Source organism: Melospiza georgiana, chromosome 19, assembly GCF_028018845.1.
Source record: "Melospiza georgiana isolate bMelGeo1 chromosome 19, bMelGeo1.pri, whole genome shotgun sequence".
Classification (NCBI taxonomy): domain Eukaryota; kingdom Metazoa; phylum Chordata; class Aves; order Passeriformes; family Passerellidae; genus Melospiza; species Melospiza georgiana.
The window spans coordinates 10,260,846-10,387,648 of record NC_080448.1 but is presented as its reverse complement, the minus strand read 5'-3'; the positions used below and the strand labels follow the sequence as shown (position 1 = coordinate 10,387,648).

Below are 126,803 nucleotides of genomic sequence, written 5' to 3'. Positions count from 1 at the left end.
CTGCTCCAGGTCACACACTTTCAACCCTATCCCTGCTCCAGTAGTGAGCAAGATTCTCCCTCAAACCTGAAACAAGGAATTTCAATGGATGGAGAGGCAATGGAGGAACAGGCATTCAAAGTGCTGTGAGCCAAAACACTTAGAGTTGTTTGCTCCCTTTATAAGGAGAACAACGCCTGTAATTTACAGCCCCTGCCTCCCAGCACTTTTAGATCAGCCTGGAGCTGTTTACAGCACGTACAAACATTAAAAAAAACCCAACCAGCCACCGAACAACAGTCACATGGAGCCGCTGACCTTCACCTCCAGGTTCACATAATTATGCTCCTTTCCTCTGTGTTCATTCCTCACTGCTCTCTTGCCATGTTCTCCATCACACCACCTCCACATCCCAGTTCCAGACCCTTTCAGGCTTCCCCAGTATCCCCAGTGGGTGCAGGCTGTGACCCCACACAGCTGTGCTGTCCCTTCCCTGGCGTGACCCAGGCAGGCTCTGCTTTCAGTGTCACCAGATCAAAACAGAGACTGAGCGAATAGCTCTGCAGCTGGGCCTCTCCCCATTCCTCACTTATCTCCCTTGGCTTTCCAACACTCCAAACCTGGAGCAGTGTGCCATGTCAGGACCTCCTCAGCTAAAGACTTCTTCACCGACAATGAACTTAGATGTAAAAATATCCAGCAAGAGATTCTTAAGGATTGACAGTTTTATGAGGGGCATTTTAAGCTATCAGAGGAATCCTAAGAGATTTCTTTTGTGAGGGCTTTAAAACCCCTCAAAACTGAATCCCCCCCTTTATCTGGTGAAGTTTTGAGCCCCCACCCAAAATCCACCCCAGCACTACCCTAAAAACAACACCAAGAAAGTGGAGTTGGACAATAATTTCAACAGCTGAGAACACCCCTCTGGAAAGAATAAATGAGATGTAAAAATATTCCAAGTTAATCATAAATTTAAGTGTTGGTAGTAACAGACACTTTGTGATATGCTTCACAGTGTCCCTTTAAACCAGGAAAAAGCCCACAAGCCTCCATGTGTTAAATATTCTGATTCATAAAAATAATTTCCCTCAGAACCGGTTGTTTATTGCCATCCACCAATTCTCACTTCAGTATTAATCCTCCCAGCGTCAGCGTGTATCCTCACCCCAAAATCAATGTCACAAGCTACATTCTAGGGAAGCTGAAAAACAAATTCATTCAGAAGATGCCGTTTGAGCAGATAAAAGTCACCACAGCCATGACTAAGCCACCCGATCTGCATCACACTTGCGAACCGAGACACATTTCCCGACACATTTCCCTTGGGCAGCAGCGCTGCCTCACGTCCTTTTTGTCCTCCTAATGGGGCTGGAGCCCTGGAGCAGGTTTGTTTGGGCACAGCGAGGACAAACAGGCAGGAGCGGCAGCGAGGTTTGACCGGAATAACAAAACACCCCGCGCTGGGATGGCAGCGAGCGGCACCCGAGGGCTGCGGGATTTGCATGCGGGTCACTCCTCCCAGCTGGGGCCGTGACTGGCGGCGTGTCGAGAACTCCGGCATCCACACCACAAAGAACCCACAAACAGCACCGTCACTGGGTGCTGGAGGAGTTCAGAGGCAGAACGGGCTGGATTCACCTTTCCCAAGTGCTGGAGATGCTGGGAGAGGGTGCAGGATAACCCCATGGGGGTCCTGCTGCTCCCACACACGGATATCCAGCATTTACCTGTGTCCTGCAGCACCCGGGGCTGCTCTGCTCCAACCATGCACTAAAACACCCAGTGCCCCTTCCTGATCCACCCCAGTGATCCTTCAAAACCACCTTAAATCCAGCATTTACCTGTGTCCTGCAGCACCCGGGGCTGCTCTGCTCCAACCATGCACTACAACACCCAGTGCCCCTGCCTGATCCACCCCAGTGATCCTTCAAAAACCACTCTGTCCTGAGTTGGTTCATTTTTAGCATCCCACTCTGCAGGAGCTGCAGCCCACTGAGAGCCCACCCCCAACCCACAGTTGTGCAATTCACAGAATTCACAGAGGGAAGGAAACAGAAGAGCAGTGCTGGAGATGGCTCTGGGGCTCCTTCCCAGCTGCACCACCTTGCTTCAAATTAGTCCTCAGTTGTGAGCCAGCATTTGTGATCACAAGGGCAACACATCAAGGAAGGAATTAGCAAATTCCAGGTTGCTTGTCTGAGTGCAGAGAAGGATGCTTTCATCTGGTAGCAGCTCCATAGAACACAGACATCACTGCCCTGAGCTTTTTTAACACCTTTCATCCTCAAAAGCACCAATGCACTTCACAGCAAACCCTTCTCTGCCATACCACACCACCAAAATGCAGCCCTGAGGTAGAAACATCACCTGAGTAATGCCTGGGCTGACCCAAAAAAAAAGCAGAACAAGGCTGCTTTTCCTACTTTTCATGCAGAACAATGAATGAAGTTCATTTTCTTCCTATTCATTGAAAGATTTTTCTTGTCTCGCTCTCTCTCTCTCCCCAGGCTATAAACTTGCACATGGAAATTAAATTACAGATCTGGGAAAATATTCAAGAGATCATCTGAGTTGAACAGGACAGGAACATGTGGCTCCAAGGACCCAGGGAACACAACACACACTCCACTTGCATGGATAAGCAAGACACAGCCCCAAGTAAGAGTTTTCACATGGATTTTAAGGCCTCCCTTATCTAAATCAGCGCCCAAAGGTAGGAGTGACAGCATCCTGCTCACCTCAGAGCTATCTACTGCATTCCAGGTGTTCTTACCATATCCTTCCTTCCTTCCCTCCATCACACTCAGCATTTCATTAGACAGGTAAACCTTCCTCAGAGGACTGACACACTTCCCAGTCCTTATCACCACTGTCCTCCATTGGGATTTGTAACAAAATTAATGGTGGCATCAGCTGGGCTTTTAAAGGAGAAAGTGTCAGAGGGCTCTGCAGGACAGTTTCTGGCTATGCTTAAAATTATTCTTGTATTACCAGTGAAAAATAACACCCTTGTGGTAGGAAAACCTGTGTGGGATGCTTAATGAGTAACTCAGGAGGAACTGGACTGAAACATGGAAGCAGATCCCAGGATTCCTATCAAACAGCACTGGGAAAGCTCAGGCTTTTCAGTAAGGTTGGGGCTGCTGATCCCAGAAATGCAATCACAAAGCTCCAGCCTACCTCTTAGCTTTGTCCTTTGACACAAAGTAACATCTCCCCCATTAATAACAACATCAACCCAAATTTGCATCTGCAATCTTCCCTTCCCTTCCCTTCCCTTCCCTTCCCTTCCCTTCCCTTCCCTTCCCTTGAGCAGGCTCTGACTGCAGCCAGGCCCGGGAAATGGTGCATTCAAATCAAAGTGGGAGGAGGAGTGGCAGGAATTGCTAAGGAATACAGCTGGAGCAGGGCCAGCTCTCAGTATGCATGGAGCCTGCTGCTGTGTGAATGGTAAAAATAGCAGCAGATGCTTAGATAAGAAAATACAATTTGGTTTACATGCAAAGCCATCACAGAGCGTGGCTCAAAAATCTACCTGCTATCAGATCACAGGAAGATTAAACCCAAGAGCTTATTTTGGTGTGAACTTTGTTACAAGGCCCTCTCTTTCTTCAAGAGGTCTCACTTCCCCTTGGAAAACCTTTCTGCTCAGCATTAGAAAGGTGAGTTCTAATCAGGCCTTATGTCACAGAAGCAGAGTGTGAAGGGATGACAAGAGCATGGTCAAAGGGCACAGTGATTGCTTTGGTTTGGAAATCATTGGGCAAGGTACACTGATATTTTAGGTACACCTACACACATGCACAGCCAGGCCTAGTTCCCACAGGCAGGATCGTGTCCCTGAGCTCTGATACATCCCTGCCTCCAACACAAAACACACCATGGACTGACAGGGCACAGTGACCCTGAGCAGAACTCCAGGGGAGGAGCAGAGAATGATTCTTCACTCAGGAAGAGCCACTTGCAACCAGGAGCTGCTGCTTGCAGCAAGTCAGACTTGGGAACAAGGCTGAAATTCCAAGGATGGGTCATTCCCTTTAGCACAAGCACCCCAGAAAAGTTGGAAACCAGGCAGGCCTCTTGGCTGTTACCAGTGACCTGCTCCTCTTCTCCCCAAGGGCAGACTGATCAGCTGGTTTTAAACCACCCTGTCCCACATTTACCTCAGTGAATTACAAAAGGTTTTGTTTATGTAGATGGATGCAACCTGGCCTTCACTGTCAGCAGGAACCAGCTGGAGGAAGCACCTAATGAAAGAGCAGCTATGGGATACTGAGCTCTTCCCAAAAGATCCCACAGAGACAGATCCCTGCTGGCTTGGCTGGCAGGAGGAGATACTCACAGGAACTGCTGATTGTCTTCTCAATCATATTAAAGATTTAACCCTTAGTTCCAGTCTGTGGCTCACATGAACACTTGCAGACAAACAAAAGGCCATTTCTGCACCATCTTAATCTTCCAAAGCAGGGATAAAGTCCTAAAATGCATCTTCTGCAGCTGGGAAGCATCTGAGACCCAAACTCCTGTTCTGAGTTGTAGTAATCACTGCATATGAGGACTATGGAGAATGTTTTGACCTTCATGCTAACCCACTGCAACTAAATCTGACAGTATTATTTCTGTTCCTTATTAATCACATCTTGATTTTCTCTGTTTTGTAAGCATCCTGGCAATAAACACTTTGTCTAGGTCTATTCACCTCATGGTGGCTGGAAGCCTGAACTGACTGATAAAAGGGCTCATAAGCAAACTTACAAATACCCAGCTGACAGTGTGAATCCCTCTCACCCACTGGGCAAGAAAATGCATTTGAGAAATTCCAGAAGGAGCCAGCCCTGTGCAATGGCAGTATTGCTATTTTCTGTGTCTGTCCCAGCCCTGCTGTCAGCACGTATCCAGGGCAAGGGACAAGTGGCACACAGAATTCCTGCTCCATTCTTCCCCACCCTATCCTTCCTCCCCCTGAGCCAGTGGTGGATGGGAAATGGGCACTCTCTCCCCTGTTCAGAGCCTCATTTTCCCATTCCCAGGAGCTGCTGAAACCTGAAAACTCAGCTCAGCTCCAGCAGTTGTTTGAAGTCCAGGCCTGTTGCACCCTGAACAGATTAGCCAAGGAGTGATCTGCTGTGGATGCAGAGGATCACTGGCAGATAATGCTCAGCACAGCCCACAGGGAAATGGGGCTGTGTGGAAAGGCAAAACCTTACTGGAATAATGAGAAGCCCCAAGTCCTCATTCTCAGCAGATCTTTGTCCCAGACATTGTGACACTGTGCAGCCAAGCACAATTCTGCAATGGATTGATGTGCTGAATTTTCCCATTTTTCTCTCTCTCTGGAGGTCACACAAGGACAACCCTCTCTGTTCCCACTAAAACCCTCTTCTCCACAGGATTCTTCACAGAGCAGGAAAGGGCAATAGCAATCTCCACCCTCTGCTTGCCCCTTTCAGGACAATGGCTACTGTGAGGCTGAAATTCCAATAAAAAGCCAGTTGAGATGGAGGCAGATGAGATATCGCTCCTGTGATGTTCAGAGGAAATCATCCTACAATGCACAGCTCTTAATAAGAACTAAAATTAAAATTTCCTTAAATAAATATAAGGAAAGAGTCCATGAGGGAGAGTTGCCAACGGGAACACGGAGCTGTGTTGGGTCAATCTCTTCATCCATCACCGTGGAGATGTCCCAGGACTGTGCTGAGGGCAGGACCAGCTCCATGGCACTGCTCCTATCGACGCCATCTGCAAAGGGAAAGAGCTGCTGTGACCCTGTGGTGGGGCACAGCTCTGCCCAGCAGGCACCAGGCAACAGCAGCACCACAGGGATCTGGGGTCATCAGCCACAGGGAAATGGCAACCAGCTCCCAGGAATTTGTCTGCATGACTGGGAAAGGGAAGAAGGTCAGAAAGAAAGACCTGACCAGCTGGTGCAACTGTTCCTTTCCCTCTCCAGGAGTCAAAATATCTGAGTCAAGTTTCATCCTGAGTCAAATTCCAGCCCCCTCGGCTGGAGGGGCTCTGCTTTCTAGTTATCTCCCAGCCCTGAGAGAGGTCAGGTGTCTCTCCCAGCTGGGATGTGACACAGTGCTCTCTGAAGGAGATCATGCCCTAACCATGCAGGTCCCTGCAAGGGCACTGTGGCTCTGAGGGGCACAGGGAGTAGCTGCAACACCCTCATGGACAAACAGGTTACTCACATCCGCAAACACTTGTCCTTCCCTCCGCTCGCCACCCTCTGTCCGTCCGGGCTCCAATCCGCTGCATACACCTGGTGAGATGGGAATCAGTCACCTGTGCTGGGAGGAGGGGTCACTGCTGCCTCCCAAAGCCCCCAGCCCCAGCAGGCAGCTCACCTCATCTGCGTGGCCGGGCAGATCGATGGCCAATTTCTTTGTCTTGGCATCCCAGACCTTGAGGGTGCTGTCGCTGCTGCCGCTCACCAGCAGGCGGCTGTCGGCTGACCAGGAGATCTGGTACACGGCCGAGACGTGGCCCCGCAGCGATGTCAGGTACCTGGGACAAGGACAGGCTGTCAGAGCAGCAGGCTTTGTTCCTAACCTGCTCTTGCATTCGTGTTTCTTCTCCACCAACAGTCACAGGATGCCCAGCACACTCCAAGCAGTCAATCGCTAGACAGACTCCATCCAAAAGCTCTCCCAAGTGGGCTCAGAACCTTCTAGAGGATGTCTCCCCATCCCACCCCCTCAGACAAGAGACCTTTATCCAGCAGGCAACACTTCAGCCCTCAGGTGTGAAGTAACCTGCACAGGTGTGTCCTTCCCTCTCTGGCTGAGAAGCCCAGATTTAGGAGGACCTTTAAAATCACTGACATGAAAGCCAAGCTCATGAGCATTAAGGTTGGTTTGCTGCCTCCAAGAGCTCAACAGTACTGCAGCTGAAAGTTAAAAGCTGGATTACAGGAGCATCCAAACACCAACAGCACTACTTGTAACTACAAGAATTTGCATCATCCAGAACAAGCTGTTCTCTGGCACAAGAACTGTTTAAACTGGGTCAGTCTCCAGTTCCCAACACACACATCTTCAGGAGATCACTGGAGTGGAACATCCCATCCCACCACAGCTGCGCCCGCCCCGGAGAACTGACCCTGCAGCAACAGGGTGTGCAAACAGGTGCCAGGCAGTGCTGTGGCTGAGTCACAGTGGGGCTGCACACACAGAGCCAAGCACAGACACCCTGACACAAGAAAAGCCAGACAAGACTTCCCAAGGGCAGAAAAACACAGAGGCAGCAGAGTGACTTTGTATGAGCTGAGGCCACAGAGATGCTGAACACACCAGGGAGCTGCTGGCAATGAACTGGGCCCAGCCCTGTGTGCCCTGAGCATTACACACCGACTCCATAGCAGCACCTCCTCTAACAGAACAACCCAACTCACTTTCCTGTCCTACCATCCCAGAGCTTTATGGACTTGTCAAAGGAGGCACTAGCGATGGTCCGGGTGTCTGGCGAGAACAGGACTTGGTTAATCAATGCCTGGTGGCCTGTCATTCTCTCCAGTGGCTTCTTGTCTTCTGCTGGTCTCCAAAGAAACAGGGTGAAATCATCTGACCCCGAGACAAGCCTTTCTGGTTCCTGGCCCTGAAAAGGAGATGGAAGAGCCCAAGTTTTGTACAAGCCAGGTGTGGAGAGCTTGAAAGCACAGCAGTGTTGGGGTGTCCACTGCTTTCACCAGTGACAGCAGGGACAAAAGGGACTTACCCGGACTTGGTTGTACCTCTGCAGTGCCCTCTCTTTCAGTTCTGACACTGAAAAAGGGAAAAGGAGGGTGAAAGAGAGATTGGCAATCCTTAGATGAAAAGAAATTTTATAACCCTGTCATGCCAAGTCCAGTCCTGGCTCTGCAAGTTTAGCAGGAGCATTTGTAACCACTCAATTTGCCAAAGTGACCTCCCCATCCCCCAGACTTCTCCACCCTGGCATGGGCAAGAAAAATCTTGAGTTCCAGCATGACCAGCCCTCCCCCAGCCTCCAAGGTGGGTGCTGCACTCACAGGAGCCTTTGACATCCTGGGGGTTGATGGTGGCCTCGGCCGGCTCGAAGGCGCCGGTGCGGAGAACGTAGTCGGTGCTCAGGGCCATGGTGTTCACCCAGTGAGCGTGGCCCTGCAGCGTGCGGCACAGCACACCCTGGGGACACAGCCACCCTCAGACAGGGACAGGACACAGCCACCAGGCTGCAGGGACACACCCCACACTTTCCAAACCAGCTGCAGGCAGGTTCAGTAAGCAGGGAAGACAGAACGCTGTTGAGCTTCAGGAATCAGTTTCCCTTGCACAACACCCACCAGCTCAGGTTGCTGCAGGGATGTTTCCAGCTTTTAGACCCATTTAATGCTCTTAAGGATGAAAACATCACACAACAGATACCCCTTGCAAATGGTGCCAAGCAACAGGTCTGACAGGTCAGGAAGATAGAGCAGCTCTGTTTTCCAGGGCACAAGCTGTGCCAGGAAGAGCGGACAAAGCTACCCCACAGTGTGCCCAGCAGCCCAAGGGCAGTCCCTCACTTACATCCTGGCTCCTCCAGACTTTGATGGTCCTGTCCTGGGAGGAGGAGTAGAGCAAACCATCGCCCCCCCATTTCACACAGGTCACGGACTGCGTGTGGCTCGTGAGGATCTTGTCACACCTGCCCATCAGCGTGTCCCAGATGCGGATGCTGCAGTCCTTGGAGGCACTGGCCAGGTAACGGCACTCTGGGTTTCTGGCAAAGAGATCAAATCCATTTGTGCAGCTCCCCTGAGCTCCCTCCCACCAGCCCCAGAGGATTCAAGGGTCCAGCAGGCAATAAAATGTAACTTTATTTTGCATAAAGATCAGAGAGAGGCCAGTCAGGGGCAGAGCACTGACCTCCAGGGAACAAGGTCTCACAAGGCAGGGGAGAGGCAGACAAATGCCTCCTCCAAACCAACTCCTGGGCTGCACATTGGAGAAATCAGTCCAGGGTAAACCTGGCAGCTGAGGCCTTGGCAATGACCTTGCTTGCACAACTTTAACCCACTGGCTAATGAGGTCACCACAAACTGGCACCTTCCCTGGGCACAGGCTGGAGAGAGCCCTGGGCAAGGGGATCAGCCTCACACAGGGAGCACAGACTCATGGCATTGGGAATGTGTTGGATGTTCCTCTGCCTCTGCCATGCTTCACCTCCAGCCTGTGGACAGAGCTGAAAGGAACTCTGTCCATCCACATCCATTGTGGCTCAGGGGACAAACTGAACACATCTGGAAGCAGCTGGCCACAACCCAGCAAGGACAGGGCAGCCACAACCTCTGCCTTTGCATATCTTTATCATTTTGCATGGTGGCACCAGCAGTGAGGAAGAGCACAGCCCCTCCCATTGCACTGGAACTGGCTGAAGGAGGAGAACTGCAGTCCTGGCAGGGTCATGTCTCTCCTCCCCATTTCCTCATCTTCCTTACAATCATTTTTTTGCTAATCCAGTTAATTGTCTGCAAATAGCTGGAGCTTCCTACTGGCAAATTCAATTTGCAGGGCTCTGCTCTGAAGGGGCCCTTTTTCTTTCTTTTTTTATTTATTTCTGTAACATCTTGGATTAATGGCTACAACTGTCCCCTTCCACCCACCTCTCCCAGAGGGAGCTTTAGCTGATGGAAGGGATAAGGGGATTGTACAGTTAATCATCCCTGATGATAAACAAACAGCATGACAGAGGCCAGCAGGATCAGGAGAGCAGAACGGAGAGCTCTGCCCTTGGACACCACCAGGCTTCCCTGCTCCCACCTCAGCACATCAGGGTTTGTCCAGCACCACAGAAGCAGGTGTGTCTTTATTCCCAGGGGAAAAGAGACACAGCCTGGCAGTGATTCCCCAGCAACTCCCAGGGACTGTGAGCAGCACCCGGGACTCCTGGCTCCCAGATTTTTCCCAGCTCACCTTGAGAGCTGTTTGACGTGGGCTTTTTCCTGTAACAGGAGCAAGGCAAACAGGAGCAATGCCCTTCAGGTCAGGCTGCTCTTCTCCACAGGAGCAGAGGGGAAGGGCTGAGCTGGCCCTTCACTCACCTGTGCAGCGGCTCCCAGCACAGCCACGTGATCCATTTGGAGTGGCCAGAGAGCACCCGGCCGATCTGGCTGCCAGTGGCCGGGTCCCAGAGGAAGATCTGGGCAAGAGAGGAAGCACCAGGGTCACGTCAGGCCACAGACATCATGTGAATCCCACAGACGTTGGAGCTCCATTTAGAAAGCAGAGGTGTCCTTGGGATCGTGTTTGCACTCGCAGGCAGCAGCAGGGGAAGGGGGCTGGATGCCTTTCCAAATCCCTGCAGCAATCAGCTGACACCCAAAAGAATGAGACCTGATTGCCCTCCTGTCTGCCTACAGCACTGCTGCTACAAAGTTATCTGACTCAACTCAAAAAAGATACAGTCCCCCGAGAGCCACCCCGTGCCAGAAACTCAGGGAGTGTTTGCAGAGCACAGTGAAAGCCACAGCTAAATGCTGCTGATTATCGGATGCTGTGGGTGGGACACATGCTGGTTTTCTCTTGTTGATTCTCTCTCTACATAAATGTTCATCTTAAGAGCCAAGGCATTAGTCATCTCCTACTTAAGAACTGAGGAGAAATAGGGAAAAGGAGGACAAGCAGATCTCTGGGTTCAATTAAAGGCAGAGCAGCCCCAAACCATGGCTGAACCACCCTGGCCCAGGACATTTCCTTGGGATTGGCATCACAACTTTGGCAGCTCTGTGAGTGCTGTCATTGCTCCCAGACCATTCAAAGGTTAGAGAGAGAAACTGCCCCTCAGGAACTCAGCTCCCATTTAACCACACATTTCTGCACTTCGGGCACACGAATTTTGCCCCACAGCGAGGGCTGAACTCCTTTCACATTTGTGCAAGAGGGAATTTGGCCGTGTCTGTGTGGGAACGCTGTGACCAGGCTGCTGCAGCACGGCTGGATCACGCCAACAGCAGGCCTGACCCATCCTCACTGCAGACACCTCCCTCGTGATGGAGCTGCCTGCCAAGGACCATATCCAGAGCCTGGACTCTTTCCTGGACAGAGGGAAAAGCGTCTGCCACGAGACAGCAGGACTCAGCAGCAAGAGCTCCCCAAGGTGACAATGCCAGAGCACTGCCTGGCACAGAGAGGCTTCTTGCAATACTGGGACACATTCACACACACACAGAGCTCCTCTGCAGAATGGGAATCCTGCTCCAAACAATGGGATACACCCCTGAAGAAACAAGGAACACCCCTAATCCCCCCCAGCCCCATGCTGAGGGAGTCCAGGTGTACCTGGCTGTTCTTGCAGCCCGAGGCCAGTTTCTTGCCATCAGGTGACCAAGCAATGCTGAGCACCCAGTGCCGGTGACCTGGCAGAGAGAGAGAGCACAGAGGGTGTGAGTGGAGAGCTGGGAGTGTCCCTGGTGTCCCAGCAGGAAGCCACTCTGTGCTCCTCCCGGCCAGCCCCTCTTTCACCACTTTGCCAAAGAGAGCTACTGCCTCCCCAGGCTGCAGTCCCAGCTCAGACAGCACCAGGCTCTGCCCTGCTTGTCCCCCAGGCACACAGGGGTCACAAGGTGCCCTCCTGGCACTCCCCAGCACCCACCTTTGGCCGTGAACTGCGGCGTTTCCGTGCTCAGGTCCCAGAAACGGACAGTGGTGTCTCCAGAGCCGCTCGCCAGGTACCTGGGAGAGGGGGAACAGCTCAGCACAGTGTCCCCAGGACAGGACAGTGTCCCCAGGACAGGACAACGGCAGCTGCCGCCTTGCCCTGATCCCCGCCTGCAGCCACAGCCTCGTACTTTCCCGTGGGGCTGAAAGCCACCGAGATGACGGCCTCGGTGTGTCCCTCCAGGGAGCTGGTGCAGCGTGTGACCGCCCGCACCCTGAACACCGCCTGCGGCTGGTAGATGATGTCCAGGACCTTCTCTGTCTCCACGCTCTGCCCTGCCAGGGTCTTCTCCAGCGACGCCACGATCTCGGCATCGTGCACGAAGAAGGCCAGAGGCACCGGCTCATCCTGCGGGAGGGAAGGCAGGTGAGGTAGCGAGGGCGGCGCCGGTCGGGCTGGGGGTGCCGGGGAGCTCGGGAGGGTCTCACCTTCTGCAGGAGGGCGTTGCAGACCAGCTGCAGCTTGTCCGGAGTGATGGTGACCGGCACGTCGAAGGGGGAGCCCAGGCACTCCCCTGCCTCATCGCGGAACTGGATCAGGAGCCGCTGCACATCCTCCTCGTCCGGCGACATGTTCTGCGGGACAGCGGGCTCAGCTCCGGGAACCCCAGCGGGCGGCGGGCACAGCTCCCACCCCGGCAGCGATCCCCGCCCGGGGACAGGGAACCTCTACAGGGGGACCCCGCGTGGGGACCGCGGGACGGAGAAACAGCCCGCACCGAGCAGGAGCCGCGCGGGGGAACCCCAGGAGAGGGCGAGGAGCCCCCGGAGCGCCGCAGCACTCCCACCCCTGCAGCTTCCCGGTGCTGCCCACCCCGGCCCCGGCCATCCCGGCCCCGCTCACCGCGGCCATGTGCGCGCCCGCCCCACGCGCGCCGGAAGCGGGCGGGGAGCGCCGAGCGCGGCGCTGCTGCCCCCTGGCGGCCGGCGGTGAGCGCGGCGCTGCCCCGGGGCCGCGGGTTCGAGGCCGGGCAGGGACAACTCCCGCGGGCCCAAAACTTCCCAAAACCTCGGGGGGGTTTGGTGCCAAAACGACTCAAGATGGGCCGAGCCTCTCACATCCAATCTGGCCCAGAGTTTAACGAAACGCAGCCCTGAGCAACATCCATATCCAAATCTGGGAGCTGTAATCTGTGAACACGCCCAGAATTACTTGGGATCGTGCCAGGGAGGAAATTGAGGCAGGGGTGCACTAAAATAGGCAAGAGTTTAATGTGGTTCAATACATCACGACCAACCCCTGCCCCTTTACACTTTTCCAATCGAACTTCTGCCATGTCCTGTGATTGAACAACTTATTTACTATTTAAATAAGAATTAATCTTATTCACCACACTGCCATTAACATAATCTATTAAGAAATGAGGGCAAAATGAACCCTAAAACTTACATTAAAAACCCCATCCCATGTAACTTCAAACCCCATGAAAACAGAAAATCGACACAAATTTTAATATTTATATATTTTAAATCAAAACACAATTAAATATAGTATGTTTTAAGTACATGAATGCTTGGGTATGAGAGAAATAAGAGGTGGTACATAGTACCAAAAACCTATACACAGCCTTTTTTGCTTTTTCATAACAATACAGTGTGTCTCTATACAATCAAATATTGCAACAGAATAACACTTTCTAGTCAATCAAGATATTCTGAACATTGGAAATGATTTGAGTTCTTCGCATAGTGATTTCTTTGCACAAGTTTGAGGAGAAAAGCAATCATTAGAGTTAAAAATAAGACCCAAAATAAAAGTGTTGTATACTAAAAATGCAGCAGTAACATAAGGGTGAGACACTGAGTACTTCTGCTACCCTGCAAAATCGATTTGCTGGGGGAAAAAAAGGAGGTGCTGTGTAACATGGTAAGTGTGGACAGTGTCAGGAAGAAGGCCAGAGGTCATTAAAAACTGTTTTTCTTTGTAAACCAAACATCTGGAATTAGATCCTACGTTGGGTGGAGGACAACAAGCGATGGAGAGTGGCAGCAATTCCTTTTTTCCTTGCTCATGGATGGTGAGGACAGGAGTGGAGCACTGCAGGGTCCAAGGTGGGAGCAGAGGGGCTGCAGGACCAGCCTTGGCTCTGCTCTGTGGTGGAAGCAGGGGAGATGTGTGTGTGTGTGCAGGTGTAGGAGCTCAGCAAGGAGGAGTTCCTGACCCTTCTACACTGCCTTCAGAGTTAATGCAGGTATGAAGTAAAATACATTTATCTTACACTTGAATACTCATCTATTTCAAGTAACGGAAAATTAAACTTAGAACTTCCCAGGTCATTCACTGCCCATGGATTTGCCCCACAGCCCTTCCAACTCTGTGTTTAAAAATTACAAGCAGTAGAACCAGAAACTACAGCAAAACCTTCCCCTCTGTTGTGGCCTGTGTGTCCCATTGCAGATATTTTGCTTGAAAGTCTTTTTGTGAGACAGGGTCAAGTATTTGTGAAGTCAATGACAGTTCCTCAGTGACACATTTGTAAACTGCATCTTCATCTCAGAACCATCATTTCTGTGAATGCCTCATACACCAGGCAGAAGTGTTTCTTCACTCTCTACAGTGGAGGTCCAGGATTGCTTCTTCTTCATTCTTCCTCAGAAATGAGGGGATTCCAGTGGTTGGAGTAGCAGTGCTTTGTTTTTATTGGCTGTGTTAAAGAATCCACCAATAGGGAAAGTTCGCTCTTCTCAAAGTGGAAAACCAGATTTCCTGTCCTGGAGTTTCTAAAATCATAGCTGGAAAAGGGAAAACCAGTTAATTTTACCTTAAAACATACAAGGTAATTGTTCAATAGAAAGACATTTTGTGTTTAAAAACGTTGAAGCCAGGTTTGTTTGAGTTTAGGGGAGAAAAAAGCTCCAAACCTAATCCAAACACACTCAGCTTTTTGATTACTTGCTTAATTGAATCCAGAGCATCTGCAGTCATTTGAGAATTCTAAATACTGTGCTGAGTGACCTTTTCATCCAGGCAAACTGGAATTGTATCATTGCAGCCAAGCTATCAAGTAAAGTCATTGTACAAGTTATTTAAATGTTACTGCTCTATTAGAAAGAAAATAATCAGTGTTCACTGCCAGTGAAGCTGTGGATCCACCCATTTGGATCCAAAATCTGGGCTTTGGCACATGTGCACTTTCAATAACTGAACATAACGCAAGTTAATTTTTACAAACTCACATGCCCTGAAGTCAGAAGTACCAGACATTAACTTGGTAACCTGCTGTCACCAATATTTCACAAAATCCAACTGCTGCCTCAGAACTGGGTTTTTTTAGACAGAGAACACATGGGCTGTACAACAACAGCAACTAAGCAACAACACACAAACCCATGCACAGGGTGAAAGTCTGGAGACAGAAGTGTGTAAATGAGAGCACCCAACGAGACAAATCCACAGCTGCTGAGTTTCACTGAACTTCAAGCAGAAATGCCACTACTGACTAAGAGGACACAGCAAGTGTGAGCTCAAGGCAGGAATTACACTTCATCCTGCAGCACAGATTACCCTTTAACTAATTAGGCAGTTTGGAGACTCAAACCAAGACAAGTTTAATGCTTGCACAGGAGAACCACCACAGGCATCTGCTAAGAAATTCCTACATCACACGTAGGCTCAAACACTTCCAAACTTTGTTTCTTCCTCTCATGCTCTGCTGGTTTGAACATTTTCCAGCGTGGGTTTCAGCCACAGGAGGAAGGCAAGTGAGAGCTCTGCTGCTCCCACAGCCTGGCTGGAGCCAGATGAAGGCAGCAGCCTCTCCACCCCCTACCTTGGTGACCTTCTCCATGGGCTGCTCACACTGCGCCTGCTGCATCACGTCGTTGACAATCATCTTTGCTATCCTCCAAGCCATCTCTTCTTGAGCCTGAAAAACACAGCCCAAAACACAGATAGCCTCAGGTTCTTAAAGGACAAACACAGTGCTCTCAGCACAGCCTTGGAGTCAGGGAAACCTTCACAACTCCATAACCTGTATGAACATATCCTCCCTCAATGGAAATGCACCTGGCTTCCAAGTGTTAACTTCAATTATTGTACCTAAGGCTTGATGCAATTTCCAAGAGAGTTAGTGGAGATTTTAGATTTATCTCTTGGGGATTTATCCAAGCCCCTCAGAGGGGAAAAATGCAGCCTGGAATCCATGTGCAGTGGTCACTCAAATAACACTTCCACCCCTACTTACAGATAAATAAAATCACAACAAGAAAAACCCTGACTGCAAGCACACACTTAATTAGTTCAACCAGCGAGCACTGGCAAAGAGCAAACCAGTTTCACACATACATGCAATCAAACTACTTTTAGCACACAGAGTCTCCCTGTTCTGGGTGCAGCAAAAAGATACTCAGAGATAACAGGCAGGATTAAGAACATCAATGCTTTATTTCTCTGAAGTATGAAGTCACAAGAAGAACATGAAAGAGGACACACCTCATCTGTATTTCCTTGAACCCATTTCTTCATTGCTTGTGAAAACATGGACCCTGGTTGAGATAAAAACAGCAAGCAAGGTATGTCAGCAAAGTGAGGCACAAAGCTGATTCCTGTCACCCTTCTGAGGTTTGCTCTGCTGCCATTCAGGACATGGAGGGGTGGCAGGAAGGACAAGGGACTGCCTGCAGCCATTTGGACACTGAGCCTTCCCCAGAGCTGAACAGCAGCACCAGCAGCAGCTCCCAGCCTGGGTGGGAAGCTTGTGCAGAGCTGCAGCTCTTTTTCATCTCAAGACCAAAGCTTTGAGGGTTTGATCACCAGCTCAGCTGCTGACACTTCCATCCCTGCCACGTTCCACCAACAGCTCCAACTCCCACAGGCTGCTCATCCTCCCTGGAGTCCAGGAAAGCAGAATTTGGGTAGGAAACTGGGCCAGAGATGGGTTTTGCCTCACTACAGGCCAATCCCCACAGAATTTCTATTTAGCTTAAAACAGATCTGGAAAGAGTCAAACACTTTGCTTATCTTAACTCCAGCAGGGAAGAGAGCAGCTCTGCAGATGTTTGCAGAAATGGAGAGAAAGAACAAAGCAAACCTTTTGATTTTTTGACATCAGGCTCTGGTTCAGATTCTCTGATGAACTGCCCCAGGTCACTGACTCTTCCAAATGTCATCTTCCTGAGGAGAGGAGTGAAGAACCATGTGGGTGATCAAAAGAACTTTGGCATTATGGAAAGCTGTATTTGGCTATATACTGGCTACATTTTGGAATCAAAGAGGAACAATAACTAAAAGGAAGAGAAAAATCAATTAGAAATATTTTTCTGGCTGCCATTTTGACCAAAGAAACATTCACTGGGTGTTAAATCACACTATTGAAATAAAGTTACTATCAAATATTAAGACATGGACTAAGATCTTGCATTTAGGCCTACTCTTCATGCAGGAGGACACAGCAAAAATGAAACAGAGGTGAAACATGTAACCAGAAAGGAAACAAAACACTGAAATGAACCTTACCCTGCATATGTTCGTTGATACAAAGATTCTGGATCCAGACTTGCAGCATCTACAATTATTGCTTCATCAAAATTTTTCAGGATTTTAACATTAGCCTTTTTGACATTGGACTACAAATAAAAATTCTAAGTATTAGTGCCCAATGCAGATAACTACCAGCTTCTTAACAAAACTGCAATTTTACTGCTTTTAACACAGATAAACCTCCATCAAATCTCTAAGCAAGAGTATAAAAGAATCAGTGTGTCTATACAGCCTTGAATTCCCAACTCACAGGACACTGTTGTTAGCAGAGGATGATAAAATTCTGTGGCCAGAGCCAAAGACACAAAGCCCAGGTCAGCACAGGCTGCTCAGTTATCAGCTCAGCAGATCCATGTGTGCTCACAAATCATTTGTTGTGAGTCTGGAACATCCCTCCTGCTCTTGCTAAGCAATTCCCAAACACAGATGCCTCCCCCATGCACAGAGAACAAATTATTTATCTTCTGGCCTGGAGTATTTATATAAGATTATGAATAAAAAGCCAAGAAAACATCAGAGCAACAGCAGGGAGGGCACAACACACAGCACTCCATTATCGCCTCAGCACGGAACAGGAGCACCAATGGCAGCTCCTTTCCTGCTGCTCTTTATGCAAAAATATGCAGAGAGCCAGAGATTCTCCTGTTCACACAAGCAGGAATGCTCACACAGAAAGCAGCACCTCATCTCCTAAATTGCCCAGCCAATTACCAGCAGTTCCTCCTGCTCAGAGGTTCAAGCAGCAGGAGGCTGCAAGAACACAGATTTTATTCCTCATTTCACAGCTAGGGGAGGAATATTCCCTCCTTGCAAATTAGGAGGTTTAAAAATAGCACAAGCAGGTGGTACAGCTTCCAAGTTGCTGGAAAGTCAGGACATGACTAACAGTGGTGTGGATACTGGGTTTGAAGCTCAGGGCTGCCCTGCAGAGTTCAATAAAAGCAGCAGTTGCTTGGCTCCTCTGCTCTCAGCTGGGCTTGCAGTTTCCAAGCTGTCCTGGTTACAGGTTAGCTAGAATCTGCTCTGTGTTTGAGCAGATTGATGCCTTCAGCCCTGGAAATGAGTTTACTCTTCAGGACAGAAGATTTGGCACTTTAAAAGAACTGAGCACACAAAGCTAGCATGTTTATATTTAAATTTGATAGCATATTCACAAGTGTCAATTTTCACATGAAGTTGTAACTATGGTATTGACAAAATAATGTTATTTCTAATAACAAACATTCTTAGATATTATGGCATCATAAAAAGTCTTCAGTAAAGCAGCAACTTAATATAAGACATCACTGATATAAAGAAATAACAGCAGCACAAGGCTGTGGGTACAAATAGCAGAGACACTTCTGACAGAACTGAGCTGCAGGTAGATTAAACATATCCTAACACAACACAGGCTTTAAATGAAAGTGGAATGGTGTTTCCTTGGACATTGACACAGCAAAGCCAAGGTGGTACCTGGGAGGCAGAGCCATCCGTGCTCCCCATGGAATCACTGTCAGGAGAGCTGCCAGGGCCATGGACACTCAGTGCAATGTTCCCTCCTGGGAATTCATCTCCTCGGACTGAATGGATGAGGTCATTCAAGTATTTGTAGTAAAGGTTGCTGGACAAGAATCCAGGTAGGAAAACCTGAGAGATGGAAAAAGTCTCCTTTAATTAAGGTTGGTCTGCATAGTTAGAGAAGAGCACACAAACATCTCAGTCCTTGTGTAGATGGAACACAAGTAAAAGCATCCATGCATGGAATTATTGTGGATTAGCAACTGCATTGCTTTAAGTTTTAATCCTACTGCAAAATGAACAAACCCAACTGCCTATTAATGAAATCCCCCAGTAAATGGAACTGAAGTTCAGGGCTTTTTTCCCCCTCTAGAAACTTAAGCCCAACAGGCTTTACAGTTATTCTGTTTCACTGTGCACAATTCTCTGCAGCTCCAGAATCAAATAATTCATCTCTGGTATCTGGGTATCCCAGAGTTACATTATTAACCACAGCACTTGTATTAGACTTGCAAACGACTCCTACTAAGAGGAAGGAAAATTTTCCAGAGATACAAAATAAGCTGTTGATAGCAATTCACATGGGAGGAAATCCTGTTACTTCCATTAAACTGCAATAATCACCCAATGAGACAAACAGAGCATTAACAGCAGCAGTGGGTGGTATCTTCAAATCAGGCTGGGGAAGAGTCTGGCAGATTTTCCTGAAGCTGTTCTATTATCCAGGTAAACAGGAAATCAGTAAAGGAACAGCACAAATCAGGGCACACTGTGGAGCCCCCACCACCCTCACTGAGTGTGAACCCCACTCTGGAGGGGAATCAACCCCAGCCCACCCTGGAGGGGAATCAACCCCAGCCCACCCTGGAGGATCTCTCACCGTCTCCATGGTTGTCCAGGCCTGCCTCAAGGGAGTGGTGAAGCAGTTGGGGAGAGGCCCCCCCTCCCTGCAGATGTTGGATTCAATCTCCAGCCTCACAGAGTCATCAAAGCCCAGAGGGTGCGTGGCCTGCAGGGAGAAGTACCTGGGCAGGGCAAGGAAACAACACAAAGAGGATTTGCAAACCTCTGCAGGGCTCAGTGCCCACCCCAGACACTGCACACACCTGGTCCTCACTACTACAGGTGAGACTGAAACAGTCTGAGAGCCCTGCCCTGAAACACAGATGAAAAACAGAGGATGGGAAACAGGAATGGAGCAGGAAACACCCAGAACTCCAAAGCAGCTTTGGCTCTACTGCTGCTCACATCCTTCCAAACTGAGTGTAAGGATGGGGGAATGATTGATGAGCCTGAGTGAAGCATTTGCTTCCTCTCCAATTATCATCTCCTCCTTGGGTAATAACTGCAGTTGTGGTAGAGCCTCACACTTCAGCTTGAGAACAAACATTTCCTGGAAGCAGTTGTGCTGTCTGTCTCCCAGCTGTCTTATTGCTAAAGTGAAGCACAAAGTACAGGAAGAAAGTTCCTCTCCTGAAAGTCAGATGTTAAAAAGGATCTGATTACTTCCTTAAAAAAGGAAGTATTTCACAATACTAAGAACAAGCACTAGCTGGCTTTTATTACATGTGAGAAGAGTTTCTACAGCCTACTTTATATGGATAAGAGTATCTGAACATTAAGGTTTTTCTGCTACTAGGCTTAAACTCCTTCCATTTTCAAACATCAACCTATCAGATTTGATACTTCCTAACCAAACAAAACCAAGCAATCAAGTCCTGAAAACCCTGAATTATGTTTAAGAATGGAATCCTTGTAAGGATTTCTCCTCATGTATATAAAAAAAATTCAGTTCATGTGTGCAAACACATCAAAAGCCACCTTGATAAAATGCACCTCAGCAGACCAGCTCAAGAATGCAGAGAAGTTCCTTTTGCACAGCAAACACAAAACCACAAGTACAGAAAGAAAGGATTGTTGAGCTCCCTCACTTGTCATACAAAATCATGGCATCATTCTGTGCTTCTTGCCCATCATACTGGCCTTCTTTGGCAGCAAGCTGAGACTGGAAGTTATCTGCTGCCAACCAGAACTGCAGGACATTAACTGCATCTTCCTTCTCCATGTACTGCAAGGGAAAGCACAAAAGAGGAGATTAAAGAAGTCTTAGCAAGAAACTTTTGATGATTTTTTAACTTCCTTCTTCCCATTTAGAAGAAGAAACATAGACCATGTATTAGTGATGCAAAATTGGGCACAGTATTTTGAATTTGTTTCAGGCAGATTTAGCTTGCTTGGGGGGGAAAAAAAGGAGAAAAAAAAAAGAGAGAACTTCTGACATTTCTTTTCTGTACTTATTTTTACACTTAGTTTCCAAAAAACTATTTGTCTTGTCGTAGGACAGGAAGCACAATTTTCATGCTACATTTAGCTTACCCTGAGCTCAGCACATTGTCTCAGCTTCCCAAGCTGCAGTTTCAAACTACATCAGCTTGTCAGACAGTCAGGACAAGTGTGTCAAGAGCTGATGCCTTAAAGGTGCAGGAGCCTGAAACTGTGATATCTTTTATTTAACCTATCACATCACTAAAGGTGCCCTCTCCACATAGCACTGGTTGTGATTTGTTATCTGCAATCCAGGCTTTTACAATCACTACCATGTGAAGATCAAGATAATGTCAAAGCTTCTACAAAGCAGAGACCCTGAGAAGCACTCAGCAACTGAGAGGAAATCACAATTACTCATTCCACAAAACAATGGACAGGTTTGAACATTTGAATTAGTTCTACGTGAGGGCAGGAAAAAGTTCAGTGCATTTTCTCTCAGAAAAAATACACCTTGGGCTTTTTATTGTATTCAGAATCATAGAATTACAGAATTGTTTGGGTGGAATGGAACCTTAAAAATGATCCAGCTCCACAGCAGGGACACCTTCCACTATCCCAGGTTGTTTCAAGCTTTAATCAACCTGGCTTTGGGCACTTGCAGGGATCCAGGGCAGCCACAGCTGCTCTGGGCACCCTGTGCCAGGGATCAATTCCTGCCCAATATCCAAACCAAAGCCATCAAGGAATGAACAGATTTGTTCCATCTGCTAGAAAGCGATCTAAAAGCAAACCCAAACATTGCCACTCACCTCAGAGAAGTAGAAGAGGGCTGACTCACAGAACAGAATGTCAGCCAGATACACAGTCCCACTGGTCAGCACCTCAATCTGGTATTTACAGAAATGGTGACTCCGCAGGAATTCACTAAAGTGCCTGCACAGACAAGGGACAGTCACTTATCAGGGTCAGCAGCACCCAAGGCAACCTCAGAACCCATCAGCTCTTGCCCAGAACTCTGATACTTTTGGATGGATAAAAGCCAAACCAGCAAGAAACAGGGCAGGTTTGTAAATGGCACAAGAAGGAGATAAAGAACACAAGAGTGTGAACAGCCAAGTTCAGCAAGAATGGATTTGGAGAAGGGATCTGAGCAATTTCAAATATAAAATACAGCACAGAAAGTGCTGATATGGTCATGTCTCCATAAATACTCTTAACAGAACCTTTAGGACAAGAGACACAAGAACCCAAACCATGGCATCAACTTACTCTTGTTCCATTGCATTGAACACTATGGACTGGGCTGTAACAAAGCAGTTGGGATCCACCTGGCCATCCTCCCCACAGATCTTTGCTGCAAAGAAAGAGCAGGTTAATTTTAACATGGATTTGGCTGATGGAGCTGGAAGGCAGAGCAAGGACTGGTTAATGAAAGACTGCAGTTCAAATCCACCAGAATCAGCTGGTTCTGACTGAGCAAAGAGCTTTCAAGGCTGGCCAAATAATAATAACATGGCTAAAGTATTTGATTGAGACTCATCTGGATCCCCTCCATAATCACCAAGAATTCTTTCCCTAATTTAAACAAACTCTGAAAGTTTTTATGAGGATATTCACAGCACTGCTGAAGGTCAGATCCACTGACACTTGTAATCTCCTATCCTTTTAAGGCTGCCTTTAAAATTCATAAAAATAAAGGCAAATATGTGACATATTAGAGACACATACTTATGGGGACAGAGCAGCTCTGAAATGAGGAAGCAATTATTAATTCTTACCAACTATGTCATTTCTCATTGCTTCTGTAATAGGGATGGGTTTAGCAGCATCTGGAGAAATATATTTGGTAAAAGTACTAACTGCATCCCGTTCTATACCTGCAGGGAAGAAACACAGAATCAAACTTGGAATTCCTTGGAGTGAGTGAGTAACAAATATTTGCTCTTCAGAAAAGCAGCTGTCTAATTCTCAGTGATGTTTCCACTGCAGGATATTCATATTCTGCCCCTGACCAGCTGCAGGGACTGTGTGATCTCCAGTCAGGTCACAACAAACCCAGCATGGACTGGGATGGAATAAAACAACACAGCTCCAAATTTTCCCTACCAGCACACAAGGCAGAACCCACTTCCTCAGCTGCACACCACAGTCCCAGAAGCAACAGCTTTCAGGCAAGTGAAATTCCCAATTTCTAGCTCTCATCACAGAGAAATCACTTGCATTATACAGGAATTACTAGAAAAAAAAATCTTAAAATGATATGCCTCAAACAAGTTGTGCTCTTTACACATCATCGTTTGAGACTTGGGACTCTGCTCTGGAAGACTGAAAAAAATTACACTCAAATTCTTTTCAGATTTCTCAATAAGGACCCTGTGTTTTCAAATTCTTTTTAGACATCAGAAAGCAGAGATGCTTTGGTGACTAAAACATCATTTTCCCTGTTTAAGTGGCTTTGGGGCTGAGGTTATGTATTGTGGAGGCACATGACAAATAACTACAGGAGAAGGACAAACAGCAAGAGAAAGGGATGCAACACAAGGAAACAGTTGGGCAAACAAAAGGAACCAATATGAAGAAAGAAGTGTTTCCTTTTTGGCTGCAGACTTGCACAAATGAGGGAGGACTGAGTAGAAGTAGAGAAACATGTTACTGTGCATGTAGCTCACTACCAAAAGGAAATATTTAATTTCATCCTTACTTCCAGCAGCCTCTGAAGAGGTGGAATCCAAATGACAACAAATCAGTTACAAGGGAAGGAACTCTATCAAATAAATCCAAGAACAAAAACAGTACATTCCACACATAAATCTCCACAAGTCTCTTGCAACCACTACTTATGTCATTTTAAGTAACACAGGATATTTACCTTCCATGACAAGTGAATTATCCATTCCCAGCCCCACCATCCAAACTTTCTGCAGTTCTTTTAAGGTGAGATGGATGGGTGAGGGAACAACTGGACACAGCAACATTCACTCAATTTCTTATCACACGTGGAAGAACAGAACCAACCTAAGCTCATTGAGTACACAATAATTTTGCAGTCTCTTCAGCAGCTTTTTTATTTTTAAACAAGACAAGCAATACACAGCTCAAGCTGACCAGCATCAGTTAACATCAATAATACACAAAAGTTTCTTCCTTGCAACATCACATCAGGCTTGCTAAGAGCCTGAGAACTGAGGCAGCCCCCTGCACAAAAACGTTCATTTCCCACCTTTCCAAGCAAAGGGAACACACAGCACTTACTTTTCATGAGTTTTCCTGACAAGTCCTTTAGTGCAGAGGAGGGGCTGTTTCTATTTGATACTGAAAGCTTGGAAGATTCTGGCTGATCATCTGGAAGAGGGTGAGTCCCAGGCTCTGCCGTGCCCCGGGGCAGAGCCCTGGTGCCGTGGCTGTCCTGCCCCAGCAGCCCCGCGTGGTTCTGGCTGCTGGCAGTTCTGTGGGGCTTGGAGAGCTCCAGCCTCTCCTCCAGGCTGGCAGCAGGGGGAGAGGAGCCCAACTCCTGCTGCTTGCAGGGGGACACTGGCTCTGCCAGGGAGCTCTGCTTCACCGTGTTCAGGCTGTGGGCGCGGATGCGCGACCACGTGGTGGAGTGGAAGCTCTCGGCCTCCAGCCAGAATTTCACCAGGTGCTCCATCCTGCGCAGCTCCATGAACTGGATGAAGTAAGGGAGGGCTACACTGTCCTGCAGGACTTGTTCAAGGGTCTTGGAAAGGCTTGATTTGGTCTCTTGAGCCTGGTAGTTCAGACACGATCTGCCTAAAGGAAAACATGAAAGGGAGTGAGTTCATATTGTACCACAGATGTGGGAGTGGGATACAGAAGTGTCCTGTAATGCAACTGTGAAGAGGCAATTCCAACATAATGCCAAAATAAAGGAATTAAAGTCTGTTCCCTTCAATTCCCTCCCAGGGTAACACAGATGCTATTACACAGCAGCCACACTTTTATTACCTATTTGTTTACCTGAAAACCAAGGGGTGGTGAGTGCACACCATCACAAAATAAATACCCAATAATACACAAAACAAATACACAAAATAAAAAGAAAAGTTGGCATTGTTAGAGCCTTACCTAAGTCTCCAAAGTGAGCAGCTTCCATGTGACTTGGCTGCTTCTTGAGGGCAGCTGTGCGGCTGCTGGAGAAGGAGTCCATGTTGGCAGAGATGGCGTTGATGGCCACATGGCTTGGTCCTGCAGCCTCCAGCAAGGCATGATTCCTGGTGCTTCTCTGGGGGGAATGTACTGGGACTGCAGCTGGAATCAGGACAGGAACTGGTAAAGCACAAGGACCCCAAGACCTCTTCTAAACACTGCCCGATGCTGAGCACCCCAAAATACACCAGGCAGCTGGCAGGGTCAGTCTCATTGGAACCTCACTGTACCCCTGGGTGTCATCTTTGATTAAGGGTCTGATTAAAGACTCCAAGTTTTATTATTGCAAGAATAAATTCATTCCCACCCACCTCTATTTTCCTTATTCAGCAGCAAATCAAGAGATGCCACGTCCAAGTTTACACATGAAATACTCCTGAGTCTTCCTGCTTCCTTGATAACCACTACTGTAACAACTTTATACTCTGTCAACAGTTTAATTTAGTTCCAATGCTCCTGCCAATCCATTTCCATGCCTTTTGAAAGCTAAAATGTGTTAAAAAATCCTGAGGTACACATCTATCTGTGAGGTTTAATAAGAGTTATTTCTCAAAAATATTCTTGTTGCTTCTGCTTGGTTGCAAGAGAAAAAAAAAAAGCAATAAGGAAATACCTGTGATGAAACCCAGGTTATAAACTTAACCCCCTCTGGCTGTTTCAGGACACAAAAAAGAACAAATAAGAACTTCCTCACACAGAACTCTGCTAATTGTTAATTGATGACAGAGCTGAAAAAAACCCCAACCATGCTGACAGCAGATTCCAAAGCTCTCAGGAAGCTGTGCTGGATGAGGATGTCGTGCAGGGACATCTCACACCTCTGACTCAAAAATAAAGCACATCAGATGAGCTGATCAGCTCCACACTTCCAGGGATGTGTCCCATCAAGGTGTCAGGCACCTTGGGCTTCACGACTTCCATGCTGCATCACTTAATTTTTATTCCCAATTTTATGACAGCAGTTGACAATTTCACACTTAGATGTCACAGATACCTCAGGAGCAATGGAAACATTTAAATTATTGCCAAGTGCTTGTGCAGCTGCAGGATTGGACACCAAGACACCACTTGCTGTTTCTTACAAAGCCCCTGGGTGTTTCCTACCACCAATAATGGAGAAAATACCTTTTTTACAAGGCCAAGGGATGGCAGCAGCAGGAAAATTTGGTGGAGGTCACTTGTGTAGAGCCAGAGTCACACTCCTCATAATGCTACAGGCTATTAGATTTAAATTTAATTTTAATTTTATATTTTAGACATTTGAGACAATTTTATATTTTAGACAATTTGTTCTATTTTCTCTAAGGGTCAAACAAAGGTGCTGCTGCAGCAGCTTACATGCAGCACTATAAACTTTCAAGTTTATTTTTATTTTCAGGGTCACCAAACTGGTAGTTGCACTGAAAGGTGAGGTGTGGCTATGAAATGGATGCAACTCACTGTTTCCTGCATTTGATTTGAAAGACAGACCACCAAGGTGAAAAAAGCCTGCAATTTTCTCTTGATGTGCAGATAACACATTACCAAGCACAGAAATAAGATTTTGTCTGAGGGTATAAAAGTAGCAAATCAGATTCTGGCATTTACCTCATCTCCTTTCAGAACTGCAGGAAAATCTGACAGGATCAACAAACTTGTTTTCCTACAGTTTATAAATCTCTATTCCCCCAAGATCTTTTCTCCTTTCCTAAGACATTCAGGAGCAAGACCTCTGCACCCCACAGAGCAGCCAGGAATGGCTCATTGGGATTGGGATCTTCAGCCCCATCCAGGTTAAATCTGCAAACCAGACAGTGAAGCTGCACTTTGCAGACTCCAAAGGACACTGCACCTGAGCAAGGAACTGCGGGAGCAATTTGCTGTGGATAAGGAACAAGCACTGCAAGGTGACTGGAGTGCCTGATCACTTTGAATTAAAGCTCATGCCTGACATAACTTAATAACCTCCTGCACCTACAGAATCAGCAAGAGGAGGAGGAAAGATTAGTTACTATAAATAGCCAGAAACAGAATTAAGTTCTGGGTTTGATGCACAGGTCAGATCTGTGCTCCGGAGTAAGGAATGATCCTGATGGGGAAGATAAAAATGGTGGATGATGGCAGAGATCTGAGTTTACAGACAAAAGTTTGATCTTACTTTTAATTGCTTTCACATCTGTGGTCTTTTCTTGTTCTTTGCCTTTCACTGTAAAATACAAGGGAAAATGTTAATGCTATTTTGGGTAACTAATGGCATTCACCTGAGAATGGACAGAGACTCCCCAACATCAGCAAGTATCAGAGGCAGACAGAAACTATAATTTTGTTAAAAGTGATTTCTCATTTAAATTGCACATCCAGTAACTGACAGAGGCTTTCAAAGCTTTCCTGTTGACTTTCAAAAGCAAAACCTTATCAGCCATTAATTAAGTTCCATGAAATACAGTCTGTTACATTTCCATGGAGGAAGATGTTTGCTGTCTATAGATTAAAGCTTCACTCAGGGTGACTTTATTAAACAGCATGAACTGGGAAGAGTGGGAAAGGTGTGTTTTAAGTGTAGAGCACTGGCAGGTGCTCCCTGTGAACCAAAATTCACCTAAAACCAGCATTTCCCTTGTGTTACAGAACACCCAACACTGAGGAGATGTGGGCAGGCTCTGGCTCCATGGAGCTGCTTCCATGCACATGATGGGCACCACAGAAATGCTCTGGAAACTCCCTGCAAACAGTTAATTCTCTCACAAATATTCTTGCTTAATCATCATGAAACCCTGGGTGAACAACTGATGGCAGATAACAGTGTAAAAAGTTGTGATGGAAAAGCTCCCTGAGGATTTATTTTTTTTTAATATTACTATTTGTTAAAGGAAGCTCCTAAAGGAAGTGAAGGAGGAGATCTGTTCAAAACAAAAATAAAGAAACCCAAGCAGCACATAAACAGGATGGCAGAGAAACAAATTGGAGAATGTGATCTACCAGGGAGGCTGCTCCAGGCAAGGATTGTTACTACAAATGGGTCACCCCTGCACACCGAGTGTGGAGCCCTTCCTGAGGTGAGCACAGGGCACAGCCCCGCATTTACATCACAAAACACACCCCAAAATCCCACCCCAAGCGCTCCCATCCCATCTAGACACGGTAAATATTTCAGAGGAGAGCTCCGCTCTCGGGTTACATAATTGGCCCGGCCCGAGGCTGCAGCGCTGCCTCCAGGCTCCCCTGCGAGCACCAGCGCTGCAGGGCTGCACACGGGGGGAGCTGCGGCTGCAGAGCACACGGGGTGTGTGGCACGCGGGGTGTGTGACACGGGGGGTGTGTGACACGCGGGGGGTGTGTGGCACGGGGGGTGTGTGGCACAGGGGGTGTGTGGCACAGGGGGTGTGTGGCACAGGGGGTGTGTGTGACACGCGGGGTGTGTGACACGCGGGGTGTGTGACACGGGGGGTGTGTGACACGGGGGGTGTGTGACACGGGGGGTGTGTGACACGGGGGGTGCGTGACACACGGGGTGTGTGACACGGGGGTGTGTGACACGGGAGGTGTGTGACACGGGAGGTGCGTGACACACGGGGTGTGACACGCGGGGTGTGTGACACACGGGGGGGTGTGTGACACGCGGGGTGTGACACAGGGGGTGTGACACGGGGGGTGTGTGACACAGGGGCCAGGGGACACCAAACGAGGAGCATTCTCCCCTCCCCACGCTGACCTGCAGCCGATGCAGCAGGAGGGTAACCCGCCTTTACATAACCGAGCTGATGGACAGGAGGGAAATCAACCTCTGTGAGCTCTCATCCTTCCCAAATCACTCCAATATTTCACCAAACCAGTTCCTAGCTGCCAGCAGCAATTCCTGGGTTTCACACAGCTGCCCTCCATAAGCCTATTTCCAGTATAAATACCTCAGTTCCTCCCTAAATACCTACTTACAACTGGAAATACCAACTCCAGGCTCGTGTCCCAACCCTTCCCACACAGGCTGCTTCTGTCCCCAGCAGCTCTGAGCACGACCAAGCGACACCAGTGACAGGAGGGGACAAAATCAGCTCTGATCCAGGACAAGCCCGAATTTCAGAGGGTGAAGTTTCACTACAAGAATTCACTTTCACTTCCCCCAGAGAGCGGATGCTGCGTGGTGCCTGTGTGAAACCAGAAGGAACCACAGGACAAGGCTGAGGGCGACATTTCCCGTGGCCAATCCCATTCCAAAGGGTGCCAAAGCAGCACGTGACATTCCAGAGGTTCAATTCACATCTTGAAATGCTCTGAACAAACTCAAAAAGCGTTCACAGTGAGTCAACAGCACACAAAAACCAGGGAGATCCTGCTGAGGTCAGCCAGGCTGTGGGACTGCACGTTATTCCCAAGATATCCCCAGGGATGAGCAGTTCCACTGGCAGCAGTTTCATAACCTGCCCTCAAGCACCCAGCTCACCTGCTATACTTTGATTTCTCAACCCATTATCCACCCTCAGTCTGCCAGACCTTTATTTTAAGGCCCAAGCTATAAAAATATTTCACCCCTGGTTTTGATTTTTCTACAGGTCAGTTGTTTTATGATTCTTGCTATGGCTTAATTTTAAATTAGTTTTAATTTTTACCCACTGCAATATCGTCATAAACAACAACAGCTCACCTCAGGAACATTGGTGTTTGTGGGATTTTGGCCTGCACGTGGCCAGAGTTTTATCCTAAGCCTTAATGTGCTGCTTTCCTCACAGCTCCTGCTCAAATCTTCTCTAAAAACCACACCTAAAACAGAGATCACACCGAGCAGTGCTTCATGCACAGCCCAGATGAAAGGCTGCTTTTCTCCTCTCCTTCACAGCGTCTCTCTCTCGGGCATTTAGTGCTGATTTGCCTCTCTGACCAAAGATCCTTTAATCAAAGGAACACAGATCCTCAATTACACTTCTCAGATAATCAGAGCTTTCATGGCTTTCTCCCTGAGAAAGTTTCCTCACAGGCTGACCTTGTCCCTGTGATCCCCTGTCAGGATGAAACCTCAGCTCCACAATTCTCAATGAAGCAACAGCAGCTCTTTTTGAAGCGTTCATAACCACTATTAAAGTTTTATTCTGCAGCTCAACATTTGTATATTAACACCCTGAAAAGGATTATGGCACTCGCAAAGCCCTCAGTGCCTTCCAGACTCTTCAGATCTGCTAAGTTTAGATTCATTTCTTGCACAACTGCTGTACTAACCTCCCCAAAGAGTGGCATTTTCATTGCTGTTGCTTTGGCTGAGCAAGATCCAGAGGATGTGAGAGCCAAGAGCATCTCCATCAGCCCAGGCACCAGGTCCTTGCCTCTCAGGATGTGCATTTTGGGTTCAGTAACCCTGAGAGGCTTTAGGACAGCGCTGCATCAGGAGATCAATGGTTGCTTTGCTCGAGCTGCAGCATCACGAGGAAACAGAACTTTCCCAAGGGCCCTTCCTAAAAGGTGCCACTTTCAACAAAAACCACCCAAACCACAGCTGGGCAGGCTGAGAGTGCAGGGCCCTGCCTGCAGCATGAGCACAAAGTGCCTTCAGAACGCTGTACTCCCAGAGAACACTTAAACTGGGCCCATTTGTGCTGCTAGAATATTATAAATATTTCAGCAGCCCTCAATTTCCCAGCCTGTGCTCCCTACCAAATCCATTGCAGAATAAACAGCCAAGGATTCCTCTGGCTTTCACGGAGAGCTCGGTGCCATGAGTCCCTTTTTCACTGACATTTTCAGCCGCTGCTGTACAATCCCATTATAATTTATACAAAGCCGGCTATGTCAGCGTTGTGAAAAACCATCCGGCAAGGGCTCAGAGGCTCAGACCCTGCACGAAGCGTGGGAGGCGCCCCAGCCCCCTCCCGCCCCGGTCACCGCGCGGAGCCGCCGGGAGCCGCGGGCAGCCCGGGCCCGCAGCCGGCGGTCACTGACCGGAGAGCCCCGGCGGCCGCTGCCGCTGACCGGAGAGCCCCGAAGGCGGCCGAGCCCCCCGAGCCCCGCCCGGCGCCCCGAGCCCTCCCAGCCCCGCGGGAGGAGAGGACGCGGGCCGGCACTGACCGTCATTGGCGGGGACGCCGCTCCTCAGGGCCCGCGCGTCCTCGCGGGGCGCGGCGGCGGTGCCGGTGCCCGGAGGGGCAGGGCCGGGGCCCGGCAGCCGCGCGGGGGACGAGCCCGGCGGCCGCCCGCCCGCCACCCCCCTACCTTTCCGCCTGAAGAAGGACATAGCGCCGGGGAGGGGGCGAGGCGGCCGCCGGGGCGGGGGAAGGCGGGAGGGAGGGAAGGCAGCGCGCCGGGTCCTATGAATGAGGCTGCTGCGCCCGCCCGCCGCCGCCGCTCCCTCCGCCTCTTCCTCCCGCGGCGGCGCCCGCGGCCGCCATGTTGTCAACAACGGCCCCGCGCCCGCTTCCGGCAGCGCCGCCCGCGCGGCACGGCGGGATGCGGCCGCACTCAACATGGCCGCCCCGGGATCGCGCCCGCCCGCCAATGGGGCCGGGCGGCGCCGCCATGTTGGGTGAGGGCAAAGAACCCGCGGGGGTCCGGGGAGGGGCGGCCATCTTTGATCAGGGCGGGGGGCACCGGGTGGCGTGAGGCGACGGCCGCCATCTTGGCTGAGGGCACGGGTGACCCGGGGACGCTGCGGCAGCTCGGGCGCGTCCCGAGGGCACGGGGACAGAGCCCCGAAAGGAGGGGACAGATCTCCGAAAGGGGGGGACAGATTCCCGAAAGCAGGGGATGACGGGCAGGCGCCGTGCAGGGCCGTGAGAGCCGAGGCGTCCTGGAGAGAGACCTCAGGGACGTGTCCCCAAATGTCCCCGTCAGCCCTGGGGGCCGCACAGAGGGGCAGACAGACAGACGGACACACGGAGAGCCCCGCCCGGGGTGTGAGGGCTCTGCAGAGCCGGCCCCAGTCCTGTAACTCTGTGGGCTCTCTCTGCGGGACACGCGGGGCCGCGGCCGGTGCCGGAATGCGGCGGCTCCCTCATCCCACGGCGGCTCCCTCATCCCTCGGCTGCTCCTTCCCTCATCCCACGGCAGTCCGAGTCCAGCACAGCCAGAAATCCCTGCCGGGCCGCTCTCCACCTGCGGAATCGCTGTCCCATAAGTCAGTTCCGTCTGCGCCCCGAATCCTGCCACAAAAATCCTCTTAATCATCCTCCCGAGGCAAATCCGCTCTTCCCTCACCTGCCAGGGACGTTTGTCACCGTCACACGGCGCTTAGGTTGATGTCCGAGGAGACACTCCTCAGGTTGAGCTCTGAGGAGATCTCTGCTCTAAAAACTTTACGAACACTTTGTAAAGACTGTGATTATAAATTCTGGTTTGTGAGTGTGTGAGAAACTGAGGCACGGAGCCAGAGGGCAGCTCTGCCATGGCCGTGTCACCCCGGATCGATGCAGTGTCACCCTGTGCCGTGTAACTGTCCTGCCCTTGCTGCCCGAGCCGTGCCAAAGTGATGTGATTAATAATCATTGCCTGAGTTTCTGCGCCTCCTTTCATCCGAGCATTCCAAACCTCTTTACAAACACTCAGTAATTAAGACTCATAAATTGTAAATGGCATAAAAGGTACACGGGGATCTTCCAGGGCTGGGATGGAGCCGTCTCCTGGGCGGGATGGTGCCGCTGATCAACACCCTGTAGCATTTTCTCTTTTGATATTATTTTTGTTAACTGGTGCTCTTTGATACAGTTTTGTACACATGCCCAGAGGCTGGCTGAAGCATAATGAACTATTCTATATGGTTTCTGCATAATGAATAGAATTATTTAATTGGCACATAACCTCAGAGACTGCTAATAGACTAAAACATTCTGAAGATGAGTAAACTGGAAAGAATGGGATGACTCAGGGAACACTAAATTAACATATTCTGCCAAAACTTTGCACCCAGTCCTCTTGGGTTTCGGGGTCTACATGGGGGTTGAAGAAGGATGCAATGATTGACACAAGAGTTTGACATGAATTACCTTCCCTGGACCGACATTTTCTCTCATTTTTGGGAATCCAGAAGGGCTGAAGCTCCAAGCCAGAGCTGCTCCCTCAGCCTTGGACCTGGATCTGAACTGGAAGTGTGAGTGACAGCAGGTGCTGGAGCATTTAACAGAACATGACAGTTTAATTATCTGAGCAATCAGTTAAATATGACTTCAGGACATGGGTTGGCCAATGTCAGAAAGCTGAGGGACTCCTCCCTCAATGAAAATATTTAAATTAAAATAAAAAAAAAAAAGGCTGTCTCAGTGCTTGGTTTTTTTCCCCTCCACAGCTAGAAAAAAAAGTAAACTTTAATATCTGAAAAGATCTAAATGGAATAATCGTGTTTGGACAAATATAATAAAACAGAACAAGACTTTGTTGCCTTTGATAATTAATCACAGGGCACTGCTCTGCTCAGTTACAGCACAAAAACACAAATCTAACACACATTAGAGGTCATTCCCATGTCTCCCATCTTTGGGACAGTCCATTTATTCCCATGATGTTGGGATTCTCTCTCATATATAGAATTCTCACTATTTTGGGAACACAAATACCAAAAATTTTATGAGTAAGGACTTTACCAGCTGAGATCTTACTCTGGAGTAAATAATGTCCTAAACACATCAGGAGTCAAAGTTTCTGCCTTTGCACAGAAACTCACAGCACCTTCAATTAGAGACTTGTATTTTACTCCTAATTTTCTTTTTTTTTTCAATGGGAAAACAAGTGTCTGCATGCACACACAGAATTCCTGGCAGGTTTGGCTGCGGCTGACCTCAGTCCACGAACCTCATGGGAACGGGAGGGTTGGTACCTGTGCTGAGCATTTCAAAGCAGGGAATTCTCTCACGTCCCAGCCTGGTGAAAATTAACTGCTTTTATTAAAACACTGCAATTCCTCCCTGCTTCCTTCCACGGGGCACATTCCCAGGGAGGGAGGTTTGTTCAAGCAAGGGCTGAAGAGTCTCTGACTCCCAGTGGAGGTTTGAAGTGTAAAATGGGGTTAAAAGGTACAAAAAAGGTTCATTCCTAGCAGGAAGAGCTGCTTGGTGACCCGCAGGTGTGCTGGACAGAGCTCTGAAGCAGCACTGAGCAGCAAAAGCAGAAAATTTCCCTCTCCACGTCCTGAGCTCTTCCCGGCCCTGCGGTGGCTGCTCCTGCAGGGACGGAGCCTTTCCTGCAGGGCTGGAGCCGCTCAGGAATTGTTGTGGATCAGGGAAGGCAAAGGGGCTCGCTGGCACCTCCACCCTGCCCAGATGGCACCGCCAGCGCTCTCTGGGACTCACCTCAGATGACCTTCCTCCAATCCACAGTTCTTGCCATTCTGTGGCATCATAAATACTTGGAGAATAATGATTTATTTAACACCATCTTCTGTTTCTCCGTTCTTTTTCCCCCCACCTTTTGCTTTTCTAGATCCCTCAAGGAGTACAAGAAGTGATGCAGCACATGACAGCAGTCAGGTATTTCTCTGAGCCAGGGATATGGGGGGAAACCAAGGCTGAGTGTGATTTTGTCCCTCTAGAACTTTCCCGAGGTCCCAGGACGAGCAGCATTTCTAAAAGCAGGACACAGACACAGCCCATGGAGCCCAAAGGCTGCTTGAGGACAGAACCGCAGCGTTCCGGGGCTTTGCCCGTGCATTCACTCAGCTGCAGGAGCGGATTTGCCATCGCTGCCGCACCAGGAGAGGGTGCCAAGCCCCCGGCTTGTGCTGCTGGATCTGCACTTCCCACGACGCGGAGCCCTCTGCGCTTTAAACATCAACCAACGCGCCCTGGATCTAAAGGAAAAGCTCGTTTTTTAACCAAAAGCTGCCCAAATGTCTTTACCTGTTTCAGCCCTCTCGGCAGTAAGTGCCCGAAACCCGCCCGAGGACATTAGCGCAGGATAAAGACATTTTTTGCTACATTTTAAAAAGGATCTGGTTCTTTATGCGGCTGATGGACGTGGGACCGCTCGGGGGAACAGCTGAGCTCCTGGAGACCGAGAAAACCCGTAAGATCTGCGAGGCACAAACATAAAGCATCAATCCGTGCTGCGCCGTGAGGTTTAGTAGGAATAAAACCCGATCAATGAAGTTTTTAGAATGACTGTTATAAAAATCCATCTGCACTGGGAGGCGCAGCTTTTACACCTCAAACAAGCGCAGGCTCCCGGGCAGCCGCTGTGCCTCCAGCACCTTGGAGAAACCTGCGGGGTGAGAGGATAACACAGCCCGAGCCCCGAGCGGACCCCGAGCCCGAGCCCTCCCTGCACGGCGGGTTTCAATCTATACCTCGGGTTTCAATCTAAACCTCCCTGCCACGGCGGGTTTCAATCCCCCGCGAGGTGTCACCGCGGAATTCCCGCACCCGCGTTCCCCACGCGTGTCCCCGTCCGGGAGAGCTGCAGGAGCGGAGCGGCAGCATCGCCGTGTGCGGGCACGGAGGGAGGGTTAAAAGCACCGCCGGTAATCCACGGCAGGCACAGCCCGACCCTTTCGGGGCCGCGGCGCCGCCGGCAGCGGGCGGAGAATCGCCGCGACAGCGCGGGAGGGAGCGCGCAGGTGACCGCGCTCCCCGCCCCGGCTGCCCCGCCCGCCGCGGGTGTCGCAACCGCGCCCGTGCTCAGCCGCGCCCCGCGGGGGGGGCGGCGCAGGGAGCGCGCAGGGAGCGCGCAGGGAGCGCGCAGGGGCGCGGGCAGCGCTGCCGGCCCCGCGCCCGGCCCCGCCGGCCGCCCCGCGCCGCCGATGCTGTCGGTGCCGGTGCCGGTGGCGGGCGCGGGGGCGGCGCGGGGCGCGGGCTCCCTGCCCCGCCGGCGCACCATGTGCAGCGGCGTCGGCTGCTTCTGGGCGCTGCTCTCCGCCGGCCTCCTGGCCGCCTGCGCCGCCGCCTTCCTCTCGCCGGCCTGGCTGCTGCCGCCCGGCCGCGCCGCCGCCGGCTTCGGCTTGCTCTGGCGCTGCGCGGGGCCGCCCCGCGGCTGCCACGGCTCCGCCGGCCCCGGCGGCTTCGGAGACATCCCCTCCGGTTCCTGGCAGGTGAGCGCCTCCCCGCCGCGGCACCCCCACCGCCTCCCCCGGGCTCCCGGGAATCCCCCGGCAGCTCCCCGACATCCCGGCTGCCCTTCCCTGCACTCCCCGGCAGCTCCCGTCACCTCCCCGGCATCCCCCGTGTCTGCTTCTGGCTCTCCGGCATCCCTCATCCCCTCCCCGGCATCCCCCCCTTCCCTGCTTTCGGCTCCCCGGCGTCACCCCATCACCTCCTGGCCTCCCCCCAGACTCTCCGCTATCTCTCTGTCCTCCTCACGTCCCTAAGGTCCTCCTGTCATAACCCCAGTTTCCCTTGTCCTGTCTTCCAGAGCTGCTCCAGCATCCCTATCCTGCCCGGATCATCGCAGGCATCCCCTGCATCCCCCTCGAGCATCCTCTGCTCTCTCCGGCATCCCTTCCCTCCTCTGCATCCCACCCGATGCCTCCGAGCATCTCCTCAGCCCCCCTTGGGTGTCCCGGGATCCCTGTGGGGTCTCATCCCTCTCTGGGATGCCCCGGGGCTGACCCGGCCACCCCGCCCTGCCGGAGCCCCAGATCCCCCGCCCGGGCCGGCTCCAGGGGCGTGCGGGAGGGACTCGGGGAAGCTGCAGAGGTTTCTGTGCCTCCCAGCGGGGCTGAGCATCGCTCCCGGCTGAGTTTGCTGTGCAGGAGGGAGCGGGGAGGTGCTGAAACTGCTGCTATGGGACACGTGGATGCAGAAATCGAGCGGGATGTGGGGGATCGTGGCTGTCCCCCTGCCCGGCCACCCGGGCGATGCCCGTGCCAGGTTTTGGGAAGGCAGGAGGCCCAGACGCCCCATGGGGCTGCTGTGGTGTCCCGGGGTGACAAAGAGCCGCCGGTCACACTGGGTGTGTGCAGGGAGCGCACAAAGCCCGGGCCCGGCATCCCAGCGCCCGCTTGGCCCCGTCCTTCCTCCTTCCTCTCCCTCCGTCCTTACCCCGGGGCTGTGAGTGTGAAATCCCCGCCTCTGCTCGGAACACACGAGCCTGGCCCCGCTCCAGGTCACGCTGTGGCAGGGTCCCCAAGCCGGGGCAGCATCCCCGGAGCTCGGGGCTGTGCCGGGCACAAAGAGGGGCTGTCACCAGCTGGATTTCTCAGCCTGCCATGGAGCTGCGCTGTTATCTCTGCCAGGACACCAGGGCTGCGTGTGATTGCTTAAATCCCATCGCGATCCTTAAAATTGGCATTAGAGACAAATATTGTGAATTGCAAAGAAAAGAACCAGCTGTATAAACTCCTAACTATTTATATAAAAAGGTGCAAAAATGCTCTTGTTTCCATGGGCTGGCCTTTGTTCAGATGTTTTTGCAAATGTGATGCAGATAAACAATTCCAAGTAATAACAAACTTTAAAGATAAGAAGGAAACTCAGCAGTGACTCATTTGAACAAGCCTCAGCCTCTGAAAACACTGAGATCCAGAATATAAAACACTGAGATCCAGAACGTGATGTAGCACGAAGTCTCTGAGTTCCTGAGCTTGGGCTGAGGGAGAGATGAATAATCACAGCACCGAGGGCAGTTTGCAGGGCATTTCGGTGACATGTTCGTGTCACCTCTGTTAAAACCACCCAAATAATTAATGAACAACAGCCAGTGCAGACTCTTGCAGAGGAGAGTGCTCCCTCACCAGCTTTCTGCCGTGAGGAGGGGGAGAATACCTGTTGTGATGGTTATTTGATGGGCTGGAATGCAATAAAATAGTCCTGACAGCTTTGCTGAGGCAGGCGACAGCTTTGGCTTTCCTGCATGAGCAGCCCCGGAGCCCGCACGCCTCGGTGCTCAGCACGGCTCCGAACCCCGTCCACGAGTTCAAGCAGGAGATTTCTCTCCGTTCTGGAGAGATGGGGAAATCGTGGCGCTTTTTTCTTTGCTTTCAGGGCCCTGACGTTCATTTCCAACCTTTCCAGCGATCTGATGGGCAGCTCTCTCTTTAAATGAAAGCCGAACATGGAGAGGAATCTGAGAGCTCCTGAAAAGAGCCTGCAGCGTTTGCTCCAGTGGAGTTCGCTGCAGGAGGGTGGGAGCTGGGGCTGCCGGGGCCAGAGGGGCCAAAGCTGATGTGGGGCTTCTAGAGTGGAGCTGGTGGCACATCTGGGGATGCTGAGCACATCTGGGAGAATGCTGAGCACACCTGGGTGGATGCTGAGCCCACCTGGGGATGCTGAGCACACCTGGAGATGCTGAGCACACCTGGAGATGATACTGAGCATATCTGGGGTGCTGAGCTCACCTGGGAGGGTGCTGAGCACACCTGGAGATGCTGAGCATATCTGGGGATGATGCTGAGCATATCTGGGGTTGCTGAGCACATCTGGGGATGATACTGAGCATATCTGGGGGTGCTGAGCTCACCTGGGAGGGTGCTGAGCACATCTGGGTGGATGCTGAGCACACCTGGAGATGCTGAGCACATCTAGGGATGATACTGAGCATATCTGGGGATGATGCTGAGCATATCTGGGGATGCTGAGCTCACCTGGGAGGGTGCTGAGAGCACTGGGAGGATGCTGGGCACGCTGGGAGGATGCTGGGCACGCTGGGAGGATGCCCACCCGCAGCAGGGATGCCCATCCCCGGGGAACACGGGGTTTTTTGTCTCGCTGCCGTTCCGGTGTTTCCCCGCTCCCTTGTGCCGGTTTGTTCAAGGGTGGGGGAGTGCTCAGTCCTGCACTGATCGTTAATGCCAGTTGTGTGTGCACTTGGGGGATTATGTTAATCGTGCTACAAATGATGCTTTGAATCATGTCTGGAGGTTAATTAACATGCCTTTCTTCTCTTAAGAGGGCCTTCATGTCTGCTTGGAGTTGCTGGCTTTTTTCTTCTTCCTTTCATAATTACTTTGCAGCTCTCTAATATCATGGTACCTTTAATTTAACCCTGTCAGTGCTGCTGGGGCTTGGCACTGAGCTCAGCATCATGATGGTTGGAATATAATAAAATATCCCATAATATTGATGGGGTGGAATATAATAAAATATCCCTGGTGGCTGCAGATGTTGTGGACAGGCTGAGACCTTGCAGGAGCTGATGGAAACTGGAAAGGATTTGGCTGGAGCCAGAGAGGAGAAAGGATGGTGATGGTGATACTGCCCAATTTGTGAGTGAGGCCCTTAGGATCTGTTGTGGGATGACTTGGAGCTGTGAGGGCTGCAGAGCAACACCCCAAGGTGTGCACATACCCTGGGGAGAGGGGATTGCTTTTGGGAGGCCAAATAAAAAAAAAACAGGTGAATTTTTGAGCTCTGAGTGGTTTCATAGCCTCTCATGACTTCTCTTTTCTTTTTCCTGGTGCCAGATCACTGTGTACATGCAAAATAGTGCTTCATCCTCAGCTAATTTATTTTCTCCTTCAGTGGGAGCATTTGGCTCATGGGTTCCTGTCTCAGTGCTGCACTTCGGAAGCTGCTGCTGCCACATTTCAGATTTCTATTTTTATTTTTCCAGATAGTCTCCAATTATTTTCAGGCTTTGCCAAGCATGTAATCTAAAATAACAAAGAAGCTGATCAGCCCATGATATTCGGGTTAAAGCCACACGGGCCATTTGCCTATGGAGCCAGTGATGCCATGCTGGAGCAGAGCCCAGAATAACCTGCTCAGGATGGAGGGGGGCTTTGCCCAACCCCAGCAGTTCCTTGAGTGGGTTTTTCCTGGGCTTTAAAGCAGGACTTGAAAAGATTCAGCAAAGCTTAGTGAAAATGTACAATAAACCTGCTTACCCTTTGCATTAAATCTTCACTGCTGGTTTCTCACTGTGTCAGTTCAGCCCTGGGTCCCTGATGTCATCTGGGGTTTGCCCATTGGGGCCAGGTTTGCAGATCAGCAGCCCTGATGGGGTCCTCATGGAGATGGGAAGAAATCTGTCACTCTGTGGAAATCTGTCCCTCCTCTTCTAGCGCAGGCTCTGGAATTAGGGAGAGGTGCAGTGAGACCCCAGCAGGCACTCGGTGTGTGCTCCCCCTCAGGTAGAGTCTGCTCTGCCTCCAGAGTCCTGGATCAGGCCAGCACATTAACCTGGGATTATCAGGAAATCAACTTTTAGCTCCTCATCTTAAGAACTTCCCAAGAGAGCAGACTCTGCCTGCCTGCCCATTTGATTTTTAATTGCACTTACACAACCTTGGCCAGAGTTGTGAGCGCTGAGTGTAAGGAAATTTTGACATCACCACCTTCCTGCACATCACCCCAGAGCAGATTTATCTGCTTTCATCAGCCAGCCAGACTTTTCTGACCTACATCAACAGGACTGGTGGTGGGGGAGCCTGTAATTCCTGGGCTGTGGTCCCACATTTCAGTGCCCAAGTCACAAACCACCACTGGCACTCACCAACCTGGTCTCAGCTAAGCTGGGCAGGCCCAGCTTGAGGGTGGGCCCTGGGAGGTCAGGTTGATGGAAAATGCAGCCAGGCTGCTCTCAGGATGAGCTCTGTCCCTGCCCTCAGAGGTTCAGGGAAGCTGCTTGGCCACTCCTGGCAGGGATGGTCAGGTCACAGGGGTCACCTGCCCCCTCCTCAAAGGCAAATCCTGACCCTGCACTCGGGAAGGGCTCAGCAGAGCCACTCTGATGTTGCATTTCCCCTCTGCAGGGCCCAGAGCAGAGTGTGGCAGGGACATTCTGACAGAGGGACATTCCCTGCTGCTCCCGAGGCTGCAGATCCCGCTCTGCCCGGGCTCCTCCTCCGGGGGCATTCCCTGGCCAGGGCTGGGCTGCCAGCGCCAGGAAAGGGCCGATCCCAGGGAAGGATAATGACAGAGCGAGGGGAAGCTGGGCTGATCGGGTACCCAGCACCGTGCACTGCTTGCTGCCTAATTAAAATTTCATTAAGTTGGTTCGAATCCCTTGATGGAGGTCACAGGCACACCATTGATGTGCTAATGTCTTACTTTTCCCCTTTTTTTCTGTCTTTCACTACTATCCATCATCCTCTTAGATAAAGCAGTGCCATTAGGAACTGCTTTCCAGCATCCCCAGATGCAATGGCAGCGAAACAGAGACAGCCATAATTCATCAGATGTATTATCTGTCCCTTATTTTCTCTCTAATTAAAAAAATGCCTCTGCCCCCATTTGAATCAGTTTGGGCATTAACCCCTCTGGTGTTCTGTTGAACATGCTGGGAATTGGAAAAGTTGCCTGGAAGGCCAGGACTGGCTGAGCTTTGTTTTAGTGGAGGTGGTGCTGAATTTACTGCAAAAGCAGGATTGATTTTGCCACCTCTTCTCTTACAGTTGACTTTACAGTTTTTCTCTATCTCATCTGGGGTTTCTTAGATATTTTCTCTCAACAGATACCCCCAAAAGCCAGACACACTGTGACCTTCACCTCCTTTTTCTCACTGAGCCTGTGGCTTTGTTTCCCAGTTATTCAGGGCATTTATTTTCTGCCCCCAGTTCCAAGGATGCTGAAGGATCTGAGCAGGGCTGGACAGCCCAGCAGTCTGTAACCTGGCCCTCAGCCTGCTGCCCTGGCTACCACAGGCCCCAGCCAGGATAGCAGCTGTTGGGGATGGTCAAGTGCCAATTAATAAATTGCATTAATAAATTAATGTGCATCCTGACCCAGTTCATAGTGATGGCAGGAGCTTTGCCATGTTGGTTTATCTCTGCTGAACCAAACACCAGGTACTGCATTTCAGCACTAAAAACTGGACTGGAAAGTTTATTTTCCCTTCTCCTTTCCTGCTTTAAAGCTGGCTTTCAAAGATGAGCTAACTTTACAAAAGTTTTCATTAGGGAAATTAAGGAATTCTTCCCAGGACAGCCATTATGTGGCATTTTAATTTTGATTTTTTCTGGTGAATGAAACAACATCTTCAGCAGATTTATTGCTAAGTGAATGGCCCAGCCATGGCATGTGTCAGACCTGTAAAACACTAAAAATCAGGCAGGGGATTGTTGTTAATCAGAATTTATTACGCCACATAAAGGCATATTTACAGTCTCACCAGGGGACGATTAATTTGTTTGGGGATAAACAATTAATCTCCCTGGGAGTGGGAGCAGAAAATCTGACATGGTTTTATGTCTTTTCCCAGCATGGCAGAGGCAGGGTTGCTCACAGCCTCCCTGGGGCATCTCCCTGGCACTGCCAGGGGTCAGCAATGCCCAGGGCCTCCCTGGCAGGGTTTGCCCTGGGAGCTCTGCTCTTTACTGGGATAAATGGGTTTTTTCCTGCCCTGCCTGAGCTGGGCTCTCACAGGCAGCCTCCTGCATCCCTGCTGTTCCTCCCCACCCTGTCTATTTTTGGGTTTCAGCCCTTGCATCTGTTTCCTGCATCCTCTCCTTTCTGCTCAAGAAGCAACAGGCACAAACAGGGAGGAGAGAGGGAGGTGCTGCACAGTGGGAAGGAGACAATTGCAGCTGCTATGCCTTTGCTCCATGGACTTCTTCAAATTTAAACCTTATTATTTCCCTTTGAAAGCAGCTTTTTGATCTGTGCAGGAGCAACCCCAGTACAGGGCAGGAGCACTTGAGAAATTCCCAGCTGAGGTTATGACAAAAGCAAAATTTCTGTTTTCCAAGAGCATATACAGTGTTTTGGCAGGTAATGTCAGCACACAGCCAGGCAAAGAGCAGTGTGTGCCCTTTTCTACTGTCACCTGTTTTGGGGGCAGCTGTGCCCCTGCCACCCCTTCTGTCCCCAGGAGCTGCCTGGCAGCTGTTGGGTGGCTCAGCATTCCTGGCCCACGTGGCAGAACCCAAACCTCACCATTACCTTCATTGAATCTTCTCCCATTTATTCAACAAGATCTTTGTTCCCTTTGCCAGGGCCTGGCTGGATTTGGGGGGTTTTGGGCACCCCTGTGCACATCAGGGTGCTGTCAGCCCTGAGACCCCTCAGTCTTGTTGCCAAACCCTGATGGCAGCTCCCAAACCAGAGCAGCTCTTCTGCCAGTGTAACTCACCTGCACCCAGCCTGTTTGTGCCTTTTCCCTGTCATTTTAACTCACCTGCACCCAGCCTGTTTGTGCCTTTTTCCTGTCATTTTTTAACTCACCTGCACCCAGCCTGTTTGTGCCTTTTTCCTGTCATTTTTTAACTCACCTGCACCCAGCCTGTTTGTGCCTTTTTCCTGTCATTTTAACTCACCTGCTCCCAGCCTGTTTGTGCCTTTTTCCTGTCATTTTGTCCTGAAAAAGATCTTCACACTTCTCCACAGGGATTAACAGTCGGAGCAGCTCATCACTTGTTTCCAGCAGGAACTGTGAGTTTTTAGGGGATTTGAGCCACCACAATTAAGGAGAACCTAGATCATTAAAAATAATATGCTTCACACAAGAGAAGAACCAGCCTGCTTCACAAGACCCCTTTCTGCTGAAAAATTCATTGCTCTAAATAATTAATGGTCCTTGCAAAGGAGGATGGTTTTGCTGGCAGAAGGTGAAATGCAGATGCCAGACAGAGTAATCCTTTTATTTTTGTTATGAATCCAGATTTCCTGGCCATGCTGCTGCCCTGGGAGCAGGGCTGTGGCTGCTTTCCCCATGTGGCTGGGGGAGTGTCTGTGCAATGGGGACCATCCATCCCATCCCATCCCATCCCATCCCATCCCATCCCATCCCATCCCATCCCATCCCAAATCCCATGGGTCCCTCCTGGTGTAGGGACAGGGCAGGGGGCCCTGCTGGGGGTGTCCCAACCTTGTACCTTAAGCCCTGAAGCAGCTCTTGTCTGTCCAGCTCTCAGTGCCTTGGCAGGCTCTGGAGAGGAGCAGATTTCCCTGCTGGAGCAGCCTCTCCATTTCCCTGGGTAGTTTTTGCACTGCTGTTCCTTTTGCATTGCATGTCAGGAATTCATTTATTGCTGGGACAGCATTTGCATTGCTCAGTGCATAAATAGGCTATAAATAAGATGCTGATTTCCAATCACTGCACAGCCCCAGGAGAAGCACTCACACCAGGGTGTCAGGTGTGCCTGGCCTGTCCTCTCCAGCACCAGGGTGTCCCTTGCAGCAGTGGCAGCTGCTGGGCACAGCTGGCAGTGGCTGTGTCACCCAGCACCAGCCAGTGCAGCTCAGCAGTCAGGAACAGGGGGAGGTGTGGGGCAGTGCCAGACCTGTGGGACAGCAGCACTCATGGGAGGGGGTTTTGAGCTCTTGGGACCCCCACGGGCATCCCAGGGTAAATCCAATTCCTCTTCCCCTGCTCAGCCTGCCGGTGGTTCCTACAGAATAATTTACATTATTATTATAATAATGATATTATTCCAAACAGTAGCAGATTGTTTGTGACCTCTTTGGGGAGAAGAGGTAAATGAAAAACTGCAGTGGGGTTGTTTCCCTCAAAAGCTCAGGTAGAGGGGGGAAGATCAAAAAGGCAAACTGTGCTCTGCTAACCAGAATGTCCCACCAGGACAAGAGGGCTGGACAAGGGTGGGAAAGGAACCTGACCCCCTCAGAGCAGCTCCCACACAGGTTATAGAAGGCAGGCTTTTCAGGGAGGTGGGAGTGGGACCTGCCTTGGTGCTGTGCTGCTCCAGCAGCTGAGGCACTCACCAGAGCCAGCAGCATCCCTGGGATGTGCTGGGAAGTGACAGGAGCTGCAGCATTCCCTGGGATGTGCTGGAAGGGACAGGAGCTGCAGCATTCCCTGGGATCTGCTGGGAGTGACAGGAGCTGCCGTGGCTGATGCAGGGCTGGGCCTGAGCTGCCCTCACACTGTTTGAGCACTGTCACCAGCTGGGTGCTGGAGGAGGAAGTCTCTTCTGTGCCCCTGGCTGGGCTGGCACGTCCCTGCTGGAAGAGGCCACCTTGCTGCCAGTGCCACCCGCTGTCACCTGCAATGGGGACAGAAAGAGCAGCAGTGCAGTGACTGAACACCTGTACCCAAGGGCGAGCTGTTTTGCCATGAATTAATGCTTTTCCCTGGTTTTAGGCTGCTGGGGGTGGGAGCAGCCTGCCATGTCAGCAGAGCTGCAGTGGGATCCCCAAAATGCCTGCTCATTGCCAGGCCTGCTGGGGCAGGGCTGCCATGGGTCCATTTCAGTGCTCAGGAGGGGCACTGACACATCACACACACGTGGTTTAGGACAATTGTCACTGCAGCCCCAGTGAGCCCTGGGAGCAGGGCACGGCTGAACCTCGGGTGCTGAAGCAACAAAAGGTGGAAGGGAAAAGGTGGGAGAGCCACCCCTGACAGGGCTGCACTGCCCACTGGCAGAGGGGGATTTTGGGGTGTGTGTGGTTGGGGTGACCTCTCTGACAGCCCCTGTGTCCTTGCAGACGAGTGCAGTGCTGTGTGCGGGCGGCTGTGCCCTGCTGGCCCTCAGCTCCCTGCTGGCCATCGTGGCCGTGCTGCTGCCCGGCGGAGCCTGCGAGCGCCGACTCTGCACCCTGGCTGGCTACATGCAGACAGCAGCAGGCAAGTGATGGGGCTCTGCTCTTGGGGGGGAGGGTGGGGTGTCCTCTCATGCCATCTTGGGGCTCAGCAGCATGAGGAGATCGCAAGGGTGGGAGAAAAGCAAGTGTCCCTTCAGTTCAGTGATTGCCTCTGTTGAAGTGTCCGGTTCCATCTTTGTGGTTCAACCCCTGGAGGGATTTCCCTCCCTGAGCTTCACACCTGACACAGGGGCTGTCCTGTATCTCCCCAGGCAGCCCTGGTGATGCTGCATCCACTTAAAATTCCATTGCAATCTCCTGTGCTTCTGCCTTGGGGGAGCGCAGAACAAGGGGAGGAAGCTGGGAAGGGACAAACCCCACTGGAGTTTGTCTGTCACCCAAACTGTCACCCCTGCAGGGAGCCACGTCCCTGAGTGTTGGACCAAACCTCCCCAGCTGGCCATGAGCCACCACAGGAGATTAATGCCCCTTCGTGTCTGTGCCCAAGAATAAACTCCTTTGCTTGGAGAAATTCTCAGGGCCAGCCAGGCTTTGTTCTCTGCCTGGAAGCATTCAAGCTGCTTTGGGGGGAAATCCTGTTACACACTCTCCTCTGCAGGGCTCATCCCCTGGGATCTGCTTTGGGACAGATGGAGCAGGACAGATTTCAGCCATGCTGCTCCAGCTCAGCCAGGCTGTGGGGCCACACACATCTCCTTCTCCCAGTCTGGAGATTCCCATCTCTGCTGGCTGCTGGCCAGTGTGTCCCCTGGGGGTGGGACAGAGGCTGGAGGAGCCTCATGGCAGATCCAGCTCCAGGGATGGGTCCCTTGCAGGGGACAATTGGGGTGGAAAAGGGTAACCCCACATTACCTTTGCCTGGAGGGTGGCACATCCCTGCTGTGTCTGGAGCAGATACAAAGCAAAGGATTAGGAAGAGTCCCTGGAAAGGAAACTGACTGTGGCAGATAAATACAAATGAGGAGCTGCCAGGGGTTCTGGTAATATTGAACAGGCTGTAAATAAACTGTAGGCTCTAAGCGTTATTGACAAATGAAAATTTACTGGGGACGTTTGAGCAAGCTAATGGGTTTGCTTTAAACCCTGGCATTGCCTGCTAAGCATTTTGTCTTGTGCTTTTTAATTTTGTGCACTGTGGATTAATTCCCATTCAGAGCTAGGCAGCCCTGAGTCAACAGAATTAAATGGTTTAATGTATTTGGATTCAGAAATGCTGCCCCTCCATAATTTCTCTCCTTGTTCCCCCCTCTCTCCCTAGGAGGAAGCTTTTCAATAGAAATCAGCTGCAGCGAGGTGACAGGGAGAGAAACTCCTCCCCAAAAATCACATTATCTCAGAGAAAAACAGGGATTTCAGGATGGATGGAATTATGGGGGAGGGAAGGAAAGCAGAGCAAGCCTGGAGGTTTGGTAGAGAAGCTTTCTGATGGGGGGCAGCTCTGCCAGGGGGACCCCCTGAGATGCTGGCAGAGCAGTGAGGGTTGTTTCTCCCAAATCCCAGGTTTCCAGGTCCTAAAGTCACCTTTCCTCTGTCTGACCAGACATTTTCCCACTGAAATCCAAATTTTGCTCTCCTTTTCCCATTTCACAAAGCCAACTTCAGGTATTCTTTTAGAGCACCAAAGGTATGAATAAATCAGCTCAATTCTATGAAGCACTGAATCAGGAATCCAATGTGCTGATAAAGAGCCAGGAGCATGGAACATGCCAGAAGTGAGGAGCAGAGGAGCAGAGCCAGAATCAGCCCCCACAGGCCCTGCACTGTCTCAGAAGGATGCCCTGAGCTGCACTCACATAAATCCAGGTGCAGAGGCCAAGGATTGATCCCTGAACCAAACAGGAACCAATCCTGAGAGCAGCCCCACAGCCAGGCTCAAGCTACAGCTTTAACACTTTCCTGCTGTACATTTGGAGAGCCAAGTTGTGCCTTTGCAGCCCAGAAAGGAGGAAGATAAAAACCTCAGGCAGACAGAGCAGAGCTCTAATTGCAGATGCAGACAGGCCACCAGGGTTCAGAGCCGGGCTAATTGCCACCATGCTTTGAGAACAGGAGTCCTGATGCCTGGCATCCATCCTTAGGAAAAACCCAACATATCCACACAAAGACAAGAGGATGGTCCCTAATGAAAGAGTTAATGAGCAACAGGGAGAGGAGGGAGGATAAAAGAGCATTTGCTCAGCTCTCACACCCTACAAAGTCAAAGCTGCCTCTGAGAGATTAGAGATGAGGCTCACCCTCTGCTCATGGTGTCAGCTCACTGAAATGAAATTTCTGGGGGTCCTTCCTCCCAAACCTGCATGGCAGCCCCTCCAAAGAGGCTGAGGGAGCCAAGCTGGGTTTTATTTGTAGGGGGGCCCAGTCCTCAGCTGCAACCCATTGCTGTTGCTGGGGAGGAGTCCTGGGGCTGAGCCCAGGGACAGGGAGGGCAAATGGGGGCACAGCTGAAACCCTGCCAGTTATCCTTCAGCAAAAGCCTCTTTGCTGGGCTTTAAAAACAGGAGTTAATTCCAGGAAGAAATGTCTCCTGCTGTGTGGGGCTGAAAGGGAAGCACAGGGAATGTTCTCCAGGGCTGATTGTGGCTGTACAACCTCTCTGGGGGCTGCCAGGTGCTGCTCAGGGCCCTGCAAGGCTCTCAGAGCAGATTTTCAGTGACTGGCAGGGGGAAGCTGCTGGAAGGAGCTTGGGGCCATCCCAGTGTGTCAGGCAGTGCTGTCACCCATGGCACCTGTGGGTGATGCCCTGGGGAGCCCCAGGGCTCTGCTCTGAGCTGTCACAGCCCATACAGCCCCCAGCAAATGCCTCACAGGAGTGTCCTGAGCCTGGGGGAGCTCAGAGCAGCCTGTGACAGATTTCCAGCAGGGACTGTGCTCCAGAGCATCCCCACCCCCATGGGAATGGCCTCCCAGGGCAGTGAGGCTGATGACAACTGAGATTGCCACTCAGTAAACCCCATCAAACAGGAAATCTGGGCAGATTTCTGCTTTGGGGCTCGTGGTACTAAGGGAAGGACTATGGGTGACCATGCTCCAGGACTGGAGCTGCTTCCATCTGCTGCTGAGGAATGAGCCCTCACAGGCAGGATGAGCCCCCTCATCCCTAAAAGCCTCAATAAAGGCAGGACTGTGTTGATTTTGGGAAGCTTTTCCCTATGTGCACTTCAGGCAAAGGGCTCCTGCTTTGCTGGCAGGGGTGGCTGATCCAACCTGCCGTGGCCCCATGGCTGCTGCTCCTTCCCCTGGTCTCTGGGGCTCCAGGAGGAGCTGCAGAGCTTGGGACCTCTGAGGCACAGAGCACAAAAAGCCTTCAGGGAGAGCTTTGCTTTCACCCCACGCTGCTCTCTGTCCAATCCCACCACCATCAAGGCACTGCTCAAACCCAGTGCTGAGGGAAATGATCCTGACCTGCCTGTGCCTTTCTAAGGCTCTTCTGGTTTTAAAGAGCAATTTCCCAGCATTGCCATGACAGAATCAGAGCAGTCACAAGGCTCCAGCAAGACAGGCAGAAACCCTCAGTTATGCAATTTAGCCACACTGTAATCCCAGGTTTCATGGCAGTCCCAGGAGCTTCTTCCTGGAAAATGTGATTGCATTCTGCAGCCAAAATCTCTCTTACTGGCAGCAGCATGGTGGCATTACAGAGATGGCCTCAACTTTTGGTCAGTTAAGCAGCAGAGCAAAATACAGGAGACCTTTGTTTGTTCTTTAGACACTGATCATTCAGTAAGAACACAGAAAGAGGGAGAATTGTTCACTTTCAGATCAGTGTGAATCTTCTAAATGTATCAATTCCCAAGGACTGAAAACCAACCCAGATTAAAATGCTTTGTGCCATTCCCAAGGGAGAGCAGCAGGATGGGTGGGAGGTCACAGCAGTCCCTGGCCAGGACACTGTCCCAGTGTCACAATGTTATTTAGGAAGGCAGCACACGATCCTTCCCTCTCATTGCACCTCCCTGCATCCCAGCCCACCTCTGGGATCGATGGTGCCCTGTTTGTCCCAGCCTGTGCAGGCTCTGCATGGCAAACAGCACCATCATCTGCATCACTATTGATCCCTCAGGCTCCCATCCATCAGCCTGGTGACATACAGGTAATGTGTAATTAGTAACTTAGATAAAAACAGCACCAGGAGGGAGCTGCCAGGCCAGTGTGTCCATGGAGCAGCAAACAGAGGGGTGGTGGCTGCCTGGTCACTGAGTCACTGAAACTTCCCTTGCCTTTGGGGTCCCTCCCATCCTGCCCCTCTCCCACACACCCCCATTGGAACAATGGCATGAGGGAGGCACTGCCAAGCATCCCTGCCCAATGCACTTGTGAGGGTGCTGGGGGGCAGCACCAAGGACGGTGCAGAGGCCACCAGGCAGCGGGGACACGCTCTGCTGCTGGGCTCGGTGTCCCAGCACGGCTCTGAGGGGACAGAACTGGAGCAGCCTCTCCCCAAGCAGGGGAATGAACTAAAAGCCTTCAGGAAGGGCCAAGGCTGGAGGCTGGGGGCGCTCCCAGCCCGCAGCGGGCGGGGCAGAGCTGGGCAGCCCCGAGCCCCGTCCTGCTGCCCGAGGGCTGTTTGTCACAAACATCCTTGGCATTCGGAACTTGGCAGCGGAGGCAGGGGGGAAGCAGTGCCCTGTTGTCCAGGCATTGATTTGATTTCAAATCACCCAAAGCTTCCCCCATTGCTGTTTAAAAATAGCAGCTTGGCTTTTATCACGGAGCCCACGCCGTCCTTCTTCTCGTGGCAGAAAAACATGCTCAGTCCTGATGCACTGACACTGCTGGATGTGCTCAATCATCAGAGCAGCATTAAGGAAATGCTGCCATAAAGCTGCTTCCCCACTTAGGAAAGGTTCCTCAGATCTGCAAGAGAAGCTCCCAAAATAAGCAAAGTCCAGTCTTCCTGCAAGGTGCAAAAGCAAAACAGTTACTTAAAACCTGAGCCTGGAGATGTGTCCAGCTCCTGAATTGCAAGGACAGCTTGTTTGTCTTCCTCTGGAAAGAGCAAAGCTGGGAGCAGCTGCATGACCCTCCTCAGTGCTCAGGTCCTCACTGCCATCCTCATCCTCTCCCCTCACATTTCCCATCCTGTCCTTGCCACAGAGACGGCACTCACACTGTTGGGAGCCCTGATTCTGCCCCTGGTGCAAGGCTTTCCCCCCCTGCTTTCTTTAATTACATTAGCAAAGTCAAAAACTGCCTTTGGCACGTTATTATTCAGTCAGTGAACTCTCACTAATTCCTGACACAACCAATAAATATCTGAGGTGGGAGCTCACTGCCAGGAGCTGGAGAGGGGCTCGGTCACAGCCCAGTCCCACTGCTCATTTCAGGGTCAGTGTTGCTCATGCCTGACTTTCCTGTGCTCTCATTTTGTTCACTTGCACTGATGCAACTCCTCTTCTGTTACAATTTTGCTAATTTCCTCCAGAATTCAACTCAGTAAAAGCCACAACCATCCTGAGCCTTGTGCTGGTTTGTCCTGAGCCCTGTGGAGATGCTGGGCACCAGCACCAAGCCCAGGGGTTGTTATTCCATCAGTCTCTGTGTGCTGAAGAATTTGATGAACTCCTGTGTTAGAAGCAACAATTGACTTTTTTCCCATTTCCCTCCCAGCTGGGAGGTGCTGTCTGGGAGGATGTTGCAGGGGGAAAATGAACTTGTCAGATCTGCAGATTGACAGGCATGAAAGTGGAACCACAAACATCAACTTCAGCCTTTCAGGAAATTTTTACTTCTGCTGAAACAGTAATTTCTCTGTGCTCACTCCAGTGCATACATTCCAGTGACAGATCATCTCGGTTTGAGAACAATTTCATGATTTTACTTGCAAACCCCAAAATCTCCATTGGAGAGACAGGGGAGGGGCTGGCAGCTCTGCTCACAGCCAGGCTCCCTGCCACAGGTTAAGTGCACATCATCCTTCCCAGGGCTCCAGCTTGTCTCACACAAGGTGCAGAGCTGTGAAGGAGCAGGGGCCAGAGCCTGGCTGTGCTGTGGAGCAGCTGAGCTCTGCTCCACCCCAGTGACAGATGACAGAGCTTCATTTCCATCTGACATTTGGACAGATTGCTCATTTCTCAGAGTGCTGTGATTCTCTCCAGGTGGGTGGTGCAGTTTGGCACTTGGTGCCTTTGCCCTCCCTTCAGGCCAGGTCCCAGCAGCAGCAGTGTGCTGGGCTAATGCCAGGAGCAGAGCATTTCTCAGCAGCCTCATTTAGAGAATAAACCAGCCATGTCCTTTCATTGGCTTCTTGGAGAGGGGCAATACATTTCCAGTGGCATCAGTGACAGAAGCAATATTCTTTCATTGCTATCATCAGAAAAGAGCAGCTTTATACTGCAAGAAAGAACTATTTCACTTGTACAAAACATATTTTTTATTTCCTTAAACCTGGGGAAATCCTTGTCATATTAATATGTGTCTGAATTGCTTCTCTTTCAACAGTTCTCCCAAGGATTTGAGCTCAGACCAATTATTGCACTTGGATGCAGTAACAGTCCATAAAACAGTATATTCTGTAAATAATAACAGTGCTTTGTAATAAATGGAAACTACAAATAACAAGTGCCACTGGGACTCCAGCACTGCTGCCCCTGAGGAAATACAGGCCCCAAGGAGCCCAGCACTGTGCCAGAGTCACGTGTTTCAGATGGGAAAATCCATATTTCACCTGATTCCCTCTGCCTGTGACTCTCCCTTCAGTTTACAGGCAGTTGTTCCTTTATAAGGCAGAACATTTACCTGGATTCTCACATTTTCAAGGCACCAGGGTGGAGCTTGTGGGTGTTACCAGAAGGCTCCTCAATCTCTCCAAGCAGGCTCCTTCTTGAATTTTTGGTGAGGGATGGCTTTGATAATTACTTGTCTTTCATGAAGTTTAATTGATCTTGTTGGTTGTTTCAGCAGAGAACAACAGCAGGAGAGGGTCCCCCTTCCCATGCAAGTTCAGGTTGTGTAATAAACCAGGTCCTGCAAAGCTTGAGAGCATTCATCATTTATCATTTATCATTTCACAGCTGTCATTAGTGGCTGCCCAGCCTGCTTGTTGCATGCCCACAGTGCTGAGCAGGATCACGTCCTCTTATCTCCTTGCTGTGTAATTATGTGTTCAGCTGAGGTTTCTTTTCACAAACGATTTGACTTCTCCCATTCCTCCTCCTTGCTTAGCTCATGTTTGTTGGAGACAACCCTGCAACCCTCTCCAAGGCCACCTGAATGTCCTCTCCAAGGCCACCTGAATGTCCTGCCTTGCTGTGGGGAGGGAGCTCAGAGCTGAATTTCATGCATCCTGAAGCAATTGTGTAGACACCACATCATCTTTATTGGCTCATCCATCTGCACTGAGTGCAGGGTGTAATGCTGAGAAAAAACTCTCCCTGTGCCCTCTGATGCTGGCAGGAGCTCAGCACTGTCAGGTGCATTCTGCAGTTCAGTCTGCCCAGGGATGCATTTCAGGGATTTTAGGTCAGCCCCAGTGCCCAGCCTGGCTCTGGAAATGCTGAAGATTTTGGCCTGCTGGTTGGATGTTGGCTGTAATTTAAAAGGCATCTGAAAGTGGGGACAAGGAGCTGTCAGGACACAGAGCAGGGCAGTATAGAGAAGCCATCCTGTCTGCCAACACCAACATGCTGCCCCAAAACCTAAAGGCTGACATCAAATTCAGGGTGCAGCAGTGAGCCCCTCAATGCCTACAAAAACCTCTGTTTTGCTGGGATTAGATGAAGCTCATGCTATTTGTGGATCCTCCTTGGAGGTCACTACAGGCCCTGGCTGGCCCAGCCTTGGTGAACTCAGTGATAAATCTGGGTGGCAGCTGCTGGCTGGTTTCTGTGTCACAGATTGCCCAGGCAGTTAAAAACTCTGCATCTGTGCACCACAGCCTGGCTTTAGGAGCAGGGGTGCACAGAGAAGATTTCCCTGAGAAAGGAGCAATGAAAATCTGACAAATGGGTCTTTCCACCTCCTGCAGTCCTGCTGACTGTGGCACAGACCTTTTGGTGGCACTTCCAGTCCCACTTTGCTTGCTCTGATCTGGTTTCAGTGTCCTGGATAATGGGAGGTGCTGCTGGCTGAGCTGGGGAGGCAGCCCTGGGAACAGCCACAGGACAGTGGCTCTGGGCCAGCCCCACTTCCTTTTTGCACAGCCTGACAATGCAGGGAGTCTGGCAGAGGTCTCTGTCCTCCTGTGGGCACGTAGCACAGCTCCCAGGCGAGCTCTGCTTCGGAAATGTTTTGCTCTGCCTTCCTGTCTGAGCCTGTGCTGAGCTGGATTCCTTTGCTGGTAAGGAACAGATCTGCTCAGAGGAGAAATTTACCCTGCACCAAGTGTAAACACAGATGGAAATGTGGTGGAGCCCTCTCCAAAGTCAAGGGAATAAATCTGTTTAAAAGGCTGAGCACCTGGGGCAGTGAAAGAGCAGGTGGAGCCCCAGAAAGGACAGTGGGACTAAAGCAGAGGGCACAAACTGCACAATTAAGTGGAGAAATTACCCCAGAGAGAAAGGAGAAGAGAATCCTTTATGGATCTCTTTTAAGACTCCAGAGTTTTCTGAGCCCTGTGAGTTGCATCCCAAGCAGGTAGGCCTTTCCCCTGGACGAACCTCATCTGCCTTCTCCAGGGCAGCATGTGAGGGATGCAGCCCCACATCCTCCAGCTCCTGGGAGGGATAAGCAGGATTTTCCTCCCTGGTTAGGCAGCTACTGCAAGGACAGGAACTCTGGAAGGACAGGGCATGTTCACACCAGTGGAATCAGCTTCATGATGGTTTGGTCAGCTCTGCTGCTCCAAACCAGTACATTGTCTATGTTCTACTGTAACAGCACTCCTGAACAAAGGCTTGGTCCTGCAGGGCTTTACTCACTTGCCTAACCAAAAAACTAGAAACATGGATAAGCCTTGGATGGCTGAGAAAATGTGAAATTGGCTTCTTCTCCCAGCTGTAACCTTGGCAGAAGCAGAGCTCTGGCTGCTAAAGCCCATAAAGTGCACAGCCCCTGTTGCTCCTGATAGGGGTATAAAATTATAATTACTTGAGGAGTGACTTACGATTCAGTGAAACAAGAATCTTCTCCTTTTTGATTGAATTACTCAGTGGTTATTCCTAGAAGACTGGAAGCAGATGGCAAGCTCTGGCCAGGCATTTAACAGCCTGAGTTATGGCATGGAGGGGATGGAGCTGAGCTCCAACCTGCTGCTCCTGCCTTCCTGCTTGCTTTGGGTCCCATCCTGGGGTATTCCCTGGGAAAGGAGAGGCTGGGGCTGGGACAAAATGGTTTTCAGCAATGGATGGAGATGTGGAGCATGTCCAGCAGCAGAGGGCTTGTTTTGTAGCTCAGCTGGCAGCACAGCAATGCAAAAATGTTGTTTCTGTCAATCCAGTGCTGCTTTGGCCCAGGTAGGCACATCTTGACAGCAATCCCTGGGCACTGTCAGGAGCCTGTGGAGCTGGGAGCTGACAACTGTCCCTGTGTCACACAGGAAAGCTCCCCATCCCTGCAGGCCCACGAGGAGGAGGGATGGATGAAGGCAGACAGTCCCCTGGGCTGGGGAACAAACACAGCTGTATAATTTCTGCCTCACTGCTCCTCCTGCCCCCGTGTATCTTGAGCACATCAATAAAATCAAACAGACTATTAGCAGCACGTCCTGTTATCAGCCATGGATGGGCATCATGCAACCTGCATTTTATGAAGTGCTGCTCCTACCACTGCTGGGGCTGCAGTGATTATCACATCTCCTCACAGCTGGGCCACACCACAGCTTTTATGAGCTACCCTACATCAAAGGCCCTTTCTTTTTAAAGATAAATTAACAATTCTCTCCCTTTCTTTTTATTTAATAGCAGAACAGCCAGCTGATTACTAGGTGAGACACCAATCGTGTTGCTGAGCTGTGCTTACTGCATTGTCTATTTGATTATTTTTATTGAATAAGCAAATGTTCTCTCAGAGCTCTCAAGTCCTTATGAGGGAGACTCATTTTCTGCTGCTGTGATCTCTTTGTCACGGGTGGGTGATGTATGAAAAGGAATTGCAAATAGCTGTTTACAGCAAGCAAAGCCCCAGAACAGCCCACTGCAATTTCTGCTATCTGTCGGAGGCTGTTGCTGGTGATGGTCAAAATTAATTAAGCAGGAAGGAAGAGAGCAGAGAGGCACCATGTATCCAGTCCTGCCATTGAAATATTAATGGTGAGCTAATCAAGAAAGAGTATCTATGAATATCTAATCAGCTCACAGTTTGCAGCTTTACTGAAGCAGTGAACTTCTGGGCAGGAGGTGTGGGAGGGGAGGTGGGTGGGCTGCTCCTGATCACTCTATCTGGGAATAAACAAAGAGCTCCTGCCTGTCAAGGGGCTCAGGGACATTTTCCTTCCTCATCTCACCTCCCTGCTGCCCCTGGATGCTGTTGCATCCTTCCTGCAGTCACCCACAGAGTGTCCAGCCCACAGCATCCCCAGTGCTGTGCTCCTTCCTCCCCAGTGCCAGGGACAGCTCAGCTCCTCCAGGACTGAGCTGCAGCCTCTCTCCACATCCAGGTCTTGGGAAAAGGCTCCAAATTGTACCTTGGACACAGCCCTGGCCCTCCATGCCTGCTCCAGGCACCCCACAGGAGGCAGCAGCTGTGTCCCTGTCCCTCCTGCCAGCGTGTTCCCAAGCTTTTTATGGGGAAACAGAAGGTGAAGGGTGTGCTGCAGGGCCAGGGTGCACTGCAGACCCCCCAAGCTCAGAGCCTGCTCAGCTGCTTTCTGCCACCCACCACACAAGCAGGGAAAAACAAGAGGAAACAATCCCATGGCAAAGCTGGGCCAGTTCCAATCAAAGCCACAAAAGTAAATGTCAGTTTGGGGTGCCAGGAGTCGTCAAGCATCATTTCTTTCTTCAGTGTCAGTGTAATGAGGGCTGTGGCTTTGGAGATTTCTATTGCTGTGTTTCTGCAAACAGTTCCCTCCTCTAACCTCTTGGAAATTGGATTTTGTGGGGCTGAGCAGTTTGTGTGCAGCAGATAGCAGCAGGACTGATAAGCAGAAACCTGTTTACACACTCACTCTCATCTAATACTCCAACTGGACAGGCAGCTGCCTAGATTATTTTTCAAATTTCTCTCTCTTTTTTTTTTTTAACATTATCCAATGTAATCCTTGTTGGCTGAATGTTTTGCTGCTTAACTGGGAGAAATCTGAACCAGGCAGTTTTAACATGTAACAAACATGAAAATGATGTGAAGAAAAGGATAAAGGTAATAAGTAAATCTTAAAATGGCACCAAAGAAGAACCAAGTGGTGATCAGGAGGGAATAGAAAACCTGTGCTATCCCGTGTGAGGTGTATTTCATGTGCTGCCAAGGGAGGAGGGACTGGATACAACTCCAAATTCAGAGTCCTGGCACATTGCTCTGACAGCCACAGGAACTTTCTGGGAAAGGAAAAGCAAAGCAGATGGCATCAGTTAAGAACAGGGGAAGGTACCAGGGATGTCCAGGGAAATGATGGAGCCCAGTGGCTGCATCCATTGCCTGTGGGAAGGAGAAACCCATGACTGCAGGTGTGTGGGGGCTGCAGTGCCCACTGCAGCTCCTGGGTTTCTGCAGGAGGAGCTCTCTGCAATGTGCTTCCCTCACTGCTCCAGTATAACCCAAATCTGTCAGCCTTTAGGGCTTGCTGAGAAGGTCATCTGTGAGCATGGCTAATTATTTCAAGCAAAGCATCAGGCTAATGCCACTAACCTGCTCCCAGGGACTGAGCTCTGCCCTCTGCCTTGGCTCCTCAGCTGCAGGGAATTACAGATGCATGGGAGTGTGTGTAAAGCTCATGGGTATAAACAGATCCCACTGGCATCTACCTTGAGCACAGGGAGGAAAATTCACATTTTTCATAGCCTGTTCATTCAGTTGTCATGAAAATGCTGTTCCAGCCAAAAGGCAGAATCTCTTCTTTCTGCCATTTAATTTTCTTTAATCTGCTCTTGACATTTATTGCAAGAAGTATTTTACCCACATCAAAGGCAAAGATTTCAGAATGTCACATGGAAAAAAACTTAAGGTCAGTCCAAGTGAGGTTATGGTGGCTGACATGAGATGAAAGACTCTGATTTTCACAAGCAAAGTCTGTGCAAAACAAGAGGCCTGTGCTCTGAGGGTGCTTCATTTGCACCCTGGCAGGAGCTGCAAGTGGTGGCCTTTGTGTGTCTGACACCTTCAGCAATTCAAGCAAGGCTGTCCTTAATATGAACAGGTTAAAGAATAGAAGATGCCTTGATAACATGACTTTTCAGAAGGCTCTCACAGGGGTGAAGGGTTTCCCATGGCTCTGCCCAACGTTGGCCCAACTCTCTTTGCCTGGGGCACAGCTGGGCCCTGCTCTGCCTTCACTCTCCATGAGGGAGTGGTGCTGCTTTTCACAAAATTAAATGAGCCAAAACACCTGACAAACTGAACAAACTGCTGAAAATGCACACAGCAGTGGGGCCAAGCCTGCAAGATGCCTCTGGATGTGTGGAACATCCTGAATGCCAGTTCTGAAGAAAGGTGTAAAATGCAAAAGACTCTCAGAAAACTTCTCCATTTAGTTCATTTTGCATGGGTAGAGGTAACAAGCTGACACAGGTTAATTTATAGCTTGGCTGTATGCTGATTGCAAAGCACACATTTCCACTCAGCCACCATGAGTAAATCACTTTCCCACTGGTTCTCTTGGCATATAAAAGAAATTTCTCCCTTCCCGAGATTTAAAAAAAATCCTAATATGTTATACACTGCATGACTTTATAGCATCTTTAATATTTAAAAGGCTAGAATCTATAACCTCAACCTTTAACAAATGTACAGTAACGTGATAACAAATTTGCCTGGAACAGCTGCTATCTGGGTACCAACTGGCACGAGGAGGAGGGAGGTAATTGGCTTGTTTTCAGATAATTACCATAATTGTAGTGACACCATTTGGATCACATCTAACTGCATTCCTGCTGCAAGTTGGATAATTTAATAATTGGCAGAATTTAGACTGACAGTAAAGGTAAAGTCAGCATATGGTGGGGAATCAGCAGGCACCTCCCTGCACTGCTGCTACAGGCTCTGCTGCTGTTGCTGTGAACTTCAGCAAAATCTTTTGGTTTTGCTGCTTTTCTTGAGCTCTGTGGCTGAGCCACATCTTTGCTCCTTTTCTGATGCTTGTCCTGATGAGACCACATTTTGCACCTCTTGAACCTTTTGATTTGAGATCAATCAGTTCAGTTCACTCCTACCCAAATTACTGCTTCCTTTGTGCTCTTGAGTATTTTTAGCTGTCCTAGTTCTGCTGGGGGCTGTCAGAGCTCTGCACTGAAAGGGGATTAAACCATGGTCAGGTGCTTCCAGGCAGCAGCCAAATGCCTCTCCCCGAGGCTGAAGCTCCCTGGAGCAGGGCTCGTTCCTGGCTGAGCTGCAGGAGTGCTGGGCACTGCTGGGGACCTGTTCCTCTTGTGCCCTGCTGTCCTTGCTGCTGGTGGCAGCTGAGGGGATGCAGCAGCTCCTCCAGAGCTGAGAGCTGCCCAGCAGAGCACAGGAGCTGAAAGGTAAGGCCAGGAGGTGGCTGAGGCTGCTGGGGGAAGGCAGGGAGGTTTCTCAGCTTCTTGGGCACTTCAGGAGTGCAAAGGAGCAGAGCACTGAGCTGCTGCCCTGCAGTGCCTGTCCCTGGCCTTGCCCTGCCTTTTTCTGCAGGGCAGAGCTGAGCACAGCTGCCAACACTGACAGTGCTGAGGACAGGGGGCTGCTGGAGCTCCCCAAAATGAGAAAATCTCCTAGGGTGCATTTGCTTGTTTTGTTTGTGTGGCTCTTGTGCTTTCTCTGGGCTGAACCCAGTCACCAGGTGTATTTTCCAGTGGGTGAGGGGGCTGGGGATACACCCTTAGCTCAGGTCTGCAATCCAGCCCAGGCCTGGGAGCCTGGGGGATCCATCAGATGCTGGAGACAACTCTGGCATGGAGCAGGGGAAAGGCCCATCTCTAACAGACCCCTGTGCCCAGATGAGGTTGATGGCTCCATCCCTGACTGGGCACACACAGCCCTGGCACAGGAGGGAGGGAAGGGGGATGACTAAAAAGTAAATCCCCAGGTTCTGGTGGGTGGTCTCCAGGGCAGTGCTGGGAAGGAATGGGAGCTGTGCTGCACCAGGTTTGGGATGCCTGGAAGCAGCTGCTGATCCCCACACATCCCTTCTCCCTGCCCTGCTCACAGAGACTGCAGGGTATCCCTTTCCTTGCAGCATTCCCTCCCCCTCTGTGATTTATTGCTGCCAGGAGCCTGTGCATGTGGAGGTGGCATAAATCTCACCCAAAAGAGAGAGAAGGAGGAAATTTGCATTTGCTTTCTCACTGGCATATTGAATGCAGCTTTCCAGTTCAGTGCTGAAGGCCTGGGCAGGTCCCAGGCTGAGGCATTTCCCTCAGGGTAACACAGGGCCAGCACTGGGGCTTCCCTCCCTGCTGGAGGAGGCTCCCACAGCCAGCAAGGAGCAGCTCCCCCACTCCACCCAATTATCCCCAGATTAATTTCAATCCACTCCTATTTATATTTTGTGGTATCAGCCTACTTAATTCTGTAGTATTTGCAGGCTTCAAGCACTCACTGTGCTCCCCTGTGCTGATCTGCCAACAGCCACAAACCCTTCCCTCATTCAGACCTTCCAGTCCTCCAGCTCCTTTCTGTGTCTCACCCACCTCCCTCCAAGCTGCTTCCATCCAGCCTGACAGTCCCTGTGCTGGTTAAAATCCCCCAAGCTGCTTCTGGAGGCTACAGAAAGCAATTAGGGAGATTACAGTCAGAGCATGGTCGTGCTGCTGCAGGGGTCTGGGTGTCCTGTCACAAACAGGCAGCCTGGACTGAGAGGCTTTCAAATAACAGAGCATAAGCAAACAGAAAAGCCTGGCAATTGTTGTCTCCAAGACTGCATTTTGCCTGGAAGTCCATCAGTGTTTTCCTGTGTCAACACCAAACTGGATACAGGGCAAAGCAAGAGATGCAAAAGAGCAAGGAGAAGGCAAGGGGGATAAAACACATTAATCAGAGGGAAAAGTTGGAGGCAAAGCTCTGCTCCTGCAGGGGCTGACAGCTGTAAATAGCATATTGAAGCCATGGAGGAAGTAAAGAATTAATTACAGTGCCAAGACCCAATCCCACTTCCAGCCACAGGCAGCATTTATTAAGATCTCACTGAGGCAGGAAAGATTGAACAAGGGACTCAGGGGACTACGAAGGGGAAAAGAATTAATCAGTTTGTCTCAGGAGAGTGGAGAAGTCAGATTAAATAAAAACTGGAAGTAAAATGAAAGGGGGAACAAGATGGTTGGAAAGCTGGACCTGTTTGAAGGAGAAACTCTGCAGTCACAGCTGGGAGCAGTCCCAGGGGCTCCACTCCCCCACTGCAGAAGCTGGAGAGCTTTGAGAACAAAGGCTGAAAGTTTGCCTTGACTTTTTAATAGGTTTAAAAATGTCACTTTGGGCCTCTTCCTTCCTTTGCCTGGCAGAAGGAGGCCAGGAAAGACATCCCCAGTTCCAGTGCATCACCAAGGAGCTCAGATTCCCCACATCCCACTTTAACTTGGACCTGAGAGTCATTCCCCAGCTGAAATTCCCTGATAGCCAAGCAGGGCAGCAGGGGAAGCTGCACCCAGTTGAACAAATAGAAGTCCAAACCCAGAACCAACACCCTTAAAGGAGCATTTTTGTCCCTGCTCATTGTCAGCCCAGTGTTTTCCATCACAATAACATTCAGTTATTTATCTTCTAAAGTGTACAACATTTTCCTCCCTCTTTTGTGCTGTTGCTTTTCTGCCTGTCCCTCTGGGAAAGGTCACTGAGCTTCCACGTTCCTGCTGTGTAATGAGCTGTGACAAACACTGCTGACCACGCTGGGGTCACAGAGTTTTAGAGGGCCTTGAACACCAACATCACAAGGAGGGAGCCTGTCCCCAGTTTGGGAATGGTGTCCCATTGCCAGGCTCCTTCCCTTCTGTGCAGCTCAGAGGCACAAACTCCCTAAAAGCCAAATCAGAGACCTTTGTCTTATTCTTCCCCCTCAAAAATCCCAAGCCTGACATATCCAGACATAAAATAAAACTTTGCATGTAATCAAAGTAAAGAGTGAATGGAGGAGCACATTTTGTCCTCCTTGCTAAGTTTTCAGGAAACAGGAAAGGATTCCTACTTTTCTTGCAAGTCCAGAAACTGTTTTGAGAAAGCCCTTATGGAAATGCAAAGTGCAGATCCTATAGAAAAGAGACACCAAAGCCCTGCTTGTTGCAACAGAAACACTTTCCAATGAAAATGCAGTTTAGAAAGTTCCTGACTTTATCCATCAGTCTCTTTCACAGAAGTACAGGTCTGTGTCTGCTTTTTTAGCAAACCTCCAGATTACTGGAATTTACTGATGGGTTTAGTCCCACGTTATGCCAAAGAGCAGTTAAAAAAAAGGTATTTTCTGCTGATTCTGTGGTGGTATTTCCTGGAAAAACCACTAAACACTGTTTGCTGGAGTTTAATGTGCATGAATGATGGGAGGGAGGGATGTGCACTGTATTACAGCCCCTGGTTTTTGAAACCTGGTGCTCTAAAGCTGTGAGTGCATGCCCAGCACCCCTACTCCCCATGTCCAGGGCAGAGCAGCAGTGCCTGCTCCTGCTCACTCTGACCCACAGCACCACCCGGGGTGCAGCCAGCCCCTTTCCCTGACCTCACATTTAAGGTGAACAAACCAACAAGCCACAGCTGCAGGCAAGCCTTAAAAAACCCCACAAGCCACCAAAAATAAAGATGTGTCTCTCCCAACACACGTGTAATGTTTCAAACCAGCCAAAGAGCTGAATGTGAAACTGGTGCAGAAATAGATCCTCCCTCAGAAAATGAACAAAAAGGATCTTTGCTTGGGGATAGGGATAAGACAGGGAATTGGAGGTAAAACCTGAAAGCTGGAGATGGAAGAGCCTCCCTGAGCCAGCTGTGCTTCCTGGGGTCCCTTGAGGCCCCAGTTTCAGCTTTTGGGCTGTGCAGTCCCAGCTGCACCGTGTGCTTTCCAGAGCTGCCCAGTGACACCTCAGAGCCCCCCTGTAACCAACCCAGAAGCGACGAAACCTTCCCAGCCCTTTGCAGTCACCTTTTCCAGCCTGCTGCTGCTGAAAGCCGTGATGCATCTCACTTTAATGCCCCCAGGGCTTATCGATGGAGCCCAAAATTAGATCAGCAGACCCCAGCAGGCTCAGGAGCCTTAGCCAGCCTTGTTACCTTAATGAAATGCTAATTGCTGCTTTTGCAGACTAAAAAAGTGCCTTTGGTCCTACAGCAGCTTCAGTTAAGCAGTGTTAATTGCTAAAGCTAATTATGTTGCTATTGCTCCTAGATACTGGTTCAGGTTAGGTGTGTAAACAATGAACCCAGGCAGTGCCCTGGGTGCCTTCTGTGCACGGAGCAGGTGCTGCCAGGGAACAGGGGCCACATCCTGAGCTGATGCCACACACAGAGAACAGGACACTACCAGGGAGGTGACAACCTCTAGACATGAGACCTCACAGCAAACCTTCTTCCTAAAATTTTTAGGATTTGTGTTTTGAGGGAAAACACTGAAGAAAAAAAAAAGCTGATATTTCCTCAGTTCCATAGATACAAGTTTTAGTAATTTCCTTAACCAGCTGTCCTTAAAAAGCCTCAGATTTCTTCTGTGATGCAATTAGTGGAAGCCAAGGAACAAACAGATCTGGGGTTCACCTTCCTATGGGAAAAAAACCTCTTCAAATGCCTTTTTTGTTGCACATCCCACATCTGTTTCATTGCTGAAACTGCCAGCTGAAAAGGTGCATCATGTCAATTAAACCACCAGAATTTTCCAAGATCTTTCTGAAAGACCATTAGGATAAAATATTTGCTGGTTAGAACAGCCTTGGATAATGGCTCCAAAGGGGTTTCACTTTGCCAGGCCCTTTGGGAACCACTGCTTTGGGACTGGAGGCAGAAGCAGCCCTGTGTCAGCAGCTGTGGGGCTGCAAAAACCAGGATGAACCATTCCTGGGACTCTCCCAGGGCAAACAGGAACAGCCTGGGAGAGCCACAAGGAAAATTCTCTTGAGTTTGGCTGTGCTGCTTTACTGCTCTGCTCCTTGTGCTGGGCAGGAGCAAAACGAAGCAGGCAGGCTATAGGTTGTGATTCTGGAAAGAACTTTACAGAATCCTGCTTGCAGTAAACCAGCTTTTATCCCAGCTCCAATTAACAGCTGAGTTACAGGACTCCAGTGGGATAAAGGGCAGTGAATCTCCCAGCCCATTTACATGATTTATTAGAGCACTGCTGTCGGCAGGAGCTGCTTTATGTTTCATTTATGAGGACACAAGGGGGTGAAGGCTCAGTTACCAAGCTGTTGGGGTGTTCCTACCCCAGCAGGGCTGAAATTCTCCTACAACAAAGGCACTACCAGCCCCCTTGCTGCAGCACTGCTGGCTGTTCATGGCGTGTCAGCCATGGCTTCCTGGCTCACCTTGGCAGAACTGCTGCTAAAAAAGCACCATTTATTCCCTCTCACTCCTTTCCAGGTTCATCTGGAGCAGAGAGCCAAAGCTCAGACATCGAGAGGGAAAAAAGAGATGAGTTCCCAGCCTGGCAGCTGAAGCAGCAGCAAGGGGCAATGCATGTAGTGGGAGTTTCTGTAACAAGCATGGAGAAGTTGGGACTGGAGTTTTCTCATCTGTTTCTGAAACTTCCCTTTCTAAGCATCTGCCAGGCCAGGAAAGGATATTTGAGCTGACAGCCTTGGAAGGGCTCCACCATTTGATGTTTGTATGTTTGTAGAGGAAGCAGAGAAGGATTTTCAGTGACAGATGAAATCTGCAGTCCCTCTAACACACCAGAGATCTCTTCTAAAGAGATTTAGCCTCTTGAAAGCCAAACTATAAGGTTTCTATTGCAGAGATGTTTGATACCAGGAAACTGAGTCTTGTGAGAAAATGAAAGCGTCCATGGTTTTCTCCCACTGCAATCAGTATTCCTGTAAAATAGCTGCTTTCCCTGCCTTGCATAGCAATGCAGCAGTGAGACCAGCTGCTGTTTCATCTTCCCCTTAATTTTCAGGAGTAGCTGATATACAGTGATAGGAAAATACAGTCACAAGTAATGTGACTTTCTCTAAGTGTCTGTTTTCAAGAAAAGTGTTTTTCTGTGTGTGGTGGGTTTTTTTTAACACTTCAGTGGTGCTCTGAATAGCTGTTAAGATGAGAGGCTCCAATGCCATGTTGTATCAATATCACAGAATTGGGTGCTCCTGAGGGAAGGAGCCTAATTAGGATTATTATTTATTGCTAGAGCAGCCTCAGATTTGGCAAGTCCTCTCCCAGCAAGACTGTGTTCACTCCTAGCATATGTTGTTTGGATCCATCATTTGAACTTAAAAGCTAAAAGTACTTTTTCTCTAATGGGTAGAGATGCAAGCTCTCCTCCAAACCTCTCCAGGAGGTGGAAGGCTCTCTCAAGGGGTTGCCTTTTTCTGTTAAGTGTTTCTCTAATGGGCTTGGAGAGAAGCAGCACTGACACAGAGCAGAAGGAGCAGAAATCAGCCTTGCAGAGGTAATGTAAAGCTCCTGTTTCCAACCACCTTCTCAGCTTGGTTCATCTTATCCACTCAGTCTGATCTCATAAGAAAACCAGGCAACTCTCATGCTTGTAACCAAAAATTGATGTAAATAATATTTTAATGCCCATAAATACAGGTAAAATATTACCTGCAGAGAAAGCCATCCATTAAAGATCAGGTTGCTACATTTAGTTTTCTGCTGTCAGATAGAGAACCAGGCTGCTTGTAAGGTGAACTTCAAATGGGACCAAGTTTTAACAGAGTCATTTGTGCATCCTTCTCCCCAAGATGCAGGCACACAGGTGTCCCCAGGCTTTGGTGTTCCTGAGTGACTGCTAACACACTCTCAGGGGCACCTGAAACACCACAAAATAAAACAACTGGGCCCTGTGGGGACTTTTAGGCAATTGCTGTTAAAGATGTTGTGATCTCTCATGTCCCAGCTTAGGGAGTTCAAGAGAAATAGCAGAAAACATGGTTTTAAATGAAGGGTGAGAAGTGTTAGATTAATGCACCAGTCGTTAAGTGTCTGCAGCAGAAAGTGTTGTTTTTCTAACAGTATTTCATGCAGCTCCTAGGTGTGAGACAATAAACTCTGCACACTCATCTTAATAAGGGATCTGCCTTGGGAGTGCCAGGGCTGCTTGTGCAGGAGCACTTTGAGTTCCTCTGGAAATCAGGAGAGAATTCAGCTCTCAGGAGCACAGGGTCTTATGAAGAATTCAAACCAGGTCTCAAGCCATAGACACTGCCAGCCCAGACTAGGAAAAGTAATTTTTCTCATTTTCCTCATTCACACTCACACTGGCAAAGGGGTTGATGCTTGCAAATTCAGCTCAAATCTTTCAGCCACATTTCCAGCACACCAGTGCAGAGCACACAGGTACCAAAGCAATCATTCTCTGAAATACAGGAGATTTCCAGGGTGCAGCAGAGTTCAGGTGGGGTTGTTGGAGCCACCTGGGATGCCCAGGCTCCCAGCAGGGCTCCCTGGGGTGGGAGCATTGCTGCTGCACAGTGAGGACTCAGCAGGGAGCTCCTTTCCATCCAACCTGACCAAGGCTGCCAGCAGGGAAGCATTAGGGGCAAAGTGTTTCCTCTGGCTCTTTTTCAAAAGCCTGGAATGGACAGAGCCCATTTTATCACATTACTTAGGATGAAATCAACAGTTCTAGAAAAGTCTAAAGTTTGGCAGCCAAATAGCAAGTGTGAACAAACAGCCATTAACACTGTTGTTATTATTATTATTTACTGCCCTCAAGCATGCAGTACTGCAGGGGGGAGGAACAGGCTGGCACTTGTCCTCAGGAACCTGCTGCTTAGATTTAGTCACAACAAAACAAAAGCTTCTCTGTGCATCACACCTCCCTCCCTCCATCACAGCCACTGTGAGCTCTCAGTTTGGGGACAGCCTTGTCCATGGCAGTAATTAAAGCCATAACAAGAGGCACAGGTCTCTGTGCACAAGGTTGAACTGGCTCAGCTCCTCCTGGCACCTGAATTTCCCTGTGTTTTGTGTCCCAGCAGGTCTGATCAGCACATACCTGGGCTCAGACAAGCAGTGCCATGAGCTGCCATGGTCTGATGACTTGTGATCACCACTCCAGACTTTAATAGTCACCTACAAGTTTGATAACCAGCAATTGCTTGACTCAGCTCCTCTCCTTTTCCCCCCAGGCACTCCCAGTTTGCTGCTGGGAGCTCGTGGCTCTTCCCCATCAAGCTCCCCCCACCCCTGCTGACAAACCCATCTTTAAAAACTGTGTCAGCTGCGAGGATGCAGATGGTCGCATTTGCATCAAACAACTTTTAAATTATCATTCAAATTAAATTAAATTGAAAATGCAATGAGCTGTTCCTGTAGAACTCCGTGCACAAAGACGAGTTAATGAAGGTCACATTTGTAACCAGTGAGGAACATTTAAACTGTATCATGCTTGGCATGGGATGACATTAGAATAACATGCCTAAATAAGGATGAATTACTCTTAAAGGCCTTGTGCAGGATTATTCCCTGCTCCAGAACAGGTCTTTGGGCCCTTGGTGGTTCAGAGAGGGAACAGCAGAGCACCAGCAAAACTCGTTGGCCACAAGAGTGAGGCCTCAGGCACCATCCTGGGCCATCAGGTCCTGCCTGCTCTCCCTGCCTGGGTGCAAAGTCAGGCACACCTGGAAAGGGCTGCCAAGGGAGCTGATTGAAAGGTGCAGTCCCCATGCCTCTGGTTGGAATTGCTTCATTTACACAGCCAGAACTGGGTGTCTATTGCCTTGCTCTGTGTTTGCAGCCATTGAAAAACTGCCCTGTAATGCTTTGGGTGACATCTGTCATCTTCATGGCTCTGTGCTGTCACAAGGATGTCACAGAAATGAGCCATGCCCAGTTCTGTGTGCTGGGATGACAAATGTCACCTGTTTGGCTCCTTGTGAGGCTTCACAGCTCCTGCTCAGATGCCAGGCTGGGCTCCAATCAAACACTGAGTGCAGGAGCTGAGCCCTGACTGAGTCCAGGCAACCACAGAGCAACAGTCTGAGCAAGCCACACAAAGCAGAAATTTGTAGTTACTCTTCTTTTTCTCTGCTTTGCATGATCCTTCACCTCATCTGCACCTGCTGCAGGCCACATCACATTTTTCATCTCAGGAAATGAAGGAGCATTTAGTGTAGGGAAATAAATAGCAATAGTACATCCCAAATGCTCCTTAGCAACAAAAGGAGAGGTTTTACTCATTTTTCCATGGGCTCTGCTCCACACTCAGGTGCAAAGTCAGATGCTGAGAGATCAGAGAAACCTGTGAAATGGAGAGTAATAATTGGCACAATTTTTGTCATCTGCAAAGGCTTAAGAGCTGTTGGTTCACTGCAGCAGTCGCCTGCTGTCTCAGAGAAGAGCTAACACTTGCCATCAAAAGGGGACTGAAGTGCTTTGCTTTAAATAGCTGCTGAGGTTTTAGTTGCTTTGAAGTGACTGAGTGCATCCAAAAATCTTAGAAAGCAACTGTTCTAAAATCCACCCATCCCCATTTCTGCCATTACAACAAAAGCAGTCGAGTCACAGCTGAATGCAGCTCATAATTCCCTGCAGGAAGAATCCCCAGGTGCAGTTTCTGAGCTGAGGACAGTGGCTCAGTGGGTTGGCCCTGCCTGCAGAACATTGCTGAAAGGCAGCAATGTGCCTTTGCTTTCTCTGAGCAGAGCATTGCTCAAATGTTTTTCCTAAAAAGCTCATAACAGTTGTAAATCTGAGGAAAACCCTTCTGATCCCTGTGGATGATGGTCTAATTTGTTATCAGCACAGCTGAGAACAAAATCTGGACCTGAGTGTTCTACTCAAAGCAAGCTTTTGTGTGATGACATCTGAGAAATTGCAACAACTGGAATTAAACTATTTTACATAATCCATTCATAAGATAGAGCTCATAAATAATAGTAGGAAAACAAAATGTCAAGCCAAACTGATTTTTAAAAAAATCCTGAAAGCTACCTTACAAATGAGTGGCACAATAGCAGCTCAGCACTGAATAGTGATTTACTCTCTGCTTTGTAAACCAATTTATTTATCAATAGCTGAAGTCCAAAGATTATGCAAAAGGAAGAAAGTCAAGGATATGTGACCAGGAGGAATGTCACACTGCTGCCTATATGGATTCAACAAAGGAATTGAAGGCTTTGTCTTCCTCCTGATAACTGCAGAACTCTCTGTCTGAAGGCACAGCTGCCCTGTGGCCATGGGAGCAGATTTCCAGCCCCAGTTTCTGAGCCTCCTCCTCAGCAGCTCTGGGGAGCTGAGTTCAGTGCTCCTGCCCAAGGAGGTCACAGTTCCCTGCTGCCCTTTGCCTCTGCCAACTGTGCTGCATGAGCAGCCTGTGCCTCAGACACAGCTCAGTTCTGACCCTGGAGAGCTCAGGGATGTTCCAGAAGAGATGAAGACTCTGGGTCTGGCCCCTGAGTTCTCCTGCACAGCATCCAATGCTGCAAAGAGAACCCTTTGCACTGTCAGTTCATTTTCTCCTCAGAATCTCCATGGAAAGGGAATTTTCCCTCCTTAGATGTTCCATTAGAAACTGCTGATGCAGAATCCATCAAATGCATTAGAAGTCCATTAAGTCTGTAAGGCTGCTGTTTGTTTTCCTGTGCTGGCTGAAGAATTTGGAAGGCCACAAGCTGCATGTTGCCTGAGATTAGTGCTCTGGCTGCAAAATCCTGTGTGCAACAGGGATGTGTGGCTTCAGGAGGTGAGAGGATACCAGGCCCTTTCAATCTGCTGTGCCTTTGAACTGTGTCCCACAAAAATGACAGCAGTGGGAGACACAGCAAATGATGCCCAAGAAGTTTGGCCCAAAATAACCTCATCATTTTGCATCAAACAATTCTGTCTGGGATATTTGCTCTTTAGTCAGTCCTGAAGTGCACATTCTTCCCTAATTACTGCATCAACAGGTGACACTTTGCTCAGATTATAGCTAGATCTTCATGAAAACAAGCTGAAGATGATAGTACTGAAAAATTCATCCAGCATAAATGTCCTGGAGCATTTAACAAACTCATATTCATGCATCAATTCTACCTTACATGCAAAGGATAATTTCAGGTAACACCATGCAATAGTAATGTCTGAGATAAAACAAGGCACAACAATTCTGTGCAGCCCAGGATGATCAGGGCAGGACAGGCTGACTGGAACACAGGATTAATCCTTGCAAACTGATGTTGAGCCAAGTGGGGAGTTCCAGCCACAGCTTGTTCCAGCAAGTGACGTGCAGGGATTTTGATGAATCCTCACGACACCCTGTTGAGAACTGGGGATGTTGGATAAACATGCAGCATCTTGGAATATTGCAAAGAGCAGGGATACACCTGGTACAGCACAGAGGTCAGAGCTGAGTGTGTGAGACGCTTGTCTGGTTTGTTGCAGCCTCCTGGGAAATTTGTTTGGGTTTGGTTAACTTGAATTTTAAATGCAGGCATCCTACGGAAGGAAACTTCCCTGAATGACAAGTCTGATGTAGTTAAACAAAACCATTTTTGAAATGCAGAACTCCAAACGTGATTAAAATGCAGGTTTTCCAATGTATATTTCATCAAGGCTAACCATGAACAATCCTTTTTAAGTATTTCCTTTGATGGCTGGCTGTTTATTTGGATTCAGTGAATGCAGGTTTGGTGAAAGAGGGTGTCAAACAGGTCAAGAGGTGAGAGGGACACTGTGCCCTGGAAATCCAAGCCTTTATTATCTGGTCTCCACGGGATTTCCTTTCCTACATGGAAAAATGTGTGGTAATGCCATAGCAACAACAAAGGAACAAACATAGCAGGACATGTCTCTGCTGTTTAAGGCTTAGTAGACTGGATTTTGTAAATGACTGCATTTCCAGAACTGTTATTTTGCTTAGAATAATATAAACAATGAGAAGCTGAACTAAAGGCACAAGAAATAAGGATGAACAGCTTTCCATCTTCTCCTTGAGGATTTTGTCTGCAAGGCAAAAGGAGCCTTATAAATATTAAGGACAAGTAGAAAAATCCTCATTTTAATTTCAAACTGATTCCTCTTCCTCATCTCATACCACACTTAGAAAGGAATCATCCTTAAGCCCCACGATAAACTCCTCACCCTGTGTGGGGAAGCACAGATGCAGAATACTGCACGTATTCTCTGCCAGCCAGTTCCCACAGACAGAATCTGCTGCCTGCTTGGTAGGCAGAGAGGCTCTGCTGAAGGATTCAGGGGTTAAATGGCCCTTGGGGAGTGGGATGTCTGGGGAGATTCACCAAATGGGAAGAGAGAGTGGCACTTGAAGGCTGGGCAGCTCCTGGTGTGGGGTGGTGCTCTCAGATGGTTCTGCTCCCCTGTCCTGTGTGCCAGCAGGACACAGAGCAAGGCAGAATCCACTTTCTCCCGATGGATTTGCTCTAGGATGCCACAGGAATGCATGGCTCACCACCTACTCTCTTAAAGCCACATGCAAACAGTAGATCAACATGATTTATCAAAATCAGCTTATAACCAAGACACTGATCTGTCAGTGAGCAGCCCCAGAGGAAAGTTTTTGCAGCCCTCCCAGACCCTTTAAGATCCTTGACATGAAATGCAAGGTTTTCTGAGCTGCCTCCTGACCCTTGCTGTGACCTTCCTCTCTCAAGCCATTATTCTCCACAGCAGAGCCCATCAGCACCTGTCAGGGAAGGGGTCTTGGCTAAGAACTCACAGTCTGGCTGCTGTATTTCAAACCAGCTCTTTATCAGAGGGGACCAAAGTCAGGCCAAGAAAAGATCTAAGGAGGTGTGTGTGTGAGAAGGAAAAATGTCCCTCCAGTTTTCAGGACCACTGGGTAACTAAAACCACCTTTCATGGTTACCCTGGTTTGCAGGGTAGCTATAACCACCTTTCATGGTCAGCCTGGCTTGCAGTGCCTTCATTTGCAAATCTGCTTTCCAAACCTATCTCAGGTCCTTAAAAACTACACCTCTGACCTCAACCTCTGCCCACTTCCCCACTGTTATCCTGCCTCTGATTTCACCAGGAGTGTCTTTATAAAGAGTACCCAAAGCTGGGCAGAATCCAGAGCCCAGCAAAAACCTCATGGGGAGAGGTCCCAACGTGTCCCAGTAATGAACAGGAGCACATGGCTCACAAACACTGACAGGGCCTCATCCAAAAAGCTCTTCCATAAATAAGAGCTGCCCTAATGATATGAATTCTCTAATAGTTCAATACATGCTGAAATCATTTCAGTGGGCATAAAAAGACATATCATGAGATTAACACTGAAACAGATTGGAAACAGCTGGCTTTGGAAAGTGGATTGGTTAGACAGCAGCTTTTGCAGGGCTTTGCAGGGTTATTTTCCCCTTTGGATTAATCTGCTCTACTACAGAATAAGTATTTTTCTGACCTGCCAGCAGAGACAATATTAATAGTTTCTAATTCTTTAGTCAGCAGAACAGTAAGGTGAATGCATGCCTGGGATTGGATAGAGAGGAGTCTTTATGATCCTCCAGCATCCCTTTAAATTCTCCTTCTGTCACTTGCAACAAAACAGGCACTTTTGGTATGGAAAACACATGGCACACAAAGAAAAAGGAAAAATAAGCCTGCCACCTCTAAAGGCAGAACTGCACTCAGATTTATGAGGTTGTGGCTAAGGAACAGAATAACAGCTGATATCTTTTATGGGTGATTGGGAAAACAAAAATGTATTTCATATACCATTATGTACTATTACACAATGGTTAGTCATCTCAAAGAGATATTAGATGGAGTTTTTTTTCATTAAAATGCCTTTAACAAATGAAATGGGTGGGAGGAGCCATTGGCTTGGCAGTGGCAAATGAGCTGATCACAGGTGAGTAATAATAATTGTGCATCAGCAATGATCAGTGCCAGCTTGACAGATAGCTCAGATCTGACCAGTAATATTTGGCATCAAACCTCATTTCTATGCACCCAGCTTCCTGCCTTCTCTCTTTATCACCCAGTGCATTTTCTTTTCTGAGAGCAGGCTGATTGCTACTAATCTTCCAGCCTGTAACCTAATGCTCTCTCTTTAAATGAAGTCCCATATTGTTGATAAAGAGTCATTGTGTTCCCTTATCTCCCTCCTCTCCAGAAGTGATAGCAGTAAATCTGACTTCTCAATTAACCTGTGCTGAATTAGAATCTTTATGATCAAATTGGTTGATGTCAGTTTGGATTTTTATTTTTTTTTTCTTTTTAAATCTGGACTGCTTGAAACTCAGTGGGAATTAGGATTTGTGTAAGTCACCAGAGCCTCTTTCTGTGTGTCAGATTGCTGTGGTGTACACAGATGAGAAGCCATTTTCCTGTCATTCTTACAAATTGCTTCTCTTCCTGAAATTTTCGAAGGAGGAATGAACGTGGCATTGTGTTGCAGGGAAAGCAACAGAAATGAGATCATTTACACCATGGAAAAATAAAGGATGTTTCACAGATGTAGCAAGGGAGAGTATGGCATAGATCTGTCTGTGAGACAGGAGCCAGACCCTCTACAAATTCATTACAATTATTATTTTAAATGCATGTTTCTGGGACGCAATGTTATACATTAGCATGTGAGAATGAAGACATTCAAAACTCAGTATATTTATGCTGTCTGCATGTTTTCCAAACCATTCTTTTCAGATTAAAGTAATCTGTGGCTCACAGATGCCACATCCCATATGGGAATCTCATCAAAGGTTGGGGAAAAATTGAATGAGTCAAGACAGGCAAGAATTTCCAACCAAGCCAGGGGAAGAAGCTCATGGGCTGCTGGGCTGGGAGCACATCCAGCCCTCCAGCCTTGACACAGCACCACCAGCCTGGGCTTCCCTTGCTGTGCTCCACAGAGCAGGGATCTCTGCTGCAGGGACATCCTTCTGTCCTGCTTTAGAAACCTGCTGTTAGACACTGGCTTCCCTGAATGTCTCAAAGCAGGGCTTAACCTGGCGTGCTCAAATTCCTTGGCATTTGACATAGATAAACCCAGGTTAATTACAGAATCTTTAATTAGAGACTATCTAAGATCATCAAAACGTCTCCTACTTTAAAAAGCACGCAAATCTGATTAAAATATGGATACCTAAGAAAAGATATTTAGTGGCTAAATGGAAGCCCTGTCATTACTGCTTCATTTCCTTGCTGCTGGTTGAGTTTTGACGGGAAGGGCACTGGCAGATGATCCCACTCTGATTAATCTGTTGATGATTTCACCTATAATTATCCCCTGTAGGAACACCAGGACCTGGCCAGGTTTAAATCAGCATGCCTCAGATACCTCCTTTATTCACCACTTCAGATATTTTTCTTGTTCAAACAGGGATGTGTAGCTGTAGTTCTTTTAGACCATGTTTACCTAGCACAAGAAAGCCTGAACTGACACACACAGAGGTTGGTACAAACCAAATTTCCCATCTCTCCACTACAGATTAAAGCACAAACCAAAAGTAATGCCATAAAATAAAACCTGGTGCAATCCAAAAGTTGTGCCAGAGTACACACTTGCACTGACTCCTGTGTGCAAGATGTGCTGTGAAACTCCTTTACCTAAGAATATTCCTTTTGCCAAAGATTTAAACCAATGCTTTTTCTCTTTCCATTCAATATTTATGTTTTCCTTGTTAGAATCTGTTTAAATTCCCATTATTTCAGGAGTATCTTGTAATATTTGTGCAGTATTTCAAAGTGTGTAATTTCAGGAGTATCTTGTAATATTTGTGCAGTATTCCCAGTTAAAAGACATTAAGGTAATCTATGATACTACAAATAAGAGGCTTTTTTAAAGAAGTCCTTGAGTCATTTTGCTGTGATGACAGCAGGGCTCATTAAACAGCTGCATCTCCTGCCCAGACTGGGGACCTTTGCAGTGCCTGCAGTTTGTGACATTCCCCAACGTGACCCCTGGGAGCAGCAGGGACAGAGCAGGGGATGTAAAAGGAGCAGAGTGTCATAGAGCAGCTTGGGCAGGGCCTGGGGGTCTCCTCCCTTGCTCAGCTCCTGCCCACCTGCTGTGCTCAGCATTGTCTGGGCATGGCAGCCACTGGCACAGCACAGAAATCCCACAGCTGCCTTGTCCAGAGTCCTCCACAGGGACACATTTAGTTCTGTGTTTCAGCTGTGCTGCTTTGGGGGGTTTATCTCACCTGGGTATCAGGAGCAGGGAGATCAGACTTGCTTTGAAGGGCTCTTTCCTCCTCCTGCTGGGGATGCTCACAGCTCAGAGAACCCTACTGAGCACTTGTTCAAGCTGCTGAAAGTTCAACTCTCTATGCTACAGAAGCAAAACATTCCAGTGAATACATCCAGGCCCACTGGGGCTTGATTAGAACTTTGTAATTTGCCCCTGGACAATCCGAAGTGGGAATTTGTCTGCAAGTCATTTCACAAGCTCCAAGGGGTTATATCCTCCATGAGTTGCTGAACACAGGTGAACTTTTATAAAATATTGTTCTGTCAGCCCTTCCCTGTGTGTGTACAGAATACCAAGCTTCCAGGCTGCTGAATTAAAGCTGTAAATTTGACCTGTCAAAGCCAAGAGATGTTGGAGCAGGCAGCAGGTACCTTTATGACATTTCCTTATTACAAGCACTGAGATGCAATTGTTCATGGAGGACATTAAATCAAATTGTGGATGGAAGCTGTGACAGAGCCCCCCAGGCTCCTGCCTCACCACAGGCACTGCAAAGTACTCACAATTAACCTGCCTGGCTGGAGAGTGCAGAGGGGAGATGCTTTTCTTTTGGATGGATTTTGCCATCCCAAATGTAACTGTGCACTGTGCCACAGAGCAGTTGCAATTACCTTAATGAACTGAAGCCTGTGGAGCAGCTATTCCATCAGGCTTTTGGGACAGCATCTGCTGCATTGCCCCCTTGGCAGTGGTGCTCCACTGAGCTGCATCCTCCTAAAAATGGCATCAGGCTTGGAGGAGCAACCATTTGTCCAGAGACACAGGAGAAAGAATGGATTGATGGAATTAATGATGCTAGAAGGGTACTCCTGTGCTGAGCAGGTTATTTGGCTGTTGGTTGTATCTTACACGACCTGCAATAGATCAGCAGGTGCAGTGACTCTGACAGGAGCTCACCTGTCTGCACTGAGTGAAAAGTTTGGGTTGGGCACATCCCTGGGGACAGCAGAGGGAAACCTGAGCTGCCACACTCATTCAGCCAGGCCATGGCTCCCCATCAGAGCAGTCTACTCGGCCTTTGTTGTTAATTGTTTCACTCATTGCTTCTTTGTAGTCCATCAAATTTAATTCTGTCCGTGGATGCAGTAATTACACATTCCTGTTTTTATGAAGGGCTAATGGACCACCTAAGGCTTTGTGTAAATTAGTTAATGTTTCCTCCTGCAATGCTGCTGCTTGTCCTGTGCTGTGCTGGCAGGTGCAAAATGTTCCTTGCAAAAGCATATGGAGAATCACTGAAGTACAGCAAATGCTGATGGGTTTCCCAAGGACAGGGTTAAAGGATCATGTTCTTCATGGTATAGATGAGCACAGGGTTTATTTTATATTTCTTCTGTAGCCTGAAATGCCTTAAAATTGCTGCTGAGAAAGCAGATACCTCAGAGGAAAAATATTCTTGTAAGGGACGTGGAGGCAAAATAATAATTTCAGGAGGTGCTTAAGCCAAATGGGAATGGTGACAGTGAGCAAACAGAAAGGAGCAGGGAACATTGTCTGGTTTGCACTGAAACAAACTTGTGGAGCAAAGTTTTTAGGCTGGCTGCATAAAAATTAAGGATTCTGTAGGGAAAGATAAACTGGTGTTGTCAGATATTAATCTGCCAGTCACACTGCAAGAGAATTGTGGCTCTTTGTAGATATCTGGGGCTAAAATTTGGCCTAATGAGGTCGGTGGCAACGTTTCTGTTGACTCAGTACGTGCAGGATTTCATTCTAATTCTTTAACTGTTTTTATTTCCTGTAAATAATCCTGCCTAGAGCTGAGGAACATTTTTAAGTGAGGGTTTATTCCTCAGTGCTTAACTATAACACATTAATAAATCAGTAGCCAAACTAAATAACTACTGTTTTTTGATTATATTTCAGCCTTCTCATTTATTTCTGGTCTTCATTTTTCTCATGTTATGCTGAAAACAAGTCCAAAATCCACATTTTCTGGCAGTTGTGAGATGCCCATAAGAAGGGTAGCAGATTCTCAGCCATGTGTTCAGGCAGTGGTGGAGGCAAAAGCACAGCATTAGTTCAGCTTTGGTTCCCTTCCCTTTCTGCTGATCCCATGAAATTGCAAAAGCAAGAGGAAAAATATCAAAAGATCCCATCACATTTTCTGCAGTTTAAAGTACAAACTATCATGTTATGCAAAAGCCTGAGGTAAGCCTCAAAGCTGGATCTCTTACATGGCAATTTCCTTGAAGAGTTGTTGGATCACATTTTTGTAAGGGTTTCTTCTACACATGAGTATTTCATTGCATCTATTTATCCCAGTAACCTGGAATTCATTTATCTAACAAAGATATTTCCATCAGTGAGCTTCCAAACACACAGAGGAAAAACATGACACATCTGCTTTTAGTTTGTCCTTTCTGTGGCTAATTTAAAAATGAACACCAAGGGAAATACGTGTCAGACACAGAGGATTCACCTCATTACTAGCAAACTTCCAACTCAGAATAGAAAACAAAATCTGAAATAAAGATTTCAAATGCCACACTGCAAACTTCTAGATGGCAACAGCTGTGCCAAACCACAGAATTAATATGGCTGTGATGGAGTGGAGGAAGGATTGCAATCAGTGGGCAGCTTCTTGGGGACTACAAAACAGGCAGGGATTTAGATCAGCTGCTGAAAAATCCTTTAAATCTTCCAACTTGTTCCCAAGTCTCTTGCAGAGTGATCAGACAGAGCAGCTGAGGCCTCCTGTCCTCCCCTGAATGGGGTATCAGAGCAAACAGCAGAAATATCTTCATTTGGGAGCTCAATGCATTCAGAGTCTCATCCAGAAATGGATGTGGGGCCTCTTTCTGCCTTTGTCCCTAATGGAACTGGGACAAGAACCAGTGCTGAGACGTGGAGAGTTATTTCTTAGAGGGAAAATGAGTTCAGTGAATGGAAACTTTTGGGCCCTGATGGCTGATGTGTGCACGTAGGGTTCATCATTTGCCCTGCCTAGATGCACATCACTTCTGCCAGAACAAATGAGCATTTTCCTGATTAATCAGGAGCCCTCAGGGAGCTGCTCCTTTCTGTACATACATTATGATCATTAAGGAGCCTGACTGCCCTGTTCTTGTTGCAGGATGTGGGAAATGCAAAACAAATTGTGCAAACTGTGCTCTGTTTATTGGACACATTTCTCTGTATCCCTTTCAGTAATGGTGTAATTCAGTATCCTGAGAGGACAAATGATGGATTTAAGTTCATCTTCCCATGCTGCCCCATAAATGTTATTAAGTCAAACATTTAAATGCAGCAAGATGGAAATGCTGTGGGGTTTTTTTGGCACTGTCCCTGGGGTGTTTCTCACTGCTGGGTGGGTTTGGCAAGGAGGGTCCCAGCTCTCAGCAGGGCACAGCTGAGCAGGGCTGGCTGCTGGAGCCACACAAACCCAGCTGCAGGGCTGGCACTGCTCCCACAGCATCCTCACACCCCACAGTCTGGGCTGAACAGCAGGACAGGGGCCAGAGCCCTTTGCTGTGTTTGCAAGCACACCTTTCACTCTGCAAACAAATTACTGCCTAAAGCACATCAGACAGGCTGCAGAGTCATTGCTGTGGGAGCAGGGCCCGAGTTTGGGGGGCAGGAGTGGCTCTGTCCACCTGACAGTCTGGGGCTCCTCCCACCCACACAGGTATCTCACCATTGTTCTGTACTGGACACCTAATTAAACAGCAAATTAACATTAATTGCTACCCTCTCTACTGGCACAACCACCTCATTCTGGTACTGCATAAGGCTCTTGGAAGGCTTTCCACTAATGCTTTTCTCACATGAAAGAGATTTTTGCTAATATTGTCCTCTGCTGGGTCTACACTGATTTCTTTTTAAAGTTGAAAATATATGATGCAGTGCTCTTGAAAAATTCGAAAAACAAATCATCCCACAGTTCAGTAAGTAATGTTTCAAATGCTGGCTAAAGCCTATGTGAAAGGAGAGAGAAATATGCATTTTTTATTACAAGACCTGAGCTTAGAAATTGGCTTCACTTCCCTGACACCCTGGACTGGAGGGCACCATTTTTCTGGCACTCTCACAACTTAACAAGGTCATCTGCACTCCCAGAAGAAACTCAAAATTCATAACTGGAGTTTCAGTTGATTAAAAAAAAAGAAGGAAAAAAAACCTGATTTGCAGTTTCTTTGCATAAAAATATATCCAGGGAAATACTGGGATCTTATCACTGCAGTTGCAGTCTTAAGTAGTTAATTTATTAAGAAAGTTCAGTGTTGATTTAAGCATTTCAGCTCCCCTTTAAAAAGAAAATCTAGAAAATAAATAAAGTCCAGTGTCAAAAAATCCACAGCAGAGCTATTCTTGTATTAATAAAACAATGGGAATAATACAGATGTCCTTGAGAGTAACTCTTTCTTACAGAGATAAGGTGGTGATTAATGGCAAATTTGTTCTTGCCAGAGGTGGCTTTCAACAGTAAGTAAATAAATAGTATGATCCCATTCTTGCAGTCTACCTACCATAAATATTATTAATCTGGTAATAGGAAGCTGTAATACTGCTGGCCATCCAGAGGTTAAGATTCTGAAAACACCCTTGCCCCTAAGGTTATTTTGTTGATGATGTCATTTACTATAATGCCACAGGAAAAAAAAAATGGCATGGCAACCAATTCAATTCAGTTTTAAAATAATTTCCAGAATAGAATGCTTTTTTCTGACAGTGTCACTGCACCTGGTGAAAATCAGCTGAGGAGCTTTGCCTCAAGGAATGGAGCAGCCTTTATGAAGCTGGATTTTAAACCTGAGGGAGTGCTGGAGCAAATGAATGTGGGTTGTGTCCAGTGGCACATGTGCTGCAGCAGCTGGGCTCCCCTCAGCACTCAGTGGGAAGCAGGACATTGCCAAAAGGCACCAACCTCCTGCAGCCCCCCTTAGCCTGGAGTTATTGCACACAGATAGCATTTCCAACAGAACCTTAACCAGAATTAGGAAAAAACCCTCCTCCACACAGACATTCAATTTTCCCCATAGTTTATTTATGAATTCTGAATTTCACGGGCCAAATTTATGAACTAAGTTATTCTGTCAAGAAATATAAATGATGATAATTTGTTAGCTGTACCTCTTGAATAACTGTATCAAAGTGTAATAAAATTATTGAGGGGATTTATTAACCTGATGAAGTAACTCATTAAATCCTTCAAAAGCATTAATGAAGGAGGAAGTGTGGGCCTTCTGGTATAATTGGAGTTGGGAAATTGTGCAGCTGGGCCAACCTGATAAGAAGGATCAGATACCCCAAAACACATTCATTTAGCTGGTAATTTGGGGCATTTCTATCACTACTCTAGACTTCAACATGATTTTTCTAATCTAGGTAGCTCTGCATCAGAACACAACTGTATTTTTCTTTTTGTTTTGTTTTACTATTTCCTTCTAGCAGCTTTGGACTGAATGAAGCTCCTGTGTGAGATGTGGCTGGGGTTCTCTAAGGCTGCTCTGTCTGCTGTTAACTGAGGGTGGCTGGAGCAGCACAACCAGCCCAGGACAGTTTTGACCACAGGTTTTAAGAGAACATTATTGAAAATTGCTGTGTAAGACCTGGCTGAGGAACACAGGGGTCAAACAAGGCTGAAGTCAAAACATCAGATGTGCTGTGCTGACTCATTTGCACAAACAGCCATCAGGGACAGCAAACCCTGGATATTAAAGTTGGATATTAGAAAGAGGATGGGAGAGAAAGGATCAGAGTGCATTGAGCATCTGAGGATCAGTGCTGGGATCACCTGCTGCATTTCCAGGCAGCTTTCAGTCAAGTAGAAGTTGCTATCCCATTTTCCATCTGCAGACAGCATCTGGCTCAAGGCAGAGCTGACTCCATTTATAATGCTTTTAAAACCACTGCACTGTTCCAGTGTGCAGCATGAAAGATCTTTGAAGCACTCAGGGAGCATCACTGCTGGAGGAGCTGCTCTAACCCACTTCAGCAGGACAGGGCTGCCTGTGGCTGTAGCTGTGTGGCACCTGGGCTGGGAGAGAGGAGCTCTGGAGCAGACAATTATTTCCAACATTACTCCTGGTGTGGCTGATTTATGGTGGGCTGGAATCAGCAGCATGAAATGAGGGTTGTTACAGAACTGTTCTTTATGATCAGGTGGTGGCACGTGAGCTTCTGCTGACTGATGACATTCACAGGACTAGGACATCTGAGAAACAGAAAACTCTGCTTTCAACCCCCTGTCAAGCAGTTTTTATGAGGAGATTTGAAAACATGCAATTTGTGTCTTCCTGGTAGTTCCTGTGCCCTGGGAAAACTGCAGCTGGTCTTTGTAGCTTAAATCAATTAGGAGAAGGATGTAGGATGTCTCTTTTGTTTTAGGCATGTATTTTTCATGGTTGCATTCCAGATAAAGCACTGTTGTGTCAGGGATTCTAATCACCTTTCAGCCATATATGTAAAATACATGTCTGTGAAAGAGGTAATGAATGTGATATCCCTGAGGCTGGGAGGCTGCTGGGATGTGAAGTGCAGCTGTAATGAAGGGAGACATGGGCATTATTCTGAGACCTCCCACCACCACTGCCTTGGCTGCCAGTGTGCAAGATGAGGTAGAGAATGGGCAAAGTCAAAATAAATTCACTGTACAACATTTTACAATAAGGTCACCTCTGGTGGAAGGCTGGTATTTAATGGCCACCAGCTTCATTAGAAATCTGTTTTCGTCAGCGTCTGCTCTGCTTAAATTGTGAGTCTTGGGAGAGGTGAAAAGATTGATTTAAAACAGACCTGTGGGCTGAGCAGGTGGGGAGGAGAAGGGAGCAAATGTGTCATGTGGAATCATGACATTTCAGGTGATCTACACATCACTGCCTGTCTTTTGGACCTCAGCCCCTGCTCTAAATAGCTATTAAAGAGCTTGGATTTGACAGGCAGAGCAGGAGCCAAGACCTGCTGCAGGCTGGGCAGCATCTCCCCTTCCCAGGTGAGCTGGCTCCAAAGCAAAGACAAATAAATGTGGCTGATCCCTCACTCCCTGCAGCTGCATAAGGCTCGTGGAAGGCTCTCCACTAATGCTTTTCTCACATGAAAGAGAATTTTGGACCCAGGCTGACATTGCTTCTTTTGCTAGGGAATGCATCAGATGGCAGGTGGAAGCTGCTCTTGTTCTCAGCCAAAAGATCACAAGAAAAAGCATTAATTTAAATTTTCAGTCATCAGTTTCATTCCTTGCTCATGCTGAAGAACATAGCAGTTTTGGCAAGGATAGGTTAATTAAGAAGAGAAGCAAAGCGTTTGCCACCCTGATTTCTATTTGTAGAAATGTGCATTGCTTAGAAAATGTGTACCATGTTATGTTTACCTAAAATAGAACAACTGAAATATGCACTTTTTATTAGCACTTCTTGACTGTTGAATAAAATGTGACACAAAGATAAGGGAACACAGGCACATTACAGGCATGATACATTCTGAACATGCTGCTCTCAGCTAAAGAATCCAACACTTAAATATGTCAATATTACATTATTAGTCTGCTTCTGTGTTTGCTGTTCTGAGAGAGATGAAGTGAGCATGACTTAAATAATTTTCAGAAAAAATAAATAGAAAATCTATGTAATTATTGAAGCAGTACAAAAGAGGAAAATCATAATGGTTTCCAATCTGACAGTCCCCATTTCTTAGCTCTCTGACTCTTGTAAAATTTCATGTAACAGGCTGCTATTTTGAGAAACATTAGCTCTTGTCTCTCTTTTACAGTCTGCTAAAGAGGCTGTATTTCTCCTAACCTTGCAGATGACAAAATGCACTCCTTCAGCACAGTCCACACAGAGCTGGATCATTTCAGGCTTTCCGAGTCAATGACACGCAGCTCTATAACTGTGTGATTAGGCCCATAGATTACCAGATTACAGCTATAAATCTTCACCAGAGCCACCACTCACTTGGCAGAAATTGTCAAGTTTCATCATTTGTTCTCATGTAGAAAACATGCTGTGAAATGCAGCCTCAAAGGTCACCAGGATGGCATTTCCTTTTGTGGCCCTTAATAAACTTGCAGCTAATGCAGTAATTACCAAGCCCAATTACCTCTGTGATGGCTTCAGAGAATTTCTTTTCAAAGTCTGGATAGTCAGATTCCACTCCCTTCAGTTAATAAGTAAGATGGATTCAGCTATTCCTACAATTGTTAGACATTTCTGAAACAGGCTATTTGTAGAATGAGGGAGCTGTGCCAACAGAACCTGAGTGGGATATTTTAGTGGCACTAAAAGTATTTGTGTAAAAAAGGTGCACGGACACCCTTATTTCAGAGCTAACTTTATTCAAAATAATGTATTTCTACTCTACCTCAGCTAAATCCAAATAAATTAAAATTGAAAACATTGCCCAGCTTTTGATATACACATATTTCCCCATAATTTTGCATGTATGCACATACATAAAAATACAACCTACTGTATCTGATGCAGCTCCTTAGTTTGTGAGTTGGAGTCAGCATTTCCTCAAGCACAGAGTTTGGAGACATTGTACAAATGAACTCATTGCCTTTGTTAGCTACAAAGGGCTTTGACAAGCTACACAGCTCTTGCTATAACTACATTTATATTACAGCTGCTAAGTGCTAACTTGTGAGTTGCACCATTTAGAAAAGCCAGAAAAGGAACTGCTATAATCTACTCCTCTGGCACCAGTCCAGCACTGATAGAAGCTCCTCAAATCACAACATGTTTGACTGAAATGATGCTACTGGAATAATTCTTTACAAAGAAGAGTTAAAAGTGTGATATGTTAGAAGTGGCTGGGCCATTATGAAGAGTTCCAGCTCTTTATTCAGTTACAAAGGAAGGCAGCTCCATCTTTACACCAATATATGGGCATTATTATCCCTTTTTCCTGCTCTTCCTTTTGGTTTCCTTGGAGGGAATAATTGCTAGGGCTGCTTCCCAGAGTTTGAACTCCAGGTACCTGACATGCACCTGCCAGGAGTTCAGCAGAGCAGAATGGCATTTAGCAGTCCCTGCTTGCCTCACCCTCCAAAGTTCAGCTGTTATAACAGTAGGATTTTAGTCTGGTTTCTTTTATCTTTGAGAGGTCACTTTCCTGTTTGTTTTATTTATATGTAATAGGCATTTTAAATGATGCCTGCTGATTTTAGATATATTTCAGCTCTCCCCAAATTACTCTGGGCAATCCCTCCTTTCCTGAAGTAGTCCAAAGGAAATCACTAATTTTCAGATAAGCCCAGAATTCCATCTTGTTTCTATTTGTACACAGATGTGCAGCTATTACTGACAAAAACCTTGGATCTTACTTAGCACTGTCTTCAAGGGACAGATATGGAAAAGAAATATTGTACCTCCTTTTTGTACAAGAGAATTTATCCAAAATACCTCAAATATAGAAACTTTTAGGCATGCTACAAAAATATTTGATTGTGAAGAGTGCTGGGAAGCACTGAGTGCAGGCCAGGCAGGGCAGTAGCACAAGAGGTGATTTTTGAAGATGTCTGGCTGTGTTTGGCTGCCAGGTTTTCCCTGTTACCTGTGCTTCTGCTTGGTGTTAAGCTGTCTGTGGCTTTGGATCAGCACCTGCTTTCTCATTTAAGATCATGTAAGTAATGAAAAGCTGGAGAGCAGCTAATAAAATTATTAGGTGAATAAAATGTATGAACATGAGAGGAAAGGTGTTATTCGAAGTCAACTGATTGTGCATAAGAAAAACTGCCAGGTTTAATAAGGAAGGTAATGGATTATATGTAAGGGGAAACTTCTTGATGAGATGAGTGAAAATTGCTTTGGTAGATTAAGCTCTGTCAATAAAAATCTTCCAAGAAGACACAAGACTATGACAATCTGTAATAGGGTTGGAATAATACCCATGCTTGCCTATGATTCAACCCTAATTCCAATGATTATCTGATATGTCCCACAAGCTTGCAATTAATCCATCATTGTCATAAGTATCAGCAATATAATACACTCCTAAAGTAAGCAAATTAAATTTCTAAGACAAACCAATCCTCTTACAGCAGGTAATTTCAGGAAGAGAACTCATGCACACAGCATATTTCACTACTACGCACCACCTAAACACATCCACAAACACAACAAAATAAAATAGGTTTTTCTGTTCTCTATCCTTTGGATTTCCATCCATTTCATCATTAGTATGGAAGATAAACACAATCTTAGTCCAGTTTAAACATTCCTGCTTCACAATACAGAAAACGATTCACTTATTGTGTTTCAGATGTTGGAAACTCCATCAGTCATGCCAAAAGAAGTGGAATGGAAACAGCCTTTTCTGTCATGGTACCTGAGAGTGTTGTACATTGGTGCCCTCTGCACACACTCCAGAGAACTGCATTGCTTTGCTTTGGTTTAAAATCAACTTGAAAATGGTGTGAGAGATTTAAATAATTAAACAGTTGTACAGGAGCTTAATGAAATGAATAAACCATTGCAATGACAAAGAGTTATATATTATTAATTTCAAAATAGCAGAAAATGCTATTTTTCCAAACTAGAAGTGTCAATGATTCAGTATTTTCACCAACAATTTACAATCTTTTCCTACAAAAAGCCCTGTTTTCCCTAAAGAGAAGTGTCCTCTTTTCAAATAATACTTTATTCCTATTAAAGTTATTTAGAAAGCAAGCAATTCAGAAATATACTTCTTAAAATAAAACCAGGTTTTGGCTGGCAAACCCTTCAGAGGAGAAAATGCCATTTACCATCTGCCTGTAGGACACCAGGGAAGCAAAGAGACTGAAACTGTTTTGGATTAGAAAGCAGAAATAAAATCTGACTTACTGTGGGAGCAGTGTGCTTGGCCTTGTCTCTGGGCTGCCATCAGCAGTGGCTGTGAGTTACTGCAGAGGGCTCAGGTGGGGAGAACCCAGCAATAACAAACACCTGTGTGGCACATGATAAACAAAGAGCACTTTTTAACCAGTGAAACCATTTAACCATCCACAGCTGATGGGAGATTAATTAAATTATCAAACCACGGTAAAAAATAACTCAACTATACTTGAGTTAAAGTATAAAACTATATATTTTACCAGCAAGTCCTCTCAGAGCCCAGAGGTTTCATGCTGCAGAACAGACCCCAATATATTGTGTGGTCTCATCACCAACATATAACACACACCATGTTTGTTATATGTGTGGCACATGATAAACAATCAAAAGAAAGAGCACTTTTTAACCAGTGTAACCATTTAACCATCCACAGCTGATGGGAGATTAATCAAATTATCAAACCACATAACTCAACTATACTTGAGTTAAGGTATAAAACTATATATTTTACCAGTGAGTCCTCTCAGAGCCCAGAGGTTTCATGCTGCAGAACAGACCCCAATATGTTGTGTGGCCTCATCACCTCGTGTGACAGCACGATTACAGCACGCAGAACGGTGAGATGCACTCGCTGCTGTGTTCTGACACCTTTGAAAGTGATGTTTGTTGTTGGAAAGCCGTGCAGAGGCGTGAGTGTTACACGAGGAGCCTAAATGGAGCCCCACTGTTCCTTTGTGCGCTGTCCCAGCTCGCTGTGCTGCTGACAGACAGCACCATTAAGCAGTCATTAGCAGCACGCCTGAAAGCTCGGCTTCTGCGGCTAATAACGGGGCTATTCAATATTTGGAGCCTTTGTAAGAAAGAGGGCACCTAAATGAGAATAATGAGGTCATTCTGTGACATGCCTGAGGATATGAAACCATGGGGAACTTTTTAGCCCGTTTGATATGTGAATGTATACGTTCAGCTGTGACAGATTATTTCTAGCCTCGGAAAAAAATAAAGCTGCTTCCATTAAATCACACCACGCAACATCAGCACCAAGTGGTAATCAAAACACTGTAAAACACAGCCTTCAAAACAATTCTGGGGAACCCAATCAAAAAGACAACATATATGGAACAGATATGTGAAACAGAGCAAGGGGTTGAGACAGTGTCAGAAAAACAGTGAAATTTAACAGTTAGGAAAGGATTTTATCGCTGAAAGGATTGTTTCCAATTCTGTTTTTTTTTTTTTTTTCCTTCATCGAATGAGATGCTATTTTGGCTTTGAAAAGACGAACAAACTGAAATTTTAATTTTAGACCTGCTTCTTGCTTAGAGCAGTGGCTGTTTCTTGTAAAACTGGCTCACTTTCCCAACATTTCACAGAAGGCTTTGCACCCCGGGGCTATTTCAAGATTCGTGGTGCAGGGGAGCAGCCTGGGTTGGAGGGGGGCTGTGCTGGGCACCCCCTGGGCACCACAGGCTCTGGGCAGCCCCTGCTCCACGTCCCAGCTCTGAACCTACAAGTGCACAGGTCCAGGGATTAACAGGTTTAGTTCATGGTTTAATACTCTTGTAAACAGCAGTAGGAAAAATCTCCCTTTTTTGAGTTATTTCCCATGTTTCTGCCCCCAGAGGAGGTGTTCTGGAATGTTCCTGGGTGTGCAAGAGTGGCAGATGGCTCTCAGGCTGTGCTGGCCCCTCAGCTCTTTTGGGAAAGCTCAGTGACCTTGACTGAACAAGAAGACAGAATCATGGAATAGTTTGGGTTGGAAGTGACCTGTAAATGTTCTCCTGGAGCAAACAGGGAGGTCTTCAACTAGACAAGATTGCTCAGAGCTGTCCAACCTGAGCTTGGGTGCTTCCAGGGATGGGGCATCCACCACCTCTCTGGGCAGCCTGTGCTGGTGTTTTACCACACTCATCATGAGAGATTTTTTCCTTCTATCTACTCTGAGTCCACCTTGTTTTAATTTTAAAACTATCACCCCTTGTCCTTATCTGGTTTGGCCTCGTTTTTACTGTATTTTCATTTATATTGTTTTGAGGGGTGTCACACATGAGCAGTTAGGGAGATGTGCATAACACAACTTCTCTGTGTTGATTCAGCACGGCTGGTGACTGTCAGGCCCCAAAAGCAGGGACAGCTGCTGGAATCTCAGCTCCAGGAGCTCCCCCTGCCCTGGGGATCAGGAACTGTGAGCCTGCCTCAGGATGCTGCCTGTGCTGGGAAGCACTGTTCCCTTTCTGGCTCTTGCAGCAGCACCTGAACCCTCCTTGTGGGGAGGTGGGAAGAGGAAAAAGCCACAGCAAGCACTGAAAATTCTCCCTGAGGTTTAAAGGAAGGAGGGTGGCTGCTGGAGCAGGTGAAACACTTGGTGCTCACAGTTCCCCCTCTTGGCAGGCAGCTTCTCTTTGTAGCCATGTGTGAGATACCCAGAGGGAAACAAGACTTTGCTGCTGCTCCACTTTCTCTCCTTTTAATTTCCATTTTCTTCACCTTACTGTTTTCAACAAGGGATTAACTCAGCAGTTCCATTTGGACTAGAAGGAAAGGTTTAATTCAAATTATTCAGAGACTCAACAGGCTGTGTGTTAAACTTTTGGACTTCATCTAGCCCCCAGCTAATTAAAGTGTTTTTTAATTAAAAAAGATTAATGAGTGATTGCCCTTTTTTAGTGGATATTTTTTAGATTAAGCCTCTCCAATATTATAATTGGAGTAATATGCACATGCCCTACCTGAAAGGCAATCACAAACACAGAGAACAGCACACAGTGTTTGTTTTATACTCCTAATGTTTCATTAGATGTTTGCTGGTTATGAATTATCTATCAGCTCAAACATAACTGTTAATTCTGGTTGCTGCTTGAATCACTTCCCTGAATTTGAACAAAACACTGCCCTGGAAAAGGGGAAGAGAGGAAAAGGGACTGGTCCATGGTATCTTTTTAGTACATAAAATAAAGCTTTTTAAAATAGAGTAGAGATTTTAAATACAGTGGTAATTGATTAGCAGAAGGGATGGAGAAGAAAATGTGGTTTCTCAGTGCTGTCTCAGGCAAAAGGAGCTGTAACCCCTCACATCAGCCTGGCTCAGCCCCTTTCCACTTCCAAGCTGGGCAGAATCAGCTTCCAAGAGTTGTCCCTGGGGGATTTTCATGCATCTTTATCTTACTCATGAGTTATACCTTGGGCAGTCTTATTTTCAAAGTTGGAAAAGTGGTTCTGCTGTTGATTCAATAACCTGCATAAATTGATATTTGAATATGACATGGATTCCTTAAAGACTAAAATCTGTGAAGTTCTCTTAAAAGCCAATGGGTAATGCAGGGTTATTGCAGGAGGCAAGCCTGGCCTTCCAATGCCAAGAGACATAAAATAAATAAATAAAAAGAAGATAGATGGTGTTGGTTTTCATCAGTTATTCAAATGCAGGATGTTTTAAACAATTTGAGTCGGTACCAATGAATCTCACATTATCACAACCTCACCAGCAGAATCTAAAAAATTGTATTTGAACTCTTTCAATGAAAGTTTCTATTTGGCAGAACAAAGTAATTGTTTGTCTCAAGCACAAAAATGCTGCTGAGAAGAAGGTGAAGCTGGTTTGGAATCTGCCAACTTAGGAATTCTTCTCCTCTGGATTCCATTTTATCTGAACCACGTTACTTTTTACATGGCTACATAATTTGGATCACAGCGTTTCTGAAGTTATTTAATGGCAAGAGTTCTCATGAAAAAAATCCCAACTTGCTGCCTTGTCACACCACTGCTGTTCACAAGAGGTAATTATGAAAAGGAGGATAATCTGCCAATCACAAGGGGGTTTTATAAGCTATGCCTTTTCCCATTGATTTTAATATAATAGATATTTGCCTTTCTAAAATTAGGATTCCTTTTTTCTAAAGGAATTAATGCTTGATAATAACTGGTGTGATTTTTTTTTTCTCCTCTCTAGTGTTCATAATGGCTTCTGGGCTTTTGGTTTACCCTTTTGGTTTCAACTCTGCTACTGTGAAGAGATTCTGTGAGAACTCAGACATCTACTATGCAGGAGACTGCCAGATTGGATGGGGGTACATGCTGGCAATTGTTGGGGTCATGTTGTCTGTCTTTTTACCATTCTTTGCAAAATATGCACCAAAAGAGCACATATCTCCAACTCCAATACCTACTATTTTATAGTATTTTATTACTGTCTAAGAACAGAACATTCCTGTCTACACTAATGGGCAGAAATTCTTGAAGCACTTCCAGTTGGCTGTGTTGCTAAAGAGAGGAGAGGAGATGGGGAAGAGAAGGTCACACTGACAAAGACCAAAAGTGCATTGAAAGTCTTCCGTAAGCACGAGCAGCGAACGCTCTGGAATTGAAATAGGATCAATCAGCAGCCTTCACACTGCTCTAACCACACCATGGCATACTGCCTTAGACAAAAAAAGAATCAGTTTATCCTCAAAACATCTGTCTACCTCCCAGTTTCTTTTGTGTCTCAAAATTGTGAGTTTTAAAAGCTTCAATTCACTTTTGATATATTGTGAAATGTCAGAACTTTTATGAACCCAGTAACTTGAAAATCAATAATGATATTTTGTTACAATTATTTTGATTAGTGAAAAAGCACCTACGAGTAGCCACAGCCTAAAATTAAGATTGATAGCTAAAAAAACTGTATACAAGAAAAGTTTCTTTTTAATCTATATATATTAGCAGCACCTGCATATTGTAAGTTCTGGGCACAGTTTTTACTTCTGCTCCAATTGCCAAGATATAGAGACATCTTCATGAAGTCCTGGGTAAAACTGAAATTTCTTTTTTTCTGAGAACTCCAAGTACTTCCAAAGGCTTCATGATGATTTAATACTTTAATAACAGGAAAAAAAAAATCCCTAAGAATTTGTTCTCATTATTTCCTAAATTATAATTCTAAGTGGACTTTAACAAAATATTTTGAAATATGACAGCTATAGATTTTGGGTTTTGTTGTTTAAGGCTGAAAAGAAAAAAATCTCTGTTTACAAAAAAGTCTGTGCCCAATGGCCCTTATCTGTAGTGATAATACAAGCCAGAATGAACTAATTCCAGTATTTCCATTGCAATTTAGTCCAGATTGTAAAACAAAAAAGTGAAGTGAAATGCTATTGAACATGACCAGCAAAAATCTGCTGCTGTGTCAGAAGTACAAATGGCCATATTTCATTAGTCTGTATGGAATTTTGTGAGCTCTGATTTCCACAATAGCACTGAATTCATTATCAAGCATTGAAATAAGTGCACTTGATTGCCTTAAGCAAAAGAAACATTGGGTTCTAATCTCACACCACTGTTGTGTTTTTTCATTTAAAATAAAATTTTAATTCTAATTCTATTCTCATCTTTTATTTTCTATTATTTATTAAAAAGAAAAATCACATAGATTATATTTAATTCAGAGGTGTACTTCTTAGTTTTGTATTTTGGCACAAACCAGGTGATCAAATTTATTATTCTTCACTTAGCTGAGTCCAACTGATTCCTGAATTTTTATTTTTTTTCATGGAAGGTGTACATGAAGGGACAGACAGAGACATGTTGAGGATGTATAAGAAAATGCAAACAGAACAATCACTGTGTTATTTCAATATACATCAAAGACTTCTGCAGTCTTGTTTACATTCCTCACCCTTCTAAACTTCAATGGAACATTGCATTGTTTTCCAAAATAATTGTCCTGTTCTTACATTTCCATGCACTCTAAAAGCAATTTCTGCACAGAAACTTAGCAAGTTCTTTGAAAATGCAGATTCCAATGCAGAATTGAGTACACTGAGAAAGAGAGCAGGAGTGCTCTGCACTTCTGCTCACAGGGACTGAGAAATTAAATCTTCCACATATTTAACAAAATAGGCTGAAGGAATGCCCTAAAGTAAGAAGAATAAATTTCAGTCACTTCTGTATATTAATGTGCTTTTCAGTGATGTCTTACACTTTTTTTAATGAATGGCTGAGATTGATAATTTTCATGTGAGAGTCAGAAAAGTGAGGAATAACAAACAACATGCAAAAAGAAAAGAATCACCACATAGTAGAAAGACAGAGATGCAGGCTTTTCTTTCCTAACCAACCTGTGCCTTTACACTAGAACCATTATACAAGACAGGATCAATATGGTCAAGAAAAAAAATCACCCAACAACTGAAAAATGTTGAGTAGTGTGTATAAACTGTATTGAGTAGGGTTTCTTCTGTTTTGTGTAATGTTTACGACTGTTCACTTAATGTTTCACTAGAAAAAGTGATTTGTTAGTGTCAAATAGAAACTTCTTTTGCAAAGATCTAAACACTTCCTGAAAAGAAAAATTAATTTGGATTTTTATTAACAGCCATAACATACCTAGTAGACAAAGGACCTATTCCTGTCATTACTTATTAACCTAAGTTTCACATGTGCAAAACTGGAAGCATCAATCACTTAACTGGAAGCTGTTTTAAATTACTGTTACAGCAGTCTCACAATTCACAACACTGCTGTATGAATTCCTTTACTTCTTAAAGCTCAACTTCTCTTGTGCAAATCATCAACCTTTGCATCCTGCAAAATTCTGCACCTTTTATGAGTCAAGCTAATGCTTCCATTGGAGCTTCCTTTAACATTTTATAACGTTTTTATAATATTTAAATAAAACAAACACGTGTACATGACCTCTGCAACTGGCAAAACCCTCCCTGAAGCACCCGTGCTCTGAGCCCACCTCACACTGAAGGTGTGGTGATAATTCCAGTGATCCTGGCAGCAGCTGGTAAAGCACATCCTTCAGATCTCACCTGCTGCTGGCACTGCCTGTGCTCACACTGACAGATCACTTTTTTAAATAAAAACTGTCTGCGGTTAAACTGTGTAAAAGCGTTTTCCTGTTACAATTTGCTGGACCAGGTTCAAGTTTTATTCTAAATCTATAATTTTTTAAGTGTAACTAAAAGCTGTATTTTCCATTAATGTGTTTCTGCGTTGACTAGCTGGCTCCTTTTTAGAATATTAACTGTTTTCTGTATTTGACTTGTTGGATACAATATTTCAATTATTTTAAATGTGAAATTTCCAATTGCCAACACTGTATAATAAAATAATAAAAAAAAAATCCCCATACTGTTTGCTATTTTCTTGACAACTCTTTTGTTTTGCAATTCCCAAGAGATCTGCTACAAAGCTTCTGAAGTAGAGGAAAGGGAAATAGGAACAGCAGGAATAACCTATGAAAGGTAATGTTTGAAGGCAAAGGCACATAAACATGTACACGGTCCATCTGTCATGAAAGACATTTCCATGGCAAAGGCAAGGAAGTTCTGTGTTCTAATAATTCTTTCCTTTCTACTTCCTCTGTGTCCTTGGGAATCTTCCTACAGCCTCAGGGTCTGTTGTTATTTTATACAGGTATTATACTGATTATTTATTTTTTCAAAAAAACATCAATCAGGTAACACATAAATGGGAACCCAATGAACACAACACAGCATTTGTTGGATAACACAGCACAGTGATATTTTCAAATGTTTAACCAGATTTTCACTGGTAATTTTGGTAAATTGTAGCATGTCCAGCCTTTATGGGTAACAATTAGTTAAAACTGGGGTTTGGACAACCATTTTGACTTTTACATTTCATTCATAGTTTTTACATATGCTGTCATCTCAACATCTGCAACTTTAACAAAGTCTTGGAAAGTGTTCTGTTCTTGAGCAGTTGCTGGTCTTACAGAGACGCACTTGAAAATGTTCTTTTTTGCATCATAGGTTCCCATGCACCTGTGCACTCGACCTCTAATGAGTCGTGGAAGCTCACGGTCCTTCATCAAAGCACAATAAACACACAAAACAATTACATCACCTCACAAAAAAGCTCTCCACATGGCTGCTCCTGAGGGCTACATCAAACAGAAAACCTCTACATCACCTTTGTTCCTGTTATCAGCTACTTAAAAACTAAACTCAAAACCTCACCTGTTTTTCTGAAACAGAAGTCTGAGGATGCCTAAGTAGTGAGTATTGCTCTAAATTGGGAACAATATGATAAAAACATTCAGCCTGTCTTTTGCACTGTGAATTTATGTTTTCTTTGGAAAGGATTGGAGCCAGTGGTGACTGTGTTATGTGTGGACACTGAATACTCACAATTTCATAAAACACACAAGGCATGGTCTCCTTTCCATCTCTCAGAAGAAAGTTCTTTGCTCCATACGCTCCAGGTGTGACTGCAGAATCCAGTGTGCCTGTCCCATTAAGCAAAAATTAATCATTCCAAGATTAATTCTATTAAAAAATATTCTAAAACTGTATCACTCTACAGAAGATTCCTACTAAATAGGAAATTAACATGTTCTAAAAACAAGGAAAGAAAGAGGATAGAAAAACTTGATGTTGGAGAATGACTGAAGTGTAAATTTCATACCTGTTTCAGTCACCTTTGATAGCTGAATGGAAGGGAAATTAGATGGTGTTCATGCCAGTATTTTGTGGTTTATTTCAGCCATTGAAAAATTCTCACTTTTTGTTGCCCTAGCATTATTATCAGATTACATTATTATAATTTATGATGCTTACCTAAAACTTCAAACAGCAGTGCAGTTTTATAGGCATACTGGCTCCAGTGCCTCACACTCTGAATGACTGCAGACAGGATTCGCAAAGAATTCTTTTTAATTTTAGTTTTCACTTGAGATGATGAAATTTCCTTTCAGATGAAGACAAAAGCTTAAGTTAGACATGCACACTTGCAATTTCAAAGGGCACATAGGCATTTATTTATTAGGTTAAATATGCAATAATTATATTAAAATTAGGGCATTTGTTCAGAATATACAAACAACTCCCTGCCACTTTACTGAGGGTTTTAGATGATTACAGTAGCATACAGAAAATCTCAATTCTAAATTTCCAGAAACTCCAGGTTTTACTTAGGCAGCTTGAGCTGATGAAAACCTCATCATCTTCCACCAGTTTTCTTTCTTTACTACTTTCTTCATTGTGTCTTTCCTATTAACCCTGCCCATAAGTTTTACCTGACTTTTATCTTCTGGGACACAGCCAAACTGGTTTTCATTCATTTTATTTTGCTGAGTTTTGTAGTTAAATTTATATGCTGGACTCTGATCCTGCAGATTTCTTGCCACAGTGTTGGGTTTCACTGGCCACTTTCCTTTGGCTGTGTCTGTTTTGATGAGCTGGGATGGGTTACGACTGTCAGGGTGGTTTTGCTGCTGGACAGTTTTCAAACTGCTTGGAAAGTTCTCAAACTTCTGAGAAGTTCCATTATCAGATCTTGAATTTGCTGTTTTACCTAAAGGAGTATATTCACTTCTGTTCCTGCAATACAACAGTTCAGTATCACAGTACCTCTTCTCAATACTGAGCTATGTGATTAAAGAATATAAAAGCAATGCATAAATTGTTGATTTAGCTTTAAATATCTCCACACTCACTTGAGTTTACATCAAATTTATCCATATACAGGGCAGTGATTACACCTGTGCATAAATCTATCTGAGTTCAACAGGCCTTAAAACCCTGCTCAGTTACTGTCCTGCCCTGGGTAAGGGATCTTTCCTGCCCCAAAATTCACATATTTTCATAACTCTAAAATAAAATAAACAAGGTTTCCTCTGAGAGTGAGATTAAAAGGGTTGCTTTAACTGCTACAGGCATATGGGAAAATGTGAGATGCATTTTCACATAAGAACAAAAAGGAAGGGTTATAGACATTAAAGGCTTCACCAACCTGCAGGCAGACACGTTTTTTCCAGCATTTGCTAAATGAAACTTTGATGCATTTGGTGGTTTCATAAGGGAAGGAGCCATCGGATGTTCTGCTTGGCTTTCAAAGACAAGTTTAAAGTATCAGTGACACAGCAGCAGCGTTATTGTAACACACACATGGATTGTTCAGGAAACAACATCCAAATAAAAATCAAAAAAGCAACAAATAACTTGCTTTTTACATACCCACTGTTTGCTGCTTTCTGCAGTTCATCCACTTCTGGGTTTGCAGTTCCCCAGCCTAATTTTCAAAAGACAAAGCACGGAATATTGATAAAAATGGAAAAGACTGAAAGGTAGTAAGTCTTTGTAGGCCTCCAACTCTGTTTAACGTCCCACAAACAGGCTCACATAGGAAGGAGGAAGAAAAAAGAAATAAGGGGAATGTGATGCTTTGATATTTGTAATTATAAGACAACTTCTAACAAGTAGGTTGCTTTTCTAGACAATAGTTCAGTTACAAACATTAAATTTACTAGCAACAGAGATTTTATTGTGAGAAAACTTTGAAACTTTGTTACAAGTAAAACATAATGAAAGCACTAAAAGCAGAGTTCTGCACCGTTCCTTCCAAGCCCAATTTGAAGAACAGAAGTTCCTTTCTCAACTACAAGAATGACATCTTACAAATGTTTCTTCTTGTAACACAGGACTTGAATGTTGATTGAAATCAACTGAAAACAAAAGGTCAGTTTCAAGAGACTCTATTTAAATGCCAGTGCTACTTCATTCTCCATCACACAAAGAGTCAAACTCCCTCTAGGCACGAAGTATAAAAAGCTCAATTGTACAGAGGAGAAAGAAATTTCCTGGAGAACAATTTTTACATAATGAACTTTTCAGAAATAAATATAAAGGATGCATATAGTTCTTGATAAAGACAATGTCTGATTGCATAGAAAACAATCAGTAAGTTAAGATTTATTTGGATTTAGAGGCAGTAAAAAAAAATAAAATGTCTTATTTACCGAATGATGAGGGAGAGGAGTCATAACTACGAGTCCCAGAACCAGTGTCTGGTTCATTTCTAAGTGGATTTGAAGTGAGGGGCTGTCTAGTTCTTTTTTTCTGATTGAACAGCGGTACAGGCAGACAACCTAAAATTAAAATTTAAGTAATGCTATATTAATTGCAAAAGGGTACACAACCCACACTTAAAACAAGTAAATAAAATTAGTTAATTATTTTACATTACACATAAGAATTGCATTTAATAAACACATAAAAGGCCATTCCCTCACAGAATTTATGCTCCCAGCCCTCTGTCCTGCACATAATCCCATTAGTGAAACCTTTCTCTCAGTGACCAGTTCCCTGAATCCATCTAAAATCTCACCCTGTGCTGCAATAAACAGGTAACCCATGCAAGTCCACTCAGGAAATGGAGATTTAGGGCTAAATACTGAATATCCTCTATGAATACTACATACATAAATGTATTTTATGTCTCTATAAAAGCATAATGAGGTGTGAACAGGAGGGCACATAAGAAGGGCTGGTACCTGCTGTGCTCCGAGCCGGTGTGTCAGCTAAACTCCTTTTCATTTCTTTGCTGAATCTTAACAGGCAGCAATGGACGGATTTTTCCAAATTTGCTGTATGGAAGTCGGATAAACAAAGCAAAATAATTAGTGCTGCAAACACATCCAAATTTCACATGATTTTATGGCAGCTCCTCTTAACACTGCAGCACCAGTGATTGGCATAATTTCAAACACAAGCCCTAAAAAACAGAACCAGCTGTACTGAATTTAGAAGATTCACAGGTGCACGCCTAAGATGCAATCTGCTCTTTGCAGATTCCAGGCCCTGAGGGAGCGGGGCTGAGGGTCAGGGCCATGTTGAGAGTCAGCACTTACCAGGCTGAGGGAGAGACCTCAGGGACAAGGCTGAGGGTCAGTCCTGAAGGTCAGCCCTGACGGTTCAGCCCTGAGGGACGGGGCTGAGGGTCAGTTCTGACGGTTCAGCCCTGAGGGACGGGGCTGAGGGTCAGCCCTCAGGTGAAGCCCTCAGGCGAAGCCCTCAGGCGAAGCCCGCCAAAAATAACGGTCACTGGTCCGCGCGCTCGCGCCTCAGGCGGTGCGGAAATGGCGGGAAGGCGAAGCCCCGTTCCCAGCCGCTGAGGGCACGGCGGGAGCGGCCGTGCCCGGCCGGGAGATACAAGAACCCTTTAATCAACCCCCGGTGGGATTTCATTAATTATCCCCGCCCCCGAGGAACCGGTGTAGTGTCATCCTCAGAAAGCCCGGGGTAGGAGCTGAATCTGCAGAAGTGTGTGAGCACAAAAGTGGCTGTAAATAAAAGTAAAAGCATTCTTCACCCTGTTTGTCTCTTCGGCTTTTACACATGGGTGGTTACTGCCTAAAATCTGAGTGCTTGGCACGACTGGATCTTGTCCTGTTTTAATAAACCTTTTCTTTCAGAAGCACTCCCAAAGATCTGTATGTAGAACATCAAACCAATCTGGATCCTTACTAAACTAAATATCCCACTCCTTTTTCAGAGTGTGAGTATTGGCAGAGCACAGGAATAAGGGATGGGTCCCAGTGTTTAACCCTGAAGAGTGAAAACTTTCCATGTGAATTTCCATTCATTTCCAAATTGGCGGGTCCTGGGGACACCAGGAGTTAAAGTGTTTGGATGGGAACTGCTCTGAGGGGATAAAAGAAGCTTCCATGGGTTTAGTTCCTAAACCCATGTTTGGAAATTCACTGTCTCTGTCCTAAAACCTCTCTTAGGAGACAAACTTCTTGCATGTTAATTAAGTGCACAGACATCTCTGTGTTTCATTCAGTGCTTTGGAAGGAATTACAACCATTACAATGCCAGCAGGAATAAAAGATAAACTAAATGTTCCAGCTCTGCATGTTTGCATTTTGCTGTTTACTCTTCAGACTTGTGCTGTGTTTAAATTCAACAAACCCAGATTCAGAGTGTGAGTTGTGGTTTTGGGTGTTGTCACTCCCCATTCTGGCACCACTGCTGAAGAGAGATAGGGGTCAAAGGACAGTACACACTGTCCAGTGCTGTAAAATGCAACTTTACTGCTTTGTTTAATAAATTACTCATTCTGATTAAATATCTGACAGCTTCTAAGTACAGAGTAATACAGTTGAATATTTAAGCAAACAGTCTCTCTGTATTAACTCACTGTAAGCTTCAGCAAAATCTGAATGTGTGAACTGAAACATAGAGAGAAACTTCTGTAGAAATTATATTCCTGGCAGAACGATTCTAGATAAATCCTGTGCTCAGTTTTTCCTAGACCTACAGTCTGTCAGCCTGGGATATAAAGCCTTTCAGCCAAATATTCTCTCAGTCACTGGAGTATAATTCTAATAAAAAGGAATTGTTCAATAAACATTCTTTATTCTCTTGCAATCTAATATTTGTTATGTTTATATCATGAGTCATATACCAATTGCAAATACTTCTGTCGTTTACAGTAATAAAGCTTATTTTTCTGTTAATAAGTCCTTTTATTCTAAATGTTTTGATTCTGAGGATGGAAGTTACAGCTGGTCTTTGGCTTAAGCTTCAGAAGCCTTTCTGAATGCTTTTGGAAATGGAAGAAAAGTTGCTGACTAAAGTTTTTTTGGGGAGAGAACAGAACTATTGTCCCATCGTGGTCTAGATCTGTTTCCTTTTTAATAAAAGACTGCAAAAGTTAGAGGGTTGTCCCTGGCACAGTTGTTTCAATGTGTTAGAGGTCTGTGTTAGCAGATCCCGAGGTGGAACTGGAGCCAGAACTCTGGGTAAGTCAGTCGTGGATAAATTGCACTGTAATTTCAGCTCATGTTCCTTCTAATCACTGTTTGTAGGATTTCTAAAACAAAAAAGGTCGTACAAGCCACGACGTGCATTGAGGAACTCAGCTGTTCTTTGGCTTTTTTTAGATGAAAATACTTGAGGTTTCAGCATTGTGTGCTGGACCAGAGCCAAGATACAATTCTTATTTTCCTCACTTTAAATCAATCTGCCCTTATATAATATGATCCTTATGTAACTTCAAACATACATGAAAATACCTGTTACACCTACTTTGCAGTGCAAAAATGCCTGATATTTAAGTGTAAAACCAGTGTTTTCCACTGTTCTTTAGCACAGGATTTCCCTATAGATCCTACATTATAAAGACTGCCCAGAGTTAACTTTTGGACTGTGGAACAGTGCCATTAACAGCCTCGGAGATGTTACTAAATACAGAAACCGAAGGGGAGGCTCCTTGGGGAGGGAGGCTGGAAAATCCCGCCTCAAAACTGAGTTGGGAACTGTTGGGAGAAATCCACTCACTTTCCTTTGCGTCTGACCTAACCAGGAGAAAGACTCTCCTACTGGAAAGAATTTATTTTATTTTTTTTTCCCTTCAGAGAGAAAAGTTTTGCTGGAGCATGAGCTGCCCGTGTGGCCGGGTGAGGCGGGTCGGGCTCTTCGGGGGCACTCACGGCAATGAATTATCGGGGGTGCTGCTGGTCAGGCACTGGCAGCAGGATGGAGCCGAGATCCAGAGGGCAGGAGTGCAGGTGAAACCATTCCTCGCCAACCCCAGGGCTGTGGAGAGGTGCACCAGGTACATTGACTGTGATCTCAACCGGGTTTTTGACCCCGAGAGCCTTGGGTAAGAGCAGTTGTGCTTTCTGTTGTTCTGCTTTTTCTGGGTTTTAAAATTCTTTCCTGATTAAAATGTTGAACACAAGTTCCCCTACTACTTTAACAGTGCAGTCACATAACTGAAATTACTGACCTTTAACCCAAAAAAAAGAACAAATTGCATGTGTTAACAGACTCACTTCTATTGCTGGTAGAATCAGTTTCAAACCAATACATTATCTTAAACATAATTTTAAATTAGCATTAGATGAGCTGCATTTGTGTGAATTGGAGTACCACTGTTCTGAGTCAGAGTCATCATTGCTCACGTCTTGTGCAATTCAGTTTGGGAGCTCTTCTGAATACAATTATATTTCCAAGAAATAGCAGATAAAAGCAATTAAACATAGAAATCTGAGTACCTGAAAGAATGGCGCAGAAATCAGAGAAGTGTGCTTAATTCCAGTTATGTACAGCAAAAGGTGAAAACTAGAAATTAAAAAACCTTGAAGCTAGAAATAATCTATTCTAAGGCAAAAGCACAGGCAAAAACCAGAATAATTTAACTGACTTGTTACATTAAAATAAATAGTCTATAATTACTGTAAAATAGTAACTAATTTTACATTTTTAATAGGATTTGATGTTTCTGTGCTTTTGAGACATCTATTCCAGAGGTGTACTTTGCTATATAAACATTCTTAGTATAGTTGCTGGCCAGGTAATTGTTTCAGAAAAGTTTTAATGGCAAAGGTGAATATCACAGAAAGGAATACTTACTGTATATATTTTTCAGGCAGTTATTCTTAACCTACACTTCTTTCCATCTGGCTTTCCATCTTAGGATTTTGTTGTTGATTGTTACATCTAAGATAAGCAGATGTTAGCACATAAGTATTGAGGCCATTCTTATAATTGTTTATTTTGGAAAACCGTTTAAAATTAAAAGGTAGTTTTGTTTGGTTTCAGCTGCTTTGAACACAGAACACTTGAAAAAACACAAGATTAAGACACCTGCAGGTTTCCTTCATATTAAACTACTATTTCTCAGTAAATACTATGAATTTGACTGGTCCTATTTCAGCTCTACTGAGTGTTTGAGGTAGCTCACCCTGCTCCCTTAAGTGTAGAACCTTCAAAATCATAAATTATTTTACAAAATAAGAAAAAGGAGAGTGAAATTTTAATGCTACTGAAAGCAATGGTGTAATTCTCATTAGCTTCAATGAAAAGTATTAATTAACAGCTTTACGTGAAGAAATGTTGAATTTCAAAAGGCAGAGCTAAAGAACAGAAAGGTGGATTATGTGATACACAGAGTCTCCTGAAATTACAAGGATTAAAACTTTGGAGGAACAGATTTGAAGCAGCAAAATCTTCACTGAGCTTTAAAGATCCTAAAGGAATAGATTGTAAAAGTCTGGTCAGATCATGAGAAGACAAGAAATAGAACAGGTTAAGGAAAAACAGTTTAGAAAAGCCTTGAGGGTGATGTCCAAGGCAAAACATCATGAACTGATGTCTGAATATGGTCTCCAACAGAAGGGGATCCAGTCTTGGAAGTGCTCTATGTTTTTGCAAAATTTTTAGTTAGTTTTATGCATAGGGGGGAAATTTTGGGATGTAAGAAGAAATATTTTCCAGCCAACCTTTGATTAAATAATTCTAATACCCTTCTGCACAAGACTCAGAATAATAAAACAATTACTAGACAATCATACTTGATTTCTTCAACAAATTCAGTCAATTTTAAGTTTGGTAATTAAACAGGTGATTTCAATTCCAGTCAGTTTTGGATTTAAAGTAAAAAGAAAAGGCTAATACATATTTTGTTGACTGTAAAGCCATGGAATGAGCTCACTAATTTCTTTGTGCTGATATTAACAGCAGGCCAGTGGTGGAAGATATTCCATATGAAGTGAGGAGGGCTCAGGAAATCAATCATATATTTGGTCCCAAAGGTAGTGATGATGCCTATGACCTTATTTTTGACCTTCACAACACCACTTCTAACATGGGTGGTACCATTATTCTTGAAAACTCCAGGGATGACTTTACAATTCAAATGGTTCATTATATCAAGGTAAAACTAATTTAAATGAACTATTAAATTACATTATTAGTTGTAATGTTGTATTACTATATATTATATTGTAGTTTCTTTAAATATACTATTTTTTCTTCTGCAAAATTGTTTAAAATATTTCATTACTCATATGATGAATTTTTTTAATTAGAGGCAGTTATTAATTTGATTATAATATCAGGTAATTCAGATTTAAACTCATCATATCTTCATGTATTAAAATGAGCATTAATAAGACTGATGGGCAAAGAGGAATACTTAGAATAACATCTATGAAAATTAATGTAGTTTAATCTACTTTCACACTGATCTGTCAGGAACTTGGATAAATTTGGGTTACACATGCTAAATAGTTAAACATTAATTTCATTAAATAAAGAGATGTAACAAATAATGGAAGTAGGTACTGACAACGTTTCCTTATCAGTGATGTGTCTTTAGAAGCTGTTTGATTCTGCTGTTCCTGAAGCTGATAAGTTTTGGTAGGGTGTAGTTTGCAGAAGTGATGCTTTAAGCAGAATTTGCTTGAATTCTGGTGGCCTGGACAGTGACTGATGAAATCCAGGTTGGGCCAATGATGTGGGATTTTAATTGTGTTTTTTTCATTAGAAATAAGGTATTTTCAAACTTTTTTTCTTATTATATGTATTATTTTTAAATGCTAATAAAAGATATATGATGATCTAAAGAGCTTTTGACAAAAATTATATGAAGAGTAATGGTGGGCAGGCATCAAGGAAGAAGCCTCAAGTAGCAAAAATGCCAATAAGGATTAAAATGAGGCTTAATTCACAATCTGTGTCCCCATAAGAGAACTGGAGTCTAACTCCAAATAAAATAGTTGAAATCTGCTTAATGGTATTTCAGTTCTCCCTTTTGGAGCCATGCTGAGGAGATTTTTTTTTTCTGCTGGCAGTTCCAGACTAGAGCTGTGCTCAGTTCTGGTTCAGTGGAGCTGCCTGGCATCACTTAATGGGACAGACACCAACAAACACAGCTTTGTGCATTTTCTAAAGATGTCCTACTTCCTCGAGGGCCCTGAAATAAAGACAACATATTGAAGACATTGTGTAAATCACTTCTGCATCAGTAATCTTTTGTGGCACAACATTTGAAACCCTTTTGCATGACAAAGGTTTTTAAACCATCTCCACAGAACGCTTTGGCTCCAGAACCTTGTCCTGCTCTGCTGATTGAACATCCCAGCCTGAAATATGCAACAACTCGCTCTGTGGCAAAACATCCTGTTGGTAAATATCAAACCTAAAGGCTCTTTCAACCCAGCAGCGATGGTTTGGAAATGTGGCTGTTTTCAGGTGTGCTCACAGAGTGCTCTGAGCACCAGGAGCTGCTTGTCTGACAATATTTACCAAAATGAATGGATGTGATTATCCATTCTTCTGATTTACACAATCATTACATAACACAGAAATCCTTAAACTCAATTAACCCACTTTCTGCAGAAAATATTTACAATATATTTTTTATTTAAAAACCCCCATATATTTTTTATAAATATTTTTATAAAAGACAAGGATTTGCTTGCCTTAAAACCCCACATAATTCTGTGCCTTACAATCCCTCTTAAACGTTAAATACTGGCCCAGCAGACATTTATTTTTGCTGTGCATGTGATGTGTGGTGGTGACATTAAGTGACATTAATGATCTGCCTCATCTCCAAACAGGTGTCGAGGTGGGGCCCCAGCCACAAGGTGTTGCTAGAGCTGATGTTTTAGAGAAAATGAGGAAGATTGTCAAACATGGCCTTGATTTTGTGCAACTTTTTAATGAAGGTATGAGAGGTCACAACATCCTGTGTCATGTCAGGGACTATTTTAGGAGAGTATTTTTAAAAATGACACTTTACAGGTGGGGGGAGAATTAAAAAATTAAAGTCAGACCTGTGCACTACCTAAAACACACTCTGACAAAATAAATAGTTTTCATTATTTCAGAGTATATTTTGTCAGTAGGTTGGGGTTTTTTGAAATAGAAAGAAAATAATAGTTATGCATGTCAGAATTTCCATTATTGTGCTGGAATAGTAAAGATTAAATACCACTGATATCACTCTGTGCTGTGCAACACTAGTAAACAGACCTTTCATTGATTTCCCCATCTACAAAATAGGTCTTTTTATATGAAAAGTAACATTTCAGTAGCAAATTTAGATTTGAACTTCATATGCCCCAATACATGACTGGATCATCTTTCTCCAACTTGGCTTTGAGGGGACAACCTGATGATTTGAGCCATTCTGCAGAGAATAAATAATGCAGTGTTCTTTTTAACAGGCAGTTTTTCATCTTGACATTAAATTACATTTATTCTTTCTAGGCAAAGAATTTCCACCATGTACAATCGAGGTTTTTAAAATAATGGAGAAAGTAGATTATCCCAGGAATAAGAATGGTGAAATTATTGCAATAATTCATCCTAAACTACAGGTAATTTCTAGAATAGTTTCCTTTTGTGACATTTTCTACTTATTCCTGTGTTGCTTCTGTTATATTGTTGTATATTTTAGTAATAAATATTTAAAATGCCAATATTGCCAAGGATTTTATTGAATATTTTAGACCTCCCCTAGGGTTAAGTTCTCTCACTAAGGTCATACATTCATTATTTCAGGAACTGTCTTGGGAATCACTGAATCTAAAATCACTACAAAGAAAAAGCCAATAGGACAGCTTATATTTTAAAATATAAATCTAATTTTTAATTCTAAAACGAGTGTCTGTTTTCAATTTTCAATCAATTGTGAGCATCTGCAGTTTCCTTCTAGTTCACTTTACCAGTGAATTCTGAAAATGAGGGCCAGACACACAAAATGAGGTATTAAGATTAAACAATTACTTTAAAAGCTTTTGCCATAAACTGCAGAAATTTGCATAATTAGCATTAACTCAAGAATCACATAAAATATACAAAAACCTGAAAGTAAATATATTCTATTTATTTTCTTTCCCTAAGGATCAAGACTGGCAGCCACTGAAGAATGGTGATCCTCAATTTTTAACTCTTGATGGAGAAGTAATTCCATATCAGGGGGACTGTACAGTCTATCCAACATTTATTAATGAAGCTGCATATTATGAAAAGAAACAAGCTTTTGTAAAAACAGAGAAAATCAAACTCACTGCAAAACACCTCAGGTTGTCAGTCTCAGAGCAGAGCACTTCCTAAGAGCTTTTTTCATATAAAAAGTGAGTTTCCTTATGAAGTCCAGGGTCATTCAGTAGTTACTTGTGGGATACATAAATGCAGAATCTAATTTTAAATTGTAATTTAATTAACCTTGCTGAGCACTTTGAGATCTATTGTCATAATGCTTATTATGACTGTTTATTGTTCTAATAGACTCCTATAGATGCAAAGAATTTATAAATATTTTTGTGAAGTTTTTATGAAGAAGCTCATCCACAGTACTACATTATATACAAAAATTACAGCTTTTCTACTTCATAACCCCAACCCTCAATAACCAACATTTTTTACAATGGGTTAATCCTCTAAATTAATTCCTCAGGTAAACACACAGAATGTGAGACAAAAGATAAGCTGGGCAGAGAGAAATAGGGGGAGGGTGTGTATAATAAATGATGTTATCTGCATATGTGACTGACCCCCACTGTGCTGAAGTGGAAGCCTTGGGGCTTATTTTGTTTTTATACTTACAAACATTAAAAGAAGCTAAAAACAGGATTTCAGAGAAATATACTCTAAAAAGCTTTACATTTCACGTTAGTGTATTTCAGAATAAATTGAAGCTGCTTCTGATTTAAGGCAAGATTTAGACAGTTATTCTGTTTTGATGAAGAGCAATGCACAAACCATACCTGAGTATTCCAGAATGGAAATTAAGAAGAATTCCATATGGAGAGACTTGTTCTGTATCTGTGGAGACAAAGCCTGTCAATGTCTTAAAAAGATAAAAAAATGGGGGTTTAATTCATTTTCTAAAGTTGTTTTTTACACATTTGACAAGTAGGGGATAAACATTAAGAATTTTAAATAAAGACACGTTAATTATTTACTGAAAGATTAATTATCCAGATAACTCCTATATTCTACCTTTGAAATGTGATGTCACCCTCATTTACTATTAAATTTAATAGTAAATGAGGGTGGCTAAACCCAAATAAGGACATGTGGGAGGGGCTAAACCAAATAAGGAAATGTGGGCAGGGCTAAACCCAAATAAGGAAATATGGGTGGGTCTAAAACCCAAATAAGGGAATGTGGGCATGGCTAAACCTAAATAAGGAAATGTGGGAGGGGCTTAAAACAAATAAGGAAATGTGGGAAGAGCTAAACCCAAATAAGGAAATGTGGGTATGTCTAAAACCCAAATAAGGAAATGTGGGTATGTCTAAAACCCAAATAAGGGCATGTGGGCATGTCTAAAACCCAAATAAGGGCATGTGGGCATGTCTAAAACCCAAATAAGGAAATGTGGGAAGGGCTGAAAACAAATAAGGAAATGTGGGAAGGGCTAAACCCAAATAAGGAAATGTGGGTATGTCTAAAACCCAAATAAGGGCATGTGGGCATGTCTAAAACCCAAATAAGGAAATGTGGGAAGGGCTGAAAACAAATAAGGAAATGTGGGAAGGGCTAAACCCAAATAAGGAAATGTGGGTATGTCTAAAACCCAAATAAGGGCATGTGGGCATGGCTAAACCCAAATAAGGAAATGTGGGATGGGCTAAACCCAAATAAGGAGATGTGGGCAGGGCAAACCCAAATAAGGAAATGTGGGTGGGCCTAAAACCCAAATAAGGTGATGTGGGCAGGGCTAAACCCAAATAAGGGAATGTGGGCAGGTCTAAAACCTAAATAAGGAAATGTGGGAGGGGCCAAACACAAAGAAGGAAATGTGGGCAGGGCTAAACCCAAATAAGGAAATGTGGGCAGGGCTATTTTTCCTTGCCTTTTTACAACTCCTATGGCAATAAAATAAAAAACACCAAAGGTCAATGTTGATTGACAAGTTTTATTTCCTTAACTTAAATAAACATGGTATAAAAAGCATAAAATTACCTGCTGTAGTCATTATTCAGAGTATCTGGAGACAGCATGTGGTTGGTGTGAAGTGGCCAAGCTCTGTGGCCACACAAGGAGGGATTTCCTCAGTGAGAGTTTTTTAGGAGCAGCCCCCAGCTGGTTCCTGAGCTCACCCACAGGTTTGTGCCTGGGCAGGGGCACAGCACATTCTTGTAGGGATTTCTGTGTTTCTTGTAGGGATTTTTGTGCTTTTTTCACAGCCCAGAGCAGCCTCAGCACAGCACAGAGGCCTCGTTGTGTTTCCAGTGGCCTCACGGCCCAGGCTGGTTCCTGAGTGTGTGTGAAGAGGTATTTTTTTTTTCCCTTTGTACAAAACTGGCACAGAAAGGATCCAAGCAGAGCTGAGCAGTCCTAATGCAATGTCCTTCCTTGGCAGCCTTGGTGCAAAATCAACAATCCAGGATTCTGAGACCACAGGAACTTCTCATCCTCACATCTCCTGCTGAGGAAGCCAAGCAGTGCTGGGGTGTGACGAGGTCTGTGGGTACACAAACGTCCTTCCCTCCAATTCCTGTGCCCAGAACACAGCCCAAGGCTCCTGTGGGTCCCCTCCATCCCTGCAGGCTAGGCTGGAATCTCAGGGCACGATGTCTGTCAGGGGCAGGCTGGGCAGCAGGACCCACTCTTACCATCCCTGTAAATATTTTGCATTTTCCTTCCCACTGCAGGCTTCCCTTATGCTCTCTTCTGTCTTAAGAAAGTCTTTTGGATCATTTTGCCCACAGCTGCAAAATCCAATGCAATTCTTATTATCATTCAAACACAGAACTGAGTTCCCCTGAGTCTCACCTAAAATAGCACTTTAAAACAGGCACCACATGAATAATTCTGATGAAAAGCCATGACACTGGAGACACATGTTAATTGAAATTTAAAAGCACACAGAACAAATGTTTCTCCTTAAATATACACACATAAAATAGAAAACTAAAAACATAAATAGTAAAATTCATAATACTATGAATTATATTGTTAGAAAACTAATAATATAATTCATAGTACTCGGTCATCACAGGTAATTAAATAAAAGCAACAGAAATGCATTACAGAGTCCTCTGAATAAAAAATAAAGTCTGGAATTGCATTGTACTGAACTAATTTTGTTCACCTGGGGAAGAAATTGACTTCTGATTTTTCTGAAGTGGTTAAATGCAAAAATTAATTCAGAAGAACTTCCAGTGTGGTAACTCTTTATGTAGGAAGATGCAACAGCATGCATGGAAGGGTCAAGGAGGAAAAGTAATGTTGTGACTGGAGAAAATCCTCCATCAGGAATTCTATTTCTGCCCTGTTATTTCATGGGGAGGCACAGACACACAACAATAAATAAACAGCAATAAACTCCAGTTACACCCTGGGGACTGCACAGAGGAAAACAGATCAGGCAAAGCCACTGGGATCTGATTTTCCAACTCATGGGCCCAAGCCCCCAGTAACACTGACAGTCAATGCAAAAGCTGCAAATGTACCCAGAACCTTGTGACTTCAAAATGACATACTTCATTTAGTCATCTTCAGAACTGAAATGCTTTGCTTTGCTCCACAACAAGAACTTTTTTGTTTCAGTGCACAAAATGAGTTTCTCATGAGTTAGGCATTCCAAAAAGCAGCAGATTGGAATCACGATGACCTTAATTTTCCACAAAAAGAAGAAATATCTCACATTTGACCTTTTTTATCCAGTTAAACATCTCAGGCCAAGTTTGAGGAGCATCAGGCAAACTTGGACAGCAACAGTTTGAGAGGCTCAGAACTGACCCAGTGAAAAAAATCCCATTTATTTCAGCTCAGCTTCTCTGAATAAATGGGTGCAAGCCATCAGACTGTGTGACTGAAAGTTTGTGTTCCAGCTGGCTACAGCTGTCCAGAACAGACACAAAGCTTTCAGATCCACTGCTGATGCTTTTAACCTTCAGAAGAGCCACACGTCAAGCCCAGTACAACTAAACAGAGGTTTCAGGCAAATCATCCATTTCTTCAAACGTATTCAGGGTGTTTTTGCTATTAGTTCTTGAATTATCATCTTGAATTTTGCTTGGATCTGCAAAAAAATGCATTGTAAACAAAACAGGATATGGTAGAAACTGTATAGGCAAGATCAGAGTTTTGCACCTATTTTTTTTTTTTTTTTGTTAAAAACATGTATTTATTTAAACAGCAAGCTCTCAGTTTGCTACCATATCTTCTACAGAAATTTTTCACCTCAGAGGGAGAAAAATTTCTCCATTTCTCCAGGACACTCCTGCTCTGGCAGCAGATGGATGTCTTGGATTTCCTGGCCAACATTTATCTCATACACTATATATGTTACAAAACTTGCTTGTCATCAACCCTCTCTCCAAGTCTTTAAAAGTAATTTAACACCACTGCCATATTAGCCATTAGTTTCTCTAGTAGTAATGTGCAGTTTAATATAAGAGTTTATGTTTTGAAAGATATAAAACTGTATCAAAAAGCATTTCTAAGAAAATATTCTGCAAATAGAGTGTCATAAAATTCCACTGTACCTGTTGGCCCTGGATCTTCATTAATAAATGAAACATGGGTTTTCCACTCGGTCCATTTCACTTCATTAATCCTGTTTACATTTACATAAATTGTGTTATCAGCATGAATTATCCCCCAGCTACATCCCTGACCTTCCCCCTTGATTCCTTCCTGGGATTGTCATACTTGACCACCTGCTTTGCTGGCACTAAAGCCTGAATGTCTTTTGCACTATATGAAGGGGAGAATAATATCAAGACTACTTCATAATTTCACACATTGTTAGTACAGCCTTGAAACATTTAAGTATTTTTCATTAAACAGCACAGTTCTTTAATATGGTAATCATCAATTACCAATCAACTTAACTGTGATTGCTTTTAAGCTGACATTCAAAGGAGATTATGATAAAGTGACATTTACTGCAAACACATTTGATGCTTCTACAGTCAAAACATATGAAGATGAAAATCTTTTCTCATCAAAAGATTGCCTACATAAAAATTTATACATTTTTCCTATTTAAACAACTGGCTACAACTGAAAAAAATTGTATTTTTCTGCATAATTTTAGAGATAATAGAAATGTTTTAAAGAGGGTTTTGAGGAGAAATAACCTTGAAGCAGCATAAAGAGAGCAGAATTGATAGCACATGATTCCAGCTTTGCTTTACCTTAAACACACCCTGGTGTCATTTTCAGCCACTTTACACCGTTCTCCCAGCTGGAATTTTTTCCTCAGGCATTTTGGTAAGAATTTTTCAAATTCCAAAATAGTCCTGGCTCTCTATTGGCAGTAAATAGTAAAATGAGAATGGTTAGCTGTGGTCTGATTTCACAGCATGCAGTTTGCAGTTTTTAACAGGTCAAGAGCCAGCACCAAAACCAGCAAATCACTGCTAATTTGTGCAAACAGGGATTCAGATTCCTCGAAAAATAGTGAAACATCTTCCAGGGGATATATGGTGATATATCCAGGGGAATGCAAGTCATGACAGTGCATGGGTTGGAAATCCAAGCCATGATACCATCTTTAAGATTGTTAATTACAAAGTTCCTACAATTCTCTAATACTGGATTTGTTTATGTCTGTTATTCATGCAAAACCAAATGAGGATTATCTTTAACACTTAACCTTCTGTGTCAGCATGAAGGTTTTAGCCCAAGCACCTCCCAAATTCCCAAACAAACCTGGAGTTTCCAGATGTGCTCACTCTCCTTAGAAATATCCTCCACAGTCTCTCCCATTAGTGCAATCAGCATGTTCAAGAGAAGAACAAAAGTCAGCACAACGAAAGTGATGAGGAGCAGGAGGAACAGGACAGGGTACTTGGAGTTCTGCTGGATCTCCAGGTCACCCAGCCCCAGGGTGAGCTTGAACAGATCCATCAGGACAGGCCCCAGGCTGCTGTTGGAGTGGCACTCCCCACCCTCCTGGCATGTCTCAATCAGGGCAGCCAGAGCTGGGAAGGAAGCAGAAGGAAGTTTCAGTCACAATCATTCTTTAGGAATACAGAATCATTATTTAGGAATACAGGGATTTCATCCCAAAGAATTCAAACTGTAGATGAGAGCCAGAGCTGCCCAGCCACACAGAGCAGCCAGGAGACAGCTCCAGGAGACAGAGCCCACATCCAAATGAGATTCCAGGGATTTGAGACCAAGGCAAATCTATTCACACCTAAACTTAAAATCCAGAATAAACCCCAACATGAGCTCTCATGCAAACAGGGTTCTTATTCATAATAATGCTAAAATTTTTACCCACACAGAGCATCAATGATTTTCTGCAGTAATATTTACCTACGCCAAATCCCAGCAGAAACACGATGTACACAACCAAAAACTTGATCACATCTTGCAGGATAACCTGAAAATGGAATGGAACAGTTGACAGAAATTAAAATTCAGAACTAGCTTTGTGCTTTTGAATTCTGCAGGGACACAGGTGAGGCACACACTGAAGCACAGACTGCTCTCCTTGAGCAACAAACCCAAAGGTCTAATTTTTTATCTCAAGCCTGCTGTGCTCTCTGAGAGTGACTAATTCTGTACAATACAGACATTGCAGATTATGATGCTATTAAACTGCAGAACTACATTAGCTGGAAAAAACACAAGCTACTCATATAGTTAATGTAATAAAAATGTCAATATTAAAGTACAAACTAGTTCCTGCTGTTGAAGAAGAACAAATATTGTGTTCTGCTGAAGTAATGCATAAAAACTGGAAATAAGGAATTAAAAAACAAACTATAAAATACATATAATTGGTAAATATACTTGATTTAGATTGTAGAACAATGGAGTATCATCAGGCAGGTAAAAGAAAAGAAAAACTTGCCTTTTGAATCATCACACTGTAAATGCCCATGGACTGGAAACCTCTGGTGAAATAGAGCATATTGGCCCAGCCAAGGGCCATTGCCAAAACAAGACACACCAGGTGTTCTTTGTAGGAAAACAAGTACAAAAAGACAGAGAAGATCACAAGCAAAGCTTGTATAAAACTGTTAAAAAACAAACATATACGCAAAAGAGAAATTACTAGCACAAAACCAACAACAGAATGGCAAAATATGAAAACAAGATTTCTCTGCTCTTTAGGCTAAATTTCTGATTTCATGCTGCTTTTTTATTCTCCCCATGAAATTGGCATTATAGTTTAATGATAAAATAGGTCAGTGCAAGCAGTATATTAACATATAAGGATTATATTTATTAAATTTAATTTAGGTAAACTATTCTCCCCAAAAGAGCTGCTCAATGCAAATAATGCTGACAGAATTGTAAGAATCCTTACAATATCTTAGAAGCCATTTAATTGTAGCTTTAGCTTAATGAATCGATAGAATTATTAGAGATTTTCCACTGGCATGTGGGAAAAATCCACTCCAGCTACATCAACCCTGGCATTGTTACTGACAGTGTAGCCAAGAGTTTGTGTTAGGGAATAGCTGCAGGCAAACTTATATCCATCCCTCTAAAACTGATAATTTTGAGGAGAAAAAGTGAATATCTGCTACAGGAGCACATTCTCTGTGACCATGAGATAGAGAATTTTATATACAGTAGAAAAAAAAAATATATATGTCAGACTTACAATGCAAAGTGGAACCAGGCATCAGAGAGAATGGACTGCAGATCTGAGGGCCTGAGCAGGAAGATGGCCACACTCTGTGCAGGCAGAAACAGAAAATGCAGGCATGGTGAAGAGAAAACAGACCTCAACTTCTGTTTCTCAAAATAATTTAACTGGTGTTCTTAACTAACCCACGTACTGATAAGATGTGGTAACTTCTAGAATTAATTTTTTACAGGGCTCTGTAAATTCTGTAATTTATATTACAGATATTTTTAATATCTGTAAATTCAAAGGTTAAAAGTCTGTCATCTCTGGCACAATTTAAGTTACTGTTTTTAATTACTTACATGGCAAAGTTATACCATGGGATTTCTCTTTCATTACAACTTGCAATTCGTTTTTCCTTAAAGCAAATAATTTGACAAAACTGATATTTATACAAATACCAGATCAGTTTGAAAAGCAAATATCCTTATATTTATTTCACAATTGTAATCAACTGTATAACCAGGGTCATTCTGAATAAGTGATTGTGTCAATGATTTGAAAGTTATACATATCAAAGACATTCCATGTGTATTGTCAATATCAGCAGCAGCATATTCATAAATGTAGAGAAGTTCTTTACAAATCAGGTGTATATTTGTTACAAAAAAAAAAAAATCTTACCTCTTTTATGGCTAAAAATATTGCTCCTAACATAACCATCACCTGTCCTGACAGCTGCAGCCACCCCACTCCTCGGGTCAGAGCCAGTGGATAAGGAGGAGCCTGCAAAGCAAATCCAGAAGGAAAATCTCAGTTCCATCCCTGAAGGGTGAAAGGAAAAGCAGCAGAAACCCTCCCACCTGTAACTCTCTGGGTTCTCAATTTCTTCCCTTCCAGGGAGAAATTTCTTGATGTATTTACACAATCAACCCCCTAAAAGTGATGTTTGAAATATCAGAAATTTCTTTCTTAAAAAAACCCCAAATACTCTCTTCCCACCTTCAGAAATTTCACAGTATTTGTATCATTTATTTGTATCTTAAGTCACTTCCACACAATGCAAATCTGATGCTCCCACACAGATGTGGGGATGTGGTCTCTCTATATCTAGATATTCCAATATCTGGCCTTGTTTTAGCATTTTAAACACAATGCAGGGAATGCTGTTGCCTTTTAAGTCAGTAAAATTTAGTGAGGTTCAGCTGCTGTACTCACTTCATTTTCATTAGGCCTGTGGTAGGAAACCAATGTTAATGTCACATTGTACAGGAAATAAAAGCAGCAGGACATGAAGAACATGTGCCTTGCAAACTTCTTCCATTTCATCCTCAGCAGTGAGTTCAGAGGCTCCAGAGTCAGCATCTCGTGACGATTCTGAGGAGAAAAAAAAAATAAACAAAAAGTTAAATATTTCAACTCACTACCTGTAAGGAAACTGATTTTAAGGTGTGAATTTTGTGTATTTCATTCCATGCTATCCTTGCTGTTCTAGAAACACCTCTGTGCTCAGGGATGGGCCAGATCTCCCTGGGATGGAAAAGACTGTCCCAAAATAACTAACCTGTGTTGCAGGAGCTGAATGCAGATTTGCTTACAGCTGACATTATGCAGCAGCATACAATTTATCTTGCTCCTGATAGAATAACTGAGAATCAAAAATTACTGTTCACAAGTAATTCAGTTGTTTGCAAGGCTGACAATTCTAATATGGGGATACTGCTAGGGAAAAATTATATTTGTGATATAATTATAATAGTTTATTATTATATTATTGTATTATAGTATTATTATCTATTTAATAATTTAATATTTTATTATAATAATGTTTTTCTTATATTTTAATAATATAAATTTATATTTTAAATAAGAATAGGCACCTTACCCCAATATTTGTGTTATAGACAATGATTTCCAGCACTGAGTTGTCAGCAGTGGTGTCCAGCTCTGTCAGGTCATACAGAGAAGACTGAACAGGACCATAAGCCCAGTCTGTGAATTTTCTGGACAGGCTCCTGTTTGGCTTCTCTCTGATCTCTCTGCTCAGGATGTACTTCAGAATCTAAAACATGAACAAATGATTTGTCAGCAGCTGTGCTGTTCAGGGAAAGGAGAAACACAAGAATACACTTGCCCAAACTCCCACCTTTTATCTGTAACAATTTGTACAGCTGCTCAATTTAATGTATTTGTAATTTTGTTATTCAGTGAGGGGTGCTGGAGGTGAAAAACCTCCAAGAAGTAAGTTCAGTGTTTTTAATGCCTTCTGATTTTCTGTCAGAGATATTTTTCTAAAGGATGAAAGCACAATTTTCCATGTGTTCATTTATGCCTTCCTTGAACTTAATTACTTTCTAAATCATTCCATTGCCAATTCTTTACACTGCAGTTGATTTATGCAAACCAAACTCTACAGCAATACAACAGAGCAGTTCTAGTGAGATTTCTGAAATTGTTTGGTGGTAAATGCAGAATTTCTCTACAACAGAAGGCTGGTTCTAAACAGCTTGTGTGGTTTGTACAGAGGGAGGGAGTTACAGAGAAACCTGGAAGCATTAAAACAACACTGCAATGGAAATATTTGTGTTTTAAACAAAATTAGCTCAGTAATACTGATACAAACCAGCCTGGAAAGAGATGTGTCAGAGCACAAGTTTCTCTTGGATGCTGCTGAAATCACACCCACCTCTAATTTCCCAGTTTTTGCAGCTAATTGCAGCGGCGTCAAACCCTCCTTATTCTTGGTTTTTTCCAGGTTTCTGTCTTTGCTTTTCAGCAGGATCATGTCATACATTCTCATCACAAAGTCATTCTGTGTTTTGGAGTCCTCTGCCACGGTCACTAATGCATGGAGGATGTTGTTTCCTCTGGAATCCTGAGAGGAAATGTTGGTCCTGGCATTGTCCATTAACAGCTCAATTATGTCTGGCTGGTTGGTACATGCTGCCAAAGCCAGTGCAGTCTCACCTGCAGCATCACAAAATGCAACAAGTGGTCATGGTTCATTTCATCAGAACAGAAAATATTGTGTTAACCATCTTAATATATTGATTATATTGATTGTACTGGATTAAGCTCTTGTTTTATGGAGGTTTTGGGTATTCCTTCTTAACTTTTCCAGAAATATCTCAATTCCACTTACCAAAATAAAAGCCTTCATGCTTGTGTTTGGGATTAAAGAAAATACCCTGGGCACGAGCATTGACATCAGCTCCTTTCTCTATGAGGCTCTGGGTGATTTCATACTGTCTCCTCTCAATGGCAATGTTTAGAGCTGTCTGGCCTGGAAAAGCAGACACAGAATTTAGAGTTGAGTCTCTCAAGCACACTCTGAAGCATTAATAATATTTCACAAAAGATGGCATCAATGATACTGAATAAAAGTTGATTCTAGGATTTAAACCATTATTATTTTATAGAGGTTATGTATAACCATATACCTGAAACTGCTATCAGATGCCAATACCTTTATATGCCTCTTCTGTGTATGCTGCATTGATAAATCTCTCCAAAATGCCATTTTCCTCTGCAAAGGACAGGAGCATGTTCACTATCTCATTTGTGTTCTGGTTGATGTTCAGCAGAGCTTTCATCAGACAAGTTTTGCCAGTGTCTGAAGCCGTGAACTTCTTCATCAGGTAATCTACAAGAGTGAATTTTGAGATTAAATCCTTTTAATTTATTAAACTTCTGTTCATTAGGGGTGAAACCTGAGGGCTATAGATGGACACAAACCATTTCCCAAACCAGTACTCCATCCTGTTCACTTCATTCTTGAGCACCAAGGCAACCTTGATGTTCCTGTTGGACATCCTGGTGCCAAAACTCCCAAATTCACAGGGAAAGAAAGATAATTCCAAGGCAAATAAAGATTCATAGGGAAATAAGGATCATTCCCAGGTTTAGGCAGATCTGGCAGCCCCCCATCCCCCAATGCCTTGTGAAGGCTGACCTAGAAAAGGATCTCTTGAATGGACACACATTGGGCAGCACAAGAGGCCAGCCAGGGCTGCACCCAAGATGAACCAAAATGGTCCCAAAATGCATGACTGCTCATGGGGTCTCTCACTTTTATAAGTTCTGTGCCATTTGCATCTTGGAGTTAATTGTTCAATTCCAGCTTTAGCCCATGCAGTCCATCCTTCTTGTTTTTCTCTCACCAGCCCACATTGTTTGTGCTCTTGGGCTGAGATTTGGATCATTTGTCCTTGGTCCCCAGCTGGAGAAGGAATTGTTTTGTCCCCCTGCTCTGTGAAAAGAGGTCACCATCCCCTAACACAAAGCTCAGAACTACAAACTAAAGCAGCAGAGAATCAAAAAACCACAAAATCTCCCAGCTGAGGCATCAGCCAGGTGCCTGCAGGGCTCACCTGGCACGGGCAGGGAGGTGCAGGCCCCCGAGCGCTCCCTGAGCTCAGCCAGCAGCCGCTGCAGCTCCTCCACGTTCCCCTCGGACACTGCCCGGAACAGGTTCCTCTTCAGCTTCTTCCTGGCACTCCTCAGCTCAGGCCCTTGGCACGTGGGAGCACTGGATTGTAAGAAATCATCATGAAATTGCTGGTGTGATTTATGCTGGTGTATTTTATTTTTTTTAAGAAGAGTAAAACCAAATACAATTGTTGGCCCTAGACTGGACGAACTTGCCCTGCTGCCATGGATAGCTCAGAACATTTCTCCCATTGCTTATCTGCAGCTAAGTGGGCTTTTGAGAGGCTGCTTTATTATAAACAGCTCATTTTTCAAGTATTTTGTGGGTTTTATTCAGTTTGTCCATTCTTCTGGAATACAAGCTAAGGAATACTTCTTTGCTCTGCCACACTGACTGCAATGCTGAGGTTTCCTGGGGCTGCTCTCACAGCAGAACAGAGTTCTTTACCTCACATCTTACACCACTTTCTGATCATCCTTTACTCTGGAAAAAGAATGATTTCATATTTCCCCCAGGCAGAAATACTCCATGCCTGGTTGTGGTGTGTGGGCCCTGTGTTGCCATCTAAAAAATACCCATTTTATATAAGGAATCCTCACACTACATATGAAAATTGAGAGATTAGAATTGTTTATTTTGACATTTAATTATTGAATGATCAGAAAGGCATGTTCAAACATGATCTTTTCTTTTTTTTAAACTGGCAGGAAAAATAGGTAAAATCTACCCTACCACAGATTGACTCAGTGCTGAGAAATATTTGTGTCTCCACTCACCCGCAGCTGTCCACGTTGGGGCTGTATTCAGTGGCATCATCCTGAAGAGACTGGGGGGAATCCATGTCTTCCCCATTTGCAGATGCACTGTAGAGAAAGAAAAGCAAATGTGCCAAGGTATTAGCAGGCATTTTGGCAAATTGCACAAAGAACCAGTAAATGGCAGGTTAGAGTATCTGCACTAGAGCTTAAATTAGTCAAATTTGACATTGGCCTTTAAATTCTATCATTTTATCTCCCACATGGATTTTAAAGTGAGTGATAAAAATGAAGAGACTCACAGGATTTTATTATATTTTTAAAAAAGACCACATTAGGAAAGCAATCTGCTTTGTGTTTTATTATTTCACTACAGATCCTGAAAACCGTGGGAACTTTTTTCTTTTTTTTTCTTTTTAATGATCACTGCTTTTTATGCTTCACCCTGAATGCTTGAAGCTTGCATTCTCCCTTTTCACATGCTTAATTTGTCATCTGGCACAAAACAAGTGCTAAATCAGTAGCAGTGAGGGGGTTGCAAGCCCACAATGAAAGATTTACCTAAAGATTTACTACACAGAACACTGGAGGCAATTCAGGAGTGTTTTGTGGCTGACTTGAGTGAAAGAAATTGAGGACTGGGCCCTAAATAGATGTGTAGGTGATATATTTAAAGGATTTTCAATGGCATTGATATTTTGTAATTGCTGTACATAATTTCCACACGGTCCTAAAAGCAGATTTGACTTAGAAAAATTAAGATAAATGAGTTTCTTACTTGTATTTTTGTTTCTCTGAGGTTCAGATTGGATGAACTACCTCAGGTTAATAATTTAGGGAACCTGAGCTATTAATTACTGGCAAAACAGATGCATGGACAGCACTGCTGTGCAGGTATTCCCTTGTCTTTGAAATAAATCTGGGAGCTCTGAGTCCATTCTCATTCCGTCTGTCTCCTCTGCAGAAAGCTGAGTAATGTGGTGACAAAGCACATGTGCAGGTCACTTCCTGAATGACAGGGGGAAATTTGGACAGCTCTCCTCTGACACCAAAATCAGCCTGTCAGCCAATTCCTAAAAGCTGACCAGGCATCCTCAGCCACAAAAACCTTTGGCCATTCTGGGCCTGTGCCTGATTTATGACATATTTCACTTATTCATAATTATTGGTTGTTAGCACCTCACACATTTTTTAAAATTAAATGTATTCATCCCAGTCATAATTTTTCTCTATTCATTCAGCATAAATGGCTGCTTTAAATATTTCAGATTCAGCATTTCCACGTTTGATTGTTAATGAGCAATAGAGGGAAGACGTCAGCAGCCAGCTGGGAACAGCTAAATAAGGCTGTGGTCTTCACACTGCAGAAAACACCCAATGAGAGCATGGAGTTTGTTCTAATAAGAGGCTAAGATTTAAAAAAAAAAAGAGATTTTAAATTTATTCAGATCTGAGGTCTGATTTATTCCATAGAAACGACAGCAGGAGATAAAACCAAAGATAAATCTCCAGTGAAGTTCTGTCTTTGAAGTGACCAAAAGCTGTAAAAAGTCATGTGAAATCCTGGCAGTGTGGCCCAAGGAGAATTAAAGGGCAGGTGCTGAAAGAAAATAGATTCATTTGCAGCAGGAGCATTGCTTGTGCATTTGGAACTTACCAGGGGCGAATATTGGAATCCATGGGTTTGGAAAACACAGGGGGAGAGGTGTTATTGGGACTGGCATTGCTTTCAAAACCATCAATCTCCAGGAAAAAGTGGGAACTGTTGAAGACAGTGCATTTAAAGAAATATCAGTGATAAAAGGCAAGCCCAACCTTAAACCAAGAAAAGAACTACCAAGGGCAAGCTTGATCATTTATCTCTCCTGGCATTAAAGCTGAGCTGGAGCTGAGGCTTATCTGCTTTCCCTGAGGGGACCCAGCCTGTGCCCAGCTCTGCCAGGCTGGCAGATGGGCAAAATTCCCAAGGTAATTTTGGAACACATGGCATCAGATGCTGACATGTGTGAGCAGCAATCTCTAAACCAGCCTTGCACCCAGTTCCTGTCACTGCCCAGCCACACAAAAATGGTTTCAAAAATGGTTTTTTAAAATCCCAGTCCCTGCTCTTCCAGCCAGGAGCCATCAGGATGGATCATTTCAAACAGTGATAGAGATTTAAATTAAATCAGAAAGTTTGAAAGGTCACACATTGAGTGACATCAGGCATTTCCACCAGCCAGGGCTGAATGTGTCCCCTTGCCTGCAGAACGTTTAATTGCTTTCTCTATAAATAATTACATAAATATTGATAGGGAAAAGAAATAAAATTTGGAACAACACAGACAAAGTGATACGAAAAGAAAGATTTCACCTTTTAAAAGCCTGCAGAGTTGAGAGGCAAAAATCAATGGCTTGGTTTTAGTGGATCTCAGTAAAACATTGCTACAGCTCCCACAGACTGAGGAGTTTCAGGGGTGGAAGCAGCAACTCCTACAGGGGCTGTTGTTCACAAACTGCCTTACAGCTCTGAAATATTGCAGTAGTCACCTGGAAAACCTTTCCAATTCACCTAATATTTATGGGTTTGTCCATAGGGCATGTCTTATCTAACTGCACTTCCAACAAGATGTTTTGGGGAAGATGAAGTAGTTGCATTGATGGGAAAATGCAACAAAAAATCTTATTTAAAATGGCATTATTAGGACACCAGTGAACATCCTGCTGATATTTGCTAAAACCAGCAGTATCTGTTAGTTGCAAATAACAATATCTGTTAGCTGCAAATAACAATATCTGTTAGTTCCAAATAACAATATCTGTTAGTTCCAAATAACAATATCTGTTAGTTCCAAATCACAATATCTGTTAGTTCACCTCCTTCTCCAATGGCTCGATGATCCAGGTGTTAATTCTGGCACCCAACATCTGTGCAGCAGCTGGCAAGGGCACCCTGCTCTTGGGGCTGACAGATCTCACCTCTCCTGCCTTGGGGCTTACCTGGGCATGTCATGGGAGGGACATGACACCCCAAAGCCACCGTGCAAAGCAGGGTGCCATCAAATAGCCCTGTGCTGACGTGGCTCTGCCCACAGCCATCAGCAGCCCTGGCAGCCTCCTCCCCACCCTCCCCTCACATTTCCTGTGCTCAATTCCAGCCCCAGAACACCCCAGTTCCAGGGGATTCCAGCAGGGATTGCCACTGTCTGTCAGAAAGTGAATATTGAGAGTGAGAAATGCCACCCTGGCAGTGCAGCAGCTCTGCTGGGGCAGGGGAAGGAGAGTTTTAAAGGAACAGCATGGAGCAGCGTTGGAACATTTAATTAATAGGATATGTTAAAGCCCTCATTAAAATCCACGTGATGTGGGTGCTGTGTGTTGCAGGAATGCTGCCAGCCACACCCTGAGCTCTGGTTTGAGAGGTGGGAAAAACCCCAGGGTTCCTGCTCCTGAGGCCATGAGGAGTGAGAGATTGGGGCTCAGTGATTGAGGGCTTGGCTTTGGCAGGGTTCCTATAACTCCACAATCTGCCAGGGAATTGCCCCTTTTTGAAGTGCTGGGTGGATCATGAGCTGTTCAGACACTTTGTCTCCCCCCATATGCCACCAAAGAGCTCCTCTACTTGAATTTAATGGCAAAAAGAGAAATTGGACCACCCAGCCAGTGGTCTCAAATAACTAATGGCACCAGTCCTGTGAAAAGTGATTCCTCTGATTATTGAGAATTATAAATGTCAGAACAGCCACAATTGGCCAGGCCTTCAGAGTTTCAGAAATTGCCATAATAACCAGTAATTATTCAGAATGAAAAGTTTATGAATAAAAATTCATCCTCACTCTACAGTAACTTAGTTGACTCCATAGTATCAGGCAGGAATTACAGCTCATATTTCCCCATTCATATTAAATACAAACCCTCGATCCCTTTATTAATTCTCTAATATCAATTATGAATGAAAGTGAATATTTTATAAAACAGCAAAAAAGTCTCATTAACCAGACTAATGAAAAAGAGAGTGAATTTAGGTTTCTGTTTGTGATAGAATTTTTCAATCCTGCTCTCCCTGCCCTCTGTCTCTCCATAGCCTCACATGGAAATGTGACAGATTAAGTTTGAAATGCTCTCTTTTTTCAGGTCAGCATCTCTTAGATAAAACCTGGTGTGTTCTTCCATGTGATCTCTTAGAAAGATCACTTTATACCAAACATTAACCATCATTAAATCAGATTCTTGTGAGGTTACACAGAACAAAGGTGTTGGTGGTATTTCAGTGCAAAAGTTCCCCAAAGGAGATAAACAGGGAATTTTAATGGTTCAGACTGAGCTGAGTCCTACCTTTTCTTGGTGGGAGTGCCTTCAGTCACCTTTTTCTCTTGCTGGTTTGCAGGGGGATTTCCAGGTGGGTTTGTTTTCTTGCCCATTAGTGGAAGAATTTCGTTGTTATCTTTAATCATGTTTCTGCAGTAGAGAAACATCAGTTACTTGACTCCTGTTCCTTTGAAGGAAGTGTGGTGACAAAATTACCTGTTTACAGTTTCTTCACATGTAAACACATAAATATTGATGTATTCATTCTTTTTTCCCCCAAGTTTCTCATTTTTCAGCTGTTAAGGACACACCTCCACCATTTCATGTGTCAAATCTGGAGGGTTCTACACATGACTCATTAAATTTCAGTCTATGACAAGTGCCATTAAAAGTGGTATCAGGACAACCATAAATTCAAGCTTGTGCCTAAATTAAACTGAAAGGAGTCTGTCAGTCCCAGTGACAGTGTGTGTTATTTAGAGAAAAAAAAGATTACTTTTATAAGTAGCCTTAAAATTGGGCATCTTTTCGGTTATCTGAACAGTCTGCTCTTGATCAAGATAAATTCAGAAAAGTGGTAACTCCCAGGAAGATCTGTGCAACAGCAAACAGATAAAGGAAGGTTCCAGATGTGAAAAGAACAAAGAAAAATCCCTGAAAGTTTTTACTGCATTGGAGCAGTAGAAGCAGCAGATTGAAAATTATGCCCAAGGTGAGCTTAGCTAAATTATCACATGGATAACATCCAGGATTTGTGTCCTGGTGATTTCCCAACATTTCCTCAGGAAAAAGAAAAAATTCCCTTGATTCTGCTGGAGGGAATGACCACCAGCACATGACACAAAAGGATCTTGATGCAGTTACCTACCTAGGAACACCCACAGCAGGAATTCTGTAAGGAATCATGAATAACTATCTCCCTGTTTCTCAATCTACTACTCAAGGGCATCATTTTAAATGGCCCAGGATAATTTGAAAGCAAGAAGGTGAATTCAGGATACATTAAAATTCACTGAAGGTACACCCAGGAAGATTTATGAGGTCAGGGATCCATTCCCAAGGAAATCAGGGGAGTGGCCTCCATACCCAAGGACAAATGGTAAAAATAATTTGCCTGTAAAGTTTGAACTGCACATTTTTCCCCCTCCTACTCCACTTTCCTTGATGTGACAAATGTACACACACAAATTTTCTGCTCCTGTCACAGTGCTGTCACTGTGCCTTAGCACCAGGATCCCTTCATTCTGGGAGTATCAAGATACAGAAAGCAGATTGTTCAGAGTGTTTGAAAAGACATGACACCTGGTGTGAGAGAGGAGCCAAGAATATCAAATACACTGGTATTGGAGTGAAAGTCTATTAATGCATAAACAACAAATGTTTAATTATGGCAATTTTCAATCCCAAGTACAGAGAGCTGAGAATTTACAGGGTCCAAACACTCCTAAGTGCAGCTGTAATCTCTTGGCACTCTGTGGAAGAAGAACTTGAAATATTGGAAAGGACTCCTTACCTTGCAAAGGCTGGCTGAAGAAACAGGCATGAAAATAAATTTTTATTGTGTTTTCTCCCATTGGCAGGTGTGTTCACCCTAGGAAACATTCCTAGCTTGGCTGAGTTCCCTAAGAATTCATCTCACAGCTTTCATAGAAATAATTTTTAAAGGGAAAAATATTTTTGCTTGCATACAAAGTACAGCACAGCTTCTAGTAAACGCAGAGAAGAGCTGAGTTTGGAGATGACACAGGGGAGGTGGGAAGAGGGGGTTTGTCTGTGCCACTGGAAATGCCACTCACGTAGTCCCCAGGACATGTAGTGTCACTGAACACACTGATAAACATTGAGTCTAAACACAGCTAAAACAAATGACTGCTGTCCTGCTCAGTTCATAAATAATTCTGCTATTTACTTCTTACAAGTACTTAAAGAATACAAAGCAGAGTGAGGGAAAGGCACCTCCCATCCCAAGGAAGAGGCAAATGGGATTCTTGACATAAATCAAATATAAGGGGATGATGGTGGGGATGGACAATAAATAGCTTTACAAAATAAGTGACTTTAAATGAGGAGAATAGTTGGGAACAGATTTTAAAAGTCCAAAAGCCAACTAAAGGAGTTGCCAATTTGAGAAGGGCTCAGCTGGGTGGGGTGTGAAGTCAGAGGGGTGAGAGAGCAGAATGAAGAGCTGCAGGAATAAAGATTAAATTCCTAAATTCCTCCTGTTTGTGAGTGATGCTGGAGCTGCTCAGAGATGGCAACACCTCCCTGCAAGGGCAGCAGCTCCAAGCCCCATTTGCAGTTGGTTTTCAGCACAGAGATTTCAGCAGTGACTCGAGAACAGGCTGCACCTCTGAGGAGAGGTGGGAAATAACCAAACTTAGCCCTGGAGTTGTGTTGGATGGTGAGGGACTGCTGAAGCACCAGTGAGGTAAGGAAGCAGTTTGGGAAGGAAAAAGAGGACAGATTTCCTTAAGTACAGAGGGACTACACTTTCAAAAGCACAGAGATGTGACTGTATCCCAGCCAAAAAGTCTATTTAAAATGAGATTTTAATCAGCCTGCCAAGTAAATAACTGCAGGCACCAGAGCAGAAGTACCTTGCTACAGTGCTGAGGCAGCGTCTGCCTCAATTTTAATCACAATTAATTGTGTGCTGAGATGAAAACTAAGCTGGGCTCTCAGCAGCAGCTTCCAGGGCACTATCATTTTCTGGAATCTCTGACAGAAAGAGAAAAATAGTGCAGCAGCCTGAAAAGTGTCAGATCTAAGCAGTGTAGCTTATGTAACGTGATACAGAGTGTTGTCTTTGGTTGTAACTATTTTCTACTCCCATTATCTCCTTAATTGTCACTTCCAGGCCACCAGAGAAGTGGCTTATTTGAAGTGGCCAGCAAGACAAAACCCTGCATTCATTTGTAGCATCAAGAATTACTTTGAAAGGATCTGAGGAGTTGGAGGAGCACACCTCCAGTGTGCTGGGGGTAAGAAAAGGGAATTTATCAGTGATGGTGAATGGCATTCTGCCATTGCTACACATTATCACAGACGCACCTTCTGCTTATCTGGAACAAGAAAAATCACAAATATCTGTATCTTTATAGCTCAGTAACAGTTCATAGGACGTGGCTAAAGAGAGAATCCTACAAATCAGATTAAACATTCAGCTGTGATGTGGCACAAAGGTCTCCCCTTCCCTGGGGGCAGAGGAGGGGAAGTGACTCCCAAGAGCTGTTTCATTCACAGGCTGCTCAGAACAGACCATGGCACTACAAACTAATTCCCACTGGCCCATAAAAAATAAATCTCCTCCCCGAGGGGAAAGCTGATAAAGCTTCATTCTGACTTTTCTGCATTATTTATGATCAATCATATCAGCAGAAAGTTATACTTGGTAGGAAGAGCTTCATCTTCCTGTAAGATTTTTAAACTTTTGAGGGTCATTCATAGACTTCAGGTAATACCAAGAAAGCTCTTCTTGGTGAGAAATTTTCACTTTCCTATGAAGGTTCTTCCTAACAGAAATTTTTAAAAAACTCTAAAAAGCAACATTTTTTCCCCTGAGGAAAAATGATTTGAGATTATTTACTTGCCTATTTCTAATTGAAAAAAAAAAAGGGGGGGGAGGTTTTTAGTTAAAATAACTTATGCTATACCTTATATTTGACTTTCAGTGGTCACTACAGTAGCTGAAACTTTTGGTGAAAGATGATGAATGTATTAAAGTCCTGATATTACATTTTGGATCCCCTTGGCACAGGACTTAGGAAGTGCCACAGTGTTCCAGGCTGACAAACACAAATTAAATCAGGCCTGTCCTTCCTCACTCCTGAATGCCCAAGGAAACAGCCCAGCTCAGGAGAGCCATTTACAGACTAGAAGAACAGAAAGAAGCACAACAGGAACACATTGTCAGTGTGAAGGATGGGTTCCACCTCTGTCTCTGGAAGATTTCACCCCAAACACCCCCAGAGCACTCACCCTGCTCACAGCACCTCCATGTCGGCGTGGACGGATCCGGGCGGTGAAAACCAAAGCAAGGCCCCGCTGACAACATCCAAAACTCATCTGCCAAAGGAGCAAAGCCACACTCAGGCTCCAGACTACCCCAAAAACACAAAACCACTCTGCTCCAGGCATCTGGTGTGCTCAGCTGGGGAGCAGAGCCGGGGCAGCACCGAGGAGCCGCGGCCGCGCCGAGTTTGCTCCATCTGAAATTAGGGAACAGGGAGAAACTGGCCAGGCAACAACTCCTGACTTCAGAGCTGCTAAAGTGGGATGACACACAGGCAGTAATTACACACTGGGGTGTTACTAAAGCTGGGTTGCTCACAGGTGACTTCATGAAGCAGTGGAGTATCTCAGGTGATTGCTGCTCTGCAGTTTACACGCGGTTTGCAAAGGAAAATGGTCGTGCAGCTGCATTTGGGTTGTAAATGACACCTTTATGTCATGCTCAGTTTATTACATAGCATGGACCTACTCAGGAGGCAGAAAGCAAAAACAAGGAAATGATCCTAAGTGCTCCAGCAAGCAAACATTTTCGCTGTTACTTCAAAGTTTTACAAACTACGTTAGAAAATCTTGTAATTGCACAATGCTGTCAGGGAAAATGTGGTGGGTGGGTTTAAATTCTTCCTTACCTGTAAAAGTTTTAAATTAAATTTAATTCATTAAAATTTAATGAATTTTAATGAAACTCACAACCAGGTTGGTTTCACATCCCTGTCACAGGATGGCTTTTCTCAGCTTTTCTACTTTGGAGCTGTTGAGCAATGGTGAATGCAGAATTCTTGCCTGGGACATACCAGAAGAGTGACCAGGGGTTCCTCTGCTCTTTTTATAGAATCTTTG

The 126,803-nt window shown here is 45.4% G+C and overlaps 6 protein-coding genes across 9 annotated transcripts; 2 read left to right on the top strand and 4 right to left on the bottom strand.

Moving 5' to 3' along the window:
* Positions 1-5,484: 5,484 nt before the first annotated feature.
* On the bottom strand, positions 5,485-12,508 carry NLE1 (notchless homolog 1). Its single transcript, XM_058037533.1, has 13 exons — positions 12,487-12,508; positions 12,072-12,218; positions 11,774-11,991; positions 11,578-11,657; positions 11,265-11,341; positions 10,028-10,125; positions 8,514-8,706; positions 7,994-8,129; positions 7,702-7,748; positions 7,379-7,581; positions 6,333-6,492; positions 6,177-6,247; positions 5,485-5,721 (listed from the first exon to the last, which is right to left on the bottom strand). Exons 1-13 carry the CDS (start codon positions 12,493-12,495, stop codon positions 5,709-5,711), a joined length of 1,452 nt encoding a protein of 483 aa, XP_057893516.1. The 5' UTR covers positions 12,496-12,508; the 3' UTR covers positions 5,485-5,708.
* A 329-nt stretch (positions 12,509-12,837) lies between these two features.
* AKAP10 (A-kinase anchoring protein 10) lies at positions 12,838-31,249 on the bottom strand. Of its 2 annotated transcripts, XM_058037555.1 has the most exons (15): positions 31,084-31,249; positions 27,191-27,238; positions 24,973-25,155; positions 24,142-24,657; positions 22,668-22,766; positions 22,159-22,243; positions 21,699-21,822; positions 20,553-20,689; positions 19,502-19,646; positions 18,577-18,750; positions 17,098-17,207; positions 16,673-16,755; positions 16,075-16,127; positions 15,413-15,508; positions 12,838-14,375 (listed from the first exon to the last, which is right to left on the bottom strand). In XM_058037555.1, the coding sequence occupies exons 1-15, from the start codon at positions 31,247-31,249 to the stop codon at positions 14,370-14,372; spliced, it is 2,025 nt and encodes a 674-aa protein (XP_057893538.1). In that variant the 3' UTR covers positions 12,838-14,369. The 2 variants fall into 2 exon arrangements, with proteins under 2 accessions (XP_057893538.1, XP_057893539.1); XM_058037556.1 differs by lacking the exon at positions 27,191-27,238 and having other exon boundaries at positions 12,841-14,375; positions 31,084-31,165.
* A 4,488-nt stretch (positions 31,250-35,737) lies between these two features.
* LHFPL7 (LHFPL tetraspan subfamily member 7) lies at positions 35,738-92,509 on the top strand. The gene is made up of 3 exons (XM_058037398.1): positions 35,738-36,025; positions 45,258-45,396; positions 89,350-92,509. Exons 1-3 carry the CDS (start codon positions 35,738-35,740, stop codon positions 89,574-89,576), a joined length of 654 nt encoding a protein of 217 aa, XP_057893381.1. The 3' UTR covers positions 89,577-92,509.
* Positions 58,746-105,893, top strand: ASPA (aspartoacylase). Of its 3 annotated transcripts, none has more exons than XM_058037395.1 (7): positions 58,746-58,921; positions 99,550-99,797; positions 101,657-101,852; positions 103,012-103,105; positions 103,543-103,650; positions 104,195-104,304; positions 104,831-105,893. In XM_058037395.1, exons 2-7 carry the CDS (start codon positions 99,571-99,573, stop codon positions 105,041-105,043), a joined length of 948 nt encoding a protein of 315 aa, XP_057893378.1. In that variant the 5' UTR covers positions 58,746-58,921; positions 99,550-99,570; the 3' UTR covers positions 105,044-105,893. The 3 variants fall into 3 exon arrangements, with proteins under 3 accessions (XP_057893378.1, XP_057893379.1, XP_057893380.1); XM_058037396.1 differs by lacking the exon at positions 58,746-58,921 and adding an exon at positions 98,919-98,934; XM_058037397.1 differs by lacking the exon at positions 58,746-58,921 and having other exon boundaries at positions 99,484-99,749.
* SPATA22 (spermatogenesis associated 22) lies at positions 93,022-96,724 on the bottom strand. The gene is made up of 8 exons (XM_058037394.1): positions 96,682-96,724; positions 96,148-96,276; positions 95,366-95,420; positions 95,142-95,237; positions 94,426-94,729; positions 93,968-94,097; positions 93,539-93,636; positions 93,022-93,213 (listed from the first exon to the last, which is right to left on the bottom strand). Exons 1-8 carry the CDS (start codon positions 96,722-96,724, stop codon positions 93,022-93,024), a joined length of 1,047 nt encoding a protein of 348 aa, XP_057893377.1.
* Positions 105,894-108,761: 2,868 nt separating the features above from the next.
* Positions 108,762-122,098, bottom strand: TRPV3 (transient receptor potential cation channel subfamily V member 3). The gene is made up of 17 exons (XM_058037393.1): positions 121,980-122,098; positions 119,323-119,427; positions 117,687-117,773; positions 116,852-117,009; positions 115,948-116,124; positions 115,624-115,764; positions 115,168-115,448; positions 114,367-114,543; positions 113,700-113,858; positions 113,166-113,267; positions 112,515-112,588; positions 111,756-111,921; positions 111,215-111,281; positions 110,603-110,874; positions 110,086-110,198; positions 109,432-109,502; positions 108,762-108,965 (listed from the first exon to the last, which is right to left on the bottom strand). Exons 1-17 carry the CDS (start codon positions 122,096-122,098, stop codon positions 108,868-108,870), a joined length of 2,367 nt encoding a protein of 788 aa, XP_057893376.1. The 3' UTR covers positions 108,762-108,867.
* Positions 122,099-126,803: the final 4,705 nt, after the last annotated feature.

What these genes read in the sequence shown, in the direction of transcription:
- NLE1 (XM_058037533.1), bottom strand. An exon ending in AAGTCTGGAGGAGCCAGGAT is followed by an intron (nt 8,130 to 8,513) that starts GTAAGTGAGGGA and finishes CTGTGTCCCCAG; the next exon opens with GGTGTGCTGTGCCGCACGCT. An exon ending in CCAGGATGTCAAAGGCTCCT is followed by an intron (nt 7,749 to 7,993) that starts GTGAGTGCAGCA and finishes TCCCTTTTTCAG; the next exon opens with TGTCAGAACTGAAAGAGAGG.
- AKAP10 (XM_058037555.1), bottom strand. Translation starts at nt 31,249, where the DNA reads ATGTCCTTCTTCAGGCGGAAAGGTAGGGGGGTGGCGGGCGGGCGGCCG. An exon ending in CGGCGTCCCCGCCAATGACG is followed by an intron (nt 27,239 to 31,083) that starts GTCAGTGCCGGC and finishes TGTATTTTACAG; the next exon opens with TGAAAGGCAAAGAACAAGAA. An exon ending in TATCAACGAACATATGCAGG is followed by an intron (nt 16,756 to 17,097) that starts GTAAGGTTCATT and finishes TCCTCTCCTCAG; the next exon opens with GAAGATGACATTTGGAAGAG.
- LHFPL7 (XM_058037398.1), top strand. Translation starts at nt 35,738, where the DNA reads ATGCTGTCGGTGCCGGTGCCGGTGGCGGGCGCGGGGGCGGCGCGGGGC. An exon ending in TCCCCTCCGGTTCCTGGCAG is followed by an intron (nt 36,026 to 45,257) that starts GTGAGCGCCTCC and finishes GTGTCCTTGCAG; the next exon opens with ACGAGTGCAGTGCTGTGTGC. An exon ending in CTACATGCAGACAGCAGCAG is followed by an intron (nt 45,397 to 89,349) that starts GCAAGTGATGGG and finishes TCTCCTCTCTAG; the next exon opens with TGTTCATAATGGCTTCTGGG.
- SPATA22 (XM_058037394.1), bottom strand. Translation starts at nt 96,724, where the DNA reads ATGAAAAGGAGTTTAGCTGACACACCGGCTCGGAGCACAGCAG. An exon ending in CTCCTCTCCCTCATCATTCG is followed by an intron (nt 95,421 to 96,147) that starts GTAAATAAGACA and finishes TTTGAAAATTAG; the next exon opens with GCTGGGGAACTGCAAACCCA. An exon ending in TCCCAGAAGATAAAAGTCAG is followed by an intron (nt 94,098 to 94,425) that starts GTAAAACTTATG and finishes TTCATCTGAAAG; the next exon opens with GAAATTTCATCATCTCAAGT.
- ASPA (XM_058037395.1), top strand. Translation starts at nt 99,571, where the DNA reads ATGAGCTGCCCGTGTGGCCGGGTGAGGCGGGTCGGGCTCTTCGGGGGC. An exon ending in AAATGGTTCATTATATCAAG is followed by an intron (nt 101,853 to 103,011) that starts GTAAAACTAATT and finishes CCATCTCCACAG; the next exon opens with AACGCTTTGGCTCCAGAACC. An exon ending in TGTGGCAAAACATCCTGTTG is followed by an intron (nt 103,106 to 103,542) that starts GTAAATATCAAA and finishes ATCTCCAAACAG; the next exon opens with GTGTCGAGGTGGGGCCCCAG.
- TRPV3 (XM_058037393.1), bottom strand. Translation starts at nt 122,098, where the DNA reads ATGATTAAAGATAACAACGAAATTCTTCCACTAATGGGCAAGAAAACA. An exon ending in GCATGAAGGCTTTTATTTTG is followed by an intron (nt 115,449 to 115,623) that starts GTAAGTGGAATT and finishes GTGATGCTGCAG; the next exon opens with GTGAGACTGCACTGGCTTTG. An exon ending in CAAAAACTGGGAAATTAGAG is followed by an intron (nt 114,544 to 115,167) that starts GTGGGTGTGATT and finishes TTCATGTTTTAG; the next exon opens with ATTCTGAAGTACATCCTGAG.